Here is a 144,179-nt window from a genome sequence, read left to right on the forward strand (position 1 = left end):
CATGCAACGGGGGCTGGTGGGAGTGGACATCTGCACCCCTCCTCCCCATGGCAGCCACTCCAGCCCCCTCCAGATACCACACAAAGGGCCAGAGGACCCTGCTGAATGGGATCAGCTGTGGTGCCCCCCTCCCCAATCAGGCAGAAGCACCTTCTGTAAGCAGAAACCTTGTGTCAAGGGAAGGCAGACCCTGGATCCGACCCAGCGTGTTTTCACTGCCATGATTTGAGTTCAGGAACATGAGAAATAAGAAAAGGAGAGTGTGCCTCTGAGCCTGTGAAGAGTGGCTTTCCCCTGCCCCCTGACTGCAACCATAACAAGCCGTTCCCCACATCTGGAATTATGAAAGACTTATACACCTTTTGATGTATATGATTTCAGATATGCTTATACAACGTTGGGTCAAGATAATAACACTGAGTTAAACAACCTTGGCTATCTCTCAACGTGTAAACAAGACGTAAAACAAAACTCTCTTTTAAAATTAGTAACATCTGGAGAGCTGCTCCCCCTCCCCCAGGTCCGCTGCCAGTGCTTGGCGTTCATATTCTCTTCCTGTGGGAGGTTTGGGCTTTAAGAGGAAATGGGTTAAAATAAGTAGTTGCTTAACATCATTCACTATTCAGGCTGGTGTCAGAAGGTTGGTTCTCTCCCTTCTCCCAACTCACTCCCCCCCTCCCGCTCCGTGTGTGTGTTATTTTTAGTGGTGCCTTCTGGGTAGCGAAAGGAAGGACAGTGCCCCCCAAATGATGCGTGTGTGTGTCCACAGGTGTGCACGCGCACACACACACCTATCCATTTTAATACCAGGGCTCAATTCAGTAAAGTTGTCATGGAGACAAGGACACCTCTGAGCATGTACAAATTGCTTTGCTCGCATTACAGTTGGCAAGTTACCATCATGAGCCCCTGCATATTAGGCTTAGGAGGAAATCACAAAGTTCCTGGCTTGAGTCCAGCCCTCTCCCTCCCCTGATCCCCTTCCCCTATTTTTAGGATTCATCAGCCAAGGAATTTTGGGGTGATGACGGTATCGGTGAGCAAGCCATTGAGCCCCTGTAATGGCCTGCCAGGCTCACACAGCACTTTCTTGTTTGGGGAACCATATCCCAGTTTGCTGCTTGGATAACAATCTGAGAAACACCTGGGGGTGTTTCCACCAGTGATTTACTCCGAGCTGGCTATGCGTTGAGTTCGTTAGAGATACATGACAGTGTGGCCATCCAGCAACCACCCCGGAACGTATCAGGGAGAAACCGGATTTCCCGAGACTGCTTAAAGTCCGATTCTTTTCCTTAAGTCGGGTTCTCCCTGGTATAGCTGTTGTACGCCCCAAGCCCCGCATTTAGCTCCGGTATGCTAGCCCTGCCTAGGGGCGTGCCCTTCACCATGACCTCAGTCAAGGGGTGTTTCCTCCCATTGTGCTGAATGAGGCTTGCCCTCTGAACGCCCACAGAAATTACAGAGATCCCCCTCAACTGACAGGGCACATTTTAAGCCCAATTCCTTAAGTGCGATTAAGTGAGATCTCGAGGATCCGAATCATTGCCTTACGAAGTTCCTACTTCGCAGCTTCCTTATAGAGATCCTGTGCATTAAAGTGGGGGCTGGTTTCCGTCTCTCTCCCACAACAAACCCATTAGTGTCTCCTCAGAAGGAACACCCGTTGTGGTCACTGAGGTTCTGCAGGTTAAAATGGGATCTGGTTTCCGTCTTTATGATCTCCCCCCCCCCCCGCTGCACTTTCCCAGCACAAGCATGTGTGTGTCTACTCAGAGGTAACTCCCATTGTGCTCAATGAGGCTTGCTCCTGAAATGCAGGTGCATCTGGACTTTCAGGGGAAAGGGGGGGGGAGGGAGGAAGCCTCTCTTATTGGTTGAGCAGCCCCTGCCAGTCAGGTGACGTTCACTCCACCCCCACCAGGAAGTATGTTCTGTGAAGCGATTCTTACCGGTCCGGAGAATCTGCTGGTGGAGCCCTGCTCACAGCAAAGCCAATTTCTTTTTTAAAAAAATCCCATACTCCTCCATTAGCATCTCCTTCCGTTGTCATGGAAACACAGCTCTGGGCTGCTTCCAGATGAAGGGTTGGATCTGGACTCAGCCATACTTCAAGTAGACACATTCAAAAACAATGAGACTTGTGGATCATGACTAACTTAAGTCCCATGGAGTATAATGGGTCTACTCGAAGTATGCCTAAGCCTGGATCCAAACAGAGGACGTATTGTGGAATCACCAGGGCTCATTCACACACATTTTACAGAGGGCTCACATCAACCTTTTGTAACCCTCCTGGGTTGGATCTTCCGCTTGTGGAAGGGGTCTGCTTGTGGAAGGACCCTCTGCCCGATTTTGCGGGATCCCCCCTCCCCCTATACTGCAGCTCACCCAACTCAGCAGGGTCTCCTGATTCTCTGTGTAGCATTCTCTGGAGGCTGCAGGGGCTGCCATGAGAAGGAGGGGCAGGGAAGTCCATGTCCACCAGCACAGTTTATTCAGCGTAAATCTGGATCCAACCGACTTAAGTTTTCCCAGTGCTGCTTCTGCATTTTTTCTTACGAGAGAAAGTCGAGAAATCTGAGAAGGACTGGAATGTAATACAATCTCCACAGGTGTAGATGTCCTTAGTGCTACTCTTTCGACTTTTTTAAGAGGTGTGGTTTTGTTGTGGGCAGTGACTTATTGGGCAGGTGAACTTGTCATAGCTCAGCACACATTCAGCATAACCTTTGAAGAGGGTGCTATTTTTATCATGCTAAAGCACTTTTCTGGAGGGAGGGAGGGAGGGAGGGAGAGATCAAAATAATAATGAAATGCCAGCCACTTAAATGAGTGCTGTACCCCCATAATGCTATGCTAATTATTTTTTTTTAATGTTTAAAACCCTTTCCAGTCACCGCCATTAACCACCTTGCTAAAATAGTGGTGACTGGAAGAGTTTTTAAGAAATCAGAGATATCATCATAGTATTATAGTGGCATAGCACTAGAAACTCTTTCATTTAAGTGGTGTTTTACTATTGTTGTGTGTGTGTGTGTGTGTATTTTTTCACCGAACGACCTGAAATTTTCACGGTATGTAAAACCAACACTTCCTTCTGACAGCTGTAAAATTTCAGAAATATTGGTGAAATGGTTTCTGGTTTTATGGATGTTAGAACAATGCTCCCTCCCCACCCCACCCCCACAGAATTACCATTTTACATTGTAGAATGCTTTTTCTTTTTTTTACTAATAAGCCTTAATGAAGGACACATTATTGTGTATGCTTTAATACACACACACACACACACGAGAGAGAGAGAGAGAGAGAGAGAGAGAGAGAGAGAGAACATTTGGAAAGTGTTTAGTACTACTTAAAAGATCGATTAAAAATAAATAAATAAATGGGTGATAAAAACAACACCCAGTGCAAAAGGTATAACGAATGTGTGCTTAGCTGTGATAGGTTCAGCTGTCCAGAAAGTCACTACCCACATCCAAGCCATGTGCACAGAAGAGTTAACACTAAGGGCACTGGTGTGGCCAGAACATAGTGGGATGAACTCACAGAGAATGCACAATTTCCCCTGAAGTTCCGCTTGTTTTGTGGGCGAGAGTGGAAGAACAATGATTCATGAGCACCAGGAATCATTTGTCTGGAGCACCCCTGCTTTAGTTCAGCCTCTGAAGCTAAGCAGATTTGAACCTGGCCAGCAACTGGATGGGAGACCACCCAGATGCTGGGAGCTCCACGCACATTATGCTCAACACCTTGGAGGAAGAGGAGAAGACAGATGCAACTGATAAAATAATTTTGTGCTATGGCATGAAACTGCAAAGGGGCCAGTCTTGGAAGTGGTTCACATGCCAGTCTTGGGGGATCAAATGATGGTTCATCAGTTAGTGCAAATGTACTTGAGCACATATATATCACTCAATGCAAGCAAAGGGGTCCAGAACATTCTCCCTAAAAGCAAACATCTGTGTCTGACTTGGAACGTCTGGAACAGATGCACGCACATTAGATATGTTTACCTAAATCTGCTCGATTTGTCTATTTTGATTGCAAAGTAAACTTGGAGGGGCTGCAGAATTTAGGGGATTTTTGTTGTTGTTATTGTCAGATTTGTTCAATGACGGGAGAGGAGGGGGTGAGAAATCCTAGACATCTGGAGAGAGCAGCAAATGCAGTCAGGCCAGGCCAGGCCAGGCTGGGACCTGTACAGGCTGAAAATGATATGCCCCTCCCTTCACTGGATTGCTGGAATACATACAAGATGCAATGGGCACAGGTATGCATATTTATTCACATCCGAACAGTACACGGTTACAGTTGTCCACGCAGCTGCTACAAAATCATCTACCACCACACAGGTGCATCCACCGCCACCTCCCCTCCTGCCCGCCCAGCCCCCACTTGAGTCATCCATCCATGCAAACCGAAAAGCGAGGGGAACAGGCCTTTGGACAATCACAGTGAAACCTACGGAACAATCCAGTGCTTCTGTTATAGAAATATTTATTCATGGTAAGAACGTCCTAATAAACTGGCATTTGCATTACAGGCAAACCACGGGACGGATTAAGAACAGTATTAACAAAATAAGAATCCCACTCAAGCCACAATAAACAAAGGAAAAAAATACAAAAGGCAACAAAATCTTTGAAGGTACTAACTTTGGCTAGCTTATTTTTCTCTTTTCAAAGAATTTATTCTTTCTTCCTTTTTATAACTGTGAAGTTCTGAATAAAGTGGGAATATGCCAAAAAAAACATTTATGAGAAGATGTAGCTTGCTTGCTTGCTTTCCTTTTGTTTCTTTTCTTTCTTTCATGCAAATATCTTTTTAAACTAACCTTGGATCCAAGATAGAAGCACACTCTTCTCCATAGGCCATTTTGCAGCAATCTTTTTATCTGAATTCCCCATGCCCCATCTTCTCCTATCTTTCATCTCTCCATAGATGGTTGTTAGCTTAAGAACTCACCATCCTTTGACTTTCTGAGTGGAAAAAGCATTTGGTTTTGTACTCCAAAGGCCCAGTATACACAACCAAGCAATTTCGTTGGTACAGTGTCCGTACGAGTAGTGGGTCTTCCTATTCAAATAGTCAACAACCCCAACGATCAATACTGTACATAGAAACCCAGGCAGAGGATGTCAAATTGATATTGTGCAAAGTCTTTATTATTGGTAAATACTGTTAATTCAATCCTGTACAGCTTCTTTGCTTCTGCCTATATAATATCGTTCAGAACACCCAGGGCAAAATCAGCATTCAAAGAGGCATGGAGCATCTACCTCTTTGCTTGGTCTTCCTCGTATGTGATATGATGTCATCATGCCGCACGTTTCCCTGGACCACACCAGCTAGTGATGTCAGGCAAAAGTGGGGAGCCTCACAGCTTGATTACATCACCATGAGGGATGGTAGCTCAGTGGCAAGTGCACGCTTCACATGAAGAGAGTCTGAGGTTCAGTCCTTGGCATCTCCAGTTAAAAAAAAGAGATCAAGTAGCATGTATTGGTTGGGTGACGCTGGAAGTTGTAGTCCAACACATCTGGAGGGCACCAGATTGGAGGAGGTTGAAGTAGGCAATGCCCAAAATCTGGAGAGCCATTGCCAATGAGAACAGGCAATAGTGGGCTAGGTGGACAAACAATATGACCTGTATTATTATTAGTTGCCCTGTATAAGGCAACTAAGGCATCACTACATGTCACAGTAAATGTTACAAGGAAGACAGAGCAAAGAGCCATGGAGCAATGGCAGCTCTCTGCCACTTACTTATTACTGTCTGGTTTTCCCCTGCGGGACATGTTGACATTGAATGCACAGAGGTGGACTTGGTTTGGTTTTTCTGAACTTTTCAATTACCCATCAGAAAGGATCATGTGATCCTGACTGTGTCAGGGATTCTTTATGGGCAGAAAAAGAACCATGTAAAAGACTGGGTGAACTATATTAATAATAGGCCTGAAGCATGTAAAAGACCGGGTGAACCATATAAGTAATGGGCCTGAAGTATGTAAAAGACTGAATGAACAGTATTAATAATAGGCCTGAAACATATAAAAGACGGGTGAACAGTATTAATAATAGGCCTGAAGCATGTAAAAGACTGGGTGAACAGTATTAATAATAGGCCTGCCGGCTCTGATGGTTATCAGTGACCTCTGGGTTCAGAGGAAACATGCCACTAAGTCTCAGCTGCTGGGGAGCAACAATGAGGGAGAGTTTCTGCCTTCACATCTTGCTTGTGGGCTTCCCATAGGCATCTGGTTGGTCACAGTTGGAAACAACAGGGCCTGAGCAGGGCTCTTCTTATGTTGTATGCTATCCATTTTGGTGCACCACCATAGCTGTTATACTGTAGGTGGCATCTTCATGATCGTATCTTGTATGTAATATAAACAGGGCCAGCCCTACCATTAGGCAGAGTGAGACAATCACCTCAGGCAGCAGATGCTGGGAAGCGGCAGCAAGGTGCTGGAAGACAGAGCTGTGTATGCTACATGGCTTGCCTTGTGCCCCCCAAGTGAACCAGCTGTATGGTGGAAGACGCTGGTCCATCGCAAGTATTGAAGAAAGATTCAACAGCCAGTCAGCTTTTGTACATGGAATGGGAGGGGGCGCCATTTTGTCCTTTGCCGCAGGCAGCAAAATGGCTTGGGCTGGCCTGGAATACAAACCTCTTGGACCACTTCTCTCCTCATTGTTCTACCAGGCAGACTCTGGGAAATGATAAGCTGAATCATAGAAAAGTGGTTCTTAAGTAGCTACTGATTGGTTTCTGCCACTATGTAAATCTATTTCCTTGCTCCACCTTCATTACCCAAACAATGCCTTATGAGGCAACTGAAGACCTTCCAGTGAATGGGCATGTAGATTTTTGCCTTCCTTCCAGACTGTGACCTCCTTCCTGGACATCCTTCCTTGGTCCTTTTGTATCCCCAGAATGGACCCTGATGATGTACAAGTCAAGATATAATGGATTTCCCAACAAGATTTAGAGAACCCAATGATTCTGCCTAGCATTCCTTTTAATACCCATTCAAATGTTCCTGTCCTTGTGTGCATGTAGCCAAAACCATGCCACCCACACACAAGAAGAAAGAAGAGTAACTCAGAAGTTTGCAGGGATATGCAAAGTTTTAAGGGGAAAAATCCGTAGTGAGGGAGGGACCCTGAAAACACAAAATGATAACTCAATGGGATAGAAAGCTGACAGAGAGAGAGAGAGAGAGAGAGAGAGAGAGAGAGACCTTGATATCTAGGGGTGGAAGGGGAATGAAAGAGACTGGCTGTATAGAAAGGAGGGAGGAAGAGACACTCAGAGTTAAAAAAAGAGAAAAAAGTAAGACAGAACCATCTCATTGTCTGAATAGGTCATTAACTGGCTCACATATCTCACAGAGAGATATTTCTCTCATAGAGAAGTAAGAGTTGCCCATAGATATCAAGAGAAAAGATCAACAATATTAATGTAGCTGGGATTGGGCACAAATGGGTCTCTCCCCCCCCCGCCCCGCCCCACCCTTCTTCCAAAATAGAGAAAAACACTGGAGTGGCTGGAACCCTGAACAGAATTCTCTATGCTACAACATTTTGTTGCAGACCACACCTGTCTCCACCTAATATCAAAGAGGTTATACACCCATGCATTGTGTATATATTGTGGTGTTATTCTCCCAGTACCGTTAGTAAGAACAGTGGAAGAGTGATGTAACTCTGGGATATGTTGCCAAGGTAAGAGGATGGTGGAGGTCTTTTAGAGCACTGGAGGTCTTTTAGAGCAAGATGGTCTGAGCGTGAGATCAATGAGTTTCAACAGACTCAGTTCCATGAGATGATTTCTCAAATTCAGTTCCGGTACATGGTGGAAAGTTTTTGTCAACGACAACAACATTGAAATTTTTGTTAGGCATCTTGCTGCTGGCAGGGTAATTAAACTTGAAGACTTTCAGTTGTACAATTCCCTGATCTTCCAGAGGTAGTAAATTGGGAACTGCACCTGTTCCATGGTCATTTATTACTACAGGTATTAGTCAGAGGCACTAGATGTAGCTACGTTTCCTTACAATGGGGGTACTGCCAAATTTTGCTACAAGCAGAGCTTATGCTGGAACATCTGTTCTTCTGGTGAGGGTGGAATGGATCCCAAAATGAAACTATGGCTTACTGGAATCTTTTGGCTAGTCCAGCAGGTTCTTTAAATTCTGGTAAGTCCTCAGGCCGCTCTAGGCCTCTGTGCATATATATTAAAGTCTCTTTCCATTGGTTGGTCAGTGATGTTATTGAGAATGTGGCATGCCAGGGACTCTCCAGATGTGCATTGAGGCCTAATGTGGTTCAGAGACACCCTCTAAGCCCCTGTGCACACCTGCAGAGGTCTCCAGGAGGTCATGCAGTCACTGACAGGGCCAGCCCTACCATTAGGCAGAGTGAGACAGCCACCTCAGGCTGCTGATTTCGGGTGTCAAGATAGGAGAGCAAAATGTTATGTTCTTTAAATGTTTTACTGTTGTGTTTTTATCTCCAGTGAGAGGGACATGTGAGATTTTCTGCCTCAGGTGCCAAAATAAACTTGGTGAGCAGTGGATACTATGCAACTTAACTTGGGGAGAGGTTGCCATTGGATATTCTGCCTTAGGTAGCAAAATGTCTTGGGCTAGCTTTAGTCACTGACTTGATCAAGCACTTGGCATGTAGGAGGGTTTTTGCGCATGCACATTGAGTTCTTGCAGCTGGTCTGGAATTCCATTGTATTCTAGAATGTGACTCAGAAGGTCCCATGGAATCCAGGGGAAAAAAAGTTTCTTCTTAATCTTTTGGGAATGAAAACCAGCCCATCTATACCTCAAAGGGTTTAATATCAATGATGCTATATACCTGCTTGGTTTGAGTTTAAGGTGCTATTCTCTCACTACCGATGGTCAAACACTCTGCAATGTACTGCAGTTAAATTCACTGCTAATAGCTACTACACATTCCCTGGACAGGAGTTACAGTCACCAGTGGAATGCCACCAGTGTTATAACTATGTCAAAATTGGTAATATATATGAGGCCCAAGCAGTTATATATAGAAAATCATCTGCTGACATGGGGGGAATTCTACTCACTATTGTCTGGAATTCCCTCTCCCATCCTGCTGCCCTCCAGTTGTGTTGGACTACAGTTCCCATAATCCCATCATGCTGACCATCTGGGGAATCCTGGAGTGTCAGTTTGGGACCCCAGGCTTAAAGTTATGGACCCCTGGTCTAGATGGACCTATAATCTGAGTCATTATAAGGCATTTTCATGTGTGTGTTTTGTGTGTGTAATGCATTCTAAGCAATTCAGGAGTCTGTTACAGACTTGGTGTCCTCCTCACCTGTTTTTTTTTTTTCTTCCACCTAGTATTTGGGATTCTTGTTATTTTGTGGATGATAACATCCTGCAAATGAAAAAATGGTCCCAGCTGTCTTGCAAAAGATATCACACACACACACAAAACCCGACTCCCTTTTCTTGGGTAGGTTTTGAGCATAACACCAAGGGAGGATCTACATTCTGTCTGCTAGCGCATTGAATTAGGTAGACTTAAAAACGTGATTATTCACACTCACCCTGTTTCCCCATTCCAGTACTTCATCGAATGCGCAAGCATGGTTCCCACTCGAGCGCTGTGCTGTTTTCCTGCTCTTAAAGAAGGCGACTCTCATTGGAGGAGCAGAAACTCTTCCTGTTTCTGCTGATTCCCCACGCACTGTCCCTCTCTTCCTCTATCCCTGTGTGTGTGTAGGGATGGCACAAGCATCCTGTTGGGGCTCGAAGCCCAGTGAGAAGTTGCCACTCCCCCCCCCCAGACACCAGTTCCCTCAGCAAGAGGGGAAGAAGGCAGCGCCTCTTGTCCTCCCCCTGTCATTGCTACAGTGGCAGTGGCGCGGGAGAGGTTGGTCATTTTCCATAAGTTCTCCTGGCCATAGGGGAAATGACCAGCTTGCCCCTTGCCGCTGTCGCAGGTGTGGGTGGAGGGAAGGAGGCACCTATCCTCTTCCCCCCCACACACTTCTGCTGGACGCCAGGGCGAGAGGCTGGGGGGTGTCTCCTGATGCTCTTTTCCCCGCGCCAGCCCTTGACAGCCAGCGTGAGGAAGAGGGGGCAGCGGCACCCAGCGCTTGGGTTGGGGGGGGCTGCTAGCATCTTCGAAGCTTCGAAGATTGCCCTGTTTTTGTCCACCGCTGGAGAAGCTACAATTCTTTGAAGATTTGAAGATAATGCCCTATTTTTTTTTTTTTTTTAAGCCAAAGCAGGGGATAGAAGGAGGTAAAACTTAGTGTCATTTGAAGGGATAGAACAACCCCCTGCTCAGTGCAGGAAGCCTGATTCCCAGGTGGTCTCCCATCCAAGTACTGACCAGGGCTGGCCCTGCTGAGCTTTCAAGATCAGACAAGTGTGCGCACATCCAGCCCTTTGCTTGTTGGTGATGAAACTTTGAGTGCTGAGGAAGCTATGCAATCAGTAGTTGGAAGACCGCATGGGGGTGTTGAGAGCTGTGATTGGACAGGAGGGAAATACAAACACCGTCGCATATGGGCAGGTGTGGGAGGGGACTACAACCTTGATGAACACAGAAGAGCAGAGCACATGAGTGGGAAGTACTGGAATATCAGGGTATTGAAAGTGGTAGCAGGGAAGTGGGAAATTGCGGTTCCAATAAGAAGCGGGGACGGCGTAATGTGAAAGACAGGGGACGAAACCTCATTGGAAGCATAAAAAACCGTAAGTGTAGATCAGACTCTAGAATTGCCACTTAATTTTGCCTAAAGCAATATTTCAAGGCAGATTTGGAAGTTCCTGTACGGGCAAAACATCCAAGCAATTTTGAGGGAAGCAAAACGAGTTTGGATCAGAGTAGCAACATTTCTCAGGGGGCTGCCACAATCTCTAATCACGTGTAACTCATCTTTTTTGGCTGGGGTGGGAAATTAAGACATGCATTCCATCTCAACATTCTTCTGGATCTGTTTCCATCACTTCCTAAAGCCCTTATGTGGGGTAGGGGATCTCTTCTCTGCATAGTTGAAGTTCAGGAGCAGTGAAAAGATCTCCTTTAGTGGACCAAACAGTTGTTTAAAATGCTGCAGACTTCCAAACTTCTTCATCAGACCATTATAAATGTTCAGAGCAAGAGTAAAAAACCAAAAACAGATCTTGTAATATATATCAAGGGGGGAGGGAATGATTCAATTCCAGTTCACTTTTGTTGGCCCAAAGACTTCTGATGGTTCCTCTTAGCTTATAGCGATTCTCCCTGCTTCTTTTATTTTACAGACCCTTCTAATTTTTATGAAAATGGAAATCAATAAAACCTAGAGGTGGTGCATCGATTGTTGCAGGGATAACATCCAACCTATTTCTAGCTCTGAGGATTGCTCTTAAGTCTTAGTGTAGAACCAATAGAACTCCTTTCTCCACCTTATGCCTTAAGGCCACCCAGAGGTTACTTTGCTCTCCTCCTTTTAATGCAACAGAGGTAATGGCTTTAATAACCCACAGTGATTGGTTCACTAGTCTGAGGAAGAATTCTAATGTCTCACCAACACAACATCTGGGATAACATTGGAGCTGGCATCTGGCCTAGTTTATAGCATCACAGTGATTAATAATTCACACCCATTAACAAATGCCATTTGCACTGCTTTGTTTCTTTCTTTGCTTTGGCCAGTTCCACTCTCCAGTATGGCTTATAACCCCTTTAAACTAGTGCTGTTCAGTTTATGACTCTGCTAGCCTTGATCAAACCCAAAGAGAGAGTTACGGAACAAGGCTCAATACTGCTTACTGAAGTACAGGAATGCATCTGAGCAAGAAAAAGAGTGCAGGGACCAGGGGTAGTCTTGATGTCATCACTAGGGCATGGATGGTTTCCCTTTTGTCTCCATCCATAAACTTCAAGGTTTGATCTTCACAGTGTCCGTTTTGACAGCCACAAAACATGTCCTTCACTCCTCCACCCCTGCAACCCAGAGATGCTCCACAAGGCTCTCTCAAAACAAGTCTTCATAATGTCCTCTTAACACCGCACATCCTCTTGCTCTGGACCCCAAAGTCATCCCGTTTTGCTTTCTTCAATTCCATCATCAGCCATGCCTCATGTTCAGCCAGGCCTCCTTTTATTTTTTATTTTTGGCTTAGGGAACACAGCGCCTAAACGGGAAGAGCTGGTGACCGAAGGAGCACAGGTACAAGTGCGGAAAGAGAATTCACATAGATGGGAACGGAGAGGTACATGGGATGGGTGCCGAGTCAGAGGCACCTGAAACAGGGAGGCCAAACTATCGGCATTGACTGGATGTACTTCTTCATGCTTGCATTTCCGCAGAACCAGCAAAATGCTGTCAGTCCAGGAGGTTGTTTTAATAACAAACAAAGCCAAAAATCCACTCCAGTTACCTTCCTCCAGTTCCTTTTAGCATCATACTGTCTGCAACTGGCAGGAGGTATTGGGTGAAAATACTGGGGAGGAAAAAACACACACACACAAGTCAGTGCCTACTAGGATTGTTCCAGTGTCCCCAGAAATGGGGGGGAGGGGAGAGGAACAAGCTCCATTTTTCCTTCACATGTTTGCTCCCAAGAGGCAACAGTGCTGAGGGGGTATCACAGAGGGGCTACCCAGAGCGCCTCCACCCCATCTCTCTGCTTCACACTGGTGAACTGGCAGTGGATTCACTGTAAAGGCTTTCCACAATGTCCCCCCTCTGGATTTTACACAAGGCAGTATAAAGGGCGCCCATGGTGGCACTGTCCTTGCTCGACCAGTCGGAGAGCAGCGCACGGACCGGGTATTCCTGCTGGGTGAAGGAGTCTATGTGGTCTTCCTTGTAGCCCAGTTCTCCAGCCAAATGGCGCCATGTCTCCTCCGTGGAACCATTCAGCAGCTTTTCGACCTCTTCCCGTTTGATGGCTGGCAGACTGGTGTAAAGATTCCCATCTCCTTTAAGGCCTGAATGGGGTGGGGTGTGGGAGTACAAAAGGGTTAAAAAGGGATAAGATCACGTCAGAACCAGGGAATGGCATGGAATCACTGGATGTAGTCCCACCTCAAAAGCTAAGCAGGTCCGGACCTGGCCATAGGGTGAGCACCAGCACCCAGTGTCCTCAGGCAGCTGCCTAGGGCCCACTGCGGCTGATGCCTGGTCTGGAATGAGACCACCCTATCCACCTGCTGCCCCCCCCCCCTCGCTGCTTGGTTTCTCATAGCCGTGGGTGGCTGGGAGCCAATTTAAATGTCCTGCAATGGCCCAGAGGCCTTGCAGGAAATGACAAGCCCTTGTGGACATTTGAAATGGGTGGCTTGCAACTGCCCACTGCTGCCAGTAAGCCACAGACAGGGGGGCACCACTTTGCTGTGGGAGCCCTCAAACCTGAAGCTGGCCCTGCCAGGTCAGGACTAGGGATGGATCAGTCTAATTTCGGTCTGTGTCATGCAGTTATGAATGTGGTCATTCATTAATCTATTCTATCCCAGTTCCACATCAATCTGCACTTAAAGGAAAACATCTGCATGAAAGCTCGTATGGATTTTGTGGTGAAATACTAGGGCTGTGCAGAGACCCCCCGATCTGACTCGGAAGCCGCTTTGCAGCTTCCAAGGCAGGCCCGATCCGGCTCAGGAAGAATCAACTGGAAGAAGACCACTTGCCGCGCGTCCAGACCTCAGGAGGCGGTGGTGCAGGGGCAGAGAGGGCGCCGGTGAAGGTGGTGGTGTGGCGGCAGTGAGGAGAAGGTAGCTCAGGTAAGGACCTGGAGGCGCTGATGGGGGGGCTGGGCCAGGGGCCGAAGTGCACCGAGTGCTTCGGTGAGCCCCTGACCTACGTCATGCCCCTTCTGCTTCGCCTCTGAAGGGGCACAAAGTGGCCCGAAGCAGCCCACTTCGACTTGGGGTTCTGGCCGAAGTGGTGCACAGCTGTATGAAATACCCACGGTATGGTAACGTTTCACTCCTGTTTGTGAAGTACACAAACATGTCCCATTCACAACTCTGAACATGAACATGAGCAGGGATGCAATTCTTGGGAAATTTTCACAATTCCCACACTTGCGTTCCCAAGTGCATACTTGTACATTTGTGCGCTTCCAGAAATGTGCATTTGTGCAAATCCCCCCCCGCACCCACATTTTTATGCTTTAGTGTATGGGGGAGGGATGTGCATTTTCAATAGGGAAAAGAATTCATTAAAAAATAAAATGTGCATTTTTCCTGATTGAAAACACATCTTTCTTCATCGACCCCTTCTTGCCATGTTTGGGAATGCGAATGAGCCAAAATGAACTTCAAGGAAGATTTCAGGGAACGTCGATGAGCAAACATTGCATGTTCGCCCATCCCTGTGCTAGGCTGTCTTCAAAATGGAACCAACAAAAGTTCCAACCTGCCCTTCCCTAATTGCCCCATCTGAAAACTTCCCAAGTTTCAGAAGGCACTCAAAGGGTAGTATCCAATGTTAGTCCTATGTAGAGTAGGCCCATCAAAATGAATAGGACTGAACTTAGTTGTCATTAACTTAAGTCCCATTCATTTGAATGGGTCTACTCTACATAGAACTAACACTGTATACTACCCAAAGTTCTCCGCTCCAGTTCACTACCACTCAGTTGGTGCAAATACATCTATTATTCATGCTAGACAGTGCTGGTTCCAGGTTTTGAGGGCAGGGGGCTTGGCCAAGATGCTCCCAGTATTCCCCTCCCTGAGTGGGCCCACCTCTTCCTCATCTTCACTGTTGCTGCTGCCCATCTTGCTTCTCCCTCTGTGTCCAATTGATACCAACTCCCACAGAGAGAGAGGGGGGGGGATAACATATACAGAGGTTACTCTCCTTTTCGTTGCTTCTTGCCCCTTTCACTGGTTGTTCACTTGGAGAGGGCAGGAAAGGTAGCAATAGCAAGAAGGAGGAGCCACAGGGCCAGGAAGCTCCAGGGATAAACAGTGGGCCCCCTACTGAGGGGTGGGCCTTGTCAGGTGCCTGGCAATGCCAACCCTTGACGCTGGAAAGAGCCTTGAAAAAACCTGAAATGTAGGAGTGTGGAGCCTTGACACTGACTGACTTATAGTTGGCAGGTGGGTGTGTTGCAGTGGCAGCCAACACAGGCTGAATAAAAGTGCCCCAGCCAAAAAAGGAAACAAACGAAGTGTTAAAACAAAGTCTTATAGTATTATTATTATTATTATTATTATTATTATTATTATTATTATTTACAAATGTATTATGTTCACTAAAATCTGTGTGTTTTTTTTTTTAAATGTCAGAATGACTCCTATTTATATGTATAGTTAAAAAGGAAACCATTCTTAAAGGAAAGAATTCTTAAAGGAAACAACTCTTAACACAGATGCCAGAATCAGAGGGTTGGAAGGGGCCTACAAGACCACTGCATCCAACTCCCTGCTCAGTGCAGGAAGCCTGATTCCCAGGCGGTCTCCCATCCAAGTACTAACCAGGGCTGACCCTGCTTAGCTTCTGAGATCAGACGAGATCAGGCGCATCCAGCCCTTTGCTCGAAGTGTTAAAACAAAATCTTAAAGTTTTTTTTTTTTTACAAATGTATTATGTTCACTAAAATCTGTTTTAAAAAATAAAATAAATAAATGTCAGAATGACTCCTATTTATATGCAGGAACTCCTATTTATCTGTATAGTTGATAGCCGCCAAAGGAAGCTACAGCTGAGATGCGTTCAGCACTGTATATGATGTTTTCAAACAATAGTATGAATGTGCATCTTCTATTTCTGCATAAGTGACTATGATGTAATGCATTCAGGAGTAGTTTACTAAAATATAATAAATTTGTAAAAATAATACTGTGTGGTTTTGCCTTAACTCTTTTTTGGCATTTGAATATAAGTCATCGTCTGCCGTCCGCCCCCTGCACCTGCCACCATGCAAAGCACCGTTCTAGCAACAACTTATATTTGCCTAATGGTAGAACCGGCCCTCCTGCCATCTGTGCAGAAATCCATCCATCTGGTGTGAAAGCTGATCTCAATTTCCAGAGGAAGAAGTAAGAGAGAGAAAGCTTTGGTTTGGGGTTTTAGTTTTGCAAATATTTGGATTTATAGGACCTATAATTTCAGCTCCAGAACCCAAACACTTTGGAAGTAAACATCTAACATGAATATTTTGAAACCCTACGGAGCCGAGGCACGTGTGTGGGTGGCTTGCCCTGTGAATATTGTGGTTGCATATTTATGATATATTTTGCTTTCCTGAACTGTATGTTCTGGGTCTGAAACCTGATCTCAAGCCCAGCCCTGTCCTACAATACTTCTCCCAGTTTGGAAGCCAAGATGTAATCCCCCCATGCTTTAGATTGGCTAGGGAGACTGCGGGGAGACAGGAGAGGAGGTTTGGCCTTTTCCCATCATATTTTGCTTGCTTCACTGGCTTTTGTCCTTTGAAGCTACCACTTTACAGGCAACAGCCTGTGCGTACTTGTTCTCTCCCTGGGGCAAACTGCAGGTTGGATTTCATAGGCCATGGGAAGAGGGGAAGGGACAGGTAGGACCTGGTGGCTGGATGGTCCTTGCAGCAGGAGGGGCTGACTAAAAGGCAGAGGCCTTGGCGTCTGCCTGTGCTGTGTTCCTGTCACAAGTGCAGCCCCTGAACCTGGCTCCTCCCCGCTTTGCCTGGCCCCCAATCTGGCTTCAGCACAGCTCATTCCCTTGCCTTGCATTGATGCTGTTTGCGTCTGCGGCTGCTGATCGTGGAGGCTTTGGCTGTCGACCGAGATGCCGCTGTCACTGTGAAGTTTCTCTCCTTCCGGCGAAGGCGTCTGGTTGACAGGGCGGTTGTTGGCACCTTGCTTGTTCTGTTTGCAGCTGTTCCACCTAAAGGTGAAAACATTCAACAGCTGAGGCCAGGATGCCCACCCCGCTCCTTTCCTTCTCAAGGCACATCAAAAAACTTGGCAGCGTCGCCGGTGGTAGATTCCTTCCTCCGGATCACGATGCTCTGGGCGTGGTGAACCTTACCTTCTCAGGCTTTGCCCAAACAGACCTCAGGGCAGGGACTGTTTCGCCAGTCCAGACACGAGGCTGCTTCCCTCGGTGCTGCCTCCACAACTGGAGTTCGTCGGGATCCACAGCAGTTGTGCTGTCCACAGGGCTGGCTCCCTACCCTTATCCAGAAGGGAATGTGTCTGCATCTCTCTAGGAGCCGTAGCTCAGCAGTAGACCACCTGCTTGGCATGCAGAAGGTTCAGTCCCCAGTGTCTCCAGGCAGGGCTGAAAAAACTCCTGCCTGGAATCCTGGAGTCTGCCAGTCAGGGTTGACAATGCTGGCCTACATGGATCAAGGATCTTGCACAGTATATAAGGCAGTTTCCTATAGGGATGTCCACAGCTGGGAAATCTGGCCCTTTTGGGGCTCCCCGGAGTTCCACGGCATGCCAACTTGGCTGGCATTTGGGGGCTGAGACAGTTTTTTTCCTCGAAATCTGGAAACTTTTCATTTTTTTAATTTACGCAAATAGAGATTTTATTTGTTTATTTACAATATTTATATACCATTCCACATCAAAAGATTTTAGAGTGGTGAACAGCCAAGTTAAAAGAATAAAGGCCCGAAGACCCGAACCTCAAGTTGAAGCGGGCTGCTTTGGGCCACTTTGTGCCCCTTCAGAGGTGAAGCGGAGGGGGCACGAAGCGGCCTGGAGTGGGTTGGGGGCTCACCGAAGCACTCGGTGTGCTTCAGCCCCCGGCCCTGCCCCCCCTGGTGCCTCCAGGTCCTTACCTGAGCCACCTTCTCCTTACTACCGCCGCACCACCACCTTCACCGGCACCCCCTCTGCCCCCGCACCGCCTCCTCCTGAGGCCTTCCCTAAGCCCCCTCCCAAATCTGGAGTCAACATTGTTGGGGTACATTTGCATCACATTTCAGATTTGTAGGTAGCCTGGAATGATGTAAACCATTTTGGGATTGAGACAGCCTGCTCAGAGGACCCGTCCGCAGGGGACATCTTGCTCTCCTGGTTCAGCATGAGAGTTCCTAGCAATTAGGGACATAGGAAACTAGGGATGTTGGACAGAGTGGAGCTTTGTTTATTTACAATATTTATATACCACTCCACATCAAAAGATTTCAGAGTGGTGAACAGCCGAGATAAAAGAATAAAACACCATGTTAAAACAATTAAAACATTTTAAAAGAAACAAGTTCGATAAGACTGGATTTAAAAAACTGTGGCTGTTCGCTCAAGAAAGGCTTCTCGAAATAACAGTGTCTTCAGGATATACTGGAAGGAACACAAGGTTGGCGCCTGCCTGACCTCCAAAGGCAGGGAATTGCACAAGAAGGAGGCCACCACACTGAAGGCTCTTTTCCTGATGGACTCATGTGGAACTACCAGGAACATGCCTTCTGATGACTTCAGTGACCGGGCAGGTTGGTAAGGAAGGAGGCGCCGCGCTCTCAGGTAATTTGTGCAAACTGCAGCTGCAACGTGCACAAATCTCTATTTGTGCAAATTTTAAAAAATACAGAAAATCCATTAGCTGGCCCAACTCACTGTGGACCAAGTTGGGCCAGCTAGCAGAAGACAAGTCAAAGTCCAAGGGGCTGAGCGGATGAATGCTCATCGAGCTCCACTTCATCCAACATCCCTAGTTTCCTATGTCCCTAAGAGCTAGGAACTCTCATACTGAACCAGGAGAGCAAGACGTCATCCTGCGGACGAGTCCTCTGAGCAGGCTGCCTCAGTCCCAAAATGATTTACATCATTCCAGGCTACCTACAAATCTGAAATGTGATACAAAAGTACCCCAACAATGTTGACTCCATATTTAGGGGGGGGGGGATCTTAGGGAAGATAACCTCATATGGTCACCCTGCCCTGAGTGGGCCCACCTCCTTGCCACTCTCCCTGGTGCCCATTTGCATGCCCTTCCCTGTGGGCCGAATCTGCACCACTGCCCAGAAGAGGGCACAGCTGCAGCTCCTTCTCGTCACTCCTGTCACTGCTCACACTCTTGGAGAGGGCAGGCGACCAGGCTGCAACAGCAGAGGAGGAGGAGGAGCAGGGCCAGGGGATTCTGGGGGAAAGCAGCGGGGCCCCTGCTGGGGTGAGGGGCCTTAGCAGGGGCCCTGCAATACTGACCCCTGGTGCCTGTGGCCCAAGATACTGACTGCCAGATGACGTCTGAAAATGGGATGTTTTCACATCAAATGACCAAAACTTGGGGCATGAACATTAATTGATAACAGAGGCCAGCATTCTAGCCAAAAACGAGCCAAGCTGGGTTGCTAAGTGGCCACAAGGTGGTGGGACGGGCTCCGCCTGTCCTGCTTTTGTGCCGTTAACAGCAGCCTGAGCTGCAGAAAACAGCAAGTGAAACTTTCTATGGCACGATCATCTGCCAATTCTTGTGGATCTAACCATTTCTGAAGGCACTTTTGCAGTGGCCACTTCAAAGCTGGCGATCGTAGAGTCAAGAAGTGCATGGCAGGGCACGGGGTCCTGTTCCATTGTATCTTCACATGCTTGAATCAGGCTTAGGTTTGGGAGAGGGAGGAGCACTTCCAGTTTGGGTGGCCATGTGTCTTCCTTTGCAGAGGACAGACCTCTTTTTGTCAGGGGACCATCTTCTATTTGAAGGCGTCCTACTTGAAGGGCTATTGAGTCCAGGTCTGGTTTAAAGAGAAAGACTCATCAGAAGGAAAAGCCCAGGGGCCTTGAAGTTGCCCATCAACAGCACCTGGATAACAGATTGGGCAGGCATACAGGGGGTCACCTGGTCAGTGGTCACAGTCTTTCCCGCTACGGTGAAATGTATGGTATTTCTATCTAAATTAGATACAATATACAACACATCTCACCATGGTGTGCCTGTTCAGTCAGCTGTCTAGGGATGTTGGAAAAATTTGAGACAGACTAAAATGAGCTCGAGTTTCTAAGAATCCGACCTGTGGAATCCCCTGTGGAGTCCGTGGACTTCCAGATGATTTTTTTACTTTCCCAAAATTTACGCATATAAATTTGTAGGAAAATACGTAAGTTTCTGCTGAGGAAATGTTGAATGGAATGGGAACAATATGCTAAATATTACGCACTGAGGTAAATTATGCAAATGCTTGCGTAAATACTTACATAAATACTTACGTAATTATTTGTGTATTTTTCCACACAACGAGAAAAAAATATTCGCATCCGTCTGTGGGCGGACAATGGAACAAAAGGCACCTGACAATCCGCGAAACACAGACGGAGCGGATTTTACACAGTCCATACATCCCTAGTGCTAACTGATGATCGGTAACTTCAGGTTCCCTGATCATTCTCCCCTCTTGTAGTTCTTCATCTTTCAACTGGACCTGGACAGGGCAGCCCTTCAAATAGAAGATGATCCTCTGTAAAAGAGGACACAGGTGCTGCCCTAGTCTTGGGGAAGGGAAAGCTGAAAGCTGCAGCAGCAGTGGAAGCAGTTGGCATGGCCGACCCAAGACATTTTGCTGCCGGAGGCGAAGATTGAGATGGTGCTGCCTCCTGCTCCATGTACAAAACTGACCGGCCTTTGAATTTTACTTCAATGCTGGGGATGGGACAGCATTCCCCACAGCACCTGAAGGCGGCTTAGGGAGTGCAGAGCAGGCCGCATAGCACACAGCTCTCTCCTCCAACACCTTGCTGCTGCCTCCCATCATCTGCCGTCTGAGACGACTGCCTCACTCTAACTAATGGTAGGGCAGTTGGCAAGACTGACTAATGGTAGGCCCTGGCAGTTGGCAAGACTGACGTGTCAGCACCGTCAGCCTTTGCGAGCACCCCCGACTACGCTCACGAGTCATGACAACCCTACTGCACATATAGCCCTCTTCTTTCTGAAACTCTGTCGCACGCCATACCTCTTGAACGCAATGTATGCCACCAGCCCCACGATCACAGCTGCCAAAATGGAGCAGTACACGGGGATAAGGTTGTCCGCTGTGCCGCTTCGGACGACAGGCTGGGAGCTGCCCATGACTGTGGTTGCTGTACCAGCCATGGTGCTACCAGAAACATCCATGGCATCTGGATCATTTGTGATAGGAAAGGGGCTTTCGGAACTTCCTGGGGAAAACCCTGCAATGATAAGGAAACAGAACAGCCACTGAGTAACCAATGTGAAACATTGCCCAATCCACCAACAGGCAATACCTTTATTCGCACTGCCCAAATTTGTGCACAAAATTGTGCACAAGCTTTCGGGGTCTCTGGATCTCTCCATCAGGCAAGATGTTACAAAAAGCAAGGCAGGGGTGGGGGCACTGGAAGAGTTGCAGGGGGGAAGGCTGACACTGTTGGCATCATGAAGTCTGCATGATCCAAGCCTTAAGACAGAGTAGAGGAACAGGAGCAGACGTAAATAGATTCAGGGGTTGACAACCTTTTGAGGCCCATAGGTACATCTGGCAATTTGAGGAACTGTCCTGGGCACCATCTCAAAATGGGTGCCATAGGAGGTGTGGCTGGTCACAAAGGACAAGTAACTTGCCCAAAGGACTGAGTACAAGGTAGAGGTGGGGGCTGAGCCCCAACACACTGAGCAGCTTTGAACCCAGGCTTCTGCACCAACAGAGTCAGAAACCTATTTCTCATAAGACAAACTCTTTTCTCCTCTCCCCGCCAGATAACCCATTCCCCTCATCTCCCTTCATCCATGTACACACCCCATCTCAAAAGTCCTTAAAAAAAAGTGGGAGGAGTAGGGTCCCTTGGCAGGTGCCAAGAAAGGTGTCTGGGGTAGAGAGGGTGCGGGCGCCTGATTCAGTCCAGGAATCCAGCAGAACTGCCCCTGCCTGCACCCCCGAGCCCCACTCACCGAGCCCGAGCCCTTGCCCCGTCCGCTCCCTCCCTGCGCTCGGCGATTAGCCTGCACTCACCCCGGCAGCCTCATTAAGCTTCATGGTTGCCATTTTTTGAGAAACAAAATGGTGATCACAAAAATGTGCATCTTTGTGCATGTGCGAAATGTGCTTTTGGCGAATGCGCATAGTCGCATATGCAAAAATGAGCATCTTTGCAAAAAATGCTCATTTCGCACACAAACAAATATGTATGTTTGCTCAATTGGTATGACCCTTTCACAATCAGGTTGTGTTGAGCTGTCGTTTCAGCTTTCTGCACGATGTAGAAGTAGGAGGCGTTGGGATTACACTCCCTTGTTTTGAGGAAGAGATGAACCAATCTTACATTTTCTGATTTTTCTACTAATCCGTGTGTCTTATTCTAAGCATGTACCAAATTTTACTTTTCTACATCACATGGAAGTGATATTTTTATGTAGAAGGAGGAAGAGGAGGGTTGGATCCAGATTTATGCTGGATCAACTGTGCTGATGGAAGTGGACTTCCCTGCCCCCTCCTTCCCACAACAGCCCCTCCTAAAAATGATACGCAGTCAGCCAGGACACCCTGCTGAATGGGGTGAGCTGTGGTGTGTCTGTGGAGAGGGGAATTCCCAAAAATCTAGGCAGAAGGACCTTCCATGAATGGAGACCTTCCTCTTGCAGAAGGCAAATCCTGGATCCAACTCTATTATTTTTATAAACCTCACTATTGTGTTTGAACAAGCCTACATGGACACTTCCACATTAGAGTTACCCAGCGAAGGAGTGCAGAACTTGTAAAGAATTTTAAGTAGCTAAATAAACAAAGTACCAAAGTTATTTGTCTTGCTGGTTGTTAATGATGTCCCTGGCTCTGTTAGTACCTGCAACCACATTCCACTGAATACACATAACGATGAAAACAATCCTATAAGTTTTAGTTATAGTTTAACTTCTGTAGCTTCTCCCCAAAGAACCTTGGGAATTGAAGGGGGAGAAGGTTCCAGGAATTTTGTTTTAGGGCATGATCTTAACTGTTTCACACTTTCCTGCACTGAGCAGGGGGTTGGACTCGATGGTCTTATAGGCCCCTTCCAACCCTACTATTCTATGATTCTATGAAAACCCCAGCAGAGTCCTTGAGTAGGGATGTACAGATGGTCTTTCATCTGTGTTTCGAGGATTGTCAGGCACCTTTCATTCCAAAGTCCGCCCGTCAACAGAATCAGATTTTTTTCAGTTCCTGAATTTGTGCAAATTCTCATGTGTGAAAATGTGCAAATTCCCCCAAAATGTGCACATTCCCCCCAAATGAACAAAATCCCCCCAAATGCACATGTTCACGCTTTAGCCTATGGGGAAATGTGCATTTTTTGACAATGAAATTTGCACAAAATCGGGAAAGTTAGAAAAATGGTCCACAAGTCAGTTCTCTTGGTTCTCATTTGGTTCTGTTGTGGATTTCTCCGACATCCCTATCCTTGAGTGCCAGTTTTGGTAGAAAGGTGGGGTACAGGCCAAATAAAAACATAAATTGTTGGGAGTCATCCTACTTGAGCAAACTAGCAACTGTTGGAGCAGGCTCTGAAAAGAATGCAAAGGTACCTTGTTCAACATCTGTGACTCCATCAGTACCATTGGAATCCATTGGGGCTATGGTTGTCCATCGTGGGTGAACAGCTGCCAAGAAAACAGGGGAGAATTAGGAATGGAGAGTAAGAAATCTTTAAGCAATGAATGCACTGTGGCCAGAATCAAAGGTCCTCATCCCACTAGTTCCCTGTAAGGTGGCCATGTGTCCTCCTTTATGGAGTACAGTCCTCCGTTTGAAGGGCTGTCGTACGTCAGCCCTCTACTTGAAGGCAACCTCTATTTGAAGGGCTGTTTGGTCTAAGTCCTGTTTAAAGACAAAGATCCCTAAGAAGACAGAGCAGCCAGAGGCCTCGAAGTTGTCCATCAACAGAAAGCATTTGGACAGCAGATAGAGCAGACACATAAGTCACCTGGTCACAGTCTTCCTACTATGGTGAGATGTCATGTAGTGCATCTAAATTATCGTCATTATTTCTAAGTGTGCATCTATATATAAAAATTACCATATGCACAATCTATGCCCACTTTCCCCCTCTTTTTTGTTGATGCATTTCTGCTTTGTTGGCAATGACCATCCCAGCTTCCTGTTGATCCCAACAAGAGAAGGAATGTGGGAGAAGCTGTACCATCTTCTCCCACATTGAGATGTCGTACCATCTCAAAGCTGGAGAGTTTAGCTTGGATGGGGGGACCTGAATTCAAATACCTGCTCTGCCACAGAATTTGTTTTCTGTGCAAGTCACTGTCTCAAAGCCAAATCTGTGATTGATCTCCTTGTGTTTCTTTTCTTTTTCTTTTCTTTTTAATGGAAAGGCAGCCATGGGGAACTATCAGTTTAGGACACTTCAAACAAAAGTTTAAATTTGCATTTTGGATGTGAATTCTTATTTATTTACAATTCAAATACTTTAGATTAGTTGGCATCACTGGTTTCCTTAGATTTTTGCAAGTTTGAAGTACAAAATCTCTTCAGCTATCAGTTCTCAAATACTGTTTCAGGATATCTATCAAATGCTGTCAAAGATACTACGTATCATTGCAATCATTGTATGTTATTGATCAAATATTATTGCATGCCAGACTTCAGAGACTGTTGACTATGATAAACCTGTACCTGTCCAATCTGTCTTCTGGGGAACAGTGGATTCTTTGGAAGCTTATCAAATATTACTCAATAGGGAGTCAGTCAGGACTGACCCACGACATTTTGTGGCCTAAGGCAGAGCAGCAAATGTCCACCTCCCAAGCCCCAAGTCACAGTACCCAAGGCAGGATGGCCACTTATGAACTGCCAGAAAAGAGGGCAGAAGAGAACACCAATATGCATAAAAATTGGATGTGCTAATTTAGATGTATAGATGCAATTTTAGGAATAATTATTATAATTTAGCTAGAAATACAGTTAAGGATGTTTTGATTTTGATAAATCCATTCTGTCTGTGTTTCACAGATTTTCAGGTGTCTTTCAATCTGTCATCTGCTCATTGACAGAATCAGATTTTTTTTAAGGGATGTATGAGAAGTTCATTCCACTTAGTGCTAATGCACACCAGCGCAAGAGCGCAGTCGCACTAATGTGCATTAGCATGAATGTGCATTAGTACAAGCGCAAATATGTGCAAATCCCCCCCAGAATTTTTTTTTAAAAAGGGTCCGCAAGTCTGCAGAATCCATATGAGCTCAGAAAAAGCCAGCCTGCTGTGGAATCCACAGGTCAGTTTCTTAGAAATCCAAACTCATTTGAATCTATTGCGGATTTCTCCAACACCCCTAAATGCAGTACATCATAGTGCAGAAGACTGTGACCAGGTGACCTGAGTGCCTGACTGTTCAGTTCAGGTGTGGACTGTGAGTGGGCAACAGTTCATTTTGGTTCTTTATCTTGAAACTTGGATTGGAGAGGACAGCCCTTCAAACAGGGGACACTTTCAAATGGAAGACAGTCCTCTGTAAAAGAGGGCACTTGACCACCCTAAGGCCAGACATGTTATTTAGGCCCCTGAGGAAGAAAATCCAACAAGTACTTTTCCCCTTCCCTGACAGTAAAAATATAATAATAATAATAATAATAATAATAATAATAATAATAATAGCTGCCCTTTCTTGAAACAAAATCAGCTGCCTGTGGCAGCTGCCTTACTTTGTCTAATGGTAGGGCTGGCCCTGGACAAGCTTCCCTGAAAGTCAATTTTTCCACTATTACCAATGGTCCTCTGCAGTAAGCAGCCACAAGAGGATACTGGGTGTGTTCTATGGGCAATCATGAGGGTCAGTAGAAATGAGCAAGTCCCAGCATCCTCTAAACTGTGTCCCAGAATCTCCTGCAACTTTGCAGAATTTCCTTGGCAGGCCAGTCAGTGTAGAAGGTGCTCCTTGAAGGTACAAAGTTTGAAAGCCACTGTGGTATGTACTCTCACGTATCAACTATCAATATTGCCAAATGTGAAATACAAAGCATGTCAACTACCAAATAACGTCTAATATCAAGTGTCAGATATCAAAACACTGACATCCAAAATCATGGTGTGTCAAATAAGGAGATCAAACATTTGAAGAATATTTGGCCAATGTGAAAGCACACAGGGAATATCTGGAGAACATCACAATTGACAATGGAGAATTCGGAACAACAAGAAACAAAATTAGCTTCCGCTATGACTTGCAGTTGCATTTGGTCACATTCATTGCTTGCTAACCCTTGCGTCCTTCTTCCCCTTCCTTTGCTTTCCACATACAGTTTCACAACCTGGTTTGTTTGTTTGTTTGTTTATTAGCTTTATTAGCTGCCCATCTGGCTAGCTACCCAGCCACTCTAGGCAGCATACAATACAAATAACAACACAAAATACAACAAATTTACATCATCAGCTGAACCAAGTAACATTGCTCTAAAAAAGCAACAACAACCCTACCCCATCCCAAATGCCCGCCTGGACAGCCAGGTTTTCAAAGCCCAGCAGAAGCTCATCGAAAAGGGGGAATGGTGGACGTCACTAGGGAGGGAATTCCACAGAGTGGGGGCTACCACAGAAAAGGCCCTCTCCCTAGGCCTCACCAGCCTAGCCGTCCTGGCTGATGGGACAGACAGAAGGCCCTTCCAAGGCCGATCTCATTGAGCAGCGTCTCTGGTGTTGTTGGAGGCACTCCTTAAGATAGACAGGCCAGAACCATATAGGGTTTTAAAGGTCAATGCCAACACCTTGAAATGGTTTAATGTAGATTGTAAGTTGCTTGGGATGGTGACTCGTCTTTTGCTTCTGTTGCCCTGCAAAGCACCATGTACACTGATGGTGCTATATAGAATAGCTATATAAGGTGTAATCCTATGCATGTTTAGACAGAAAAAGGCCTGTAACTCCCAGCATGCCCCAGCCAGCACAGCTGGCTGGGGCATGTTGGGAGTTATAGGCCTTTTTCTGTCTAAACATGCATAGGATTGCGCCCATAGAATAGTGAGAAACGATGCTGGTTGGAGGGCACCAGGTTAGGGGAAAACCATTTTAAATTAACGTTCATTGTGAACTATCTGTTGCAGGTCACAGTTCCACCCCCCACCTCTACCCCCCATCACCACCGTCCTGTACAACCTTTTTAGCAATCTGTTGTTCTTTTGAAGGACATTCTCCAGCAGCTGCTAATATGTGTTTTTTGTTTCAGAAAATGAAAACAATGAATATTCGCTGCAAACCAGGTTCTCCTGGAGTATCACGTGCTAGGCGTCATGGCAAAGGTCTGCATTTGGCACTTTGCATTTGTTTGTTTTTTTCTGTTCAGGAGGACAAGGAAGCCCCACACAGAGCAGGCAGTTCTTCTCCCCACACACCTTCCTTTAGAGTTTCCCATCCAGCTGCTGATCTGACCTCCCAGAGTAGCTTCACAGGATTTGGCATTGCCTAAGGGAACAGCTGTTCTTTCTGCACCGCAGCCTGTGTGATCACAACTTCTTTTCCACCTGGGGCCCGGTTACATCACAGCAATGCTTACTTATCTTCAGGGGATACCATTCACAGATTATATTTACCCTGCCCATCGGCACAAGGGAATTCCAGGGGCTTAGGTGTCTTGGGGTGTTGGCATGTACCTTCCAGCTTCAGCTATTTCCCATGCTCGTTCAAAGGCATGCTGAAAATTCACAGCAATTTGCCAAGCCCTGGTTTGTGTTCTGTTTCCAGGGATTTTAATGCTAAATTTGTTACTAACTTTACTGTGATCTGATGTTTTGCAGTTCCCTCCCATCTTGGCCACTATTCCTAAAGAGAGGCCCTGTTATATGTCCCATCACCCAGAGAAGCAAGGTTGGCAGGTATTTGAGATGGGGCCTTTTCAGTGGCAGCACCCGGATTGTAGAACTCCCTCCCAATGGAGGTGAGGTTGGCTCCTTCTTTGTTCTACTTTAGACAGGCAGTGAAGCCTGTCCTGTTCCATCAGGCTTTCAGTGTTTACGGCTTTGCCACCCTTAAACACCCCTTAACATTAATGCTGCTTGCAAATGTTATTGTATAGTCTTGTTCCTGAATCAGAAACCGATTCCCAGCTTTGTATGGGAGGTCAGTGGGGCTGAGCTGGAGCAATTGTGGCTTGCCTGAGGCCATTCAGGGAGTTTGTTGCAGAGGTGAGATTAGAACCAGCTCATCATAGCTCAGCCTACATCAGTTCTACACAATTTACAGTCCTATGTGATATAGGGCAGCAGATGGGATAAAGTAGATCTCCAGATGTTTTGGACTTCAATTCCTAAAAGCCCCTGCCAGCATGGCCAATGGTCAGGAATGCTGGGAATTTTCTTATTTAGGCAGGGGACTATGATACATTTAAGGTGCAATCTTATGCAAGTTTAGATAGAAAAAGGCCTACAACTCCCAGCATGCCCCAACCAGGAGAGAAGAAACTATGGGCTCTTTCCCAGCAGTTGAGAAGAAGGGGATTGGGAGCAGTTAGGACTAGTATTGCTGACAAGGCCTGGAGCCGGAAGTCAGTATAGTCAGGTACTTGCCAAGGCCCACACCCCAGCAGGGGCCCCACAGATGATCCCTAGAGCCCTCTGGCCCTGCTCCTCCTTGCTATTGCTGCTTATTTACCTGCGCTCTCCAAGCATGGGAGAAGTGACAGGAGCAAGGAGAAGGAGCATCTGCCTCCACTGAGGGCAAGTTGCCCAAAGGTCTCCCCAAATTTGGAGCTGACACTGGTTGCCAACTGGTAGCCCTTCAAGTAGAGGAGTCTCCTCTGTAAAACAGGACATGTGGCCACCCTAGAGCTCGGTCCAAAGCAGGGCATCATGTTTATCTCCATGGAGGGTGGCCATTTACACATTGCCAAAAAAGAGGAAATCTACTTGCATAAATTGTGCATATGCTGATTTATGAGCATAGATGCAGATTTAGAAAGAATGACTATAATTTAAACAGAAATACAATACACGATCTCAACAGAGTGGGGAAGACTGTGACCAGGTAACCACTGCTCCATTTGCTGCTGGTGCGTTACCTGTTGCTAGGCAACTTCATGGCCTCTGCTCTCCCTTTCATAGGCCTCTTCATCATTATACCAGACATGGACTGGATGGCCTTTCAAATAGAGGACTGACTTCTGTCAGCCCTTCAAACAGAGGATTGTCCTCCATAAAGTTGCGCAAATATCCACCCTATCTCCACGCCACAGAAAGTTTCACCTCTGCTAACGTGACTTTGACAGACCAGGCTGATTTTTGCTTGTTTGTTGGCAATCCTAGGAAAAATCAGGACTGGTGTGTGCCAAGCAAAACAAACGTGCCTGAATATTTCTGTAAAAGATGGACATTAGCTTCCCGGTGCCAAGCCAGGCAAAACAATCCTGATACAGTTTCAGGGGAATGGAGGAGGCCGGGGAGGGAGAAGCACAATCGGTGTGGTTCTGTTTTATCATCTCCTGTGGTAAAGGAAGAGGAGTCTACTGGGGCCCTGAATGAGTTGGGCCGTGGTGGGCGAGTAGCCTTGGCTTGGTGAGCACGCTGAAGAATGGGACGTCTGTAATCACAGCCTCCTCCTGCCCACCCGCACTGCCATGGAGCTTGGGCTGGGCATGGCACTGGCCACATGCCTTTGCAGGCAGTCATACGACTTCACCAGTTGCTTCATCCCCTGACTTGTTTATTCATTCACAGCGTGAATCAGAGGGTGAATGTTCATAGTGTCAGCAACCTCTGGCAAGTCCAAAGAAGCTGCCGGCTTGCCTGTTTTTCCTCCAGGGAGACGTCAGGATTGTTATCACTAATGGGGGATGCTCACGGCCCCATGGGGACGTGCAAGGTCTTTTGGGGCTTTCTACTCCACTTGTAGAGTGAATGTGTGGAAGGCGAAGGGGGACACACAGAGGTGAAGGTCTGAAAAGGGGTTCCTACACATCGTATGTGCGTACACTAGGGATGTACGGATTTTGTAACATCCGTTCTGCCTGCGTTTCACAGATTCATAGAATAGTAGGGTTGGAAGGGGCCTATAAGATCGAGTCCAAGAGTGTCAGGTGCCTTTCATTCCATCATCTGCTCATGGGCGGAATTGCACCCCGCCCAATTTCCTGAATTTGCACAAATTTGCACTTGTGAAAATGTGCGAATCCCCCCCAAATGCGTAAATCCTCCGCAAAATGCACAAATCCCCCCAAATGCACATTTTCATGCTTTAGCCCATAGGGGAAATGTGCATTTTGGGTAGTATTTTTTATTTTACATATTTTTCTATGCCTAAATTTGTGTACACTTCCAGAAAGTTAAAAAAAAAAAAAGTCTAGAAGCCCGTGGAATCTGTGCATTTTCGGAAAAGCCTGTCCGCTGCGGAATTTGCAGGCCGGATTCATAGAAATCCCAACTCATTTGATTCCATTGCAGGTTTCTCTGATATCCCTAACATACACCCAGTAAATTTTGAACTTAGAGTGCTCAAAGGGCTGGATGTGCCCAGTCTTGTATGATCTTGGAAGCTAAGCACGGTCAGCTCTGGATGGGAGACTGCCTGGGAATCAGGCTTTCCGCATTGAGAAGGGGGTTGGACTCGATGGTCTTGTAGGCCCCTTCCAACCCTATGATTCTATTAGGGATGTACAAAAGTCACTTACCTTTTCGAAGGGTGACATTCGTGGGGGGGGAGGTGCTCCGTCCCTCCCCCCGAAATTCTGGCTGGGGGGGGAGGTGCTCCATCCCTCCCCCCCCGAATCCTGGCCGGCCGGCTCCGCTCCGCAGGGATTCTGCAGAGCTGCTGGCCGGCTCCACCAGCGGCCGGATATCCGGCCGCTGGCTAGCAGGAATGCAAATGCGCATCCCTGCAGTCAGCCATGATAGGCTACATAAATGTTTACGTAGCCTATCACGGCTGATTTAAAAGGAAAAAAAAATCGCGCGTACGCAAATGCCTTTGTACCATGGCATTGTACCATGGGTTCCGCCATTTGCGTTCCTTATTTTGGCACGTCTAAGTTTACATAAACATTTACGTAGACTAAGACGGCGAAAATAAGGGGAACGCAAATAGCCATGATAGGCTACGTAAATCTTTACATAGCCTATCATGTTTTTTTGTTTTTGTTTTTTTTTAACTGGAAATGGCAGTGGCGGCAGCTGGTCGGAAGACCGGCCGCCGCAGCCGCCAAACTGCCGCTGCCGCCGCCACTGCCAGAGCCGCCGCTGCCAGGAAGATCTGCCCCAGGTAAATCCCATCCCGGGGGGGGGGGCGGGGGGGCAGACTGTTCCACCCCCGATTTCAGGGGGCCCAATGCGCTAGCATTCAGCCTCCCTGAGATCTGTGGCAGAATTCTCTGACATCCCTAGATTCTATGGGGTTGAGCAAAGGGATGGATGCGCCTGATCTCGTTTGATCTCGGAAGCTAAGCAGGGTCAGCCCTGGTTAGCATTTGGATGGGAGACCGCCTGGGAATCAGGCTTCCTGCACTGAGCAGGGGGTTGGCCTCAATGGTCTTGTAGGCCCCTTCCAACCCTATGATTCTATGGGGTCAAGCAAAGGGATGGATGCGCCTGATCTCGTCTGATCTCGGAAGCTAAGCAGGGTCAGCCCTGGTTAGTACTTGGATGGGAGACTGCCTGGGAATCAGGCTTCCTGCACTGAGCAGGGGGTTGGACTCAGTGGTCTTGTAGGCCCCTTCCAACCCTATGATACTACAAGGTCGAGCAAAGGGCTGGATGTGCCCGATCTCCTCTGATCTCGGTAGCTAAGCAGGGTCAGCCCTGGTTAGTACTTGGATGGGAGACCACCTGGGAATCAGGCTTCCTGCAATGAGCAGGGGGTTGGACTTGATGGTCTTGTAGGCCCCTTCCAACCCTATGATTCTAAGTGATTCTAAGTGATCCTGACAGTCTCCATAGCCACAACTCCAAGGAGAACTAAAAAATGCAGGCAGCTGCATTGATCTATATCTGTGTGTGTATTATGTGTACATCTTTGTGTGTGCGTGTGTGACACACTCTCACACACATGCACGCGCACCAAAGAGCAGTTATAGTACATAGCATAATCCCCAGTTCATTAGGATCATCTGACAGCCACAGAAGAGTGAGCTGGCAAAGGGCCGTGTAGTGGTTAGCATGGTGGACTTTGGCTGGAGAGACTTGAGTTTTCATGAGAAAGGGAAAGAGAGGGACAGAACATGTCCCCAAACGGCACAAGACCACCACAGCTCAAGATTTTCCAGGAGGTTCTTTTCCCAGCACCAGGGAAAAAAAGTCAACAAACCAGTTCTAGCAGTTTTCATTGCCATCAGGAGCAGGGCTTTTGTGAAGCTAATGGAACTTAATTGCCCATTTAAAAGCAAGCCGCTCCAAAACAGTTTGCATTACAAAAGCGATAGCTCACCATATACTGTTGCTGGGAAAATCCATCCCAACCCTCAGCAACTGTGAGAACTGCAGCAAATCTCACCATGAACAGGGAAGCCTGACGAGGAGAGCAGGCCATATCAAAATCCCTGCTAATCAAAAAGTCCCGGTGCTTCGGAACTGCAGGCCCTGGATCCACTGCAGCACTGCATACACCTGTAGGCGCTCCACATAACTGGGAAACCTGACCACACCTGTGTCCTGATTGCATAAAGCACTTATGCGTTCACACATGTACACGTTACATCTTTATGTACATAGGCGCATATGTGCCTACATGCAGATCTCTTATGGGCAGAGGGTGCTCTATGCGCACATGTGCTTTATGTGCAGGTGGCAGGGCCAGCAGGGAGTGGCTGTGTTTTGGGGAGTTTACATACAGAGGGCTGCCCTCTCTAAAGTCAGACCCATGGCCGCCCTACGACATGCCATTACATGATACGAGCAAAGGGCTGGATGCGCCTGATCTTGTCTGATCTCGGAAGCTAAGCAGGGTCAGCCCTGGTTAGTACTTGGATGGGAGACCGCCTGGGAATCAGGCTTCCTGCATGGAGCAGCGGTTGGACTCGATGGTCCTGTAGCCCCTTCCCACCCTATGTTTCCATGAGGTCGCGCAAAGGGCTGGATGCGCCCGATCTCGTCTGTTCTAGGGATGTATGAAAGTCACTTACCTTTCGCGGATTATGTTTATGGTGGGGGGGGAGGCGTTCCGTCCCTCCCCCCGGAATCCTCCGCGGCCAGCTGTGCTCCGCGGCAGCTCAGCAGAGCAGCCAGCCAGGCCCAGCCAGGCCAGAGCTGTCCACAGCCGGATTTCCGGCCGCAGAGGGCTCTGGAGGAAAAAACAAAACAAAACCGCGTACGCCAATGGCGGTGGCTACGGCCGCCGCCATTTGCGTTCCTTATTTTGGGCCATCTTAGTCTACGTAAATATTTACATAGACTAAGACAGTGAAAATAAGGGGAATGCAAATAGCGTAGCAGACGCTATTTGCGTTCCCCCTTATTTTCGCCGTCTTAGTCTAAGTAAATATTTGCGTAGACTAAGACGGCCCAAAATAAGGAACGCAAATGGCGGCGGCCGTAGCCGCCGCCATTTGCGTACGCGCGGGTGTTTTTTTTTAAGTCAGACGGGATAAGCTACGTAAAGATTTACGTAGCCTATCACGTCTCCCCCCCCCCCAACACTGGAAATGGCGGTGGCGGCAGCCAGTTGGAAGACCAGCCGCCACAGCCGCCGCCGCTGCCAAACCCGCCGCCACCCGGAAGATCTGCCCCAGGTAAGTCTCATCCCAGGGGGGATCCGTGGGGGGGTGTGGCAGGCCGTTCCGCCATGGAGTTCTGGGGGCCGAATGCACTGGCATTCGGCCTCACCGAGATCCGTGGCGGAATTCTCTGACATCCCTAGGGTCAGCCCTGGTTAGTACTTGGATAGGAGACTGCCTGGGAATCAGGCTTCCTGCACTGAACAGGGGGTTGGACTCGATGGTCTTGTAGGCCCCTTCCAACCCTATGATTCTATGATATTATTGTAGCTCTTCACTTGTGCTATTATCATCACTAGCGTCAGTTGCCCCTTGGAAAATTCGCCCCCCTTTTGTGCATTTGCTTGTTTCGGCCTCCCCCCCCCCCCCGTAAATTGAAAGACATGAAAAGTGAAATGATGTTAAAAGAATGGATTGGCAGGTATCCTTTGGGATTTCCAAAAAGGGCAGTGGTAAGAGGCTGAGGGCAGAGTGGAACAAATGGGAGTTGAACCAAAAGAAACTGGCTGGCTCTTGTTAGTAGGCCTTCTTGCTCGGGTAGGGAATGGGCCATTAAAAAGGTCTGCATTACCACAAGCTGAACATAGCCACCACTGAACTGACACTTGGAAGGTTGCTGTGGTGACCCAACAGGCAGTCCTCTGCTCCTGGCTTGGAGAGGAAAAGGACGGTTCCTCCTCTCTGCTAATAATCATATTATCATGGAGTGGGGGTTCAAGGCTTATCTGTTGTGTGTGGCCCCACTAGGGTAGCCATGCATCCTATTTACTGAGGAGAAGCCTCTAGTTGAAGGGCTGCCTGGTCTATGTCTGATTTAAAGATAAAGAACCCCAAGGAAAGAGAGCAGGGACCTTGAAGGTGCCCATCGACAGTGACTGAGCAGGCGTGCAGGTCACTTTCCCACAATGAGATGTATTGTATTTCTATGTCAGTTATAGACATTATTTCCAAATTGGCATCAATACCAGGATCACCTCCTCCCATATGTGCCTGCCTGGACCCTAAGATCATCTTCAGCGGTCCTTCTCCATGAGCCCCTGCCAAAGGAAGTGAGGCGGGTGGCTACCAGGAAGAGGACCTTTTCTGCTGTGGCACCTGGCTGTGGAATGAGCTCCCTAGAGAGGTTCGCCTGGCACCTACATTATACTCCTTCCGACCCCAGGTGTAGACCTTTTTATTCTTCCAGTATTTTAGCACTTTAGCTTCCTAGCCTTTTAGCTTTGGCGCTTTAAATCTGTATTTTAGATCTCTGCATTGCTGCGAGGTTTTATTCTGGTTGTACTGTTATATAGTGGTTTTAAGCATTCATATTTTATATTGTTTTATGCTGCACTTTGTGGTTTTAATTCTTGCAAACCGCCCAGAGAGCTTCCGCTATGGGGTGGTATAGAAATGAAATAAATAAATATTTATCCATTAACATCGGTATATTGTATGCATATCCATGCCCTCTTTTAGGAACATAGGAAGCTGCCTTATACTAAATCAGACCCTTGGTCCATCTAGCCCAGTATTGTAGACAATGACTGGTGGCAGTTCTCTAGGGTTTCAGTCAGGAATTTTTCCAGCTCTACCTGGAGATGCTGGGGGTCGAACCTGGGATCTCCTGCATTCAAAGCAGGTGCTTTACCACTGATCTATGGCCATCTTTTGTCCTTGTGTGTGTGTGTGTGGGGGGGGAGTTGTCCTGGGTTTCTTCTTTTTGTAAATGTAAGTGGCCAACCTAGCCCCCAACCACCCCTGGCAGGAGGGCAGGATGGCCAGACCACAAGGCCACACCCCTCCAGCTAGAGCCAGGGTGCAAGGGATCAAATGGCCCATGGCACAACTCTGTTGGGCTTTCCTCTGGGACCGCAGGTGCTGGGGGACATGGCTGCTGAGGAACACGAGTGAGAAGATGCTCATGTCCTGCTTGTGGGTTTTCCGTGGGCAGCTGGTTGGCCACTGTGGGGATAGACAAAATGAACCTTTGGTCTTATTATAGAATCATAGAATAGTAGGGTTGGAAGGGGCCCACAAGACCATCGAGTCCAACCCCCTGCCCAATGCAGGAATCCAAGTCAGAGCATCCCCGACAGATGGCTGTCCAGCCTCATCTTGAATGCCTCCAGTGTGGGAGAGCCCGCCACCTCCCTAGGTAATTGGTTCCATGGTCGTATTGCTCTAACAGTCAGGAAGTTTTTCCTGATGTCCAGCTGGAACCTGGCTTCCTGTAACTTGAGCCCATTATTCCGTGTCCTGCATTCTGGGATGATTGAGAAGAGATCCTGGCCTTCCTCTCTGTGACAACCTTTCAAGGACTTGAAGAGCGCTATCCCATCTCCCCTCAGTCTTCTCTTCTCAAGGCTAAACGTGCCCAGTTCTTTCGGTCTCTCTTCATAGGGCTTTGTTTCCAGTCCCCTGATCATCTTTGTTGCCCTCCTCTGAACCCTCTCCAGTTTGTCTGCATCCTTCTTAAAGTGTGGTGCCCAGAACTGGACACAGTACTCCAGATGAGGCCTAACCAGTGCTGAGTAGAGGGGAACTAGTACTTCCCAGCATGGCTCTTCTGATGTTCTTAGGTGCGTGGGGGCAGAGGAGATATGGCTCTGTGACCATGGGGGCAATGCCACATTTCTTCTATGAAAGAGATCCGGATTTGCAACAGGAGGCCACATGGAGCAGGTGTGGCCTGCAAGGAGGAATAGGCTAGAGAGGATCTTTTGAGGCTTGGCTAGCAATTTGGCAGCCAAGCACAAGGAGGGGGAGATGCAGGGTGACACTGTAGCGTGACACCGAACTAGGGATGGGTGAGAAATTCGTTTGGTTTGCAGTTCAGTGAGGACTTACTGATTTTGTACTCCCCAAATCAGGAACTCCGTTAGACGCCAAAACCCATACTTCCCCAAAGTTTGCAATGCAGCTTGCAAATGCAAAAAATTGTCATGTTTGAAGAATGGCTTGCAAAAAGTCGTATATTTGAAGCAGTGCATACAAAAAACCTATATATTTGGGGAAAGGCACACAAAAATGGCTTTATTCAATGGAAAAATTGCTTGCCAAAGTGCAAAGGTTTGAAAGTGTACCAAGGTGCATGTATCTTGGAAACTGTGCATGAAAATACAGGTGAATTTTTGTACAGAGAAAAAAAATAGCAGAGATGGGACAAAATTAACTTCGCAGTGGAAGAAAAATGAGAGTGTGAGTGAAATGGAGCTTGACAGATTAATTCATCCCTACACCGAAGCCTCCTTCCCTCTACATTAGACACCTCCCGCAAAGGAGTGGGAGTGGAATCGCTGCCCCTCCCCTGGTTCTTCACGGCTTCACAAAGCTCCCCCCTTACGCATCATCTTAAAAAATTATTTATGTAAACTGTTTTAATAGGTGCTGGATGAATAATGCCCTCTCACTTCTGCAGCCCAATCCACAGGCCGGAAAAGTGAGAGGGCATTTTCAGTGATATTCTCAGAGGGGCTGATGTGCACATTTTCAGAGGAAAGTGGGGAGGGCGGGGGCGGGAGGGCTTATCAGAAAAAGCAGAGGTGGTGACTTCTTTCTTTAAGCCTTATCTTTTTTTACAGAACATCTCCCAGCCAAATCAAATCTACGGCCAGCCAGGTGGCCTTGTTTTCCCAAAATGTGTTTTCCCAAAATGCTGCATTGAGAACAATGCTGTGTCGTGATGTAGTACCATCCCAGATGCATTCTGCGGGGGTGAAGATCGTGGTCTTCTCAGGCCTGTAGTGGCTGCCATCTCCCCCTCCACAACCACACAATGTACTCTGGAATAACACTGTGTCATGATGGAGCATCGTTTTCCACATGGCATTGTGGGAAAACATGGTGGCCTAGCTGGCCAGGACATTGTAAACAACACAAAAAGGAACGCTGCTGCCCCCACCTTTCTTGTAAAGCCCCCTTCCTCAAAAATCTTAACTCTCTTGTCAGCCCTCCTGAAGAAAAATTAGACTGGTACATTTATAATGTGGGCCTCTCTCCCCACTGATGGTTATGAGCCACAGGTAGGGGTGTCCAATGCTGTGAAATCCAGCCCTTTGGGGGCTTGACGGACTCCTGCTAAGCTCCTGACTCAGCTCTCATTTGTGGGCTGAGCCATGCGGCTTTTCCCCAAATCCAAGAACTTTCCCATTTTTTAATCTGTGTAAAAAGAAATTTGCGCAAATTGCAGCCAAAATTTGCATAATTTACACAAATTATAGCTGGAATGTTTGTAAATTATGCAAATGGCAGCTGGGTGCCTCTTTCTGGGGACGTGAGGTGGGCTGCCTGTTTGGAGCATGCATGCGGCTTGTCCCCCCTGCTATGCTCCACCTGTATATTTGCGAAGAAACTGCCCATTTTGTCTGTCCTCCAAAAGGAAGCCAAACCCTGGGAATTCTCCACCGCTTGGCAGAGCAGGGAGTGGGTCACAGTACTGCATGATGGACCCTTTCCACTTAGCAGGTAGAATTCACAGGTGCTGGACAACGGTTAGCCCGCAAGACAGTTACCTCTGCATCTAGCATCCGATGTGGTGGTGCACTCCCTGACTGTCATCTCATCCTCCTCGCACACGGTGCAAGGGAAACAGGGGTCCACGTGGTTGGCGTCGTCTGAGTAAGTCCCAGCAGGGCATTTCTCACACCAGGTGTTCTGATTGTCCCCGCAGGGATACACAAGGCCGTAGCCCACTTTGCAAATTCGGCACTCTCGGCATGCGTTGCTGGCCTGGTCGCGGTAGTAGCCGTAGGTACATTTGCAGACGGTGTTGTCCGACTCCACGCAGGGCGCCTGCATGCTCTCCAGACCCACGCACTCCTTGCAGGGTTTGCAGGGCTCGGTGGCACTCACTGTGTCCGAATAGCTGATGCCTGCAATGTGCCAGAAGGAAAGAACAGAAGTGAGAGACAGTCATAAGAACATACGAAGAGCCATGCTTGATCAGGTCCATCTAGTCCAGCATTCTGTTCACACAGTGGCCAACCAGCTGTTGACCAGGAACCCACAAGCAGGGCAGGAGTGCAACAGCACCCTCCCACCCATGTTCCCCAGCGACTGGTGTACATAGGCTCACTGCCTCTGGTACTGGAGGTAGCACATAGCCATCAAGACTAGTAGCCACTGATAGCCTTTTCCTCCAGGAATTTGTCCACCCCTCTTTCAAAGCCATCCAAATTGGTGGCCATCACTACATCCTGTGGTAGCGAGTTCCATAGTTTTAATATGTGCTGTGTGAAGAAGTCCTTCCTTTTCTCTGTCCTGAATCTCCCACCTGTCCTGAATCAGCTTGATTGGATTGGTGGCTGTCCCTCAAAGAACAGGCAGTCCCAGTGGAGGCTGGTGGTTCCAATGTCAGTGGGGTGGTGAATCTGCTCCAGGGTTCAGTCAGAACCAGTCAGAACTCTCAAGGAGCTATTGGGTAACTCCTTTATTTAGAGTTCTGACTGAAAGCCAGAGCAGATTCGCACCCCACTGAGAAAGTCCACCAACCCCTGTGTGTGTGTGGCAATTGGTTGATTTCTTTAGCAGGTGGTTGAGACAGGGAAAGGGCTTCAGCAGAGCTACTGGCCCCAAGGCAAAACCAGCGTAGGCCCCCTGAGTCTAATAAACATCTCCGCACACTAAGTTTGGATCAGTGCTACAGACGGATTAGAATACCTTCTGGCTTTGACCTTTTCACATGGGGAGGGAGTGAATGCTTCTTTGTCCCGGTGTAAGGGCCGGCCACATGTCCTATTTTACAGAGGATGACCCACTACTTCAAGGCATCCTTTACTTCAGGGGTGGGAAACCTGGACCTTCTAGATGTTCTTTGGCTCCAGTCCCCATCAGGACCATCCAGTCTGGCCAGTGGTCAGGAACGACGGGCGTTGTAGTCCAACAACATCTGGAGGACCACAGGTTCCCTACCCCTGATTTATTTGCTGCCCAAGGCTGGATGCTGTTCAGGAACCCTAAGAAGGGAGAGCAAGGGTCTTGACGTTGCCCATCCATTGTTAGCAACTGGATTGCAGCAGACTGAGCAAGGCACAGAGTTCACCTGGTCACAGTCTTTCCTCTCTATGGTGAGATGTATTGTATTAATGTTCAAAGCCCTAAACAGCTTGGGGCCAGGTTATCTGAAGGATTGTCTCCTCCCATATGTACCCGCCCTAAGATCATCATCAAGGGTCCTTCTCCAGAAGCCCCTGCCAAAGGACCTGAGGTGGGTGGCTACCAGGAAGAGGGCCTTTTCTGCTGTGGCACCCCAGCCATGAAATGAGCTCCCTAGTTTTACTCCTTCCAGCGCCAGGTGAGGACCTTTTTATTTTCCCAGCATTTTAGCATTTTAGAATTCTAGTCTTTTAGCTCTGCTGTTTTAAATCTGTATTTTAAATCCTTGCATTGCTGCTAGGTTTTATTCTGGTTGCACTTTTGTATTGTAATTTTAAGCCTGTATATTTTATATTGTTTTACACTGTACCTTGAGGTTTTAATTTTTTGAACCACCCAGAGAGCTTCGGCTATGGGGCAGTATAGAAATGTAGCCATTGGGTTCAGACCTAGTCATACTTGGAACACAACCATTAAAACCAATAGGACATTTGTTGTGATAACTTAAATCCCACTGCTTTTGATGGGTCTACTCTAAGTATGATTTAGCATGGCCCCACCTCATTATTTCTAAATTTGCATCCATACATATGAATTAGCATATGCAAATTGTATGCAAATCTGTGCCCTCTTTTTGGGTGATACATTTCCTCTTTTTTTGGCAATGTGTAAGTGGCCATCTTACCTAGCATTTTTTGGTACAAGATCTTTAACAAAGTGCACAAACTAACCTAGTCTATGCAGAGCTTCCTGAATCCCCATCATAAGACTGAAGCAACATACCACAGAGATGGGGGCATCTGTCCTGCCCTGTCCAGCCAACATCTGTTTCTTTTTCTTTTTACATCAGGACTGGTGGAGGGTTTGGTGAAACATGAACGCTGGCTCATTAATTTTTGGTTTTTTAGTCAGCCCAAATAAAGTTAGTGTGACACTGTTCCCTTCTTGATTGTTTCCTAATACACCCAGAGAGCTGCCTGCATCTGGAGGGTGGGGGTGTCTTCAAACCTCATCATCCGGCATTTTGGGGGGTTCTAATTTTTTTAAATGTTCATTATCTATTCAGGGAATTTAAATCCTTAAGAAATGATGCCAGAGTAGTTTACAATACCCCCCCCCCATAAAATACAATAATAAAAAAGTAATAGTGAATTCACAAAATAACTAAAACAACAGACTAAGGGTGCAATCGTATGGCCCCTGGGGGGGGGCTGTCCCAGGAGCTGTCGGATACTGTGGAGTTCCCTTTCCACGGGTGCAGAGGCAGCTCCAGGGGCAGAGGAGGAGGTCCTGCTTTTGGAAGCCCCATCATTTGGGCGGCAGAAAACTCTGCTGACGTTGCTCCTTGCTGTCACAACTTAAACAGCAGTAGGGGCTGAAAGGGGGCGTGCTGGGGAGGGTGGTGGGGGCGGTTGGGGGAGGCCTTGGATCCTGCAGATCCAGAATCCTCCTATTCCCACAATACGTCCTTGACAAGTGTGTGTGTGTGGGGGGGGGGGGGGCTACATCAGACCTGGAGCCGGCATAGCTATTTTCCCTCTTATTGAGAGGGGAAATGAAAAAGGATGAGTGTGGCTGACAAAAACTTTTAAAAGGGGTGTGTGTGTATGAATCCTCCCTCCCATCTTCCGCCTTTATCAGGGCAAGCCAGTAGCTGGATTTGGCAGTTCTTCTGCCATGGATTCCACCTCCCCTGCTCCCTAGGATTGCTCTGGCCGGTTGCACTCATAGACCTACTTTCCAAGGACTAAGCCCAACTGCACTCAGTGGCACTTGCTTCTGAGCAGACATGCATAGGATTACACTACATAATTTCTAGAAGAATGAATGGTTGTTGCCAAAAGGAAAGCTGCCTAAAGGACTGGTTGTTGCCTAAAGGAAAGTTGCCTAATGGAATGGTTGCTGCCTCCCTTACCAACCTGCCTGGTCACTGAGGTCATCAGAAGGCATGTTCCTGGTCTGTCCACATGGAACTGTGGCCCGATTGGAGTCTACCAGGAAAAGAGCCTTCAGTGTGATGGCCCCCTTCCTGTCGAACTTCCTGCCTTTGGAGGTCAGGCAGGCGCCAATGTTCATTGTGTTGCTTTCTGTGCCTCCTGAAAACACTGCTATTTCAGGAAGACTTCCTCAAGTGACCACCGGTGGTTTATTAAACATGGTTTTATAAGAACTCTGTTTCTTGTAACAACAACAACAATAATTTAACATGGTGTTTTTACTCTTTATCCTGTTTGCTGTTCACCGCTCCAATGTCTTTGGATGTGGAACGGTATACAAATACTGAAAATAAATGCATTAATAAAATAAAATAAATGGCTGTTGCCTAAAGCTTGCTAAAGGAAGGTTGCCTAAAGGAATGGTTGTTGCCTAAAGGTTGCTAAAGGAAGGCTGCTTAAAGGAAGTTTGCCTACAGGAAAGGTTGTTGCCTAAATGGTTTTTACCTAAATGATAGTAGATTAGGTGCCAGGGGACTTCCACAGGTGGGCACCATGGCCAAAAGTGCCATTTCCTACATGCACACAAATGCACACAATTGCACTTGAGAAAAGCACGGAGCGAACTTCGCCTTGATAAAATGAAAACACGTCTAACAGTTATCATACAAGCAGAACATGAAAGAATGAGAATCGAGCTGAACCAAAATAAAATGGTATCAATTTTTTGTAACGCATCTGGACTTATTTAAATCAAGTTTGTACCGCTGTTTACAAAAGAGTAACCAAAGGGCAACCAACCTAATTTTGCCTTTCCTTCCTTCCTTTCCAGAATTAAAAAAATTCAGCACATTCATTTTTCCACACTGGATGCATCCAACAGAAGTAACTGCAAGCACCCAGCCTTTTAATGCTGCCAGAACACAGCAGATTCCCTACCCATAGCTCTCAGCTGCCATCAGGGCTGGCGTCAAGTGTAGGCATGGTCGGGCACCTGCCAAGGGCCCACACCCCAGCAGGGGCCACTGACAGAAGCCCGCTGGAGTTGCTGCTCCTCCTCACCATTGAAAGCTGCTTGTTCACCTCCCTCCTGCTCTGGCCCAGACAAGGGTGGTGGTGAGAAGGAGGAGTGGGAGTCGCCCCTGCCCGTATGCTCCCCGGCTCTCTGCCTGTCAGGCAAGCAAGTGGTGGCCATGATGAGAAAGAGCGTGAGAAGCAAGAGCAGCTGGTGACAATGGTGGTGAAAGGGGGGAGGGTGCATTGAGGGGGTCTTGCCTCAAAAACCCTGGCTGCTATCCTGGGACTGACTTTGAATGAACCTCAGTTACAGCCACCAGGAAGTACGGGTGTGTGAGAAATTCACTGGGTTCGCATTTTAACCCATCTCTGACAAAGAGTCTTGTGGCACCCTAAAGACAAACAAATTTAGGGCGCAATCCTATGCTGGCTGGGGAACCACAAAGGGGGGCATTCAGGATCGAGACCACAGCATCAGGTGGGGGAGGGAACGGAACCTTTTGCCCCCACTGTAGTCCTGATCCAGACTCCACTTCTATTTAAGAAACAAACAAGCCAAACACTCAATTGCTAATTACATGCTATGAAATAGAACAAAACATAAGAATGTAAGAAGAGCTATTGCGAAACAATTGGGAGCCAGAAATCCATGCTGATCTACTCTAAATCACCCTGACATCCACTAGTAGATCCAGAGCTACCTTCTGTCCGCCTCTGGCCTAATTCCAATGATGGATTCAAACTAACCTGGCTGTGGGGCCTTTCCATAAGCAAGAACAGCCAGTGGAGGCTGGTGGTTCTGATGTCAGTGGGGCAGCAAATCTGTTCCGGGTTTCAGTCAGAACCAGACAGAACTCTGAAGGAGCTATCTAAGGTGCTTCTGCATCAGAGTGGATATGCCCGATCTTGCCTGATCTCGGAAGCTAAGCAGGGTCAGCCCTGGTTAGTACTTGGATGGGAGACCGCCTGGGAATCAGGCTTCCTGCATTGAGCAGGGGGTTGGACTCAGTGGTCTTGTAGGCCCCTTCCCACCCTATGATTCTACGAGGTTGAGCAAAGGGCTGGATGCGCCCGACCTTGCCTGATCTCGGAAGCTAAGCAGGGTCAGCCCTATACTTGGATGGGAGACTGCCAGGGTATCAGGCTTCCTGCACTGAGCAGGGGGTTGGACTCGATGGTCTTGTAGGTCCCTTCCCACCCTATGATTCTACGAGGTTGAGCAAAGGGCTGGATGCGCCCGACCTCATCTGATCTCGGAAGCTAAGCAGGGTCAGCCCTATACTTGGATGGGAGACCGCCTGGGAATCAGGCTTCCTGCACTGAGCAGCGGGTTGGACTCGATGATCTTGTAGGCCCCTTCCCACCCTATGATTCTGACTGGTTCTGACTGAAAGCCGGCGCAGATTCACTGCCCCACTGACATCGGAGCCACCAGCCTCCACAGAGTAGAGCAATACACCGTCTCTCTGTCCTAATTACGGCTCTTGCCCCCCCTGCCCAATCCTCATTTCCTCCCCAAATGAAGCAATGCCGTTGTGTCTCCTAAAAGGTGGGGGAGGCCTGTTTAGAGTTTGCATAACAGTGCCTGAAGGCAACGTTCGCTCGCTCTTCATTGCTGTGTAGTTATAATCTGCTCGTAACAATCAAATTGACCTGACTCCTTCACAGAGATCTCATAGGATGAATCACACACCAGTGAATATTACAAAGTGCATTGCAATGCCTAAAGAGGCCATATATTATGATTTAATGGGGAGTTAACCCAGCGGAAGGAGCTAGGCCTGCAAGCTGACTTCAGGTTAAAATAGTTTATTTCGATTTAGCTTTGGCTCCAGTGAGCCTGTCGGTGTAGAAATAGAGGGCGCAGAAAATCTCCCGTTTCACATCTGCCAGGAGGGAGGGAGGGGGGGGTTGTGAAAGCTTCAGTGGCTGGGTGATGATGGGGGCCTGTACCTTTCAGAGTGGCAAAGACGAAAAGGGAGAATGCTCCTGGGGGATGCATTTCCCACCACAAACCTGCAGTAACAGGAAAAAGCCAAAACGGGCAGAATTCTACCTTCTATGCATTAAAGGGCTGGGTCACTCATAGAGATATGAAGACCTTGGTGGAAAAAAATGGAAAAACTGGGGAAAACATTAAAAACACCCAATTTTTCTCCTTGAAGGTCCTGGTAAAAAATGGGGGAAATATATCCCCCCCACACACACACACACAGGCACACCACTTTTTCTGGGGTTTTTTCCACATCCCCCCATTTTTTCTTGGGCCTTCACATCTCTAATCCCACACTACTTGGGAATGTGGGAGCAGCTTCTGAGCCGAGCTCATACAGGGGTGCCGTTGGTGTGAATTAGTGGTAACTGTGCTTTTTTGTGTATGTGCTGATGCCATTGTGGCAAGTAAGGCAGCTGCAGATATACCCTCAGGGGAGGGATCGCGGGACCACATCTCTGCAGCACATCACCTGCTTTGCATATCGAAGGTCCCAGGTTCAATCCCCGGCATCTCCAGTTCAAAGGATCTGGAACCAGGAGATAGGAAAGAGCTGTTGTCAATCAGAGTAGCCAATATTGGAAGAGCTGCTGTCAATCAGAGTAGCCAATATTGGGCTACATGGACAATTTAATTTGGCATAAGGCATTGTCCTATGTACATTGTCCACAGTAAGACATCAGTTGATTTATTTACACAGCTTGGCCCAGTCAGTGGAGGCCTGACACACCCCTGAGGTGATATTCTGTTTGTTTGTTTAAAACATTTCTATCCTGCCTTTCCTCCAAACACCCTCAGGTGGCTCACAGGAAAGATACAACCATAAATGCACAATTCAAAACATACCTTACAATAATTCCAACACGCTAAAAGAGCAGCTTGCAAGAACAACACACAGCAGCAATCAAAATCACTCAAAAACCCAGGGACAGTTCAAATCAATTCCATAAAACAGCAACTTACAGCCCTAAAAAGAACATCTTTGACGGACACACGAAAGGCCATTAGAGATGAGGTGAGATGGGCTCCCCTCAGAAGGGAGTTCCAGTAGGGGCTGCTTTGTGTATTATTTACCAACTGTGAAAGGATTTATGATCTACATTAGATGGACATGACTGGGGTCGGGGCGAGAAGTAGGCCGAAGCCTGTGAGAGAAATCTGACAAATAACAGAATAGCTGGCAGAAGGAACTGAAGAAAGCCCTTTCCCTATATCTTGAATAGCAGTCTGACATGGAGAAGTGAATCATATGAAACTTTTGCATTAAACTTAGGGCGGCCACTTACGTATTGCCCCAAAGGAGGAAAAACAGCACCCAAAAAGAGGATGAAAAAGGACAAGGATTGACAAGAAGTTTGCACATGCTAATGTATATGCACAGATGGAAATTTAGAAATAACGACTATAATTTAAACAGAAATACCATACATCTCCCCGACACGGGGAAGAATGTGACCAGGTGACCTGTGTGTCTCCTCCCCAGGTGCTTACTGTGGATCGGCAACTTCAGTGCTCTCCCTCCTTACAGTTTTTGATCTTTAAACTGGACTTGGACTGGACAGGCCTTCAAACAGAAGACACCTTCAAACAGAGGACTGTCCTTTCAATTAGAGGAAACCTTCAAATAGAGGACTGTCCTCTGTAAAGCAGCTGCAGCATTGTGCTCATGAAGCCCCTGAGCACTCACACTATCCTCACCCCCTCCTGCCCTCAGCAAAATCTACAAGTTTTTTGTTAGTACATACGCAAGAACATATAAGAAGAGTCCTGCTGGATCAGACCAAAGGGCCATCGAATCTGACATCTTCTTCAAAGCAGAACATATGGCCACCCTCATGCACAGCTGCCATTTGCACAACAGGCCTAAGTCTTTAATACTCCAATCCTATACCAATGGGGAGTAGGCCCCATTGAACTTAATGGGACCCACCTCTGGATAGATATCGATAGGATTGCACTGTAAATTGACCTAGAAGGCAAGGCAGCCACAACTCCTTCTTCCAGTTCCCTTTCCAGTTCTGTCATTTGCCCCCTTCCTCACCTGCTGCTGCCCAGGTACATTGCCCGCACGGCAGGTGATGGATGGAGGCTGACGATAGGACCTGGGGTAGGAACGGACAGCCCTGCTTCAATGGGAGAGTTAACATCTAAGTCCAACGACCAAGCTGCAAGGTGGTAGCAACTCTCTTGTCATGTCAGGAAATGCTCTCTCCATCTGGAGCCCCCTTGAGGATAGGCATGGAGGAATTTCGCCTCCCCACATTCATAACGTTGAATGTGTTTTTTTCAGGGCTCTAAAGGTGCATTCTCATGGCTGGTTACCCGTTAGTGGAGACTTCCCCATCCTGGTGTCCTTTAGATGTGTCGACCGCAACTCCCATCATCCCCAGCAGTTGACGCATCTAAAGGACACCAGGATGGGGGAAGGTTGGTTTTTAGTGCATTTAAACCATTGTAAGTCCCATATTGTGCAGTGTAATCAAGAAAGTGAGCACCTCCCTTCATAAGGAATTGCTTTTGACATGGGATGGATTTCAACCAACAATATAAAGCAGGGGTGGAGCACCCGTGGCCCTCCAGTGGTTGTTGGACTACAAATCCTATCCTCCCTAATCACTGGCCATGCTAGCTGTGTCTGATGGGAGTCAGAGTCCACAGGTTCCCCACGCCTGATCTGAACAGAGCCAGGATCCATCATAAGAGCCTGACCTGGTAACACTCATCCTCTGACCTCAACGTTGAGGGACATGTAGGGGCGTATGAAAAAATTGTTTCAGTTCGTTTTGGATCAAGATTTACCCAGTCACACCTTTGGGACTGAATATGTACTCAGACACAATCTGTGGTCAAAGTCCATACATTTCCGGGCTTGCAGTGTGATTCGCATCCCCCAAACACTGCATTTGACAGCATGTGTACATTTGAAAAATGCACATGAAAAAATGCGTACTTTTGAAAAATGTGCACAAATACGCTTCAATCAATGGGAAAAGAATTAGTACATTTCAAAATGATGCATACATTTGGAAAAATATGCACAAAAATACACATAGATTTTCAGGCAAAAAGAAAAAAAAACAAAGCTTGCAATGTGATACGGACTCAAGTCGGAATGAGGTTCAAGATGCAATTCGGAGAACTACGACAACCTCGAGTTTTGCTGATTCGCACATCCCTAGCTACATGCAAGCAAAGCAAAGCAAAGCAAAGCAAAGCAAAGCAAAGCAAAGCAAGGGTCTCTCAGATCAGTTCTCTCATTTGAAGCACATGATTGCTGCCATCTTCGTGCTGATGTGCATGTATAATCTCCATTTCACACTCTGCGTTGTTTAGGGTGGCCACTTACGCATTGCCCCAAAAGAGAACAAAGGAGGATATCAATTTGCGTAACATTTGCATATGCAAAGTTATATGTATAGGTGCAAATCAGAAATAATAGCTCATTATTGAAATAGAAGTACAAGGCATCTCACCCGAATGAGAAAGGCTAACCAGGTAACCAGTGTGCTTGCAGTCTGCTGTCTAGGTGCTAAGAGTTGATGGGCAACTTAAAAGCCCCTGGCTGCCCTCGCTGCTTAAGGCTCTTGATCTTTCAGCCAGAATTGGACAGGATAGCCCATCAAACAGAAGGCACTGATAAATAGAGATGGTCCTCTGGCAGCCCTCCAAACTGAGTAATGTCCTCTGTAAAAGAGGACACATGGCCACCTAGCATTATTGTGACTCTAAAATTCTTCTGAAGGTTCTGACTGCATCATACTTTATCAGCGAATTTGAAGATCTCTCCTTTCTATTGGTACATTTTCAAGTGGAGGAGTTCATCGTGATGGCCCCCAAGGAGAATCCATAGCCAGAAAGCCAACCCCCCGCCCCCAAGACAGATATACCCTGCTTTTCTATTAATTGTATTTGAAGGAGCTAACACTCTGGTTGAGAACTCCATCATAAAGCGCAGATGTGCAAAACAAACAAACCACTCATAAAATCTCACAATTAGGTTTTACAGGCATGACCGCAATCCTATGCGTAGTTACTTGGGAGTAAGCTCCGTTAAACTCAGTGATGCTTATTTTTGACTGCATAGGTTCAACTCGTTAAAAAAAAAAAAAGTATTGCTTTGATCTAGTAGCACAGCTCTTGCAAAGTTATTTCATGTATTTCACTTTTCAGTTAGGTTGCTGAGGAAGGAATAATTATTCCACAACAAAACCAAACGATATTCGGTTGGATCCAGATTTACACTGGATCAACTGTGCTGGCAGAAGTGGGCTTTCCTGCCCCCTCCTTCCCACAGAAGCCAGCCACCTGAAAATGCTACACAGAGATTTAGGAGACCATGCTGGATGGGAGGAGTTTTTATTTTATTTATTTATTTATTTATTACATTTCTATACCGCCCCATAGCCAAAGCTCTCTGGGCAGTTTACAAATATTAAAAACATTAAAAATACAGTATACGGAGATTAAAAGCCATTAAAAGTTTTTTTTTATTAAAAAACACAAGAACAGACAATATACACAAGAGAACATATCTAAAACAACTTCAAACAAGCAATCTCAAGCAAACAACCATAACCACAAGACAATCCAGGATCGATTAAAACTTATCCTATGCTGCCAAATGCTGAGGAGAGAAATGCCTTAACCTGGCCTGAAAAGATAACAATGTTGGCAGTTGGCACCAAGCGAGTTGTGGTGTGTGTGTGGGGGGGGATCCCCCAAAGTTGGGTGAGGGACCTTCCTCTCATGGATCCTTGATCCAACTCCTTGTATGTAGTAGATAACAGATGGGCTGCATCTCACAAGGGCAGGGGGAAAATGGGTTGAGTCCAGATTTAGGTGCATGTAACTAGAACGGTAGATATGGACTTCCCTGCCTCTTTCTCCCCACAGCAGCCCCTCCGCTGTGGGGAGAAATGCTACACAGAGAGTTGGGGAACACCATTGAATGGGGTGGTCTGTGGTGTGAGAGCAAGGGGGGTTCCTGAAATCAGGCAGAGGCACCCTTTGTGAAGGCAGGTGCCGGAAGGCAGATCCTGGATCCAACCTACTGAGTTGGGCAGATGCGTGGTAGACCTGATGAAAAGGGCGTTAAACTAAATCCTTTATCCTGGGGATGGAGACAAAAGCCCTAAAGCAAAGACATCGGTGAGCACTAAAGTTAGGGATGTGGGTGTTACAGGAGAAATTGAGGGAGTTGTGGGTGAAGTGTACTAAGAGAAGGACACACAGGTGACGTGCAACCAACAAGAAAAATAACCCTTTATTAAATAAGGCTTATTGAGAGCAGACCATGCAGCATACCGGAGCAGGCAATGCTGAACAGAAACTGAAAGAGCAGTGCCTGAAAGCTTATTCAGACACTTCCTGGTAAGGCAAGTCAGGAGGGCCAATACACTACAGCAAGGTGCCTAGCAAACCCCACAATTAAGTAGCAGGGGAGTAACTGGATCATAATATCCAAGGCTTTCAGTGGGGATACTCTAGTGTGAAGAATATGGGAAATAAACAAGATGAGCTTGAACTCCTAGTCCAGGAAAGTAAAGAAAGTGTGATAGGCATAACTGACTTGGTGGGATGACTCCCATGATTGGAATGTAATAAATGAAGGCTATAACTTGTTCAAAAAGAAGAGATGCACCAGAAAGACAGCAAGCTTGGTAGCCCTCTGGAGAGCGTCTGGGAAAAAGGAAACGAAAGAAAGAAAGACAGACAGACAGACATTGTGGTTGGAGTCTACTACACGCAGACTGCCAGACTGAGGGGAGGATGTGAAGGATGCTTTCCTGAAACAAATTACAGATGTTTCAAGGAAACAAAAATGAGTAGTAATGGGGGACTTCAACTATCCTAATACCTGTTGGGAGGCAAACCACCAAAAGGGCTTTTTCAGGTATGTTCAAATCAAGAGGAAAGAAACAGTAAGCCTGCTGCTCAGTAAGGGTAGTGAAATGTTATCAGGCAACAAAGGGAAAGTGGAACTGCTTAGTGATGTACAAACCCCCCACTTTCCGCTCGGGAGGGGGGTTCGTAGAGGGGCCATCCATGCCTCTCAGGGAATCCTCCGGAGCTTCCTCTGCATTCAGGGCAGTTCACGGAGCAGCTCTCTGTCTCCCTATACAAGGCAATATGCTAATGGCAGCTGCCATTAGCCTATCTCTGGGAAAAATACAGACACAAAGGCGTATTGGACACCAATTCCCGCCATAAAGCCCTGACTTTGACCTAATTGCAGCCATTTATGGCTGTATTTAGGTCAAAATCAGTGCTTTACAGCCGCAAGTGGCATACAATACACCATTTGCGTCTGTATTTTTCTCAGCGATAGATAGGCTAATGGCAGCTGCCGTTAGTGTATCGCCTTGTATAGGGAGACAGAGAGCCGCTCCGCACGAAATCCTCCACAGTTGGAGGTAAGTGGTGCTGTTCCGCCATGGAATCCGGAGGTCGGATTCTCTGGAATCTGGCCTCATTTAAGTTTGCAGCGGAATTCTCTGCTATCCTTAGAACTGCTCGACTCCTACTTTGCTTCCGTCTTCTCCCAAAGGCTACAGGGAAGAGGGCTTTTCCAGTGGCGGCACCCCAGCCGCAGAACGCCCTCCCCAAAGACAGAAATGCTACCACTTAGGTTTAAGCCATTTTTACTCTCTGCAATTTGTGTTTTTTTAATGCAGCATTTATACTTCCATTGTTGTTTTGATTGATGATGAATTTTACATTGTTTTTATTTCTTGTCATGAGCCACCCTAAGAACTTTGCAAGCAAGCAAGCAAGCAAGCAAGCTAATGAATAAATAAAGGTTGATTTGGCAGCCATACATAGTTGTCACCTTTTTTCACTGGGTGGGGGGAGAACAGGAGTGGGGAGCCATATTTGATCAAGCACTCGACTGCATCTGTTTTCCGTCCATTAGCTATGGGAAAGGATTAGGATTACGGTGTCCAATACAAACATTTGACGATGGTGCCAAAATTGCTGACTTTCCACTGACCCTACTCTTCATTCCTGCTTCTTTGGTTTCAGCTGCACTCCGTTGGGAATCACATCCTGTACGTAAATCGATCTTTCTCTGCCCTGTCCCACATCCCGAACTTCCTTGCCCACTTTTCTCCTCAGGAACCCCCGCTTGCCATTATTTCCCCAAAGTCGGAAATGATTTCCTAAAGAAGGAGGGCTTCTTTCAAAGTGTTGCATGAACACCCTCACTGGCTAGCTAAGAAAACTGACCATTCAAGTCACCCTGCAGGAACATTTGTCTGTAAGGTACGTCATTAGGATGACTGTGAATGGAGGAGACCAGCCACTGCCAGAACTCTGAAGATAGGGAGGGCAAAATGGGGGCATTCCAGGGGCAGATCCTATTTCCCCAACGCACCCCCAAAATAGGGTGGGGAAGAACTATGCCAGCCCTGGAGCTGAGGAAGTTTATTTCCCTCTCATTGTCTGCTATGGGAGGATTTAAAAAGGGGGGGGGGCTCCTTCACATAGAGCTTTTATCCTGTGACTGAGATTGTTCCTTCATGGAAGTTTGTGGGCTCTTTACATGATGCCGTGATCATTCAAGGTGTCTCCTGCACTAAATGCACTTTGTTCCATTTTTAAATAGATTGCAGGTCATGAGCTATCAAATTACCCGGTTGTGTTCCGCTTGAGTTCCCTCTGTGAAAAGAGGGAAAGCAGCAAGAAGAGGAGTGGGAACCATGAAAGACAATGGAAGACTCCGCTACAGGGAGAAGGAGGGGGAAAGGGAGGGGAAAGGAAGCGGGTGAAAGAGGGAGTCGTTGTGATCCTGCATTTAAAATGGAAGCAGAAAGCCCCATTTTAAATGCAGGATTTTAAGCCTGTGTAAAGATGCCCATGGTCATAAATGGCCAAGAGAGAGAGAGAAGGGAAGGAAGGAAGGAAGGAAGGAAGGAAGGAAGGAAGGAAGGAAAGAAAAATAAATGCCACCCTCTCCAACATGATCCTGGCAGGGGTCATCAATGGGCGATTCTGCTGCCACAGTTTCTCCCTGCCTGGATCAAATAGGAGTGCTCTGTTAGAGCTGGATCCAGGCTGAGTCATACATAGAGTAGAGTCACTGAAAACAATGGGACTTAGGTTAGTCATAACTAACTTAGGGTGCAAACCTGTGCATGTTTAGACAGAAAAAAGCCAGCGTGGTGTAGTGGCGAGAACGTTGGACTGAGAACCGGGAAATCCAGGTTCTAGTCCCCACTCGGCCATGGAAGCTCACTGGGTGACTTTGGGCCAGTCAAAGACTCTCAGCCCAACCCACCTCACAGGGTTGTTGTTGTGAGGATAAAATGGAGATGAGGAGGATAATGTAAGCCATCTTGGGTTCCCTGCAAGAGGGGAAAAGGTGGGATATAAATGCAATAAATAAATAAGTAAGTAAGTAAGTAAGTCTCACAATTCCCAGCATACCCCAGCTAGCATGGCTGGAGGGGGATGTTGGGAGTTGTGGGACTTTTTTCTGGTGCATAGGATTGTGCCCCTAGAGTTCTAATGATTTCAATGGGCCTGCTCTAAGCATGACTAACTCTGGATTTCACCCATGGGCTCCAGTGCTGGAGAAAAACTGCACATTGGGGTGGGTGGGGAAAAGGGAGCTGCCTAAAAAGGAAGTTTTTCAAAAATCAGCAGTTGGTGGAATGGGAAGGATAGTCTTGGTCATCTTCAACACTTTTAAGCAGACAGGCACTTCTACCCTTGGGCATGGATGAATGGCACAAATTCATTGAAGAAAGACTTATCAAACGCTATTAGCCATAGTAGCAAGATGGAACCTCCATCTTCAGAGACAGTATACCACTGAACAGTAGTTGTTGCAGGGTGGGAGGGGGAGAAACAGCAGAGGAAGGCCGTTACCTTCATGCTTTTCTTATGAGCTTCTCAGAAACATCCGTCTGGCCACTGGGGGCAACAGGCTGTTGGACTAGATGGCCCTTCGGTTTGATCCAGCACGGCTCTTCTTATATGCTCTTGTTGTTGTTGTTGTTCAGTCATGTCTGACTCTTCATGACCCCATGGACCATAGCACGCCAGGCCTTCCTGTCCTGCGCTCTCTCCCGGAGCGTGCTCAAGTCCATATTCATTGCATCAGTGATGCTATCTAGCCATACTAACAAAAAAACTTGCAGACTTTGCTGAGGGCAGGAGGGGGCGAGGAGAGTGTGAGTGCTCAGGGGCTTCATGAGCACAATGCTACAGCTGCTTTACAGGGGACAGTCCTCTATTTGAAGGTTTCCTCTAACTGAAAGGACAGCCCTCTATTTGAAGGTGTCTTCTATTTGAAGGGCTGTTAAGTCCAAGTCTAATTTAAAGTCAAAGAACCATAAGGAGGGAGTGCAGGGGCCTTGATGCTGCCTGTCAACAACAGTTTGTTTATGTATGTATGTATGTATGTATGTATGTATTTTGTGGCATTTATATACTGCTGAATATAATAAAATCTCCCAGCGGTTCACACTATTAACACCTGCACAGCAGACTGAGGAGGCACACAGGTCTCCTGGTCACATACTTCCCTGCTATGGTGAGACATCTTGTATTTCTATTTCAGCGATAGTCATTATTGCTAAATTTGCCTCTATACATATGTAGTGGCACATGCAAAGTGTATGCAAAGCAGTGTCCTTTTTTTTTTTTTTTTTTAAGTGGCCACCCACCCTGCCAGGTGAGCAATCACAGTCCACACATAGGGGTAGCAAAAGCCATTGATGCGCTAGCTGGGAGGAGAACTACATTTCTCCAGGGGCAAAATGTCCCCGTTGGAAAATGTTCCCCTCCCCACTCCCTCCAGAAGTGTTACCTAGAGGAAAGACACCTGAATCTCTGACACAACAAATCCCCCCCCCCCCGGCCACCACCCCTGCATTTACTGTGTGCACACACATAAACACAACTCTGGAGAAGGCCCTCAGAGGCCTTAATTGTCACCTGGCAAACACCAGTGGCAAATAAATATGGGATGTTTGAATCCTAGTTCAAAATCCCCTAGTTTCCAGGCTTTTCCCCATCTTCATTCGTTACCCTTTTTTTTTTCTGTCAGGTGAGGGCTTGAGCAGTGAAGGCTGGTGGCTCTGATGTCACTGGGGCGGTGAATCCGCTCCGGGTTTCCATCAGAACCATGGACAGCTGGTTCTGATGGAAACCCGGAGCGGATTCACTTTCCCACTGACATTGGAGCCACCAGCCTTCACGGGCCTTGAGCCCCTTCTTCTTGGGGTGCTAGAAATATCAACTCTAATCCACCATTGATTTCCTCCTCCTTGCTTTCATGGCAGACCAGCTCTACCCCCACCCCTCTCCCGCCCAGTGTGCCGTATTAATCTTTAATTAGCTGTGTGATCTCTGGAGGACATTCTTGGGAAATAGCCATTTTCCTTCTGAATGGCAGGATACAAGAAGTCACTCTTCAGATTGAATGCCTCCATCAAAACATGCCGCGCTCTCATTTAAACTTGCCCTTTGCTGTCACTCTCAATGAGACCCTGGCCTTTGTCACAGCCCTCTCCAGCAACTCCCCCACACGGTCCCCCTTGTAACTCCAGGTAAAGAAGCAACAAGCCTAAATTGCGGGAAGAAAAGTTAAGCTTAAATCGGAGGAGGAATTTCTGAAACGTTACGAGACTCTGGGACAGCAACGAATGCTATGGATGTCTTCGGTGCTCTTGGGGAAGGGCTGCAGTTCAATGACAGAGCACATGTTTTGCGGGCAGAAAGTCCTGGGTTCCGTTCCTGCTCCCCCCACATAAAAGAATCCATCAGGGCTTGCCCCGTCATTAGGCAGAGTGAGGCGGCTGCCTCAGGAAGCTGATTCTAGGTTTCAAAAATGGGCAGAGTACAAAAATGGGTATATTGCAGAAAGTTGCGGGCACAACACGTATGCCAGGGAAAATTGTGTGCAAAAACAAATGCGAATTTTCGTGTGTGTGTGTGTGTGTGTGTGTGTGTGTTTACTTGCGGAATGTGGAAATCAGATGGTATAGACTTTATGTCTGAATACATGTGAAAGTGACATAGGGTGGCCACTTATGAATTGCCAGAAAAGGAGAGTAAAAGAGAATGCATATTTGTACATGTTTCGCGTAAGCTAATTTATATGCGTAGGTGAAGATTTAGAAAGAATTACTGTATAATTTAAATAGAAATACAGCTTGTCTCACCATGGTGTGCCTGTTCAGCCAAGTGTTTACATTCTAACTAGGGATGTGTTTTGCAGATTGTCAGGCGCTTTTCGTTCCACCATCCACCCATCACCGGAATTGGATTTTTTTAATTTCTGAATTTGCATAAATGCAAATCCCCCCCATGCACATTTTTAGGCTTTAGCCTATGGGAGAAATGCACATTTTTGGCCAGGTTTTTTATTTTGCGCATTTTTTGACAATGAAATTTGTGCAAATTTGGGAAAGTTAGAAAACTGGCCTGCAAGTTTGTGGACTCTGCCCGACAGGGGGAAAACCAGTCTGCTGTAGAATCCACAGGTTGAATTCATGAAAATCCAAAGTCATTTGGTTCTGTTGCAGATTTCTCCGACATCCGTGGTGCCAACTGATGGTGGGTCACTTCAGGGCCCCTGTTCACTCTCATTTTTTATAGTTTTTTTTAATATTTCAGCCAGACTTGGACAGGGCAACCCTTCAAACAGAGGACTGTAAAAGAGGACATGTGGCCACTCTAATGTCAGGGTGGAAACTGAGCCCAGAGAGCCCCAGAGCAGTTCTGATTCTGAGGAGGAACAGCAATCCGTGGGAGAGGAGACAGCTCATCCTTCAGAGGCTCAGCACCTGGCAGAGATTTCTCCTGCCAGCATTCCTAAGATAGATAGTGACCCTGGCAGTGAGGGAGTGCAGGAGGGGGGCTTCTTAGATGCTCGACGCAGACGCAAAGAGCGACGAGTGATGGAGGGCGCTGAAAGGAGGCGTAGTGCCTGTTTGGCACGCAAGCAACAGCCACCTCCTATGGACCGAAGGGAAAGAGGGAGGATCTCTCCCTAGCCCATAAATTCTGGGTCTTCAAGTGACTCCCTTTCAAACGGGGATCAACTGCTTGCCTGAAGCTTAAGCCACGCTCCTGCCCCTTGCTCTAGCCGCTGGTGATTAGCATCTGAGAGTCATTAAGCTGTAATGGGATTAAAGCTTTGAAAAGAATTCCCTTTAGTCTGTGTCTTGAGTTGGCTATAGGAATCTACTGCGGGAGGCCGCCAAGGCATTCCTGACATCTGAACTGACATGGACTGGATATAGACTGATTTGTCCATCCCTACACCGAGGATAAACTGCCCTGGAAGCACGTTGGAGGACAACTACGTGTTGGAGTGGTCGTCCAGAGCATCTGGAGGGCACCAGGTGGGGGACGCTGCCTTCTGTGTTGTGACTTGCTCCTTTCAGGGCCTCTTGATTTTGTCCAGGGCAGGCCTGGCATCGTCACGCAGCATCTTTAGTGCTGGGACCCTGGCAGTGCCTACCAAAGACACCTGTTCTGGGCCTGCCCTGTGTGTGGCTTACTAATGCTCACGTATGTTAGCTTAGGCCTCTTCCAGCAGGAATGCTGAGATGGCATCTATGATTAATTGCTCTGGTGATTTATCAGATGGTTTATTGCATGCATGTTCAGAGGGGTAAATCCTGTGTGTGTGTGTGGGAGGGGGGGTTGTATGTGAATGTGCTGTCACCACCATCTCAGCAAACACCCAAGGTTACACAAGCAGAGATCAGGCCTCCTGCATCCAAACCAAATATTTATTTTACTTTGTATTCATCATCTGCAGGATCTGCCCTTTCCTCTGCATACCCCTTGCTTTACAAATCTTTGACATGCTTTGATCACCTCAGCCACTGTCATCTGCTCTTTGCTGACCTTCCCTCCTGCTGTATCTCAAAGTGATGCTGTTAAACACATCTCTCTCTCTCTCTCTCTTTCTGCCAGCTGTCATTTACCTTTCTCTTTTAAGGCCTAATGCCGACAACTACCTGTCACGTGCCACAGAACACCTGCAGAGAAAGAGCTTGTTTTGTCACAGAGCATCTACAGCCAACACTGAAGAAGACCAGCCAGCCAGTCAGCCATGCCCTCTTCTAGAATATTCCATTCTATTCCATTCCTGCTCCCTGGTTTTCAGTTCTTCCCACCCCAACACTTCATCGGCAGTCCATACACACTGAGCACGCTCAGTCCTTGCTGTGCTGTTTTGGGGTCCCTTGCCTTATGGTAGTTTTCTAAAGTGATGGGGGGGTTGTACTTCTGCAAACTGTGGGGTTCCCCGAGCCTACTGGTACTTCCCTCTTGTGCGTGGATGGTGCTGTTTTGGCAACATAAGCAGCGGCACTCAGAGAACTGAGTTCGCTATAAGTGTACACCAGCCTTCCTCAACCTGGTGCCCTCCAAGTGTTTGGATTACAACTCCCAGGTTTCCCAGCCATTGGCCATGCTGTCTGGGGCTGATGGGAGTTGAAGTTCAGTACATCTTGAGGGCACCAGGTTGGGGGAGGTATACATGATCCTCCAGAGCAGGGACCGTCACCTGGCTCTGGAACATTTTTAGTGCTACACACATAAACTGCCACTAGTGTTTATCTGCCTGCCTGCGACACTTCACTAACTTGGCCTTAGGGATGGGCACATTCAGACTTCAAAAAACTCTGGTTTTTTTCTTTTCCGAATATGAAGAACTCTACAAATTTTGATAAATTCTTATCAAAAATGAACTCAAAACTAAATTCTCAGCCATCTGCACCAGCCAATTTCAATAGCTTCAGCAATGTCCAGCATGTTGGGCCTAGGGATGTGCGAACTCACCCCCATCTGGGTTCTCTGGGTACCAGCCCCTGCCCCCACTTGCTGGTCCCCAGACCATGCTTGAGCCCCTCCCGTGCTTGGTGAGCAGCCCACACTCACCACAGTGGCCTCATCAAACAATTTGGGGGGGGGGGAAATCACAAAAATGCGCATTTTCGTGCATTTGCAAATATGCGAATCTTTGCGATCAACATTTTGTTTTTCAAAAAATGGCGACCACGGAGCTCAATGAGGCCGCCGGGGTGAGTGTGCACTGCTCACCAAGTGAGGGCAGGAGGCAAGCGGGGGCAGTGGCTCAGCAAGTGGGGCTCACGGGTGCGGGCAGGGCGGGTTCCGCTGGATTCCCAGATGGAATCGGGTGCCCGTGCCATCCCTAGTTGGACCCCATGTTGTACCTGCCTGCCATGTGGCTGTTAAAGTTGAGGAGCCTGTCAGAAAAAAGAGGTGGGAACCCTAATTCAGAACTAACACAGGGATCCAGCCCCTGACTTTAAAGAGCAAACACTCCAATCCTTGGGCCTGGATGGAGGAATCCGTTCATTTTGGATTCTCCCACATTCATTTTTTAAAAAACTTCAAGGAGTTGGATCCAGGATCTGCCTTCCACCCAATTTGGGGGGATCTCCCCACACACACCACAGCTCAGCCCATCCAACAGGGTCCCCTGACTCTCTGTGTAGGGGAGGGGCTGCCATGAAGAGGCATGGGTGAGCGAGTCCACTTCTGACAGTTGATCCAGAGCAAACAGGGGAGGCTGGTGGCGCGAATTTCGGTGGGGTGGAGATTCCGTTCTGGGTTTACTTACAATCAGCCAGACATCTAAAGGAGCTATCCAAGGGCATGGACCCATTTTGGGGCTCGGGCACAGCAGCTTGGATAGCTCCTTTAGAGTTCTGGCTGCTTGTTAACTCAAACCCCGATTGGAATCTCCAGCCCACTGAAACTGGAGCCACCAGCCTGTCCTGAGCATAAATCTGGATCCAACCTACGTTCTTTTTGTTCTGAAAATGGAGAATATGGTGAATTTCGGTAAATTCTTATACAGAACAGAACAGAAATTCTCACCCATCCCGACTTGTCATGAGAAGTTCCAGCATCTGCCCAGCCTGCTGAGACCCTCCCTCTTCACGTCTCTCCAAGAACCATGGTTTTACATCCACCTTTGGCTCAGTCGCCAGAGCAAACAGCTGCCATTAACCTGGGAAAATCCTTCCCATCACACACAGTGAATTATTGATGGTGGCCATTAGGCTGGTACCGGGGGGGGGGGAAGGGGGAGGCAGAACGCTCGGGGAAGGGAAATGGATGGGCCACTTGGGCGCGTTGGAGGGGCAGCCTGCAGGAAGAGACGAGTGAGGCAGACGGCAGGTCAAGCCAGACTCTGCATGATGATGGTGGATGTCGAGGGGAGAAGGATAAAAAACAGCTCCTTTCACTGCCATCAGTGGAGCGTTGCCAAGGATCGGGCAGACCATCAGGGTGGGGCCCAAAGTGGTAGCAGACTGCAGCACACACAGACTCCTGGATTCCACCGCCCAGTACCTTAATTTCTAAAATGCACAGCAATGGTAGGGTGGCCACTTACGATAGATGGAAAAAGAGGACAAGATAGGATTGCCATTTGCATAAAATCTGCATATGCTCATTTATACATAGTATATGCTAATGTGAAGGTGAAAATGTAGAAATAATTATTATAATTTCAACAGAAATGCGGTATGTCTCACCATAGCGTGGAAGACTGTGACCAGGTGACCTGTGTGCCCTGCCTGTTCTGGCGTCAACGGGCAACTTTAAACTGGAATTGGACAGACCTTCAAACAGAGGGTGCCTTCAAAAAGAGGTTTGCCCTCTGTAAAAGAGGACACATGGTCACCCTAGGTGGTTGTGGAGCTCACTCAGAGCAGCTCTCTCTGACAGGGGAAGCTCGGCCCTAAATCCCAGAGGTGTGTGGGCCCTTAATGCACTCTACCTATGCTCAGAGACATGTTCTTTCTTACTCCAAGCACTTCAGAGTCAAGTACTGGCATTCAAAATGGGGTTTGTCACTGGGCTCTGGTTCAGTGTAAGCCCTGGCCCTTCTCTTAAGGGCACAGCTATGCTGCCACACCCTGGGGGACTGTCCATATGACCTCAAACACAATACTTTTCAGTGGTGTCAGTTCTTCTCACACAGTTAGCTGTGGGCCCTCAGTGAGTGATGTCCATCAAGGGTAGGCAGACCTCAGGCTTGCAGGATCAACTGTGTTTTTATCCTAGAACCCCCAGATCCACCAGCTGGAGCCTGGTGCAAAAGACATACACTTAGGCGCGGAAAGAATTATGAACCCGGGAATTTGTTTTGAGCAAGAGGAGCTCGCATTCCTTCCACACAATTTAAAACAAACCCTCCTGGTTAGCCCAAGCGTTCTTTGTTTCAGCAGCACAATTGAGGGCACAGGGGAGGGGTGTGTGTGTCATTCTGTTGTTGCTATTGTTAGACAGCTGGGGGTCAGAAATCCTTGCTGATCTACTGCAAATCACCTAGAGATCTACCAGTAGATTCTGATCCGCCTTCTGTCGTCGTCGTCGTTGTTAAGGCGAAAGATGGACATATATGCATATAAGCCAATGTAATGTATATTTTTTGGAAGACAGTAAGCCTGCCCAAAGTGCAAGGAGAGGAGACAGCAAGAAACAGCGGCGCACACATACACGCGCATGTACGTCAGGCAAGTTGCGAAAGCTGGCAAAGGGCCTGCTGTGGCCACACTTGAGAATCCCACAACTGCTGTTTGAGGATTTGCTCGCCCACTTGGAATAGAAGGCAAGTGAAAGGTTTTAGGTCCAAAGTTCGGTTCTGTTCTGTTTGCTGGAAATCTCTATGCACCAGGTTTCAGGTTAGGCTTCAGCTCTTTTTTTCTTTTTAACCCCTGGAAACATCTAAGCAACGAGCAATTTGAGCAAAAATGTAACACTTGAAACAGCGGCCGATGACTCTGTGCTGTTATTGTACAAGGACTTTCCTCCTCTCACAAGGATTCACTGATGCCCCTGCTGGCTGGGGATGATGGGAGTTGTATAGTCTAACACATTGGAGAGCACTGGGTGGGGAAGGCTGCTACATGACCTTACCTGGGCTCGCCTCTGAGCAGTCACATATAAGACTGACCAGCACGTGTGTATCAGTAACAGAATAGGCTCCTCTGAAATCCAGCTAGCATCTTGATCATTGCCCCTCAGGACAAGCTGTTTACAAACTGTTCTTTCTCTCCTCCCTTCCTGCCCTGACCACTTTGGTTAATATTTAGCCTGATGAAGAGTTCTGGAGAACTCGAAAGCTTGCACATTATTTCTTGATGTTTGGGTTAGTCCTAATACAGCTATTGCCTGAAGTTTTGGAAGTTTTCTTATTTATTGATTTACTTACTTACTTACTTACTTACTTAGTCATTTATTTATTACATTTATATCCCACCTTTTTCCTCCTTAAGGAACACAAGACAATGTACATAATCCTCCTCCTCCGCTGCCATTTTATCCTCACAGCAACAACCCTGTGAGGTGGGTTGGGTTGAGAGTTTGTGACTGGCCCAAAGTCACCCAGTGAGCTTCCACAGCTGAGTGGGGACTAGAACCCCTATCTCCCAGCGCCCAGTCCAACACTCTAGCCTTCCACCACACTGGCTCTTATGGATAAACATAGGTTCCTTTTGCTTTCTGTGTTCTTTCTAAATTCCTCTTTCTCATTTTAACCTCATGCAGGGGAAATCCTCCGAACCATTCCTTCCACTCATGTGTCCTTTTTGTTTTCTTTCTTTCTTTTCTTTTAAGATGACATTCTCTCTTCGGCGACAGAACCCAAGCCAAAGACTCCAATTTTGCAAGGCAGCACAGGGAGCAGCACAGATGCACAAGGATGTCGTAGAAACATAGAATAGTAGGGTTGGAAGGGGCCTACAAGGCCATCAAGTCCAACTCTCTGCTCAACGCAGGAATCTAAGTCAGAGCATCCCTGACACATGGCTGTCCAGCCTCGTCTTGAATGCCTCCAGCATGGGAGAGCCCACCACCTCCCTAGGTAACTGGTTCCATTGTCGTATTGCTCTAACAGTCAGGAAGTTTTCCCTGATGTTCAGCCGGAATCTGGCTTCCTGTCACTTGAGCCCATTATTCCGTGTCCTGCACTCTGGGATGATCGAGAAGAGATCCTGGCCTTCCTCTCTGTGACAACCTTTCAAGGACAAACAGCACTATCATGTCTCCCCTCAGTCTTCTCTTCTCAAGGCTAAACATGCCCAGTTCTTTCAGTCTCTCCTCATAGGGCTTTGTTTCCAGTCCCCTGATCATCTTGGTTGCCCTCCTCTGAACCCTCTCCAGCTTGTCTGCATCCTTCTTAAAGTGTGGTGCCCAGAACTGGACACAGTACTCCAGATGAGGCCTAACCACTGCTGAGTAGAGGGGAACTAGTACTTCCCGGGACTTGGAAGCTATGCTTCTATTAATGCAGCCCAAAAGAGCATTTGCCTTTTTTGCAGCCACATCACATTGTTGGCTCATAGTCAGCTTGAGAACTACAACAATTCCAAGATCCTTCTCGCTTGTAGTGTTGCTGAGCCACATATCCCCCATCTTGTCACCAACGTCAGATTTGTGCATGGTGTAAAACAGGAGCCCATGTGTTTATGCCCACAACCACCACAGGCAGCTTAGCAGCGTTAAGACACACATCCACGGTGTGGTTGTTCCAATGTGGCAGACAAATCATAAATCTGCGAATAGTCTTCCTCCCGCCCATCTTCCCAAATAGATATCCCAGATGAGACAGGCAATGTCTCCCTCTAGGAATGACCTGGAATGTGAGATTGGGGTGGGTAGGAGGGAATGTGTTCCCCAGAACGCGAGCCAGGTGTGCATGGCAGGGCCAGTGTTAATGGTTGGCATGGTTGGGCACTGGCCAAGGCCCACATTACAGCAGGGGCCCGCTGACAAGAGCCTCCTGGAGCTGCTTCTCCTCCTCACCATGGCAACCTGCTTGTTCACCTGCCTCTTGCTCTGGCCCAGGCAACAGTGGTGGTGGTGGTGAGAAGCAGCAGATGCCACCGCCTGCTGGCGCCCTGGCTCTCTGCCTGTCAAGCAAGCAAGCAAGTGGTAGCAAAGGGGGGGGGCAGGAGGAGCAATAGCAGCTGGTCACAATGGTGGTGACAAGCTAGACACAGTGATGGACAGGGCCCACTGACGATGACCTGGCCAAGGGCCCTAAAACCTGGAGCTGGCACTGGTACACAGCACTCCCCAGCAAGTGAAACAAAGGGTTAGGCATGTGTGACTCTGCACGTGTGTGTGGCAGGGCGGGGCGACCCAACCAACTCCTATAAGGATGGGGTAAAACAAGGGTGCACAACCTTTTTGACTCTTGAGGGCTGCATGCGATGTTGGGGGGTGGATCAGGGGCCACACATGTATATGCCTATTAGGGATTGCTCCAGGTTAGGGATTGCCAAAGCCCAGACTGAATCAGATTCCCCCGATGTAGCAAGCTTCCCTCCAAGATGACCAGTACTGAAGTTGGACCCTGCAGAAGGTTTTGTTCACGATTCGGCTTTGGAAAGGCAGACAGCATGTCTTGAAAAATAGTGGCTTTTATTTCATTTATCTCAATGTTGATGGGGGGTGGGGTGGGGAGTGAAGTTGAATGACTGACAGGTCCACCTTCTAATCCTAGAGCCTGCTTTACCAGGCACTCTCTGTTCACTGTGCTTTAGGGAAAGGCAAGGATGGGACTGTGAGATGGATAATCTTCCAGTACCACCAGGTTTCACTGCAAAAAAGCTTTAAACTGGTTTTCAGTCTTCATAACTCCGTAGCCCCTGCACCCATCATTCTGAAACTTTGCCGGTTTCTTGCCTGGAGGAAACTCTATGATGTGTGCCATTTTCATATAAATTGTAAAAAAAAAAAACACAGGGAGGGGATGGGAAGCAAATCACTAACCCCTCATCCAAATTTGAGGACTCCCCTTCCACATAAACTGCTGCACCTATCCTTCTGAAACTTTGACGTTTCCTTTCTTAGGGCAACCTCTATGATGACTGTCATTTTCAGAACAGTGGCCCACAAGGAACACGGGGGATAAGCCAGTTCTGCCAATAAATTTAAAAAGTTATCGGCAGTACCCTTTTTATAAAGGTGCATAGCACCAAAACCACCGCATCTATTTTTCTGACCTTTGGCAGGCATAATCCCCTCCTAAGGGGCTATTATTTTTGTATATTTCACTCATGTCCCATGTCCCAAGCCATGGTCTGAAGGCACATGAGACAGTCACCTTGCTGAAGCTAAGCAGGTCTGAGAGGGGAGACCACCTGGGAACCACATGTAGACACCTTGAGTTCCATGATGGAAGAAAGGTGGGATATAAATGTAATAATAAATGAATAAATTCATGTCTGACAAATAGAAAAAAAGTTTTTTTCCCGTGACAATCACTGGGAGGCAGGAGACCTTGGATTCCCTAATCTTGACTCAGGTTCGGTACACCAAAGTTTACCTTGCTGGTGCTTGTAAACAGATGGGAGATAGTAAGAATGGGATCTGTGAACAGAATGTTCCCAGGTCAAACCTCACCTGAGCCAAGAACTCACTACCTAGTCTTCAGCGAACCACTCTTCTTTTGGCCCCACCCATCTCCAATATTTTTGCCCTACCTCCCAGGGTTGCATGTAATAATGTATGTCAGCCTTACCCAACCTAGTGCCCGCTGGAGGTTTGGAACTACAAGTCCCATCATCCATGACCCCAGGGCTGGCAAGTGTTACCACACAAAACATCTGGAGGGCACCAAACTAGGGAAGGCTGATATCTGGGATGTGCTCAAATTGGCTGTATCGATGCTGCGTATTACTGATGGACATGTGCACAATGTGATCTTTTAATAAAGAGAGAGATATAATGCCTGGATCGCAGAAAGGAGTGGCTTGGATTTGCGCCATTGCAGGACACTTGTGGTTTCCTGGCTTTTGAGTGTTCTTCTATCCCCATTCTAAAAGGTTGAAATGCCTCTCCTAAGGCTTAGTTACTGGCAGGAATAGCTTTAACCTAAAATATGCTGGTGTGTTGGCCCCTCCCCCTTTTGCCTTTGGCCACACCCACTAGTGGAATGCAGCCCCCCAGAGCTTCCGCGAAATTGACTTCGGTCTGAAGGATGAAAGAGGTCCTGCATTCCTCCTTTTGGCAGTCCTGGTTACGTTTCAGATGCAACCAAGGGCCCGATTTGATGATTTGGGAACTAACTCATCTGGAAGTTGTTTTTGCCTCTCACGCCTCTGCTTATTTCTCTTTATTGATCTCCCCACCCCCACCCCAGAGTCAGCTTTCAGCTGAAATCCCCCGGCGTCTGCTGCCCACGTCTCTTGCATGTATTTCTGCTGGCAGCATGCCTGTGCGTATGAGAAATCATGCTTTAAAAACGGATTGCTGAGTACGTTGCATGCCAGATGCAGGTGAATCACTCAGCCCCGAGCAAGATTGACAAAGTCCGGAGCCTGGGACACAGGGAAAGTTTGCAGAATTTCTTCAAAGGGGGAAAATAGCAGCACAGTAGCTTCTCCCTTTTTTCCTGCCCTGCCAAATGCCAATACAGCAACTCTTCCAAGGTCAGATGATCAACCTGGTATCTGATACCCAGCATCTCTGCTGCCATTCTCTGCTGAGGTTAAGTAGCAGCCATTGATTTTGCATGAGAAGGTTATTTTTAACCAGTGCTGTGCAGAGCAGAACAGACCTGAGGTCTCCCCTGCCTGATCCTCTCATTGTCAGGGCACTTCATGCTTTTGAGCAGGATTGGGGAACCTGAGGCCCTTCAGATGTTGTTGGAGTGCAACTCCCATCAGCCCTTGCCAGCAGAGCCAATGGTGAGTAGGGACATCACGAAATCTGTTTGGGCAGTGGAATTGAGCCAGTTTCTGGATTTTCTGGGGATTTTGCGCATTTTTCATAGGTTCTGCAATTTGCACAAATTTCTGAGCAATTCGCTCAAATTACGGCTGAATTTGCACAAATTCCTCAGAAATTTTTGCAAATCGTGGAACCTGCAGAAACAACATGTGCAAAAAAAGTTCCCAGAGTTTGGGGAAAACCCCACAGCTCAGCTCGCGAACACAAATCAAGCCGTACACACCACGGAACTTTGCCAAGCCAATAAAGAACCGGATTTCCCAGCGACAGACATTCCTAATAGTGAGCGATAATGGGATTTGCAGTCGAACAGCATCAGGAGGGGTACAGGTTCTCCAAGCCTACTTTTGCAGCTTCGGGATCCACTGTCCGTCTTCTCCAGGCCACCCCAGTGTTGTCGCAGTGTGAGCTCAGCCACAGCCTCGACGCATCACAAGGTTCAGATTCAGTATCAAGAAAATGCTAGTCTGGTGCTTCAAATGCACAAAGCAGCTCAAACATGACCAGTCGCTCCATTTGCGCCCTTGGCCACGGGCCTCTGGTCTGCCAATTCGGAGGCTGGAAATACCATTTCCATTTGGCCAACAAACGGGATGCGTTTGAAGGAGGAGAGGCAGCTACCAGCAAATGAGGAGGGACACACAGCCACCTTGGAGCGGGAGCTGTGCTTTCCCCAGGGTGGCTGCTTTTCTTTGCTTACCATAGCGAAAAGAGGAAATGCATCACCAGGAGGAAGGATAAAACAGACACCGTTTTGTATAAAATGTGCACCGGCTGATTTATGGGCGTAGATGCAAATTTGGAAATAATGGCTATAATTTACATAGGAAGTACAAGACATCTCCCCATAGTGGGGAAGGCTGAACAGGTGAGCTGTGTGCCTGTTCAGTCTGCTGTCCAGGTGCTCACTGTTGATGGGCAACTTCAAGGCCCCTGTTCACTTTCCCTTCTGATGGTTCTGTATCTTTAAAGCGAACATGGACAAGACAGCCCTTCAAATAGGAGATGCCTTCAAACAGAGGCCTATCCTCTGCCAGCCCTTCAAACATTGCAGCCCTTCAAACATAAGACTGTCCTCTGTAAAGTAGGACACATGGACATCCTATTTACCTGGGACAGGTACCAGAAAGGAGAGACTGTTCATGGTAAATTGGGGCTATTGGTTCATGAGGGTCCATCTCTCCATCTTTGCCTTGTTTGGCTAATACTCAGCAACAATTGGGACAAAATGTTACAGTGTCGAGTGCTCCTGTTCAGTGTCCCAGCCAGCCAGTCAGCCATGCCCTCTTCCAGAACATTCCATTCCATTCCCTCTCCTCCCTGGTTTTCTGTTCTTCCCGCCCCAACACTCCATCGGCATTCCGTGCATCTCCCCATAGAGGACCAGGTGACCTGTGCGCCTGCTCAGTCTGCTGTCCAAGTCCTGACTGTGGATGGGCAACTTCAAGGCCCCTTCCACTCCCTCTTCAGGCACAGCAGTCCTAATCGCCGCCTTGGAAAGCTCGTGCGGTCAGAGCCTGCAACATATCTAAAGCCTTGCCAGTGGGGCAGAACTGAGGGCCATGAGATTTCTGCTTCCCCTTCCAGGACTCCAACTCCCATAATCCTTGAAGATTGGCCATGCTGTCTGGGGCTGATGGAAGTTGAAGTCCAAAACATCTGGAAGACATCAGGTTGGCTCCCTCTGAAGCAAAGCTCGGTAAACCACAAAGCCTGTAATTCTGGGAACTGTCATCTGAGCTATTAATTTTTCTAAAAAAAGAAATTAAGGAGCCTCTCCCCCTCCTGCTCCACTTAAAAAGACTCTGAAAAATAGACTCACGTCAGGGTTCTAATCAGAGATACCATTCTGTCCTGAGGACGAAGGAGCGGTTCTTATCAGAGCCCTGATCTAGAACCTGCAATGCCTCTTGGATCACCTTTGGCAGTGTGATATCAAATAATGATGTTCTCCGAATGTGCCAGGGTGGGACGAGGATGGTGCTTAGATATTACTTACTGTCCAGGCATGGCTCGCAGACGGTTTGGTTTATCCCACAAGGCTGGGACACTCCTTCCCCAAGGTTACAGGCTTTGCAGCACTCTCCGCTGGCAGTGAACCTCTCAGTGGGGCAATTCTCCTGGGCCCATGTTGAACCCTGCGGAAGGAGGGAAGCAGAACTTAGGGGGCCACCCATGTAACAGCAGATGCATGAACACATAGACACAATTGTTGCTAGGGATGGAGGAAGTTGTCAACCTCCATTTCTCTCGGGTTCTCCTTTTTCCAGTCTTATATTCAGTTCATCCTGAATATTGAGATTTTTTAAAAAAAGTTATTCATGAAAATGCATACACATTTTTGCGTGCATTTGCCCTAATTCATGCATTTTTGTGTGCAATCTTGCCCCATGTGCCCGTTTTTGGCAAGCAGTTTTCCTAATAGATGCATTTTGAACATTATTTTCATGAATATATGCATTGTTGAATGCAATTCCCCCTAATATATGCACTTTCGTATGCACGTTTTGATGGGAGAACATCGCAAACTTTGAGAAAGTGCGGATTCTGGATAACCGGATTTCAGTCTGCATATTGGTTTGCAAGTGCAAAATTAGGTATGTTTGCATTAAAATGCGAATTGAATTAATCCCCCCCCAGAGACTATAGACCTGAAAAAAGATACGGCCGTCCAGATGTTGCTGGACTACAAGTTCCATCATCCCTGACCATTGGCCATACTGGGAGCTGGAGACTAAAATATCTCGTGGGCCACAGGTTCCCTACCCCTCCAGTCGACAGGCAACGGAAGAGGGCGGTTTTAGTTCCCTTGCTGAGCTATGCCAATCGACAGGCCCCAATCATGCTTGGCCAGGTGAGATTGTGATTTCAAGCCTCTTTTGGTTGCACATCACCTTGAGCATTCCTAACAGAATGTTTTAAAATGAATCAGTAAAATATTGTGTAGCCATGATCTCATTTGTGTTTGCACTGTCCCCATTTTACAGACGCAGACTCGAGTCTGCAAGAGAATCATTCACCATGACTCTACCCAGAGAAGACCTGGCAGAGTAGCAGTGTAAACTTGTGTTTAGCTAATGTAACATCCTTTCTGCTACATCAGGCCGACCTTCCCGTCTCTTCCCCCTCCAATAGGTGCACAGGGAACGTAGCAAGTCATCACTGACAGGGTTAGGACACAGCTGCAGCCCTGATGATAGACTCAGCTTTTGAGGACATTTGGTTTAAAAAACAACCACCTCCATTGGAATTTCATGGGGTCAGAGATGAACTCACCTACTAAATATTGCTGACATCCATGCTTCTGAGTAGCAGAAGAAACTCTACTTTTAATAAAACTCTCACGCCCCTTCCAACGCATTACAAATATAAAATCTGATCAGCCAACTTAGCCACCAGCTGGTTTGATGTTGTGGCTAGGGATGTGCAAACTCACCCCTGTCCAGGTTCTCCAGATGCCTGCCCAGCCCCTGCCCGTGCTCGTGGGTCTCCAGACCACACTCGAGCTCCTCCCATGCTCGGTGAGCAGCCCGTACTCACTCCAATGGCCTCATCAAGCTCCACGGTCACCATTTAAAAAAAAAAGGCGATCGCAAAAATGCTCATGTCTTTATATGCCTGAAAATGTGCATTTTGCGAATGCTCATATTCTCATGTGTGAATTGAGCATTTTTTGAAGGTGCAAAAATGTGTATTTGATGGAAAATGCGCATTTCACACATATGTGAATATGTGCATTTCCACATACATGAATATCCACATTCACAAAATGTGCATTTTTGCATGTGCACAAATATGCACATTTTTGCAATTGCCATTTTACTTCTCAAAAAAAGGCGACCGTGAAGCTCGACGAGGGCACCAGGGTGAGTGCAGGCCATTCACAGAGCATGGGCAAGGGGCGACAGGGGCAGGGACTCAGCGAGCAGGGCTCAGGGGTGCAGGCAGGGGTGGTTCCACCCGATTCCCGGACTGAATTGGGCACCCATGCCATCCCTAGTTCTGGCCAACTATAAAATGGAATGCATTTCTGGAGGTTCTCATTTGAGGGTAGGTGTATGAGAAATTCATTTCAATTAGGTTTTGATCAGGATTTACCCAGTTTGCACCTTCTGGACTGAACATGGACTCTAATGCAATCTGTATTCGAAGTCCATACATTTCTGAGTTTGCACGGACCAAAAAATATGTGTCTGACAGCATGCGTACATTTGAAAAATGTGCATGAAAAAATGCGCACTTTTGAAAAATGCCACAAATATCCTTTAATCGATGGGGGAAGAATGTGTACATTTCAAAGATGGGCACAACTGATGCGTATATATGGAAAAATATGCATGAAAATACACGTGGATTTTCATGCAAAAAGAAAAGAACAAAGCTTGGAATCTGATACAGATTTGAGTCAGAACGAGCTTCAAGATGGAATTCAGAGAACGTCAACAAGCTCGGGTTTGACTGAGTCGCACATCCCTATTTGAGGCTAGCTATACTTTAGGGATGTGCATATTACAGCCCCTGCTTTTTAAAAGAAAAGCAGTTTCTGGGGGCAGGTGGATATGGGGTAGAGAAGCATGGGAGCCTTTAACTACTTAAGGGCGTAATCCTATGCATGTTTAGATAGGAAAAAGTTGTACACCTCCCAGCATCCCCCAGCCAGCATTGGGGGGGGGGGGTAGGACTTTTTCCTATCTAACCATGCATAGAATTGCACCCTAAGAAATTTATTTCTTGCAGCACACTTAAAGTTAACTCATGACACATCATTCTGTCCCTGCACACAGTTTGAGGAATTACTGTAATAATTCCTGGATCCAGGTACAGCAGGGAACACATGGATCTGGTGTGAATTTCACATGGGCGGAATTAGCTAGCTCTTCGCCAAGTGTTTGGAACTGACAGTCAATGGACTTCTCAAGCTGCAATACTTTTCTGCTTGAAACCTTATCTTTTAAGATGAATGTTTGAATCCTGCTGGAAAAAACTAGTGCAAGAAGGGTTTCAAAGAATTCCTCTTATTCTGGATTTGCTTAGATCTGAAATTATATTCTTCTTGTGTGTTTTCCCAAAGCACTGAATTTCATCAGGCTTTCACAACCTTAACATTTGTCAATGAGACCTACAATTTAGGCGGATTTGTTAGCAATTTTTCAAAAAACTGACATTTTTACTTTTTCAAAATGTAAAAACATGATCCCTGAAATGTTGTTGAATTTTGTCAACAAACGAACATTGTTTTAGCTCTATTTTCAAGGTCTGAGCTGCTTGCTCAAACAAGATTAAAAGTGGACAGGCCAAGATATACTTTGCAAGAAGATAACCACAAGTCTACAAAAATAATGATTTATGTGCCATCCGCAAAGCAATGTGCCCAGCCATAAAACCGGACTATGCTACTAATACTTTTACAGCATGCAGGAAAACTGTCTTCCCACAATTTATTCTGGAGCAGTGCATAACATGAGAAGAGATATACATTTATCTTCCCGGGAATCCAGAGCCCCAATAATTGAAAATATATACTTTAAAGTGCTTTATAATCTGGGGCTGGGAGGACTGAGATGCATTTTCTGTCTCTTGGGAGCAGCACTTAGCTTACACATAAACATTATCGTTTTCTAGTAAGGCAGCATTATGTTCAAGAAGTTGTGTGGTTAGGCTGCAACCTCTAGGGTGGAGTAGAGGTAAATTCAGCAGAGAAGCAAAGTTAATCCTCCTGGGGGTAGCAGGTGCCTTGAAGCTTAGTTATGCACTGGCTTCTTGACTATTTCAGAGTAATGTTGCTTGCTTTCTTAATTAGCAAAAAGGGTTGGCTACCCTAGAACATGCAAGTGCCACTGGTACATCAGCACTGCAGAAAATAATGTTTGGAAACTTTAAGTAGGCAGAAAGAAAAGCAAGGAGGTTCTACTAGAGATCTCAGAGAAATCTGCAATGGATTCAAACGAGTTCAGATTTCTATGAATCTGAGCTGTGGATTCCGCAGCGGCGGACCAGCTTTTTCCAAGTTGCACAGATTCTGGGAATCGTTTTATTTTACTTTTGCAGGGATTTGTGCAATTTCGTTTGTTGGCAAATGGGCATTAGCGCTAATGCGCACTTGTGCTAATGCACAGTTGCACAAGTGCGCATTTGCACTAATGTGCATCTGCAAACAGACAAAACTCTCATACAAAAAATCTGATTTTGTCAATGAGTGACGATGGAACAAAAGATGACTGACAGTCCACGAAACACAGACAGAAAGGATTTAACAAAATCTGTACATCCCTAAGTGTAGAACCTCAAGCCTGGGGGCCAAATCCACCTTTCTTCAATTTCCAGGATAAGCATGCCCAGTGGTGTAGGGATAAACTTTGAAGTGCAGGCGCTCATCATGACAGTCCATCTAGCCACACCCCCAAGGAAAGCCCACACGTGCAGGCAGCTGTGTTGACCCATATCAACACAGGCGTTGTAGCAGTTTTTGTCTTCACCAAGAGCAGGTCTTTTGTAAAGCTCATGCATCTCAATTGCCCATTCAAGACCAAGCCACCACAAAATACTTTTGCATTACAAGAGGGAGCAATATATAGCTGTTGGGAAAATTCATCCCCCCCCCCCAGCTACTGTGAGGACTGCAGCTAAGCTCAGAGGGAAGCCTAAGGTGGGGGTGGCTGGTGACGGCAGCATCCCTGCTAATCAAAAAGTGCCGGCACTGCATCCCTGTGACCATGGGCTCCATTACACCACTGGCTCCACCCCTTTTCTCCTGACCCCTGATCATTTGGCAGCTTCCCAACTTTTGTGCAGTCCCCCGCCCCCCGCATTCGAAATGGTTGACATCGCTTTCCTGCGGCTCAGTTACTGGGCAGTAAGAGCTTTAAGCTAAAATAGGCTGGTTTTGGGGGGGCCGCCTCTTTTGCCTTCAGACATGCCCACCACTGGAATACGCCCCCAAAGAGCTTCTCTGAAAGGGAATTTGTCCTTCAGGCTGAAAAAGCGTCAAGCCTCCTGTTCTAGGCAACAAGAAGAAGAAGATAAGAAGATCCCTGCCAGATCAGACCCAAGAGGGCATCTAGTCCAGCATCTTGTTTGTAACAGCGGCCAGCCAGATGTCCATGAGAAGCCCACCGGCAGGGCAAGAACAGCCCTTCCACGTTATTTGTCCCCCAGTTTGTCACAGGCTGGCTACCTCTGAACACAGACGCTCCACTGAGCTCTCATAATTAATAACAAGAACCACTGATAAGCCTCTGTGAATTTGTCTAATCCACTTTGAAAGCCATTTAAGCCAGTGAGCTCCCTAAGTAAATTATATGCGGTGTGAAATGATGATAGCCGCCCCTGTGTGAAGAAGTAATCAGAGTGAGATAGGAAATAGCTGTTTCAAGGGGCATTTCTACACTGGCTCCCAATCCATAGGCAATGGTTTACACTGGTGTCAGCAGCTGGCACACTGGGGCCAAGGCCAGTGACCAAGAGGGCCCACCAGGGTTGATGCTGTCATCCCTTTTCGTATTTTTGTAAAAAGCTGTTCCATCGATTGCCCGATCACTGACAGAATCAGATGTCCACTATTTCCCGAATTTCCCAAACTCCCATTTGCACAAATTTGCACTTGCGAAGATGTGCAAATCCCCAAATGCACAAATCCCCCCCCAAATGCACAAATCCCCTAAAATGTGCATTTTCATGCTTTAGCCTATGGGGGAAATGTGCATTTTTGGCTGGCAGTGTTTTTTTTGTTATGTATTTTTCTACAATTAAATTTGCATAAAATTCTGGAAAGTATAAAAAATGCACACGACTTGGGAAACGCCGGTGTGCTGCAGGTCAGATTCACAGAAATCCAAACTCATCTGATTCCATTGCGGATTTCTCCGACGTCCCTAAACATAGTACTGGGGTCTACAGTCAAACTGGGGTAGTGAATACGGTGGCTGCTGCAGCTACTTCTCTTCTCTGTGCTGGACTGACTAGGGTGACCAGGTGTCCTACTTTACAGAGAACAGTCCTCTAATTTGGAGACCTGGCAGAGAGCAGCCCTCTGTCTGAAGGTGTCCTTGGTTTGAAAAGGTGTCCTGTCTAAGTCTGGTTTAAAGATAAAGAACCACAAGAAGATGGGGAGAGGCAGGGGCCTGGAAGTTGCCCATCAACACTTAAGACCTGGCTGGATGGCAGACTGAGCAGCTACACAGGTCATCTGGTCAGTCTTCTCGACTATGGGGAGACGCACTGTATTTCTACTTAAATTACAGTTATTATTTCTAAATTTGCACACATACATTTGCACATGCAAATGTTATACAAACTGGTGTCCTCTTTTTTTGCACATGCAATTCCACTTTTGGGGTAAGGCATAAGCGGCCACCCTAAGGCTGAGCAGCACTGCCCATCCCGACTGCTGCCCTCAGCTGCCTGGCTTGGTAAGCATACCAGGGAGAGGGGGGGGATTGGTGGCAGCGCTGAGCCAGCCAGAAGAGGAGAGACGTGTTGGGCAAAGCGGCTACATCAGCTGCCTCCATCTTTATTTCCAGGGGGGCACAGAGGAGGCACTCAGGGCATGCAGTTATTTATTTATTTCTTACATCTCTATACCGTCCAATAGCTGAAGCTCTCTGGGCGGTCCACAAGAATTAAAACCACAAAATACAGCATCAGATACAATATAAACTTGAAAAACTTAAAACTACACTATAGAAGTAAAACCAAAATAAAACTTAGCAGCCATGCAGAGACATAAAAATAGTAACAGATTTAAAACTACAGAACTAAAAGACTAAAATGCCTGGGAAAATAAGAAGGCCTTCACCTGATGCCAGAAAGAGCACAATGTAGGTGCCAGGCGAACCTCTCTGGGAAGCTCCTTCCATAACCAGGGTGCCACAGCAGAAAAGGCCCTCTTCTTGGTAGCCACTTTGCCCAGGGTCTCCTCCAACATGGCACCAACGTTGACTTAGGGTGCAATCCTATGCATGTTTAGTGGCATGCTGGGAGTTGTAGGGCTTTTTTCTGTCTAAACATGCATAGGATTATGCCGTTAGTTGCTGAAAAGTGTGTCTGGGGGAGGGGGGAATCACTTGCTCTGCTATGACTTTTATTGCATGCTTCTTGTTCTTTATGGTGGCCGGGAAGGCTAAAGTGTTAACCCATGATTTGGGGGGGGGGGGGTTGCATTCCTGTTCCTTTTGTCAGATTTGTGCCCATTTTAGGGATGGCAGAGAATTCCGCCATGGATTCCAGTGAGGCCGGATTCTGTAGAATTCAGCCCCCCGGAATCTGTGGCTGAACAGCCTCCTGCCCCCCCGCCCTCCCCCGGGACGGCACTTGCCTGGGGCGGATGCGGTGGATTCTGCGGTGGCAGCTCCAGCTGGTCTCCTGGCCGGCCGCAGCCGGGCTGCTGCGGCCGCCATTGCCGTCCTTCAAGCTGTGATAGTCTCACGTAGCCTATCACGGCTAACTCCCCCCCAAAAAAACCCAGCATACGCAAATGGCGGCGGCTACGGCGGCCACCATTTGCGTTCTCTATTTTCCGCCGTTCTAGCCTATGTAAATATTGACGTAGGCTTTTACGGAGAAAAAAAATGCAAATAGCACCCACTACACTATTTGCGGTTCCCTTTTTTTCGCCGTAATTGCCTACGTAAATATTTACGTAGGCTAGAACAGCGAAAAATAGAGAATGCAAATGGCGGCTGCTGTAGCCACCGCCATTTGCGTACGCCGTTTTTGGGGGGGGAGGCATGCTGTGATAGGCTACATAAATTCTTACGTAGCCTATCATGGCAGCGTGGAAGGACGCAAATGGCAGCCGCTACAGCGGCCGCCATTTGCGTCCACAGCAGCCCGTTTGCGGCCGGAAGTCCGGCTGAGGACGGCCCTGGCCGGCTGCTTTGCGGAGCCACTGCAGAGCAGAGCCAGCCAGGCAGGATTCCGGGGGGGGGGAGGACCGGATCGCCTCCCCCCCCCCAGCGGATGCCCCGACCAGGTCCGTCTAATCAAAGCTATGGTTTTCCCAGTAGTAATGTATGGCTGTGAGAGCTGGACTATAAGGAAGGCTGAGCGCCGAAGAATTGATGCTTTCGAACTGTGGTGCTGGAGAAGATTCTTATGAGTTCCCTGGACTGCAAGGAGGTCAAATCAGTCCATCCTCAAGGAAATCAACCCTGAGTGCTCATTGGAAGGACAGATACTGAAGCTGAAGCTGAAATATTTTGGCCACCTAATGCGAAGAGAAAACTCTCTGGAAAAGACCCTGATGCTGGGAAAGACTGAAGGCAAAAGGAGAAGGGGACGGCAGAGGATGAGATGGCTAGATGGTATCACCGATGCAATGAATATGAACTTGAGCACGCTCCGGGAGAGAGCGCAGGACAGGGAGGCCTGGCGTGCTATGGTCCATGGGGTCACGAAGAGTCGGACACGACTGAACGAGTGAACAACAACAACAAGCCCATTTGTCCTCTTTCTTAAACAGCATTTGCTCTGGCCCATAGAGACTGCTGCTGGACCCTATTCTCATATATCTAATGTACCCCTACCTCCATTTCAGCACTTGATGAACTGTTGTCTGCAAAAGCTCATGCTCTTAAAACAAAACAAATTAGTCTGCAAGGGGTTACTTTTCTTTTTTAAAAAATAAACATTGATAGGCCAATGCAGTTCTCTGTTGGAAAGTTCTGAGCTGATCTCTCTGCAAACAACTGAGCGTCACACCAAGGCCTGCAAGAGATGCCACTTTATGAGCTGCCTCGTGATTGGAAGGGACAGTCTAGGGCCGACAATTCGGGTTTCTAGCATCTTCTCCAGCACTGTGGTGCTCTGTGGGAACCTGGCATACTCAGAGCAGGGAACCATGCCAGAGATGCAATGGGCAACCTTGCCTTCTGTGAAATGGGTGTGTTGGGCTCCTGGGAGCCTTTAATTACTCACGTAAAACGCTTTCTGGCAGCATAACTACACCTGCCTCATGACACACCAATGTGCCCCTGCATGCACACAGTTTGGGGAATGACTGCGATAAATCCTGGATCCAGCCACAGCTGGAACACATGAATCTGGCAAGAATTTCAGATCAGGAGGAACTAGCTAGCTCTTTACCATGTGTTGAAACTGACAGTCAATTGATTTCTCAAATGGCAATCTATCTTTTTCTGTCATCTGTGTCATCATTACTCATTTCTTCGGCAAAACCTGCAAGTCTTCTCGGAACAGTGCTTCTGGGGGGAGATGCAGAAAGCGATTGCCTCCTTACCTTTTGTAATGCCCCCCTTGGGGGTGCCATGACTGGACTAAAATTGGGGGGAGCCAGCAACTGGGGCTTACCGTTTTCATTAAACCCCCTCCAACTCCGCTCCATAATTTGAGCACTGCTTCAATCATACAATCATAGAATTTTAGAGTGGGAAGGGGCCTTAGAGATCATTTACTCCAACCCCCTGCTCACTGCAGGATCTACAATGCAGAATGCAACTACCTATCTCTGACAGACAGTCATCCGGTCTTTGCTTAAATACCTCTAGGGCATGAGGGCCCGCCACCTCCTGAAGCTGTCTGTCTCGCTGTCAAACAGCTCTTACCATTAGGAACTTCCTCTTAATGTTTAGCTGAAATCTGCTTCCTTTCCATTTTCACCCATTAGTTCTAGTCCTAAAACAACAGAGAATAAGTCTTCTCCGTCTTCTCCATGACAGTCCTCCATATAGCTGGAGTCAGCTATCATGTCCCTATTGTGGTGTGTGTGACAGGGGTAGAGGTGAGGTGGGGTTGTATTTTCCCAACATTCAAGCTGCAATATTTTGTTACTGGTGAAATGAAACTCTACCCCACAGCTACCAGCCCATCTATCACTCTTTTAACTGGCATCTGGACTATGGATGCCCAAGGATCGCAGACACCTATTGGATAGTGCCTGTGACATCCCAGCCTATGCCCATGACATATTGTTGACTTCTCATCTTTTAATTTGTTTTTCTTTCTTTAAAAATGTGCTTGATGTCTGTCTGTTCCTACAGCATGTTAATCAAGGGGGGGTACTAATTAAGGGGATCTACTAATCAAGTGGGGTGGGGAGTTCCAAAAGCAGCCTAGCTAGCTAACCACTTCTCTCCGATGTCAGGAGCCTTTACTTGAATTTAGAAGAAATTTCCTTGTTTGCTGTGTGCTCCCATATTCACACTGTTCATGCTGAGTGAGCAGATCAGCCTTCCCCAACCTGGTGCCCTGCAGATGTGTTAGACTACAACTCCCACAATCCCCAGCTAGCAGGGCCAATGGGCCTGCTGGTTGGGGATAATGGGTTTTTAGCCATGAGTTTTAGCCAGGTTAGGGAAGCCTAAAGTAGAAAGTGGTGAACTCCTGAAAACCAACACCTACTATACTGCTGGGGTTAGATAAACATGGCATATCGGTAATAGCAGCAAAGTCTTGTCTTCAGCCGATAAAAACATGGGCATCAGGCTGCAGTCCCTGTCCATCCCTCAGTTCCTCTGCTGAAGCTCTCCAGAGCTTAATTTCTAAAATGGGAGTTACTGGAGCTAAGAGCTTCCTGGAAGTTATGTCTTCTGCCGTTGGAATACTGCTCCTAATCCCAGGTGTGTCAATATATATAGAAAGGTGTCTTTTCCTTACTCGGGCTGATTTTCCATCTAGCCCAGTACAGCCTGTTCCAACCTTCCTCAACCAGGTGCCCACCAGATGTGTTGGACTCCATCATCCCATTGGCCATGCTGTCTGGGAATGATGGGAGTTGTAGGCCAACACATCTGGAGGGCGCCAGGTTGGGGAAGGCTGATCTATTCTGATGGGCAACAGCTGTCCTAGTTATCAAGCCAAGGTTTCTCCCAGCACTGTTACTTAAGAAAGACCCTTTTAATGTGCACCGCTTAGGGATTTATTTATTTATTTGTTTGTTTGTTTGTATGTATGTATGTATGCATTATTGAAGTATTATAAATTTTTAAAAAAAATTAACTGAAGGTACCTAGGGATAGGGGAGAAATTCGTTTGGTCCACATTTGATATGGACCAACCTAATTTGCACTTCCTGAACTAATACGCAAATTGGAACACAATTCTCTTTCTTTGCAATGCAATTCTCCGATCAAAAACTGTATACAAAAATGTGCAGATCACAAGAAGTGGCAGACAAAAATGTGTGCATTAGGGAACATTTGCATTCTACATGGCATATATTCGGTGAAAGTGCTTGCAAAAAATGCATATATTGGGGAAAATTGCACTTTTTTTAAAGCACACAGAAGCACATAGGAGTTTTTAGAAATTGCAAACTGTTGCAGAAACAGGATGGAATGAACTTGCGCTTAAAAAAATGCAAACACTATTGAAAGCAAACAGATTAGACCATCCCTAGATGTACCAGGGATTAAGCTTGGGATCTTCTGCATGCAACTCACGTGCTCTACCACTGAGCCATGACATCTCCTTGAGACAGACAGCCTGCAACAAACACAGATGGCACGGCCACCCTAACTTTGGCTGATCACTTGAAGACCAGGCATGTAAGGGGTCACATCAAGTCCACAGCAGTCCCTTGAACCAGGGGTGCCAGGCAAAGCCTCAGCTTGTGCATCTCCACTAAGGTGTGTGGGGGACAAACTGTTGTTACGCAGTGATGAGGGTAGGCACGCTCTGCATATGCTCAGAAGCAACTCTGGGTTGGATCCAGACTGAAATCCTATGCACACTTACCTGGGAGGAAGCTCCACTGAACACAGCGGAATTTATTTCTGAGTAAACATCCATAGGATTGTACTGTTTGTCATACTTAGAGCAGACACACTGAAATCAATGGGACTTAAGTTGTCATGAATAACTTAAGTCCTATTTATTTTAATGGGTTTGCTTTAAGTCTGGATCCAACCCTCTGTTCTTCGTTATTGATGTATTTTGATATGCCCACCCCACCGCACACCCCACCGCACACCCCACATACACACACACACACCTCAGTGCAATTGTGCATTGATTTTTAAAATTTGATGCCATTACCCGCCTTGGATCTCTTTATGAGAAAAAGGTGGAATGTATCGATCATGGAATCAATCAATCAATCAAATAACTATTTCACATTTCCCAGGGCTGATCTCTAACGGAGTGCACCCCGCTGGCTGAAATTAAGCCCTAAAAGTATAACCGGCTGTGTAAACTAGAAAGCCGTCCTGAGCGGGGAATGTACGACATGAGAGAGCATTGCTGCCTCGCTTACTCACACACACGCCATCTGCATTTTCAACGGTGTGGAAAATGTCACTTCCACTCCATGTCCCGCTTTTAAAATCAGGCTTGCATCCTACCTGCAATTCAGCTCTGAGGTTTTCCTGAGTGTCTGGTCCCTCCCCACCCCCAGCCCGGATTAGCACTCTCGGGGTCGGGCACATGTTCTGCATTAGGCCCATCCAAATGTGCTTGCTATTAACACGACTCCTGTTGACAAAGCTGCAGGTATTAACCCCATAAAGCATTCTGACAAGTGGAACAAAATGGAGAGACAGAGGGGGAGAGGGAGCGACACCTCTGCTGAGCCTTTAACTGCTTTTTAAGTCGAGCTCATGTTGGGGTTGTTCTTTTTCTTTTCCTTTCTTCAAAGATATTCAATGAGCTCAGAAGAGAGAAAAAAATGGAGAGACAGAGAAAAAATGGAGAGACAGAGAGGGAGAGGGAGTGACACCTCTGGTAAGCTTTTAATTGCTTTTTAAGTCGGGCTCATGTTGGGGTTGTTCTTTTTCTTTTCCTTTCTTCAAAGATATTCAATGAGCTCAGAAGAGGAAAAAATGGAGGGACAGAGAAAAAATGGAGAGACAGAGAAAAAATGGAGAGACAGAGGGGGAGAGGGAGTGACACCTCTGCTGAGCCTTTAACTGCCTTTTAAGTCAGGTTCATGTTGGGGTTGTTCTTTTTCTTTTCCTTTCTTCAAAGATATTCAATGAGCTCAGAAGAGAGGAAAAAATGGAGAGACAGAGAGGGAGAGGGAGTGACACCTCTGGTAAGCTTTTAATTGCTTTTTAAGTCGGGCTCATGTTGGGGTTGTTCTTTTCCTTTCTTCAAGGATACAGTATTCAATGAGCTTAGAAGAGAAACTTTGAATTCCACATGCTGGAATGGTTTTAGGTAGGCCTTTTGACAGTTGCCTCAACAACGCTGCTTTGGGAGGTTTCTTGTTTTTTAGAGGGAGAAAAGGGATAATGTGGCGGAGGAAACAGAGAGATGTGTCAGACCTAGGGTGGTCATGTGTCCTACTTTAGAAAGGACAGTCCTCTATTTTAAAGGCTGTTAGAGGACAGCCCTCTAGAGGTCTGACAGAAGTCTACAAAATTATGCATGGTGTGGAGAATGTGGATAGGGAGACATTTTTTCTCCCTCTCTCAAAATACTAGAACCCAATGGGGTCAGCCCATGAAGCTGCTTGGTGGGAGATTCAGGACAGATAAAAGGAAGGACTTTTTCACACAGTGCATAATTAAGCTATGGGATTCGCTACCACAGGATGTAGTGATGACCACCAATTTGGATGGCTTTCAAAGGGGGTTGGACAAATTCCTGGAGGAAAAGGCTATCAGTGGCTACTAGAGTTGATGGCAATGTGCTCCCTCCAGTACCAGAGGCAGTGAGTCTATGTACACCAGTTGCTGGGGAACATGGGTGGAGGGTGCTGTTGCTCTCATATACTGCTTGTGGGTTCCTGGTCGACAGCTGGTTGGCCCCTGTGTGAACAGAATGCTGGACCAGATGGACCCCTGGTCTGATCCAGCAGGGCTCTTCTGATGTTCTCTATTTGAAGGTGTCCTCTGTTTGAAGGGCTGCCCAGTCCCAGTCCAGTTTAAGGATAAAGAACCATAAGAACAGAGAGCCCTGAAGGGCTTTGATGTTGCCCATCAACAATGAGCAACTGGGGAGCAGACTGAGTATGCACACAATTCACCTAATCACAGTCTTCCCACTTCCCAGGGGTGCAGAACCTCAGGCTCGGGGGCCAAATGTGGTCCTCTGGAGTTCCCCAGATACCCACATCCCATTTCTCAGGCCACATCCCCTTTTTCCTGACCACAAATGGCTTGATGGTTTTTGCACACGTTTTCTCCATTCCAAAAAAGTTGAAACGCTTCTCCTAAGGCTTAGTGACAGGCAGTAAAAGCTTCCGGCTAAAACATGCTGTCATTTCAGTGCCCCCCCCTTTACCTTTCTTCCCACTCACCACTGGAATGCAGCCCCCATGAGCTTCTCCAAAATGAACCTCTTTCCACCCAAGAGGTTCCAACACCCCTGCTTGAGAGTACTTCACAGACCTTACCTTACGTGACGTGCTTCCAAGATTCAAAAGTGTATATATCAATGCTTATGGTTGTTACAACATTCCTGCAACGTAGGCCAAGATTATTACTCCCCCTGATGCAGGTGGGGAGCTGAGGCTGAGAGGGAATGGCTTGATGAAGGGTGGCTTCACAGCAAGCAAATAAACCCTGCTGAAGCCGATGTGGTTTGCTGAGGATTGCACTGCCAGTCTCCTGACCATCGCAGTGCACCAGCTTTCCTTTCCCAGGCTCCAAGCACTTAAAAGTAGTTTGACAAACAATAAAATAGGTCACGAAACAATTTAGGCATGGGACCAGTGGAGGCTGGTGGCTCCAATGTCAGTGGGGTGGTGCATCCGCTCCAGGCTTCAGTCAGAACCCTAAAGGAGCTCTCCAAGGTGCAAGGTGCTTTGCAGGGGCCAATTATCATATTTATGGCACACAGCAATTGTAATGCCAATGGAAATGCTATTTTGGAAGAAGAAAGGCATTCTCCCATATGAGCCCGCCTGATTTTAAGATGCTGAGGGGAGGCCTTGCTCTCTGTTCTGCTACCAATGGAGGCATATTTCATGGGAACATGAGAGACAGGGAAGCCCCCAAATGAGCAGAAACGCTTGTTTCGGGAAGGAAGCAGGTCAGCGGAGCTCCCTTATGTGAGCTCTGCCAGCCTGCCTCCTTCCAGAGACAAGTGTTTCCACTCGTTTCGGGTTACTCCAGAAGGACTTGTGCAATGCAACCAGCCAGGCAGAAGAGAATTAGCTGGGGCAGAAGCGCCCCATTGGATTCTCCCCAATGTGTTTTGGACTGATTTGTTTTTATGTTTCACTTATCATTTTGTATTTTATTATTGCTAGCTGCCTTGAGCACTATTTTCAGTGGAAAGATGGGACGTACGTTTCATAAACAAATAAATCTTTAGAAGTGCACAAAATATGGCACCCCAAATGCTGGGAAAATGTGATATCCCTGCAACCTTGAGAGAAGATGTGTGGATTGCAAGGCACAAATAAGAAACAGCCAGCGAACTTTGACGGCTCTTTTATATTTGTCGGTGGGACCATGCAGGGCTTTTGGCAGATGCAAATCCAAGCCAGTCTCACAGGGAGGTGCATGTCAGCCACTACAATTTCCTTGGTTTTAATTATGCTTTTTGGAGAGCCACCGTGAAGATAGGGCCCTATGGAGTTGGCTGTTTCCAAGCCACACATATTTTCTTGTGGTTCTATTCGTTTGGAATAAACTTCAGCATAGCATTTGTGTTTCCCCTTCCCCTGTCGTTCTGCACCTTGCACGTCCAATCCTACCTCTGCCGTTGACTCATCGTGGGGACACGCTGCACTCTCTCACCCTCAGTTCTCCCATCTGTAAAATGGGCAGAACCGAGTGGCCTGCCTCACTGCGCTGGGCCGAGAGTGAATATGGATTGTAAAACATGTTTCAATCGCAAATTATTATCTGTGTTCTATGAACAAGAGCCTGTGTGGTGTAGTGGCTAGAGTGTTGGACTAGGAGTCAGGAGACCCGGGTTCTAGTCTCCACTCGGCCATGGAAGCTCACTGGGTGACTTTGGGCCAGTCACAGACTCTCAGCCCAACCCACCTCACAGGGTTGTTGTTGTGAGGATAAAATGGAGAGGAGGAGGAATATGTACATTGCCTTGGGTTCCTTAAGGAGGAAAAAAGGAGGAATATAAATGTAATAAATAAATAAATAAACAATGAGTACCAGTGACAGTTTCTCTTTGGGTTGATGTGTGGATGGGGGACTTTAATCTTATCTCCCTGTCTGTAAGGCGGAGGGGGTTCACAAGGCGGTAACTAACCATGTAGATTGATGCATCTATTTAGGGCACAATCCTATGCATGTTTAGACAGAAAAAAGGCCTACAATTCCCAGCATTCCCCAGCCAGCATGGGAGTTATACGACCTTTGTCTGTTTAAACATGCGTAAGATTGCACTCTTATTTCCTTCCCTTCCCACTTCAGCCCGAAATACGTTGAAGTGCTATTCTAGGTGATAACCTACTGTGATTTCCTACCCCCTTCAAAATCTTTAAATGCAAGCAAGGAGGGACAGATTCATAACTTTTTCTTCCTCTCTTGAATGTGCTGTTTCTGACCTTAGGGTCGTTCTACTTGAACAACAAAAATTCACAAGGACAGTTGGAGCGAGCGCCTGCAGGGTTGCAATACATTCCCCAATTTGACGGCATTTCTTAGGACTAGGATAAGGAGTCCAGAGGTTTCCCTATTTGGTTCTGCCGTGACAATGTCGTGTTTGCTTTTTTATTTTTATTTTTTTTGCCCTGGGGAACATTTTAAGCTACGCCTCTGTGGTGTTTAGCACTCTAGCTAATGAGGCACACTTCTGAATTCCTTTTATCTTCGGTTCTCATCCCGTTAATCTAGTTTCATCCTCCATTGTACCATGAGCCCTGTGAGTGATACATCCAGCACCTTGTCAGGTCACGAAGTAAGCTGTTGCCTTTGGCAGCTCTGGCCGCAATAAATCAATTAGCCTCAAAGGTGCCATAAATTAATCCAGGGTCTCAGAGGCTGCCAGCAGCAGTTTCCACTGGGGGAAGGGTGCAGCACTGTATTATCAAATAAAGCTGGTACTTATGAGGTGCAGAAATGGGGGAAGGTGAGCATGGTGTAGGAAGGGAGCAAGTGGATTCAGCTACTCTGAAGATAGGGTGGCCATTTAGGCATCGCCAAAAAAGAAGGCAAAAGTGGGTGCCCATCTGCAAAATATTTGCATATGCAAATGCATGTACATAGGTGCAAATTGGGGGGGGGGAAATAACTATAACTTCAATAGAAATACGAGATATCTCACCATAGTGGAGGGACGGCCAGGGTGATAGGGATGTTGAAGGAATCTGTAGTGGGGTGGTGAAGCTCATAGGGCTGTCATGAGCTTGGCCCATAAGCCTTCAGTCACTTTCCTGTAAGCTGGCTTGACCCGATCTGCATCAAATCTGGCCAGTTTGTGGATTTGGGTTTCTTAAAAAAACTTTGCAAAAAAGGAATTTACATGAATTACAGCTACAAATTGTGCAAATTACAGTCGCAATCTGCATGATTTGAGCAAACTGCAGCCACAATTTGCATGATTTGCGCAAACTACAGCCGCAATTTGCATGATTTGCGCAAACTACAGCCGCAATTTGCGCAAATTGGTTTTACGCATTTTTTTTAACCAAAATTCCCAGATTTTGGGAAGAAACATATGGCTTGGCTTGCAAATGCAAGCCAAGTCAGGGGCACTGGAAATGGACATGCCTGCTCCCGTGTGCCTGCTCAATCTGCTGTCCAGCTGCTTAAGTGTGGATGGGCAGCTTCAAGGCCTCCTTATGGTCCTTTGACTTTAAACCAGAGTTGGACTGGACAGCCCATCAAATGGAGGACACCTTCAAACGGAGGACTTCCTCTGCCAGAAATCCAAACTAGAGGACTGTCCTCTCTTGCCTAGGACACCTGGCCGCCCTAAGTGCCAGTGTGATGCAGTGCTTATAATGTCAGTTTAGGACTGGGTATACTTGGGTTCAGTTCCCTATCCAGCCATGTAGCTTACTGGATGACTTTCTCAGCCTAACCTACCTCATAGGGCTGTTATGAAAATAAAATCAGGGAAAGGCCATTGTACAGTGGTTACTTGCATGCTTTGCATGCAAATGGTCCCACGTTTGATCTCCCACTACCTCCAATTGAAATGAATTATACTTACTGCAAACCTTGAAGACTGGGGAATCGCTGACAATACTGGGCCAGATAGATCAGTAGTCCTGGCTTGTTACATAGCAGCTTATATTCTAGGACTAGGCTACGCCTTCCTACTTCAGGACTGCCAATGGCTACTAGTCATGACAGCTTTATATTACCTCCAGCTTTACCAGTTACTTCCAGTACTACCAGTTGATGGGGAACATGAGCAGGAGGGTGATGTCACGCTCATGTCCTGCTTGTGAACTTCCCATTGGGGCATCTGGTTGGCCATTGTGGGACCAGAACACTGGACGAGAAAGGGCTTTGGTCTGATCTAGCATAGCTCCTCTTACGTTCTTATGTCCCTCCTCCCCAATTCCATGAAGCTTTTGTTTTTGTTTTCCCTTTTGGTGTATGTACGTTTCTTTTATCTTGTTCTAATCATCCTTATTCAGAATTATGTCTCCTTGATTTCAGTAAAATTTACTTCCAAGTAAATAGGATTAGGGGTGTTGAACCTCTTTCAGCCTGAGAGCTGTATTTCATTTTGGAGAAGCCCTGGTTCAGTGGTTGAGTGTTGAGCCGTGGTTGTTGTTGAACTGTGGGTTGTTTCTTGAACTGTGGGTTAACGTGTTGTCTGAACCCAGGACATGGCTTGTTAACAGGGTGGCTTGTTAACCACGCTTAACAATCCAACAACAAGCCATGGGTTCTGAAGGTGGCTTGTTCAAGAAAAATAAGCCACCCTGCAGAAAATGTCCTGGGTCCAGACAACATGCTAACCCACGGTTTAACAAACCATGCACACTCAACCACTGAGTGCTAGTTAGTGTGTTGTGTGAACCCAGTCGATGTCTCTAAGCACACACACACACAAACTACGCCCTGCAGAGCAAGCCCTTGCCCAATGGGAAACCTGTGATCCCTGCTTACACATACACACATACAGTATGTGCGGGTGGGATATTGCACCACAGATGCTAGATTGTGCCACATTAGCACCAAAAAACAGTAGCTGTGCTCTTTGAGTTTGGGGCTTGAAATGGCCATTCAGCTCTGCTCCATGGGGAATGATGACACTAGGAAAGTACATCCTCTAATCCTGGTTCCATGCTTAGAAAGATAAGCAAGCTGGAGGTGTCTTACCATTCATTTGGCAGGCACTGCAAACAGAACCACAGGCTGTAAATGACTGGCATAGGAAGCTGCCTTGTGTACCGGATCAGGCTGTTTCTCCATCTAGTCCAGTACAGTCTGTTCTGATGGGCAGTTGCTCTCCAGGGTCTCATCTTTTCACTCCCCTGGTACTGAATCCTTGTAACTGGGCATGTCAGGGATTGAAGTGCCAACCTTCGGCATAGAAAGCATGTGCTCTGCCACCCAGCTATGGCCCTTCCCATAGATTCAGCGATATCCCTGGCTATCAAATTCGTGCGGGAGCCACTGGGGTGCAGTTTGTTTCTCTTTCCCCCTCCTCCCCCATTTCTGCTAGGTTCTAGTAACCCTCAGTCAGAAACCTAAGCATGCCACTTCTTTTCCTCTTTTCATTTTCCGCTCATGGAACAGCAGTACTCTGAAGAAATGTCCCGTGTAGCCTAAAAGCTTCCTCGCTGCTTTGAAAAGCCAGATGGCCCAGGAACAGCCGCCCTTTCATTTTGGCTCTGTGTTCCCCCCCCCCACCGACGTGTATTCTCCCGAGACCCCTCTGGCACAAGGGCGTTTTCCGGAAACTCTGCATGTTCGACTTTCTATTCCCCCCCACTGCCACGCCTCCTCCTCATTTCAGCAAGCTTGGGAATAAACACGTTGCGGAACATTTTAATGGTATATATTTATCTCTATTCTTGAGGCTTAGAGATGTTTGGAGTCCTAGAATATTTCTCTTTTGCATGTTCCAGCCTTTTCTTTTTAGAATGAAAAAGAAAGGGTTGGCCCAAGACGTTTTGCTGCCTGAGGTGAAGGACAAAATGGTCCGTCTGTCCCCCCCCCCCCCGCCCCTCATTCTATGAACAAAGCCAGCTGGCTTGGCCACTTATTTATTTATCACATTTCTATACCATCCAACCAGTAGATTCCATCAGGGCGCTTTATGCTCATTTAAAGAACAAAACATCAATGCAACAACAAACAAACCAATAAATAAAAATATAAAATATTTTAAAAATATGCACTTTTTAAATTATATCCCTGTGATGTGGGGGTAACAGATGTACATGAAAAGTGGGCTCTGATAGCCCTAACAGGTGCAAAGAGACTTATACTCCAACCATGGCAGGATGAAACCTACCGTCTGTCTTTCAATGGACTGAAGTTCTTACTGCTCTTGCTACATTTGACTATGTATCTTACTGTCATCAGTTTCATCTGGATATTTATTTAGATATATGGCCTGTTTATATTAATGTATATATTCAAAGCAGAAGTGTCAAATCTTTTTTTTTTTAAGCAATGGTGCAGTGAACAGTTACCAAGAACGGATATTACGATTACTTGGGGCAGGGGGGAGGGTGTTCCTGCTAGTGCTGTTGTTTGCAGGTCCCACACAAACCTTTTTTGTTGTTGTTATAATCGCAAATACAATTTTAAAAATGTATTTAAAAATAGATAAAAATATAAAAAAAAATTAAAACACTGAAGAGCCAGCAGGAAAGGTAATGATCAGAGCAACAGATGAGGGATGAAATGCCTGATGGAAGAGGCAGGTCTTAACCTATCATCTAAAAGTATACACTGGAATCTTGGTTCAACACCGGTGATGGGACAGTGTCCTCCCCTGCATCCGAAGATAGCAGGCTAGCTTAGAGGGGGTGGGGCTGGCCCCCGTGGCACCTATGGCCCTGAGGTGGCTGCCCCCTTCTGCCTAATGGTAAGGACAGCTCTGATGTTACAGGAGGTTCCCCCCCCTTTCCCCTCCCCACCCCCACTCATAGCAGGCAGGATGGCACCTCGAACCTCTCAACTCGGTACTGAAAGGAGTGGATTGTACTCAGCTGCCCACAGCCAGAGGCTGCCTGGGGAGACAGGCAGAGGAGACGCAGACAAGTCACTTAAAAGAAAACCTAGAGATGCCCGGGTCTGAGCAGGCTGGGAAACCACACCCTCTGCCTTCCTGGCCTCTTCTGCTCAAGAATCCCTCCCGGATCATCGACATAGTGCAATTTCTCTCCAGCAGTGCAGTTAGATCATGGGAGACTCATCCTAATGGTCTCACGCCCCCCCTTGACCAGTGGAGGCTGGTGGCTGCGATGTCAGTGAGGCGGTACATCTGATCCGGGTCTCGGTCAGAACCAGTCAGAACTCTAAAGGAGCTATGGAATGTCCTTTAGAGTTCTGACTGGTTCTGACCGAAACCCAGAGCAGATTCACCGCCCCACTGACATCGCAGCCACCAGCCTCCACTACTACATAGGGCCATTTCTCACCAAAAGTGCAGTTAGGTCGTTTGAGACTCTCATCTTAATAGACTCACATCCACTTAAAGACTTACTTTAAAAAGTGGCAAGTCAGCCCTGCTACGTTCGGCGGGCCTCCTGCTTATTCTGCTGAGTGGGACCTGTGACGTCTGCCCCCACATCCTACCCTCATCGCACCAGCTCCTCTCTCTGTGCCTTCAATTCCTTCATTAAACCCACCCCCCATACACACACAGCCCTTTCCCATAAAGTCCTTATAACTAAGTCTCAGAGTCCTGCTTCTCCCATTCACCTACCCAGCCCCAAATGCCCATCACCCCCACAACTCAGGGGGCCAGCCCTTACATTGTTAGACCCTCACTGCACCATTCATCCACTGCTCCCTTTCCCACCAAGGGTGACCCACGGGGTAATCGGCACCAGGACTGACCTGCAGAAATTATTTCCAACATTATTTCCAGAAACAGGTGAGGCAATAACAAAGGAAAGATCGCCTCTGATCATATGTAGAATTCCTTCTCCACCAGATCACCAGATCTGTGGCACAGATTTGGGATCATTTGCTCCAACTTCTCTTATTCTCTCTTGCAAATTAACCACCAACCCCAGTCAGAACAAGAACAGATGCCTCTGCCCCTCTGCCTGCCTGCTCATCCCAGATCTGCCCCCAACTCAGCTTTTTCCCCGGTCTCCCCCTCCCTGCTGTGCCCTTTCTTCCTCCCCTCTCATGCCCACACTCTGTAAGTGGCGGCAGGTGGCTGCATTTTGGGGACATCCAAGTCCAAGCAAACGGAGCAGCCATAGCAGAACTGACCAAGCTAAGCTTAAAGCAGAGGCATTTTCTATTGGATGTATTTTGGATTTGGGGAGAACTTTCACTCCCTGACAAAGGTCTAAGGAGATGGATAAACGGGGTGTCTCACAGTTTTGTTTTGTTTTTTAAAAAGTGGTAATAGCAGCCATGGGGCGGGGTGGGGTCTTGGATCGGTGCCGTGGCATTGGGGGAGACTGTTTGCTGTTTCCCCAGAATTGTCTTCACAATTAAAATCATCTCCCCCCCCCCCACACGTCTAACCTGCTATTTGCCCTGCAGGGTAAAACATGCAGGTATCAGGTTGTATCCAATGTTAGTTTAACTTATGTCCCATCCATTTCAATGGGTCTGCTCTAAGTAGGGTTAACATTGGATACAACCCATCATACATGTACCTGCATGTTTTGCCCTACGGGGCAAATAGCAGCGGGGAGTCAGATTTTAATCAGGAAAACGGCACAAGGATTAACCTCCCCTCCAAACTGCAGTTCTAATTTAAAACCCCGCCCCCCACAGCTGTTGTTAACACTTTTAAAAAGTGGGTGTCCTTGAGCGAGTCTTTACGTCTCAGCCTAACCTACATCACAGGGTCGTTGTAAAGCTAAAGTGCTGCTCACAGTTCCTCGAAGGAAAGGTGGACAGGAATTTGGTATCCTCTTACACTTTGGGCACTGTCTGCACCCCTTTCCGCTTCTTCTCGCTGGATGCCCCGTTCACCCACTCTAATCCCAGACCTGATCATCCTCATGCTCATTATCTACGGCAGCAGCGATAACCAAGTTCCGAAGCAATTTTCAGCAGACAAAATTCTTCCTCCTTTATCATCACGATCCTAAAACCTACTCACAGATTATTAGAGATTTTTAATAAAAGAGTGAAACTCTTGCCCCAATACATTCTTGAATCCATTCTTCCTTCTCTACCGCACGGAACAATGCCAAATGTTCCTGACATTAACACAGAAGATTAATATAATATAATACAATCCATACGAGCCGCAGACACATTCTTTTTGGAACTAGAAACAAGGACCTTTCCCACATCCCCTCCCCCCCCCCCCCCGGAATCATCTTCTCCGCTGGGCTGTGGAAGAGGCAGACAGATCTTCTGCTGTAGGGGATTCCGAGAGGCAGATGGGAGGTGTGGTTGGTTGGGTGGGACCAAGGCGTGTGATACCCCCTTTGGATCCCGGATTCCCATCCAGTTTCTCCCCTCATCCGCTATTTGCATCATCATCATCATCAAATAATAATAATAATATAAAAAACCGGTTCGGGGTGCTCAAACGGTTCATTTTTTCAACCCCTCTCTCCTTTCCACTCGCCAGGGGGCTGACTGATTGATCCGTGCCTTTGCTCCTTGGTCTCCCCGAGGTCCACACGAACAGGCGCGCACCCCAAACCGCAACTCCCCAGTGGCAGGGAGCGCATCTGCGAGCATCCAGCCGCCAGGGCGCGTCCCATCCCGGGGTACTCTCCCGCGTGAGTCCCACACAGCGGAGACCCACCGAAATGAATGGGACTTTGGTTAGTCATGCCTAACTTAAGTCCCAGCCATTTCGGTGGGTCTGCTCTATGTGGGACTAACGTTGGATCCTACCCTCTGCACCCCAGCAAGCAACCCCAGACACTCCCTCGCAAGGAGGACCTTCCCCAGAGGAAGGGCTGGCTGCTGCCAACACGACGCGGCCACCTTCCTCTCGCCCCCCACCTACTGCTGCCCTCTATCTCCTCTTCTCCCGCCCCACGCGCCCCGTCGATCGCCCCCCCCCCCCGCCGCGCCCCCGGCCGAACCATCCCACTCACCCCGGCGAGCAGGAGCAAGCCCAGCAGCAGCGCCCGCCGGCCCGCCTTCGTCTCCATGATCGTCAGCGCCGGAGAGCGGCACAGGCGAGGAAGGCACCGGCCGCGGGGGTGGGCGCGGCGGGAGGCCTCCCGAACATCCCCCCCAGCAGCCCTCCTCCGGGATGCGCGTCTCGCGGCGGAGCGGGGCCGCGGCGCTGGGCGGACTGAGCGCGCCCGGCGGGACAGCACCTGCTTTCTGGGCTGGCAAGCTCGGCCCCCTTTTTTTGTACCGGGGGAACGCGATCGATGCTCTCCTCCCACTGGCTGGGTGGCTGGAAACGCGCGCGGCGGAGGCGCGGCGGCACCTCCCTCTCCCGTGGCCCCGCGAGGGCTCAGCCAACACGCGCAGGAAGCCACGTGGCTGCTACTTCGCATGAGTATTACTACGACGACGACCATCATCACCATCCTCATCCAAAGCTGCCTCTGAAAGACAATCCTTCCAAAAGGTGGAGAAAGATTCAGGTTGGGCACACCCAGATGATCAGGTCTGGGATTAGGGTGGGTGAACGGGGCATCCAGCGAGAAGAAGCGGAAAGGGGCGCGGTATCCAAAGTGTAAGAGGACACCAAATTCCTGTCCACCTTTCCTTCGAGGAACTGTGAGCAGCACTTTAGCTTCACAACGACCCTGTGATGTAGGTTAGGCTGAGACGTAAAGACTCGCTCAAGGACACCCACTTTTTAAAAGTGTTAACAACAGCTGTGGGGGGGGGGATTTTAAATTAGTTTTTCAAAGGCACTTTGAAAATCCCTCTTGTTCCTCCCTCCTCCTCCTTCATCAGAGCCCATTGACATCTATTTGAGGGGAAATGCGGGGGGGCGGACAGGCCTGGATGGTGGTGTCCTGGTGATGGGAAACTGGCCAGGGAGGAGATGAGTGCTAGCCCAGGGGGCAATCACATGCGGCTTTGGGAGCGGGTCAGAGGCCATTCGGGCTGCTCATTTGCCACAACACAGGGATAGGCCACTTCAATGCCCATCAGCCCCAGCCACCATGGCCAATGGCCTTGGGTGATGGGAGGTGTGATCTGAGACACGAACTACCCGGAGACATTGTTTTGTATAGCATGCTCTAAGTCGGGGAACGTGTCGTAAGGTAACAAGCCCGAGATGAAGTAACTGATTAAGGGCAACAGCATGGAAGCCAGCCGAAAGGAAGGCAGACAGATCTGACTCATAGGGCACGATTTATCAGGACGTTCCCCTGCACAAGCTCCGTACAGCTCCCATTCATTTCAATGGCATTTGCACTTCATGGGATGGATTGTGCCCCCAGGTCAATTTGTGGATGGGAAATGGCATTTGGATTTCCCACCTTGAACACCACCATTTTCTCATCCCTGCCCTGTAAGGAAGATATTATAATGGCTAAGAAACATGCTGGAAAACATAGCTCTGCTTACATGTTGTAGATGCTTTTGCATCTCGGTGAGAGCGGGGGAAAGCTAAAATTACAACCCTAGCCAGCTCTGAAGTGGAGCTCATTCATATGAATGATGCACACTGAGAATGAAAGCAAGAAAAGGGGTCTCTTCCTGAAATCTGTTGCCTGAAGCAACTGCTTCATGTCGCTTCTTGGCAAGTCTGGCCCTATTTTTAATCCTCTTCATTTTGCTCCCAACATCTCAGAAGATGTTTTCACTTCCCCGATCTCAGACAACTCCTTTCTGAGTCCTCTGCAAGATCAATAATAACAGAAACAAGGATCTAATTGTCTGACTCAACAAAATTATCCCTCTTGTATACGCAGACTCTGAGTTAACTGGATCTTGTCTGTCCTGCCTTGTTTCTTTCGTTCATGAGAGACACTGCTGCCTCCTCAGTTCTGATCCCTTGGCTTCAAATGGCTAAATCGCCTACTTGTTTAAGGACAGACATTTCAGAACGATACAACTTCACTGTTGCAACAAAGCATTTCTGGAGCAGAGCGGAGAGATCCTGGGGGTAGCGCAACAGCACATTGGAGCATGACTCGGCTTGAACAGGCTCTCTGGTTGCTCATCAGACATTTTATGGCTTTAATTGTGGCTTTAATAATGAATGCCAGTTTGGAAATTTACCCAGGGAGCTCTCAGTTTCCTTGGTAAATGCTCCTGAAACCTGGGGCAAAGGATGGAGGAAATGAGCGATCACTTTTTAAAAAATGGAGATGTGCTCCAGAACGTCTCCTGTGTCCCGAATGGGTTCCTTGCTCAGGGGTGTGCGCCTGTAACTTTTTGAGGAATATGAAAATGTGGAGATGGGTTACAGGCTGAACTGCATCTTCTGGTATTTTGAGGGTGAACTATGGGGGGGGATTAGAGGAGGGACTATGCATTCAGATGGCTCTAATTTGAGCGCTGGATGTGGTTGTTTCAGAACTTCCAAGCATCCCAGTTTAGAATTGTGGAGTGTTTCAATACATGCCAACCCCTACTGAGCTGCACAGTAGACAGGGACTAGTGTGGGTTGAACAACCCACACATCTGGCTCCTTGTGCTAAGCACAAGGATATCCTTTCTGCAGGATGCTCTGGAAACTCAACGCTCCTTTGCTTGCAAACTGTTTGAAGAGTAACGCTAGGACTGATGCACACGTTATTACCTTTTTGTTCTACCCTTCCTTCAAGGAAGGCAGGGCAGCACGCAGGGTCTCCCCCTCCCCCATGTTATCCTCACAATAACCCTGGAGTGTGGATTAGGTCGAGAGATATGGACGGGCCCAAGGTTGCCCAGTGAGCCTCATAAATATGTGAAGACCAGTGAAGGCTGGTGACTCTGAATTCGGTGGGGCTCTGTATCCATTCTGGGTTTCAGTCAGAATCAGTCAGAATTCTAAAAGAGCTATCTGAGGTGCTGAACCCATTTTGAGGACAGGGTTCAGCACTTTGGACAGTTCCTTTAGGGTTCTGGCTGGTTCTGACTGAAGCCCAGAATGGATTTACAGCCCCACCAAAATCAGAGCCATCACTGGTGGGGACTACAACTTGGGACTTCCCAGCTGTAGTCCAATAATCACCAGCACACCACAATGACCATCTGCTTGGGCATCTGGTGACCATTGGAACTCTAGTTGTGCACATTGGCAAGAACCCAAAGAAGCACTCTAGATTTGACCACCAGACGATTTTTATTTTTTATTTATTTTGCTTTAAACACCAGACACCCCCCCGCCACCCCATGTCATATCACATTGTTTATTTAGTTTTCACTGTTTCATTTTTTCTCCACCTTTTTCCAAGGAACTCAACGTGGTGTATATCGTTCCCCCACTCATTGTATCTTCAGAACAACCCAGTGAGGGCCAGCTAAGCCAGGAATCCTGGCTTATTAAACCATAATGTCAATCAGAGTGTGCTCATGCACACATCCTGTTTGCTCCTCCCTTCGTGCAAGTGGGTAAGCCAGGCAGAGATAACTTAGCATGACATTCAACCCGGGGATTATGGTTTATTGTGCCCAAACAAGCCAGGATCATAAGCCAGCTTTAAACCAGGATTTGTGGTTGGCTTACAAATCCTGATTCTTTGGATGCAATAAATACGATCCCAGCCTCGAACTTCATATGAAGCTGCCCCAGCCTGGTTTGCTTGCCTCCTTATGCAAAGGGAAAAGTGAATAGGCTATGTGCACCAGCATATAGCTTATTCACATTTTAGTTTATGAAGCCAGGATTCCTGGCTTATTGTTGTAACTGCCAGTAACTATAACTGCCAGTAACCAAGCATTAGGACAGGCATGTCAACCTTTTAGAACGAATCATAGAATCATAGAATAGTAGGGTTGGAAGAGGCCTACAAGACCATCGAGTCCAATCCCCTGCTCAATGCAGGAATCCAAGTCAGAGCATCCCTGACAGATGGCTGTCCAGCCTCACCTTGAATGCCTCCAGTGTGGGAGAGCTCACCACCTCCCTGGGTCATTGGTTCCATTGTCATATTGCTCTAACAGTCAGGAAGCTTTTCCTGTTGTTCAGCCGGAATCTGGCTTCCTGTAACTTGAGCCCATTATTCCGTGTCCTGCACTCTGGGATGATCGAGAAGAGATCCTGGCCTTCCTCTCTGGGACAACCTTTCAAGGACTTGAAGAGCACTATCATATCTCCACTCAGTCTTCTCTTCTCAAGGCTAAACATGCCCAGTTCTTTCAGTCTGTCTTCATAGGGCTTTGTTTCCAGTCCCCTGATCATCTTTGTTGCCCTCCTCTGAACCCGCTCCAGTTTGTCTGCATCCTTCATAAAATGTGGTGCCAGAACTGGCCACAGTACTCCACATGAGGCCTAACCAGTGCTGAGTAGAGGGGAACTGGTACTTCCCGGGATTTGGAAGCTATGCTTCTATTAATGCAGCCCAAAGTAGTATTTGCCTTTTGTGCAGCCAAACCTGCCCCCCCAACAGGCCCAGCAATGACAGCAGCCAATTCTATTGGTCCTAGATTAGAAGAAAGTTTTCCTAATATAGGACCTGGTGTTGGAATAGGGAGATCTATTTTATTTTTGCAGAGGTCTGCAAAAAACAACAACTTGGAAATGATATGTGGTCGGGGGGGGAGAGGGGGTGAGGGGAAGGGGCGTGACCGTCTGGGCAACCCTAGATGGCCAAATTAGAACCACAGGTAGGTCAGATGTGGGACTGAACTTCTGTACCCCTGATGAAAAGCACAGTATGTGCGGCATTTCGGAATGGCTGCCACAATTTTCAGATCCAGACTTGGAAGTGATAGAACCCCAGTGTTTCACCCAAATTCTATGTCCATCAAATTTCAGCAGCAGGGAATCTGGCCTCTGAACGACCAACACTATCTGCCCATCTTGACCAGACCTTTGTAGCTGCTGCAAAGCTTGCCTTCCACTCAAGAACTGTGCTTGGAGCTGTACAGATCGAGGAAGAGACACGGGGGCTGTGAAACAGGGAAAACAGCTGGTAAGGGGGGGCTGGGATAAAGGAAGGGGCCTACATTTAATACTAGGGATTGGTTAGTGGAGAGTCAGGTGGAAACATCAGGGCAGAGGGTTGGCTCAGAAACCAGACAATGATGTAAAAAAGTAAATCCCAAATCCCCGTTTGAGTATTTCACAAGATGTGGTCGAGCTGTCCTTCCCCTTCCTAGAACCTCTGTTCTTTTTCCTTTTTACCCCGCCCCCCGCCCAACCTCACAAAGTTGGTTCCTCCTCCCTGTACCCTCCTCAACCTTTCTTTGATTATCTTTCATCTCAACTCTCTCCAGCCCGCCAATACCTTCTCAGTAATGAGGTGGGCCCAAACCCAGCGCAGTAGCATGAAAGGTGGGTGTGTGTTTTTTCAGATGCTGACCATAAAATCACGTTTTATAGCCCTCATTACTGCCTGGGCCTTGCTGCTAGCAAAGCAGGGTAGTCTTTCAGCCTTGGCTCCGAGAAAGAAGGAAGAAAAGAGACGGCTCGGGGAAGCAAATCTGCAGGCCAACCATCCATGTGTAATGTAGCTCTTATTGTTATTGATGCAGTTGTGAAGTGACGGGACAGTGCTGCGGGCGGCTTTGGGCTGCCTTCTTGCCTGAGTTAACCATTTTCTGTGGAGTAAGGACTTGGTCATATTGATTGCTTCAGACCGGGTTTTCCTCTCCAAAATGAGAATGATCGACCCACCAAGGGCCACGCTTTCACCGGCTTGGCTGGGCTGTTGCTCCAGTGATGATGATGATGATTTTATAGATCTGTCTTCTCTGTTTAGCAACTACAAAAAGGACCATAATGGTCGTGGCAGATAAAGAGCAGAGGCACAAGCACACCCTTCACCAGAACTGTGCTGTATTTCGTCATTTCCCCCACATAATATTAGGGCAGCTTCCAGTTAGGGCTACAACTCTGAGCCAGTTAATCAGTTAGAATGATTAATTACTTTTTAAACAGCAACAACAACAACTGTTAATTGACTAAAAAGGTGCCTCCAATGATTCAGGCAGCAGATATTTTAAAATATTAATTATGAAGGGATCAGACTAGGCCAGAGATGAATACAGGAGCCCCCAAACCTGTTTTCAGTGTCAGGACTCCGCTTTGGAACATGAGAAGAATGTGCGTATTGCAGGGAGAGATTCTTCTGTAATAGCTGCTCCTGACAAATAAACAAATGAACTGTGAAACATGGGGGATCTGTAAATGTATTTATTTATTTACCACATTTATATACCGCTCCAGATTTCAACAAATTCCAGAGTAGTGAACAATAAAAGATAAGAAGATAAAAGAATAAAATGCTGTATGTATTTATTTTTATTTAGTTTAAAAATTCTTGACCGCCTTTCAGGGCAGAAGCCCTCCCAAGGCAGCCCACAGCAATAAAAAATATTAAAAATCGTTATTTTAAAAAACAGAATTCCAGTAAAAACTGTGGCTGGTCAATCAAGGAAGGCTTCCTGAAATAAAGATGTTTTCAGGAGGCGCCAAAAACAACACAAAGTTGGCACCTGCCTGACCTCCAGGGGCAGGGAGTTCCAAAGAAAGGGGGCCATCACAATGAAGGCTCTTCTCTAGGTGGACTCCAGTCGGGCCATAGGTCCATGTGGAACCACCATGATGCTCCTGCCTATCCCCTGGAAAACAAAATGACTCTGATCATGTGCAAAGTACCTTTTCTTTACCACATAGGGAATAATCACAGCTGGCTCCCACACATCTGGAATCAAGAGGCAGAACGTCCAGGTCAGAGAACATGGCATCCAGCAAGCTGAGTCCCTGCTGCTTTCTCTTTTCTCTTTCTTTTTTCTTCCTTCCTTCCTTTCTTTTACAAATTCAGCCCACCTTCATTACATGAAAGAGTCTCTTTTAATAAGGGACAGGGATGGAGTAGATGACATCTGGGTATCTTCTAGCCCTATGATTTCTGAAATCATAGTCCCTCCTTCCTGCACCATCAGTGCCATGATGCTAGCAACAGAACGAAACCTCACCTAAAAAGCTTTAACAGGCAGCTCTTGGGGCTTCTCCTAAGCCACACAGACATGTGCGTCCCACATGGTTGTGCCTCCTTGGAAACTACTTGGAGGTTGCTGGCTTAGATCAAGTGCCTCTGTAGGTGTGAAGGAGGTGGGAAAGAGCTGGGCAAAGGGAGCTCAGGAATTGACTTCTGGTTTGCAAAGAGATGCTTTAGAATGTGGGATCCCTTCTTTAGCCACCTGAGCTGTGATGCCCAGGCAGAAGGGAAGGAGACCCAGTGGGGCCAAGGAAGTGCCTGGACTAGGGACCGAGCAGAATGTACAGAGTTAAACTGATCTCACCCTCTCCTGCTCTCTTTTCCTGAAGTGTCTATATTTCCTGGAATGTGCTGCAGATCTCTGGGGATGTCTATTTTGAAAATCAGGAGGGATTTAGGGACTAGTAGCTACACATTATGCACAAAAGCACACAATAGAGTCCCAGTGCTGTTTTTCTTTTTTATGTCACAATCCTATGCATGTTTAGACAGAGAAAAGTCCTACATCTCTCAGCATTCCCCAGCCTGCACGGCTGGGAGCTGTAGGACCTTTTTTCTGTCTAAGCATGCGTAGGATTGCACCCTTAGAAAAACAGCTGGCGGGGGGAGAATTGAGAGCAGGAGAACAGCAGTGGGAGGCTTAACCCTTTCCCCAAATGCCATTCCGCTGCTACACACACAGACACACACACACTGAAGCTTTTCCCACCGCCCTGCCACAGGGTTTCAATTCCATGCTGGTGGATAATGTAGGTCCTGAGCCCCCTTAGGGTTCAAGAACTCAAAACCATTCCCACATTGTTTGTCTCTGGAGGCAAGGAATGAGTCCTGGCTTAATAAGGTCTATCACTGCCACTAAAGTGCTTCATCTGTAGAAACAGCAGCGGCAGTAACAGCGGTGCAGGCTGCTGCCAGACAGTGTGGTGTAATGGTTAAAGTGTTGGGCTTAGAGAGGGAAGACCTGAGTTCGAATTAGGAACAAAGCTTCCTGGCCCACCAAGTCACACTCTCAGCCAAACTAACATCTGAGGACTGTTGTGAGGATAAAAAGTCGGGGGACCATGCTCACTCCCTGAGCTTCTTGGAGGAAGGGTGCAATAATAAATGTAATAAAATGAAATGTGACTTTTACCAGGGATTGCCCCCTGGGTAGCATTCAATCTTTGAAAAATGATTTTGGCGATTGTTTGAGAACCTGACATTTCTGAGCCACAGTTCTGGGCAGAAACATGTTGTCAGCTACATACTGAGGAAGTCTTCTTCTTCTGTGAGAACAGCAGCAACCCCTTCTTGCAGAGCCACAGTGGTGTAGTGGTAAACTTGGAAGTGCAGGAACTCATCATGACAGTCCCATAGCCACACCCCCATTAACAATCCATAGCCACACCTCTAGGAGATGATGATAGATAGATAGATAGATAGATAGATAGATAGATAGATAGATAGATAGATAGATAGATACTGCTTTCCTGTTATGTATAGGGATGTCAGAGGAATCCACAACAGAATCAAATGAGTTCAGATTTCTATGTATCAGCCCCATGGATTCCTCAGCAGACCAGCTTTTCCCAAGTCACACAGATTCCGCAGACTTGTGGACTGTTCTTTTACTTTCCAGAATATTACACAAATTTGGTTGTAGAAAAATACATAACATAAAAAAACTGGCCAGAAATACTCATTTCCCCCATAGGGTAAAGCATGAAATGCACGGGGGGGGGGGGATTTTGCATATTTTCACAAGTGCAAATTTGTGCAAATGTGAAATTGCGCAAATTTGGGGAACTGGAAAAAAAATTGATTCTGCCAATGAGCAGATGACGGAACGAAAGGCACCTGACAATCCGCAAAATGCAGATGGGACAGATTTCACAATATCCATATATCCCTAATTATGTATACTCAAAGGTGTTACCATTCTGGTTAAAAACGCTACCCTGGCTGCAATCCTATGCATAATTACCTGGGAGTAAGCTCCTTTGACCACAGTGCTCCTTACTTCTGACTCCATCGGTTCGACTTGTAAAGCACATTTGTGCTTTACAATGAGTGCTTTACAGGGATGGTGCGACACCCATCTGTGTGCAGCCTCTGGTTTGGCCCACAGTTATCCGCACGACGCTTCAGGCATCAGTAGGAGACACAGTTGTTCCCCCAGGCTTTCCACTCCTGTTAGCTGCTTAGGAGTCTTCGATGGTTTCGAACAGCTAGCCTGCCCGTAGAAATAGTGTAGTTTCTCGGTATATTGTTTTGGTTTGTAAAATGGGGAATGATGTTGTCTTTTGATTGCTTAAATACTTCCGCAGCGCTGTAAACCAGCTGGGCTGGTCTCAGAGCAGAAGAACAAACAAGGCAAACGTTAGAAGAAATAACTCCACCAAATAAGACGACCTTGTTGTCGTGCACACAAAGTCGGCCTGGATTAGGCTCAGTCCATTCCCATGTCATCCTGAGCCCCCAGGATTGTGTGAATCCTCCCATATGTATTGGGGGAGGGGGGTTCAGTAGCACTGAGTTAGTTAAAAACCTTCAGCCTTGCACTATGATCCCCCACCGCTTTCGGAATGCTGTGATTGATTCCCGCTTTGCGATGAAATGCCTCTTTTGGACTCAATCAAAAGCAGGAACCCCTTTTGAGCTTGGCTGGTGAGGCTCTCCTCTTTACCTTTCTTCTCCGTGGAGCGGTACGTCATCCCCAGCTTTCATAGCTGCCGATGTTCCTGCTTTCTTGCCCCCAGTGGTACAGCAGCTTTTGGCCAATGGCATCACATGACAACTTGCCCCAGGAGTGCGTGGCTTTTGCATGCACGCAACTACTGACAACATGAAGGACAAACGTGGAAAAAGGAAAGGCAAGACACCTTTCAGATGGGCTGCGTTGGAAAGGCAGCTTGATAGCCAGCCAAGATAAGTGAAAACTGCTGCTCCCTGTAGTAACTTTACACAGCCCCTTTTGATCAGTGTGTTAGTTCTTGGTATCATGACAACTCCCAACAAGGTTTTTCTCTGTCTCGTGAGTTCACTTGACGACAAAATAAAAAACCCACTCCTGAGATTAAAGATTGCATTTCTCTCTACTTTAATAAACGGGCAAAGGGCTCTGCACATTTCCCTGTGCACATTAAAAGATAGAAACAAACCATCAATGCCATGTTCAGATAACTTTAAGTTAAAGTTGGTAAACATTTCTCCCATTGGCAAAGACAGGCCAAGTCAGATGTAAAAACAGAAAGTAGGCTCACTGACGTTTCCGTTCTCTTTGTAATGTCCATGTTTTTGTGGAATAGAAACCAAATTGAATGCTGGTGGATTTCTTGATTTATTACATTTCTATTCCACCTTTCCTCCATGAAGCTCAAGATGTCATACATGATTTCACCCACCCACCCAATTTTATCCTCACAACAAATCAACAAGCCTGTGAGGTATGTTAGGCTGAGGGAGAGTGACTGGCCCAAGTTTACCCCATCAGTTTCACAGCTGAAGGGAGATTAGAACCCAAGTCTCCTAGTCTCCTAGCCTGACTATGTGTAGGGAGGGTGAGACACTTGTTGAGTTTGGCCGAATTTGCACATCCCGCACCTGCACACGAAATGGAATGCGGTTATGCGGCGATATTCACGCTTGTCAGAATTTTGCGATGCCATTTACAAATCATAAAACATGCACAAAAATTATGCATATAATAGGGGAAAGTGCGCACAGAATACATATATGAGGGGAAAGGGCACACAAAAATGCATTATATTGGGTGAAACTGCTTGGGGAAAAATGTGTCTCTTTGGAAAAGCGCATACAAAAATGCATACATTTTGAGAAATGCATACAGATATCTACAAATTTCCCTGCTGATGTGTTGGTGGGGGAGGGGAAACACAAACTGATGCACTCAGCATCAACAGGAGAAGGAGGAGGACAAGCATACTGTAGGAATACACATAGCGCAGAAACTTTGCAGAAGGCAAACCAGTCCAGGTATGGCTGGGCCTGGATAGGACTAGGAGACTGTTCTGCCTAGAGCCCACAGTACGCCGCCTTGAGTCCCATCGTGGAAGAAAGAGGGATATAAACAGCACCAGCAGCAGCAGATGTGGGCATGTGCAGAGTACATTTCCCTTCATTGCCTAGTGACCACAACTGTCTTTCACATATATCGGTAATTCTGCAGCGGAAGGGTTTCTGACACAGATGTGATTTGCAGCAGCCTTCATCCTGGCGTCGTTCTTTTAATACATATATGTGGATTTAAGTCCTTCATGCTGTGTGAACATCTGACATCTTATTTCTAGCTGGCAGACTCTGCTAACATGGGCAGCTCAGAGACGCACTAGAATAGCCAGAGGGGCTGTCTGAACCTCCCAGGCTCTTACTGTGGCAGAAGCACCCTTCACCTCGAATAAGCCATTTCGTGTCATCTTTGCATGAGCTGAGGAAAAGGCGCACTTTTCTGGGAGTGGGGGAATCAGTGCGCCCTGTTTGGGGCTTGGCCCTGACCGCTGAACTGGAGAGCATCACAGTGCTCAAGCACGCAGGCCGGCGCATGGGGTGAGATATTCCAAGAGGGACAGTACATGAATCAGCGTCTCACCTGTTGGGAGCAGAGGAGGGATGGAAAGGAAGGGAAGAGCCAGGTGGGGAGAGGAAACAAAACGTCAAGCATAGCAGCTTATTCTCTCACAAACATCGTTTCATTAGGATTAGGGGAAACCAGAGTTTTGTTTGAGACACAGCTAGGGATGTTGGAGAAATCAACAGCAGATTCAAATGAGTTCAGGTTTCTCTGAACCTGACCTGTGGATTCCACAATGGACCGTCTTTTTCCCAGTCACGCGGATTCTGCTGACTTGTGGGCTATTTTTTAACTTTGGGGAAGCATTTGCGCCAATGTGCACGTGCGCTGATGCACATTTGCGCAGATGCACACTTGAACAAATGGAACAAAATTCTCGTACATCCCTTTAAAGACTCTGATTCCGTCAATGAGCGGACAGTGGAAACAAAGATGCCCGACAATCCGCAAAACACAGATGGAAAGGATTTAACAAAATCCGTACATCCCAAGCCACAGCTCACCAAAGCTGAGCCCCAGAACCTGTTTCCAATGCCATAAGGGGGAGGCACAGCACCTCTTTTGCATGCCGAAATCTCAGGCACCTCCCGTGAAAAGGATCAGGTAGCTAGTGATGGAAAAGACCTTCTTCTGCCTGAGCACTACTGCCAGTCAGAGTCAACAATAGCGGTAAAAAGCAGCTTCCAATGTTTATTAGCAGGGCTGTGCACCGCTATGACCCAAGGCCCGAACCCGGAGTCGAAGCGGGCCACTTCGGGCCGCTTTTGTGCCCTTTCTGAGGTGAAGGGGGCAGAAGCAGCCCAGAGTGGGTCGGGGGCTCTCCGAAGCACTCGGTGCACTTTGGAGCTTCGGCCCCTGGCCCAGTCCCCCCCCCCCGGCGCCTCCAGGTACTTACCTGAGCCAACTTCCCCGCTGCCACCTCCTCACCACCGCCGTGCCGCCATGTTGTTTCCCTTCTCCACTGCCGTACCACTGCCTTCTTTCCTTTCTCTGCTGTCACGCCGCCGCCATGCCGTCTTCGCTGTCTTCACCGTCATTGTTATCGCTGCAGCCTGCCATCGCTGCCATCTCCTGAGGCCTGGATGCGCAGTGACTCGTCTTCTTCCTTCTCCCCGCAAAAAGAGTCGCCACGTGTCCAGGCCTCAGGAGATGGCGGCGACGACAGCAGGTGGTGACGGGTGGAGGCGAAGAAGAAGGCAGTGGCACGGCGCAATGGAGAAGGTGGCGGCGGCGGCAGAGGAGGAGGCGGCCTAGGTAAGGAGCTATGGGGGCATGGGGGGGACCTGAAGCGGGGTTCGCCATCTGAACCCCGCTTCGGGTTTGGGGCCAAGGCAGGTTGGGGGGGCGAATCTGCCCGAGCTGGATTGGGCCCACCTCAGAAGCCGCAAAGCAGCTTCCAAATTGGATCAGGGGGTCCCTGCACAGCCCTATTTATTAGGGATGTCACAAGCACCTGACAGTGGAGTGGAGTCCAATGGACTCCCCCCGACTCGGCCCCCCTGATGTTGCTCACCAAGCCGTGGGACACCTGAGGGTGTGCTTGCTGAGCATTGCGTGGTCCAGGAGCACCCCGCAGCTGCCTGCTCCTTGCTGCAAGCTGCCATTTGTTACAGAAGATCGGGGCTCTGTAATTTCCGTATATTCAATGTTGTGTAAAATAGCAGCTGTACAGGGTCATCTCTGCAACATTAGAGGTGTAAAAGACTCCTTTAAGCCTCTAATGTTGTGGAGATGCCCTGTTTGGCCGCCATTTTGCGCAACATTGAATATACAGAAATTACAGATCCCCGATCTTCCGTAACAATGGTGGCTTGTAGCGTGGAGCGGGCGACTATGGGGCGCTCCTGGGCCACTTGCCGAGCCCTCCAGGGCTCGCGCAGCCCAGCAAGTGAGGGCGGGCCACAGTGACAACTCAGCAAACGCCTTCTCAGGCACGGGCAAGTCCGTCCGTCCCTAATGTTCATAAAAGAAGTGAAGTAATCACAAAGGACAGAGTGCTTCTGAGCATCCACAGTCAGCCCTTTTGTCACTATTATTAACCACAGCAGGCTCCTGAACATCAGGGATTAGGAGGGGTGCAGCTTCCGTGAAGTCTTGAGCCCCATTTTAGAAAGTAAGATTTGAGCCTCATTTTGTTTCATAGTTCACCCTACCAGGTAACACCAAATGTATATAGGATTTGGGGGGACTGAGACCCCTTCGATCAGCAGTCTTCACCCTTGTCAGCCTTGAAACTCTCCCTTAGCCCCAGTCTCCAGCTTGGGATTGACCGATGATCTGCTGGTTTTTGTTACATGGCTTCTGTTCTTCATTTCGTTTCAGGAGGTGCTTGCAGGTCCACCTTCCCCAATACCGACCATCCTGGGATTTAAGATCAGCTGGGAAGGCTTTGCTTGTGGTGCCCTTGAAGAATATGGCCCGTGAGGCTGTTACACATGGCCGGCTATGGAACTCTCTTCCAGTAGAGATTTGGCTGTTGCCTGTGCGGTTGCCATTTAGGCAACAGTTAAAGGCCTATTTATTTGTGCAGGCTTTGGGGGTATTGGCAAGTACTCTGTTTTGATTGATTAATTGATTGATTATGTTGATGGTTTCATTGTATTTTATTATATATTTGTGATGTTAGAGCCATGATTTTAATGCTGTCTATGCAGCCTATTACGTTTTATATACTTTGCATTGAGCAGGGGGTTGGACTCAATGGCCTTGTAGGCCCCTTCCAACCCTACTATTCTATGATTCTATTCGATGATATAAGTTGTTAGCTGCCCTGGGCTCTTTGTGAGGAAGGGTACTATATAAATCAAATAAATACATTTGTTGATGATTTATTTTGCTGTCATGTTTTCATTTCATTTCATTTCTATACCACCCAATAGCCGAAGCTCTCTAGGCGGTTCACAAAAATTAACTAGTCTGCCCTTCACTTTCTGTACCTGCAACTCATCGTTAGGGGGGCTGGGACTGGCTTTCGGGCTGCACTGGCCCCAGGGAAACCACACATGATTTGGGGCTGAGGCCGCTCAAAGTCATGTTACAATGCAAAGCAGCAGTCCAGCCCTGTGGTAGCAGGGATTCAAAATGGATGGGTTGTGATTTGGGTTGTGCGTGTGCTTTCAAATGTTTCGTACACTGCCGTGAAATTTATATGAATGGTGGTATATAACTTTTAAACAGTGGAGGCTGGTGGCTCTGATTTCCATGGGGTGTGAATGCATTGTGGGTTTCAGTCAGAACTAGCCAGATTTCTACGGGAGCTATCCAAGGTGCTGAATCCTGCCCCCAAAATAAGTTCAGCAACTTGGATAGCTCTTTCAGAGTTCTGGCTGGTTCTAACTGAAACCCAGAATGGAATTGCAGTCCCATCAAAATCAGAGCCACCACCCTCCACTGTTTTTAAAGCTAAATAAGTAAAAGGGACCCACATTTTTGTTGCATGTAGCCATCTTTCTCAGCTCCTTGTCCCACCACCCCAAACTTCCTTCCTTCCTTCCTTCCTTCCTTCCTTCCTTCCTTCCTTCCTTCCTCTCTGTCTACAGCCCATTTTTATGCATCAATATCTTTATCTTAAAAGAAACCTAAACAGTAACAACAAACACCCACACACAGGTGAGAAAGAGATAGTGTTGAACCCACATTAGCTTGGGCTGCAGCCCAGTATCGGTTCCAACCCACCAACTGAAGATCAGCGTCTTAGATAATATATATAAGCAATACACACACGCCCAGACGTTTGCCCTAGTATGCAGCTGTGAGACTCACCCGTTTCTGAAATGAGTTCGCTCACTTTGCTCTCTCGCGCGCACATCCCTGCCTCAGGCATTCTTTGGAATTGTGCCGTCCATTCATCCCAAGGCATGGCACTGTGAAAGAGTAGCACGCCTCGCCCTGCAGCGGTAGATCAAGTTAAATACTCTTGCGCTGATTTGCACCCTGCTAAACTTCCCATTGATTTTACTAAAAAGCAAGAGGTAATTACTTTCCTGACAAAAATGGCTGCCCATTAGTGGAAAGTTATAAATAACAACGCATAAATAAGGCTGTGACAGAAGAGGAGAATATTCAGAAGTCTGTGCAGCCGAGAACATAAATACGGGATATGAAAGACTGGAAAGAGGGAAGAACACAAGGCAAGATAGTCAGTTCTTGGTTGGGATATAAAAGAGATAGGGTAGTACCCAAGGTTAATCCCACATAGAGCAGACCCATTGAAATGAATGAGATTGAAGTTAATTATGACTAGCATGAGTCCCATTCATTTCAGTAGGTCTACTCTACATAGGACTCACATTGGACACTACCCATAGATATCTAATTGTGAAATTAAAGGCAGATTTCACAATTCATTTTTTAACATCTGGAAAGTGGCATGGAAATCGCAAGTCTCAGCTGCAGGAACATCTGTGTGTTGCAGAATATTCTGGGATGCATTCAAGACCACTCTCGTGGAATGCTTAAAGGACACAGCAGTCAGTAAACTACACAAGTTTAGACACTCCTCAGCCACCTCATAAGTAGAGTAAGCACAAGAACCCCAAACCCAACCCATGAGAATTTCTCTGAAATTTTTCCTCCTTTGAATTACTTTTCGAAAGTAATTTCTTTTCTATCATATTGAATGAGAATGGTCGGAAAAAACGGAGATATTTTTGGCACAGAACTAGTAAGAAGAGCCGTGCTGGATCCTATCCAAGGCCCATCTCATCCAGCGTTCTGTTCACAGAATGGTCAACCGGCTGCCTGTGGGAAACCCCCAAGTAGGACATGAGTGCAATAGCTCCCTCCCGCTCACATCTGGCAGGGGCTTTTATGCTCCCTACCACCCATCACCACCACCACCCCTGCCAGTATCCCACCCCTTGATAAGGGGAGATTTATCTTGGTTTTCCTCACCATTATTCCCATTTTACAGAGGAGGAGTCAAGGCTGAAAGATATGGACTTGCTTGCCCAAACTAACGCAAAGGATGCCCTGGAGAATGGCAGAGCCAGCGTAAGGCTGCACTCACTTCATCAAACATATGGATTGTGTTCACTGGTTCAGGGCAAGAGAGTTCACAGCAAAGGTGGAGCATCGATCCAGGACTCATAGAATCATAGAATAGTAGGGTTGGAAGGGGCCTACAAGGCCATCGAGTCCAACCCCCTGCTCAATGCAGGAATCCAAGTCAGAGCATCCCCGACAGATGACTGTCCAGCTTCGTCTTGAAGGCCTCCAGTGTGGGAGAGCCCGCCACCTCCCTGGGTCATTGGTTCCATTGTCATATTGCTCTAACAGTCAGTAAGCTTTTCCTGATGTTCAGCCAGAATCTGGCTTCCTGTCACTTGAGCCCATTATTCTATGTCCTGCACTCTGGGATGACTGAGAAGAGATCTTGGCCTTCCTCTCTGTGACAACCTTTCAAGGACTTGAAGAGCACTATCATATCTCCCCTCAGTCTTCTCTTTTCAAGTCTAAACATGCCCAGTTCTTTCAGTCTCTCCTCAATCCTCATAGGGCTTTGTTTCCAGTCCCCTGATCATCTTTGTTGCCCTCCTCTGGACTCTCTCCAGTTTGTCTGCATCTTTCTTAAAGTGTGGACACAGAACTGGCCACAGTACCAGTGGTGAGTAGAGGGGAACTAGTATTTCCTGGGATTTGGAAGCTATGCTTCTATTAATACAGCCCAAAATAGCATTGGCCTTTTTTGCAGCCACATCATATTGTTGGCTCATATTCAGCTTGTGATCGACAACAATTCCAAGATCCTTCTTGCTTGTAGTGTTGTTGAGCCACGTATTCCCCATCTTTTAAATGTGTATTTGGTTTTTTTTCCCTAGGTGCAGAACTTGGCATTTATCTATATTAAATGTCATTCTGTTGTTTTCTGCCCAGTGCTCCAATCTATCAAGATCACTTTGAATTTTGTTTCTGTCTTCCAAAGTATTAGCTATCCCACCCAATTGTGTGTCATCTGCAAATTTGATCAGCATTCCCTGCACCTCCTCCTCCTCCAAGTCATTCATAAAAATGTTGAAGAGCACTGGGCCCAGGACTGAGCCCTGTGGTACCCTGCTCGTTACCTCTCCCCAGTTTGAGAAGATCCCATTGATAAGCACTCTTTGAATCCGATTCTATAGCCAACTGTGGATCCACTGGGTCGTTGTTCCATCTAGCCCATTTTGAGCTAGTTTGCTCATCAGGATATCATGGGGCATTTTGTCGAAAGCTTTGCTGAAGTCGAGGTATATTATGTCTACAGCATTCCCATGGTCTCCAAGGGAGGTTACTTGATCAAAAAATGAGATCAGAGTCGTCTGGCAGGATTTGTTCTTGACAAATCCATGTTGGCTTTGAGTAATCACTGCATTGTTTTCAAGGTGCTTACAGATGGATTGCTTTATCATCTGCTCCAGAATTTTCCCAGGGATTGATGTCAGACTGACTGGTCTGTAGTTCCCAGGTTCCTCCTTTTTACCCTTTTTGAAGATAGGGACAACATTAGCCCTCCTCCAGTCATCTGGCACTTCACCCGTCCTCCATGATTTCTCAAAGGGAATAGACAGCGGTTCTGAGAGTTCTTCTGCCAGTTCCTTTATTACTCTAGGATGCAGTTTATCTGGCCCTGGAGATTTGAACTCATTCCAAGTAATTCGGTGTTCCTTGACCATATGCCTATTAATCTCAAGCTGCAATCCTGCCCCTTCAGCCTGTACTTCGCCTTTGCCAGGGTGCTCATAGACCCTCTTTTTGGGAGAAGACTGAGCCAAAGTAGGAATTGAGCACCTCTGCCTTTTCTTTATCATCTGTTATCATTTTGCCATCCTTATTTAACAGCTGAACCACCCTTTCTGTCCTCTGTCTTTTACTATGCACGTAGCTGAAGAAAGCCTTTTTGTTGCTTTTAGCATCCCTCGCTAACCTCAGCTCGTTCTCAGCTTTAGCCTTCCTGACACCATCCCTGCAATTCTGTGCTACCTGCCTGTACTCTTCCTTTGTTACTTGGCCTTCTTTCCACTTCCTATATGTGTCCTTTTTTGTTTTCAGGTCATCCCTAAGCTTTTTGTGAAGCCACATTGGCTTCTTCTGTTGTCTTCCACCTTTTCTTCTTGTTGGAATTATTTGTAATTGTGCCTTGAGGATTTCCTTTTTTAAAAGCTCCCACCCATCTTGGACTCCTTTTCTCGTTAGCATCACTTGCCATGGTACCTTACTGATCATTGTTCTGAGTTTATTAAAATCAGCTTTCCTAAAATCCAGGGTACCCGTTTGACTACACTCGGCTTTTGCTTCCCTTAGAACCAAGAACTCACTTTCTGAGTTGGTCACTTTCCCCCAGAGTTCCTGTAACTGCTACTTTATCCACTAAGTCATCTCTGTTGGTTAGGATCAAGTCAAGGATAGCCGATCCTCTAGTTCCTTCCTCTACTTTCTTTCTGTAGGAGGAAGTTATTTGACACACAAGTCAGGAATTTCCTGGAGGGGCCATGTTTTGCAGAATTTGTCTCCCAACAAATATCAGGGAAATTGAAGTCTCCCACATCATTCTAACACACTAGCTGTCAGATTCATCTGGCTCCACAGGGATATGAAAGAGGAAATGAGGGCGGCTCAGTGAAGAAGGAAACAGGTCGATACCTGTGAATTATGTTGCTGTCATTCCAATTTTATCTGTGGTGTAGTGGAGTGGGTACATGGGGGAGAGCAGCTCTGGGACCTTTTTTCAGAGCAGGAGGGATGACATCATCTGCCTGAGCACCAGAACAATTGATGGCCCTCCTTGCTCTAGCAAATGAATGAGGGGATAACGAGGCTTTCAAGTTGTACTACCGTTTGTGTCAGATTAGCATGGAGGAAGTCAGAGAATAAAGCAAGTAAATAAGCAAAGGCTGAATACTTCTTTCCTTTTCTTTGATGGGGTTCCTATTTCACTCTAGAGGTTTAAATGATAAGACTCCTTTGCAAGATTGTTTGCATTTTTAATTCAAAGCTAAAGATTGCAGTTCAGGTAGCTAAAGATCTTTTGCTCGAGATCAGTGTGTTTACAGTTGAGCCTTTGCAGTCAGAAGAAAACACCACTGAGTGGAGCTTCCATGCATGTAATTATGCATAGGATTGCAGTCATCCCCAGAACTGCAGTCATGCCTTGTAATCTTAATTGTGAGATATTATTAGAAGTTTGTTTGTTTGTTTGTTTGTTTTGGAGAAAGAGTTAAGCCCAGACATCCAAAACAAACTACTAATCAAATCTCACAATTGTTTACAGGTAGGGATGTACAGATTTTGTAAAATCCGTTCCATCTGCGTCTCACGGATTTTCATTCTGTTGTCTGCTCAATGACAGAATCAGATTATTTTCCAATTTCCAGAATCTGCACAAATTTGCATTTGTGCAAATTCACAATTGCGAAAATGTACAAATCCCCCCCCTCCCATGTGTATTTCCCTGTTTTAGACTATGGGGGAAATGTGCATTTTTGGCCAGTGTTTTTTTTTTTATGTATTTTTCTACAACTAAATTTACATTAAATTCTTGAAAGTAAAGAAGAAAAACAATCTGCAAGTCCATGGAATCCATGCAACTTGGGAAAAGCTGGTCCGATGTGGAATCTGTGGTTTGGATTCATAGACATGTAAACTCATTTGATTCCATTGCGGATTTCTCCGACATCCCTATTTACAGAGCATGGCTGCAACCTATGCGTAATTACCTGTGTGTAAGCTCCGCTCCGGGAATCTATACTTTATTGGGGGCATGGCTATAGATTCTCCTTTGGGGTGTGGCTATGGAGGTGTCATGATGAGCCCCTGCACTTCAAATTTACTGTTGTGCTATTACATTTTGCAGCTGAGGTATGATGATAATAGAGGAAATGATTTCATCAAGACCACACAATTAATCTAAGTCAAAGATAGCACTTCAGGTCTCCCAGGTACAAACCCATGGCAGTGGGGTGGGGAGAAGAATAGATGTTTTAGGTGAAACCAATTCAATCTGAAAACAGAAATGCACAAATCTGTTGTCAACAGTCACGAGCAAGAAACAGAGAAGCTGACTGCGCGCACAAATTTTTGTGGACATCTACCCCATCGGCAGCCTTACTAACAATCTGGAACTGCTTCCCAGCCCACTGAGCTTTTGGAACCCACTCATTTGTTTCCAGCTGATGCCATGACAATCCTGAACAGAAGAGTCGGTTGGCTGGGCTTTGAAGCACCATACCATTTTGTGATGGTTTGCCAACCAAATCCTTTTTAAGATGCACAGAAGAAACACACTCCTGTAATGGGAATGCACTGAAGCATTGTAGAGATTAGGATAAGATTAAAATAATATCCCCTGTTGTATAAAAGACACAATACCAATAATCCGAAACAGCAGTGTCAGGTTAGTAAGAGCGAGTTTTCCACAAACTGATCAACTTTCTGACAACATGCAAGCAATCAATGATGGAATTTCTCTTGATAATCACTTAAAGGCCTTCCCAAATGATTTTTTAAAACTGATGTTGGCCCAGCCCTAGTCATCTATAGCAGAAACTGGCCCTGGGTTGATGAGCACTCCAGCAGTAGTCAATAAACAGAAGGCAGCCTGTGGCCAGAAGTGTTTGCAGGGCTGGCTCCAGGTTTGAAGGTGCCTTTGGCAAAATGCACTTTGGTGGGCCCCCTTCTACCTTGATGGGGTTTGACAGTGCTGAGTGGCTGGGAGCCATTTTAATTTCCCACAATGCCCCTGACATAGCATCACTCCAGAGCATTGTGGGAAATTAAAATGGTGTCTCCTGGCTGCCTAGTGCTTTTTTAAAAGGGGGCATAGGGTAGGTGCCAGTCATGAGCTCTGCTGGGTTGCTGGGGCCCTGGCAGCCGAAAGATGCCCTGCACTGATGCCAGGCCTGGTGTGTTTTGACCATTTTGAGTGCAGCCGATCAGCTGGACTGAACGGACAAGCTGATTTTCTTTTAAAATTGGCTTACCTGTCCCACTGGATGATTGATTACAGCAGCCTTCCCCAACCTGGTGTCCTCCAAATGTCTTGGACTACAACTCCCATTGTTCCCCTCTGGCATGTCCATGTTGGCTGGGGAGGATGGGAGTTGTAGCCCAAGACATCTGGTAGGTACCAGGTTGGGGAAAGCTAAACTGCAGTAAAAACAGTCCAAAATATCCCCAGCTAACACAGGAGCTTCTCACCTGCCCTTGCTATGGCTTTTTTGGATTGTGTCCATTAAACAAATGGTGCTGGGGTAATCCTGCTACATGAGAGAAAGGCTCACTAGTGTTCCTAACCTTCTTGGGAGGAAGGGGAAGCAGGGCTGAATGAATGTATATTATTCCATTGTTTGAATGACATCTGATTTAAATCATGATGTTTATTTTTAATAATTGGCTTTATTTGTATCGTTTACTGGTTTGCATTTATTCACAAAGCGTACATTTGTTTTGCTGTAAGCCAAACCTGATGCCCTCCAGATGCTCTGGACTACAGCTCCCATAATCCCTGATCCTTGGTCATGCTGGCTGGGGCTGATGGGAGTTGCGGTTCAAAACACCAACTTGCCTACCCCTAAGTACATATCTGCAAAGGTCTGAGTCTCCAGTAAAAACTACAACAATAAAAACAAGTTACTATTACATATTTCATGCTAAAAGTGCATGGAGTAGTAGGGCAGTGAGGAAAAAGGATAGCAATGGAGGAATCAATTAGCCCTGGCAGGACAATCACTCCAGCGCTGCAGCAGATGTGTGCTCCAGCTATTCCTATTGACCAGGGTCATTCCCTACCAGCTGGCCCCTATCCCCAGTGAAGCCCCACCCTTATTTTCCTGTTTTTGCCTTTGGGGGATGGATGCCTGTTGGTTGTGTGACTTTCTAGCACAACTCTTCAGAGTTCAGCTCCCTTCCCACTCTAGAGCAGGAGTGAGAAAAAGGGTGGCTACCTAGGCAGCAAAAGAGGACAACCATTTGGTGGGATGTTGGGGGTATGTGTGTGGGAGGGAATTGCATGGGCTAATTTATATGTATAGATGCTTTAGAAACAATGATTATAACTTAAATAGAAACGCACATATGCAATACATTCACCATAGCAGGAAAGACTGTGGCCAGGCGTCCTGTGTAGGCCGGCTGGCCTGCTCACTCTGCCACGCCAGCGCTCACTGTCGATGGGCAACTTTAAGGTCATCTCGGTGCTCTCCCTCCTTATGGTTCTTGTTCTTAACCAGACTTGGACTGGCCAGCCTTTCAAATAGAGGACACCTTCAGAGAGAGGACTGTCCTCTGCCAGCTCTCCAAAATAGGGGACTATCCTCCGTAAAGCAGGACACCTGACCACCTATGTGAAAGACAAGATGGCTCCTCCTCCCCATTCCATGTACAAAAGCCAACTGGTCTTGGACTTGGATCTTACTCCAGCACCGGTGACACAACAGTGCCCTCCACTGCACCCAGCACACCAGGCTAGTTTAGGGGGCCCAGGACAGGTTGTATGGCATACACAACTCTGTCCTCCGAAGCAGGGGAAAGGCCAGTGGCTCAGTAGGAACAGCTGGGGGGAGCTGCTGCCACTGCCCCCACATCTGCAGTCAGAGACAGTTGTTTCATTCTGTCTAATGGTAGGGCCGGCCCCGCCTACCAAAGAAGTGGGCAGTTGTTTACCTGAGGGTATAAATACAAATGACGAGACCTGGCACTGGTGTGCAGACTGAACAGAGGGGTGTCCTCCGACAGGCCTTCAAATAGAGCAGGCAGGGGTGTGCAACTGGAGGGCCACGTGAGGTGGAGGGTGGGTGGATGGCAGAGGCTGCACACACACACACACACACACACACAAACACACACAGACTGGTGAAATCCCCACCCTGCCCCACTGATCTTACTCATCCGCAGAGATCTTGCACATCCAGGAACAGGAGCAACAGCAGTAACAGGCAGCTCTGCTTAAAGGTGTCCTCTGCTTGTCCAGTCCAAGTCTGGCTTAATGGTAAAGAACTGTAAGAACGGAGAGCAACCGGGGGGGGGGGGGAGTTGCCCATCCACAGTTAGCACCTGGATGGCAGGCACAGAGGTGCACAGGTCGCCCAGCCGGTCTCTTCACTGTGGTGAGATGTCTTGTATTTCCAGTTAAGTTATCATCATCATTTGTGCCTCTATACATATAAATTAGTATGTGCTGTTTTTATGCATTTCTGTTTCCTCTTTTGTCTTCTTTGGGGAGGGGGGGAGGACATATAAGAGGCCAGCCTATACCACACACAACGGCTCAGCACAACAGCTCTTGTACTGGCTTACATCATATTAAAAGCCATGAAAACGGTTTAAGCAATTTAAAGGATAAAATCAATTTAAACAAGAAACAACCAGCAATCAAGAGCAGCCAGTCCGTGAAACCTTTTAAGGAATGCAGATGACCTAACATCGCCGGGGCACACCAAAGGGCTTGGCTGACATTCTAAGGCTTGCCAAGGAGTGGGCCAGCTGTACCTCCTTGGGGAGGAAGTTTTAGAACTTGCAAAAGCAAACTGTAGTAAAGGGTTGTGACTCTTACCCTGTGCTAGGGAGGGGAAATACATGCCCGGGTACTGTCCCACGCTGAGAGGCCCGACAGAGCTCCTGATTTTTCAGGAAACAGACAGGCTTACAAGCAGCCCCTGGTCAAAAGCATTTGCCCATATCTATACTAAATGATATTTAGCATTTGCCTGGATTTTTATTAAAGGAGAAAACATCAATCTATTATTTCAGCCTATGATTACTCAGTGAAGGTTGCAATCCTAAGCGCACTTTCTGAAGAGCAAACTCAGTGGGACTTACTTCCTAATAATCATACACAAGTTAGTGCTTTAATCATATCATCCTATGGATGTTTACTTGGAAGTAAGGCCCACTGAGTTCAGATGAACTTACTCCTTTGTAAGCATGTGCAAGATTGGCACCTTAGGCATCGCTGGATGTTAAAATGGAGTTAAAATATAAAAAAATGAAATAAAGCACTGGATGGGGCTGGAGGTTAGCCATGAGCAGGAAAGGAAGTATGGTCCAGAGAAAGAGAGAGAGGGAGATGTATTGACCATCTGCAGCAATTTAGTACTTGGTTGATTAATTTGCTGGTTAATGAGTTAAAAGCAGGACACTCAATCTGCTACAAATGTAATTGTTCAGCAGTCCCAATTTAAATATGATTTACACCCTTTGCGATACATTTGAACTTCAGTGCATTTAGATAAAGTTCTTGTTCATTTCCGGAAAGCCACATTAAATTATTTTTATGCTCACTACTCCTGCTGTGTGTGTTAATACTCAGAGCCCCCCACCCTCACCCCCAAGTTTGATGGCACTTAACTCTCAAATAAATGACTCATTCTCCAATGCCTTTCCACAGGGATTGTGAAGAAGAACTTCCCAATGGATTGCTCAGATCAGCTTTTTTTTTTTTGCTGCTCCCCCCACCCCACCCAGTTAATATGGAGCAGAATCTCCAGTGGAGGCTGGTGGCTTCCATGTCAGTGGGGGGATGAATCTGATCCAGGTTTCAATCAGAACCAGGCAGAACTCTAAAGGAGGTATCCAAGGTGTGAATGCAGGCTCCTAATGAAGAAGAGGAGTGGGTTGGAATGAGAGACCCAAGAGGGAGACATCAGTTACAGAGCAAGGAGCAACGTAGGATCATGAGCCATTCCAAGAGGCTTGCAGCCAGGCAACCGCATGGAAAGGCCCACCTTGAGGGCAGGACTTGGTAGCCCCACCCTTCACCCAGGTTGGGAAGGGGAGCCCATAGTAGTCAGTGGCAATTTCCTAGCAACTCTGTTTCATGGTGCTTCAACACAGGTGACTACCTGAAGTCTCCGTGATCCTGTATGATGCAAGGTATCTTTGGGAAGCCAGTCTCTAATGGATGTATGCTGATACTCGGCAGCCTGAGGCAATGCCTGCATCCTTGTAGTTTGCATAATAAAAGTTATTGGACAGCTTGACTGCAAAGGAAGCCAGGGGCCAGGTGTCTGGCCCTCCCTCCCTTGCCTTACCTGACAGCTGTCCATTTCTCCAAGTGCTTTTATCCCTGCTCAGCTCCAGTTCTGGAAGTGAGCTGGACTAGGAAGAATCATAGAATAGTAAGGTTGGAAGGGGCCTACAAGGCCATCAAGGCCAACCCCCTGCTCAATGCAGGAATCCAAGTCAGAGCATCCCTGACAGGTGGCTGTCCAGCCTCATCTTGAATGCCTCCAGTGTGGGAAAGTTGCTTGAAGCAATTGAGAGCCATAAGGTAAGGTGAAGGAGGAGGGGGGGGGGCTTTAGTTCTCCTCACCCATGCACTTTTCCATGTAAAAATAATTGCAGAGGAACATATGAACCAAGTCGGTTCACTCATTCATCTAGCCTGGTATTGTCTACTTGGACTCACAGCAGCTCTCCAGAACTCTTTCACATCACTTCCTACCTGGATTTTTAAACTGGAGATGTCAGGAATTGAAACTGGGACTAGTTTGCCCTGAAGGGGGTCAAGCTTTTTCCTCTTTATGGCAAGGGGTGATTCCGTCTTGCCTAAAAGAGGTCATGGAAAGCCCTCTGTTTTGTTTTGTTTTTTTAAAAAAACCACCTTCCTTGAACCCCACTGTATTGGGTGCCATTTTTATTCTGTAATTTTTGGGTTGTGTTTATGTCTTTTCAATGTATTTCTTTATTCGTTTTTAGCTACAATTTCTTTTCTTTTTTTAATGTTTTTATGATTGTCAGCCACCTTGAGAGCCATTTTCTTGGTGGAAAGGCAGGGTATAAATAAATAAATAAATAAATAAGCATACAGGTTGAGTTTTCAAGTACACCATTTAAATGCACAGAAAAGGCTCAAAACTGCCCACCCCTCCTTTCGCCTGTCCCAAAGCCTAAGAGTTTACCTTCAGTACCAGACAAGGGAAGCTGGTGGTAGTGTACAAGGCAGTGGGCACTCCCAGGGCTCCAGTAGAGCATTTTTCCTTGCCAAGGATGAGCTCAGGACTACCAGTCCCAGAATCCCTGGTGAATGGAGATAAGAGCTTTTCCCTACAGGGTATAGGGAGCAGGGCCTAGTGTGAAAGATGCTGAGCAATTCAGTCATGCTTACTTCTGAGGCTTGTCCTACTTACTAATGAGTAGACATACAGAGTCTTGCCCGGCTTACTTGTGAGTACACATGCTGTTCAATGCTTACTTCTGAGTAGACGTGGCTTGGTATTTGGGATTGGGGTGTACGAAACCCCGCTTACCTGGCTCTGCCAGGTTCCGCAGGTGGGGGAGACTATCCGTTCCTCCCCCCGGAATCCTCAACGGGGGGAGGCGATCCGTTCCTCCCCCCTGGAATCCTGCCTGGCAGGTTCCGCTCTGAGGCCAGGCCGCGGAGCCACTAGCCGGCCAACCCACAGCGGGACCTCCAGCTGCCACGGGGCTGGTGCGAATGCAAATGGTGTACTGAGTAGGGGACACCATTTGCATCCCTATGGTAGCCCGTGATAGGCTACGTAAATATTTACGTAGCCTATCATGGGGCCGGCGTAGGGATACAAATGGTGGCCGCTACGATGGCCGCCATTTGTGGCCGCAGCAGCCCGGCAGCAGCCAGAGTGGCCGCCAGAGCCGGAGCCGGAGCCAGGTAGGCTCCATTTCGCAGGGCTTTCACGGGGTGGAGGGGCAGGGGGCTCCATTCTGCCATGGATTTCAGGGGGCCGAATGCGCTGGCATTCGGCCTCACTGAGATCCGTGGCGGAATTCTCCGCCATGCCTATTTGGGATGCTATTTGGGAGTGCTGCTGAGCTTCATGGCCGAGTGGGGACTAGAACCCGGGTCTCCCGACCCCTAGTCCAACTCTCTATCCACTACACCATCACTTTTTTGGCCCTACCCACTCTGCAGTTGGCCAGGAATGCAGCCCCAGAGACCTTTCCCAGATTTAAATTGGGCCCTAACCCTGCAGTAAAGTGTTCCCTGCTCCTGTGGTAAGCGGCGTAACTGCAGCCTCTCAGTAAAGCATCAGAAACTGCTGACCAGTGTCCCACGTGCTGAGCTGCATAACTGCGCCCTCCCAGTGCAGAACCTTCCGGCTCCTGCTTGACTCCACCCACTCAAGCTGGCCATTGGCTCCTCCTGGTCAGAAGGGCGTATGTGGTCTTCCTGACTCAGTGATACTTCGCTTGAGCGATAAAGTCTACCTAAGCTCTGGTGTATCTTGTGTTCCTTGCTCTTTGGTCCTGCTTCCGGACTTGTTCTCCAGTCCTACCTCCTGGTGTGTTGCCAGATCCTGATTGCTCCTTCATCCTTCCTCTTGACTTGTTCTCTGGTCTTTCCTCTTGGTTTGCCCTCGGACCCCAATTGCTCTTCAGTGCTGACTCTCGGGTCCTGGCTCCTTGCTCAGTCCTGACTGCTGATCACGGTCCAGCCCTGACACCAGCATCCCCACGTCAAATGCTCATGACATCCCTACCTGGAGCCTTCTGCATGCAGAATAGGCACTCTCCCTACATCTCCTCACATAAACAACAGATGTGTTTTATATGTGAACAGGTCGGATCCAAGAACATGTGGCTGCCCCATCAGATCTGGTTTGGCCCTAAAATTCTCCTTCGTGGATCTACCCTGGAAACATTACAAAGATCCCAACCCAGCATGGTTTCTATGTATATCAGCTCTTGTGATCAGTTCACAAACTGATACCCTGGGAGAGAGGTTTTTAAACTTCATTAAGGGTTGATGCCAAAGTACTACAAGGAAAGGAGTATGGCCCCATCACAACAGCCGACACACATGTTTAAGAAGGAATTTACAGATCTGCTAGAGCACGTCAAAAGCTGGTTTGAGGGTCAAAGCAGGGTAGCGGGTGACACACTGTGATTAACCTTTTAAGTTATTCCTCTTCACAACTTAACACCATCCGCACTGGACGACTTTTAAAACAAGAACTTTTTGTTTTCAATGCAATAGTTTGGTGAGTGAGTGATGCTATCTTGCACCCATGTTTAGAAGTGCCACAGTCTTTGACTTTGATATGGATCACAATTTTTTTTTAAGTGCCAGCTGTTGGCATCCTGATCCCTTTAATTTTGTATGAAGTAAATGGGGCAGAACATTTTTCCACCCCCCCCAAACCCTACACAACGTCTGATTTCTATTAATGTCAAAGAATCCCGCTCTGGTTTCCATTACAGCCCTTGATTCGCAACCCTATAATTTCTCCTAATGCCCCGCTCACTCCCACCCCACCCCACCTCCCATTTCACTTGTTAATCCTTTTTGGTTAAAGGTTTCCTATCTCCTTTTCTTTTCATACAAAGTGTCCTTTCAACGGGATGTCTCGGTCTGAAGAATGACAGGCCAAGGGGGCAGCCAACATAATACAGCTTTGATTTCTTACAAGGAGCCGGCACATCCGAATGGAACAACGTCCACGAAACGTGATCTGTTAAAAGGGGTAGGAGGACAGCAAACGTACTGAATTAGAGAAAGATGTACAAAATGGATGTGTTTGTGTGTGATGGGGGGTTGTCTAAAGAAATTCAGATTACACAATGATGGATAAACACTTTAAGTTCGGGGGGGTCAGGAAAAGATCAAGCTCCTCGTGGCAAATATAATAAGGCACATAAATATGTCTGCAACTGCTTGTGGATTGCATTATCAATATTTTTCTGCTTAAAGTATTGATTAATTCCACATGCAAAGGGCCCAGCAGGCTTTCTTCTCACCGGCCAGTGGTTTTAGGAGCGGATTGATCCGCTTATGTTGTTGATAGAACAGGATTTCTGTTGTTCAAAGGAAATGAACTTCAAACACTGGGTTGCTGTGGATATTGGGGAAACAAAAGAGAAAAAGAGAGGTGCATGCAAGCAGGAACAGAGAGGGGGAGTGGCAGAGAAGGGGAAAGCCTTGCTTTCAGTCCTGAATTTCTAAAAAGAAGAAGACGAAGAAGACAAAGAAGAAGCAGCAGCAGCAGCCACCAAAACCAGTGCTAGGGATAGTTTGTTCCTCATTTGGCTGTATTCTGCGGAAGAACAAAAAGACACAACGGAGTTCATCATGAGGAGCTTTTATCCTGCTATTGAGATGGCTCTCTGTCTGAAGTTTGCAGGCTCTTTACATGACACCATTACTGTCCAAGGTGCCTCCCGCAATTTCCCCCAGCCTGTCTCGTGTTTTCCCCAAATGCAAAGAATGTGGTATTTTTTCCAGCCCACAGAACAGGAGCGCCATGACCTCCCTGTGAAATTCTCCAATAGCGGAAGAAACTGCTCTGTTTGCCTGCTGTGGGCGTTTGTTTTCAGTTGTTGGGGGTGCAGTCAGGATGAGATTTAACAGGTGCGAGGGCAAGAATCGCCTGCCAATTGTGTCTCCTGCCTCTGCATTTCTCAGTTGGAGGGAGGAGAGGGTAAAATGCCTCCCTGCAATGAAGGGAGATACATCTGATCCCCCACCCCACCAAGCTCAGAAGCAACGTCCTCTGTAGTTTCAGAGCACGCTATTAAGTTCAGTGGGGCTTACTCCCAAGTAAGTGTGCCAAGGTTGCAGACTTATGGCACAATCTTACATTTTATGTCTACTCAGAAGTAAGTCAGAGGTTTCCTGGGGGCTGCAAGAAAAGGGTACAGCAGAAGTTAAGCTATGAAAACAAGGCTCCCCTCTCCCTTTACACACATGCCAAGGAGAGAGGAAGGCGCTCCCTCAGTTCAAGCCATGGAAAGAAGCTCTTCCTAATCCCATAAAGAAACGGGATTTTTGTGGGAGTTTTGCTTAATGCAGAAACACCCAACATCAACCATCATGATTAGGGAGAGAAATGTAACGTTCTACTTCAGTATAGGGTGACCACTTATGCCTTGCCAAAAGAGAGGAAATGTATCACCCAAAAAGAGGACAAAATAAGATATAGATGTACATAACATTTATATATGCTAATTTATATGTATAGATGTCAGTTTAGAAATGATGGCTGTAATTTAAATAGAAATACAATACTGCTTACCACAGTAGAGAAGACTGTGGCCAGGTGAGCTGTGTACCTGCTGTCCAGGTGCCAACAGCTCATGGGCAACTTCGAGGCTCCTGTGCTCCTTTCTTATGGTTCTTTAGCTTTTAAACAGACTTGGACAGGACAGCCCTTCAAATAAAGGACACTGTCAAATAGAGGATGGTCTTCTAGCAGTCCTTCTGGGCATTTGTAAAAAACAACAACCCTGGTCTGCCCAGACTTTTTCATCATCCCCATGTGGCAGATGGGACATCTGTGCAAGCAGATTGGTTTCTTGCAACACCCCTATGTGGAAGTGTGGATAGGACTGTCGCTTTAAGGTGCTGGTTATTACCAGTGAAGCTACAAAGAGCCTTGATTTAAAGGTGCCAAAGGACACTTTGTTATTTTTGACACCTCGGGGTGTGTGTGTGTGTGTGTGTGTGTGTGTCATATCTCCCTTATCCACATGTCCCTTCAGTGAGTCCAGCTATCCCTTAAGATTAGGCAGGTTCTTGCTAAGAATCTCTCTTTTTTTCCAGGAACTGAAGTTGATTGGGACTTCAAACAGGGCCTTCTCTGTGCTGGCCCTGGTCTCATGGAATTAGACATCTCTTGAGAGCTGGTTTAGCTCATCTTCAGGGCTGGCTCAAGACAATTTGCTGCCTGATGCAGAGAGGCAAATCCCCACCGCCACCCAACATGTAAAGCTTCATAATACCTAATGCTAGTCAAGTTATTTTGGCACCTGAACCAGAAAATCCTATGAGTGCCTCTTCTCCTGTTGTTGTTGTTGTTGTTGTTGTTCAGTCGTTAAGTCGTGTCCGACTCTTCGAGACCCCATGGACCATAGCACGCCAGGCCTTCCTGTCCTCCGCTCTCTCCCGGAGTGTTCATATTCATATAAGCTCAAGTTCATATTCATTGCATCGGTGATGCTATCTAGCCATCTCATCTTCTGCCGTCCCCTTCTCCTTTTGCCTTCAATCTTTCCCAGCATCAGGGTCTTTTCCAGGGACTTTTCTCTTCGCATTAGGTGGCCAAAATATCTGAGTTTCAGCTTCAGTATCTGTCCTTCCAATGAGCACTCAGGGTTGATTTCCTTTAGGATGGACTGATTTGACCTCCTTGCAGTCCAGGAGACTCGTAAGAGTCTTCTCCAGCACCACAGTTCGAAAGCATCAGTTCTTCAGTGCTCAGCCTTCCTTATAGTCCAGCTCTCACAGTCATACGTTGCTACTGGGAAAACCATAGCTTTGATTAGACGGACCTTTGTCGGCAAGGTGATGTCTCTGCTTCTCACTATGCTGTCTAGGTTTGCCATAGCTTTCCTCCCAAGGAGCAAGCGTCTTTTAATGTCATGGCTACAGTCACCGTCTGCGGTGATCTTGGAGCCCAAGAAAATAAAATCTGTCACTGCTTCCATTTCTTCCCCTTCTATATGCCAGGAAGTGATGGGGCCAGATGCCATGATCTTCGTTTTTGTAATGTTGAGTTCCAAACCAGCTTTTGCACTCTCCACTTTCACCCTCAACAAGAGGCTCTTTAGAATAGATCCTCTTTGCTTTCTGCCATTAGGGTGGTATCGTCTGCATATCTCAGGTTGTTGATAATTCTCCCGGCAATCTTAATTCCGACCTGTGATTCATCCAACCCGGCGTTTCTCATGATGTACTCTGCATATAAGTTAAACAAGCAGGGCGACAATATGCAGCCTTGTTGTACTCCTTTCCCAATATTGAACCAATTGGTTGTTCCATGTCTGGTTCTTACTGTTGCTTCTTGGCCCTCATACAGGTTTCTCAGGAGACAGGTAAGGTGGTCTGGTACCCCCATCTCTTTCAGAATTTGCCAGTTTGTTGTGATCCATACAATCAAAGGCTTTAGCGTAGTCAATGAAGCAGAAATAGACGTTTTTCTGGAATTCTCTTGCCTTCTCCATGATCCAGCGAATGTTGGCGATTTGATCTCTAGTTCCTCTGCCTCTTCGAAACCCAGCTTGTACTTCCGGTAGTTCTCAGTTCACATGCTGCTGAAGCCTAGCTTGTATGATTTCGAACATAACCTTGCTGGCATGTGAAATGAATGCAATTGTATGGTAGTTTGAACACGCTTTGGCGTTGCCCTTCTTTGGAATTGGAATGTAAACTGACCTTTTCCAGTCTTGTGGCCACTGTTGAGTGTTCCAAATTTGATAGAATATTGAGTGCAGCACTTTAACAGCATCATCTTTTAGGATTTTAAATAGCTCAGCTGGAAGACTGTCATCTCTGCTAGCTTTGTTGTTAGTAATGCTTCCTAAGGCCCACTTGACCACCTTACCTAACTTCACTCTCTAGGATGTCCGGCTCAAGTAAATCTACAATATTAATTAATTAATTAACTTAATAATTGCTGCCCTTTCATCACACTCAAAATTGGTTGCCTGAAGTGACTGCTTCACTCTACCTGCCGGGTCATCTCTACAAATTTACTCTGGCCCTATTTACACTGCATTTATGTTAGTTTTATTCTAGTTTGACTGTCATGGCTTCCTCTGAAAAATCTTGGGAATTATAGTTTTGGGGTGCTGGAAATTCTCTATTTGAGATCCCTATGCTGCTTCATAGAACTACAGTTCCCAGGGTTCTCTGGGGCGAAGAAATGGCTGTTGAACTCATTAAGATCTACGATATAGATACGTCCTCTGCAGAATGCGTGAAGACATTCTAGTTCAGGTTAGGTGGGTATTTGATTAAGATGGCCACTTACACATAGCCAAAACAGAGACATCATCAAAAAAGAGGACACCGAGCTGCATAAAATGTGCATGTGCTAATGTATAGGTATAGATGCAAAATTAGAATTACTATAATTTAAATAGAAATACAGTATATCTCGCTATAGTGGGGAAGACTGTGACCAGGTGATCTGTGTCATTTTTGTGGAGCCGGGGCACACAGGGATGTTGGGGGTGGCGCAGACCACTCCCCCTCATTGAATACAATTTCATCATAGCCTTATGTGTATAGGCTTTATTTAATAAAGGGCTTATGTGCATCTATCTATACACACACAGAGAGAGGTACAGACACAGACAGAAGAATGGTGAGATGGGGAAATATTATAACAAAAATAAGGTCCAGCAATGCAAGAAATAGTTGTTTCACATTATAGAATCATAGAATAGTAGGGTTGGAAGGGGCCTACAAGACCATCGAGTCCAACCCCCTGCTCAATGCAGGAATCCAAGTTAGAGCATCCCCGACAGATGGCTGTCCAGCCTCGTCTTGAATGCCTCCAGTGTGGGAGAGCCCACCCATTACTACACAGTACAAATGAAAAGAGGACCCAAATGGACATGAGCAAGCTGCTGAGTTGGAATTCATTTCCAGATTTGGCATTATCAGACTTGGGCTCAATAGAGATTAGGAGACACTAGCTCATTACAGAAAACACTTGACCCTCATCTTCAGATATTCCCCCACTATTCATCTAGCTTTGCCAATTCGTTTTCATTTGGGGGATGGCTCACACTCCCGCTGATGGCACCTTTCAGTCTTTTGACTGAACCTGGTTTCCATTTGTTCTCTGCATAGTCATAATGAAACACACTTATCTCTTGTATTACTGGGCCTTCTGCCCCCCCCCCCTTTTGTAATAACATCCCACCCCACCCCAAACTTTTCTGTCTGTCTCTACCTATGTATGCATGTATCAGCCAAGTGAAGATAACACTTCACGTATCCGAGGAAGCAGGGCTCTGGCCCTCTAAGGCTGCAGTCCTACAATTACTTGGGAATAAGTCTCATTGAACTCAATGATACTTACTTTTGAGTAGACCTCTTTGTTGTTGTTGTTGTTGTCGTTCAGTCGTTCAGTCGTGTCCGTCTCTTCGTGCATCCTGTGGTGTTGTTTTTGCTCCGGCAGACTAATATGGCTGCCACTCTGGAATTTGTCACAATATTTATCTATTGATTTATTTGGAATATTCAGATACCGTTTTTCAAGAAAAAGTGGTAAAACAGGACAACAATTAAAATGTTTTATAGCATCTTAACTCTGAAGTTTCCACTTAGGTTTCATGGGCAGTCTTTCTTGAATCTTGTAGGCCTCATTGGACAGAAGGTATCAGCAGCCCCTTGCTCTTGGAGCACTTGAGGAAGGGGGCTGTAAGAGGTAAGGTGGCCACATGCCCTACTTCATAAAGGACACTCCTCTATCTGAAGGGCTGTCAGAGTAGTCCTCTATTTAAAGGTGTTTACTTGAAGGGCGATCCACTCCAATTCTTGTTTAAAGATAAAGAACCATAAGAAGGGAGAGCAGAGGCCTTGAAGTTGCCCATCAATAGTTAATACCAGGACAGCAGACTGAACAGGCACACAGGTCACCAGGACAGCCTTCCCCAATATGGTGAGGTGTACTATATTTCTACGTCAATTATATTCATTATTTCTACATTTATTTCTATGCATATACATTAGCATATGCTATTTTTATGCAGACTCTTTTGTCCTGCTTTTTGGTGATACGCTTGCTCTTTTTTAGCAACGTATGAGCAGCTTCCCTAGCGGCTGCGTAAAAATGATGTCAACGGTCCTTTCTCCCAGCCCTCTTCTGACTGTTGTTGCCTCCCCAGGCCAACAGAAATCAAAGGCATGAAAAGTACGTAGATGCCACCCAGTCCAACCGCCCCACCAAAGCACAGGACTACCAATCTGCCCATTGAGGTCTGGTTTGTACCACAAGCAGAGAGCCAAGGGCACCACTGGAGATGTCTTCAGAGAAAATTGGACTAAATCTTGTCAGGCAGGAGCCAAGAATAGAGGAGAGGAGGAGGAGGAGAGGAGGTGATGAAGGAGGAGAGGAGGAGGAAGAGGAGGAGGAGGAGGAGAGTGAGGAATCAGAAGAAGACCCAGCAGGGTTACTGGCTAAACAGTCCTGCTTGGGAAAATTCCTTCCTGAACCCCGCACCCCTGTGTGGAGATCAACCCAAGCCTGAATAGGAGCCAAATGCACCCACAAACATATTCGAAAGCCATTGTATTGAGTCCAACTCCACCCCTTTTACTTTTCCAATTATTAGGCCAAGATTTTTCTGGGCTCTGAACTGATTTCCCATCTGTTACAGAAAGGGTGTTGCAAAATAGCTAGGATCAGACTGGGAGCCCTGCTCTGAGTTCTCTTTGGGCTGCCAGGAAATGGCTCAGATTCCTGTTTGCGAATGGGAATCCCATCGCTGGAATCGTTAACTCCAAGCATCGTTAAATCACAGGCCACTGTCCCTTCTTTGGACAGCTGTGTCGATTGGCTCGCTCACCTCCTGCTGCTGGGGCACCTCCAAAAACTGCTGGCGTCTGGACAGTAAGATTAATAGACATAGTCATGACAACACTCGTTCCATCATCCTGCATTTGGGGTCAACGGCCTTCATCCTTAAATCAGGTTTATTTCCCTTTTCCCGGGCCCTCTCCTAAATACTTAAAATGGCCTTTCTGACATGGGAGGGGAAATGCAGAAATCTGGAGGAAGAGAGGAGAGACCGTAGATGTGAGCAGGTCAGGGTAACATCTGTGTGGCACAACCTTATGGTGTTAAGGGACCATCCAGATCCCAGGTGCACCCTAGGCCTGAAGTTCAGCAATGACTGTTTAGGTCCATCTCATAAAGCAGCTACTTCCTTCACTTCTGACAAGAGAGCGTGCTTTGGTAGGCACCAAAGGAGATCTGTGGGGCCAACACAGCTGCCTCTTTCATCCTGTTGCATCCTCTTCTTTTTAAATATGGTCACCCTTGAAATCCCGCTAAATTCCTTCATACCTTATCGCAGGGCTGGCCCTCTAGTTGTCCTTGGACTTCAACTCCCATCAGCCTGACCCAGCATGGGGTGATGGGGACTGTAATCCAATAACATCAGGAGGGCCACAGGTTCCCCATGCCTGGCTTAGAGACAGGACTTCAATTGAGTTTCTAATGGCTTTCGCTTACCCTTGGAACAGTAGGATATTTCTTTTGGATGGAGGGGTTGATATTTTTTCTTATCTGTTTTGTATAGAAATATACTTCAAACATTATAAAATATACAATATTTTAATAAAAGCATTCAAAAACAAAACACACTTCCCATTAAATCCAAAATGCGTATAGAAATGAAATGTCTTAACACAGCCTTCCCGAACCCAAGCTTTTGGTGACTCGTCCCCCCAGACTCCGTCTTGCTTGTCCGTGAGATGACCCAAGTCAACTTCTACAAGTCAGGCCAGCTCGTGAACTTCTGCTGCCGTCATGCACAAACCCCTCGCACTCTCCTTGCCAGTGTCGGCATCAGCAAGGAGTGCGCAAGGGGTTTGCCCACGATGGCAAGTGGCAGTTGTTTCCTCCCCACTGCTCCCACCCGCTGCCCGCCATCACCATGCACAAATTCCTCATGCTCTCCTTGCCAATGCCAACACCAGCAAGGAGGGGGTAAGGGATGTGCACATGGTGGCGGTGAGGGGAACTTTCCCCCTTTTGCAGAAGTGCATTTTGCACAAATTATGGATGTAATTCGTGCAAATTACATCCAGAATTTGTGCAAAATAGGTGAATTACAGCTGTAATTTGCATAACTTGCACCAATTGCAGACATAATTTGTGCAAATTAGGTGAATTACAGCTGTAATTTGCCTAAATTGCACCAATTTCAGCCAGAATTTGTGCAAATCGTAGCCATAATTTGTGGGAAAGAGCACTCCCACAAAAGGGGGAAAATTCCTGGGTTTCAGGAACAAGTCCCCAGCTCGACTCGCACAATGTCAAGCTGAGCCAGGGATGCCATGGGAGTCCATTGGGCCCTAAAAGGCCTGGATTTAGCCATGACGAACATCCCTACTCCAGATGTGTTGGAGTACAACACTCACCAACCCCGGGGATTATGGAAACTGTTGTCCAACACATCTGGAGGGAACCAGGTTGGTGAAGGCTGCTTTAACATCCCCAAAACTACGCCAAAGAAGAACACAGATAAGTGGGCCTGTCAAGGGAGAGAACTCCACAGCTCCTAGCTACAAGCGAAAAGACTTTTCTCCATGTGGATGTTGACCTCAGCTCCTAGAAAGACAGGGCTTCAAGCACAGCCTTGTTGATGGATCTTAAAGCTTGCAGGCTGTATGTGTGTGGGAGGGATCATATAGGAGAAGGCATTTCCTGGGATAGTCAGATACTGTTAAGTAGTAATTTCTATCCACCCCACATTCTACCCACCGCCACTTCTCCTGGAACCAGCACAAGAGAAAACACAGATTTTATTGTGGACCTTCAAGGATATTGCTGCTGAAATTCAAAGCTGTCACTGCTCAGATAGACTGCTTCTGTTTGGAAGCTGCTATGCAAAAACAACCAACCAAAAAACCCACCTGCTGGCTGCTGCTGGCTCACGTTACCTATCTCTGATTTTTCTCAGGAACAGGGCCAGTAAAGAGTAGCAGCAAGGGATGGAAGAATTAGTAGTCTAATTCCAGTCTGTGTCAGTTTTGCACGTATTCAGCCACAAATCTATTCCACCCAATTTCCACATCAGACTGTGATTTTTAAAAAAATGCACAACAGTCACGTTTATTTTCGAACGCAACTTTCCCTAATATACACATTTTTCTACACGACTTCTGAGCCAAGAGCATCCATGTATTAGGCTGGGAAGTGTGCATGAGGTCTGTTTCCTCAAACGTGTGGGCCAGACTAAATTCTTCCCCCCTTCGTCACAGCAACAGCGCCACTCTGGATGCCCCCATTAAATGTCTGAGCAAGCTGATCTCTGTCTTTCTGTCGACCGTCTTAAAATCACCCTTACCTTTTTCACACTGAAAAGAAAGCGTCACGTGACATGAGGTTATTTTATTACCTGCCAATGTTTCATATGATCACTGATGTCAGTTTTGCAACCCTATCCTGCATCAACTGCAGCACAGGTAACCTTCTATGCCCACCTCAGTTGCACTAATACTGAGGACATGTGCTTTTGAGTGTGTGCAGAATGCCTTCCTCACCACAAAATGGCCTCCATCGGACCTCTCACATCTGGGATCAGAGGGAAGAATGTTCAAGGCAGTGGGTCCATAACTGTGAGGCAGGCTTATCTACCCCAGCACAGCTGTCATGGGCAGGTCTGGGGCCAGCGCATGGCGCTCTTGAGGAGCTGTCAGAGCCCAGCACCACAGCAGGGCCCGCCGCTAACTACTGCTCTGTTTTGGGCACCTGGAAGCCAACATTTTAATTTCCTGCAGTGCCCTAGAGCAGGACTGCACAGTCTTTTTGGCCCCAAGGGCCGCACAGGGGATCTGCTGGGGTAGCAAGGGCCGCACACGTGCACACTCACACACACACCACTCACACACACACCACTCAACACACAACTTGCTCATGCTGTCACACACACCACTCACAATATGCTCATGCTCACACATTCATTCACATGCACACGCGCGCGCACACACAACTCACAACACTCACATTCATGCACAACATGCTCATGCTCACGCTCTCACATTCATTCACACACACACCACTCACACACACATTCACTCACAACATGCTCACGCTCACACATTCATTCACACACACACACAACTCACAACACTCACATTCATTCACACATGCACCACTCACACACACACATTCACTCACAACATGCTCACGCTCACACATTCATTCACACACACACCACTCACACACACATTCACTCACAACATGCTCACGCTCTCACATTCACTCACTCACACATCACTGACAACATGTTCACACTCACACATTCACTCACAACACACACATTTACTCACAACATTCACTCACAACTCACACGCATTCTCAAACCACTCACATGCACACTACTCACACTCACCTCAGAAGCAACACATCTTGGTCTTGCAGCAACAGTATCCTTTCCATGTCACAGCATCAAGGGGGTGAAGTCCCCTCCCCAGCCACCCAAAACCCCCTCCCCCCAAAAGGAAAACAGTGCTCTAGGAACAGGTTCTCTGGCTGCTACCATAGAAGCCTCATTGTGTGAGTGTCCTAGGAAACTGGGAGGAACCTTCAAGCACTACTTCCTAGGACATTCTAGGAACAAGGCTTCTACGGCAGGAAACACTGAGCCTGTAACTAGAGCCATTCCCCCCCCCCGCTTCTTTCAGCAGAGGCAGATGTTGGGGGTGTGGGGCCCACCAGTCAAGGATTGGGGGGGCCACCTATGGCCCATGAGCTGCACATTTTTTCACTGCCTTGTTGTGGTGAAGGGGCTTGCGTAACTCAGTGAAGCCATAAGCTATGCCATGCAGGGCCACCCAAGACGGACAGGTCATGGTGGAGAGTTCTGACAAAATGTGGTCCACTGTAGGGATGGACGAAAGTCCCTTACCTGTTCTCGAAGCTTGCTTCATGGTGGGGGGGGAGGTGCTTCGGTTCTCCCCCCGAAGTTCAGGCGAGGGGGGGGAGGCGCCCCGCCTCGCCCAGCCAAAATTCAGGCCGGGGGGTGGCACCCCATCCCTCGCCGGCGAAATTCAGGCCGGGTAGAAGCACCCCGTCTACCCGGCCATGAAAAAAAAAGTAAAACACACACACACCCGTGATAGGCTACGTAACGATTTACGTAGCCTATCACGGCTAGATTTCCAAAGTCAGCCGTGATAGGCTATGTAAATCGTCACGTAGCCTATTACGGGTGACTTTGGAGAAAAAAAAAAGCGCGTACGCAAATGGCGGCTCCCATGGGGACCGCCATTTACGTTCCTTATTTTGACACGTCTAGTCTATGTAAAGATTTACGTAGACTACGGTGAAAATAAGGGCAACGCAAATGGCGTTCCCTTATTTTCGCCATAGTCTACGTAAATCTTTACGTAGACTAGACGTGCCAAAATAAGGAACGCAAATGGCGGCGCCCATGGGCCGCCGCCATTTGCGTACGCGCTTTTTTTTTTTCAAAGTCACCCATGATAGGCTACGTGACGATTTACGTAGCCTATCACGGCTGACTTTGGAAATCTAGCCGTGATAGGCTACGTAAATTGTTACGTAGCCTATCACGGGGGTGTGTTGTTTTTTTTACTTTACTTTTTTTTTTTTGCAGTGGCGGCGGCGGCAGCCGGTCAGCAGACCGGCCGCCGCCCCGCCCCCGCCGAAACGCCGCCGAAACGCCGCCGGCACCCGCCGCCGAGAGAGACATTCAGCCATGGTAAGTCCCATCCCGGGGGGGGGGGCTGGCGGAGAATTTCCCCACCAATTTCGGGGGGCCGAATGCGTTGGCACTCGGCCCCCCGAATTTTCGGGGAGAAATTCTCAGCCATCCCTAGGACTCCACTGGAGAAGGAAATGGCAACCCACTCCAGTATTCTTGCCCAGAAAACCCCATGGAACGTATCACAAGGCTAAAAGATATGACGCTGGAAGATGAGCCCCTCAGGTCGGAAGGTGTCCAGCACACTCCGGGAGAGAGTGGAGGACAGGAAAGCCTGGCGTGCTATGGTCCATGGGGTCACGAAGAGTCAGACACGACTTAAATGACTGAACAACAACAACCTAGAGTGATGCCATATCAGGGGCGCTGTGGGAAATTAAAATGGTTCTCAGCCACCCGGCATTCATTTAAAGTACTGCCATTGCCTGCCGCTTGGGCCCACTGAGGTCGGAGGGGCCCCACCCAAGGCACTTTGCTGAGGGCCCGCTCAAACCCAGAGCCAGTCCTGCTCTTTGGGAATGAAGCACTGTTGGAGAGCGCATTGTGCCCCATCCTGGTCTCCGCATCATGTGCTCCCACGACGAGAAATGAGCTGCTCGCTGTCCTGCCCCAGTTCCCTCCTCTGGGGGGCCTTCAAAGGCAATCCCTGAAAAGCACTTTACACAAGTCAAACCTGGGAGTTTCAAAGGTGTGAATGATTATTGCCAGGCCCAACTTGGTAGGAAAGTCATTTCAGGGCTGATGCATCAAGACATGAATTCCTGGCTATTAAAAGGAGCACACCAGTTGGTTTGTATTTTCTCCTTTCCCCCTTCTGAGCCTTGCATCAGGAGCTTTGGAAAACATCCTCTGTCGTAGCATAAGAGCCCCCGCAATTTTCTCCCAAGCAATCAAGTGTTTGTAATAAAGTTGATCATATTACATCCTTATTGCAATCCTATGACATTTCTGATGATAGAACAGAGGGCCTTAATATCCCTCCACTGATGGCTGAGTGCTTTTCCAGCCACTTTCAAATTAACTCAAACTCTAAATATTTAATTATCTTGCTGACTTCCAACCCACCAACCAACCCACCAACCAAAAAACAAAACAAAAGAGCAACCTCAACTGAAATAGGTACCATTGAGTTTTCAGACATAACTTCCGGCCCTGTGAGACAACTTGTCTGTTGACAATAGAGGGTGGCCACTCACATGTGGCCAAAAAGAGAAAATATATCCACAAAAACGAGGAAAAAAGAGGACACAGGTTTGCACATGCTAATATAAATGTATAGATGCCAATTTAGAAATAAATACTATAATTTAAATAGAAATACAATACACATCTCACCCAAGTGGAGAGGACTGCAACCAGCTGGCCTGTGTGCCTGTTCAGTCTCTTCCCCAGGTGCTCACTGTGGATGGGCAACTTCAAGGCCCCTGCCACCTTCTCTCCCTTCTCATGGTTCTTTATCTTTAAACCAGAGTTGGATCGGACAGCCTTTCAAACCGTGGATGCCTTCAGACAGAAGTTGGTCCTCTGTAAAGTAGGTTACAGGGCCACCCTCCTTTTAGCAAAAGTAGGCCACCCTTCCTTCCGATCAGTTTTGCTGATGGATCAGAACCTTTCTTCTCCCATTGCTTGGTCCTTTGAACCTCGGGCTGGGTCATGGGCCCAGCTAATGGTGTTGTACCACAGACCTGCAGGTCTTGCTTTGCTGTGTCTTCAACTGAAAACCGTTCATTTCTCTGACCCAGCAGTGCAACTGGGAATCTTAGGGTGGCCGCTTACGCATTGTCAAAAAAGAGGAATTGCATCCCCCCCACACCCCCAAAGACACCAATTTGCATAACGTTTACATATGCAAATTTATATGTATGGGTGCCAATTGAGAAATAGTAACTCTAACTGAAACAGAAACACAAGACATCTCACCATAGCAGAGAGACTGGCCAGGTGACCTGTGTGTCTTGCTCTTCTGTACAGGAGCTAAGTGTAGATGGGCGACTTCAAGGCCTCTCCGTGTTCTCCCTCCTTATGGTTCTTTCTCTTTAAAGCAGACTTGGACTGGACAGCCCTTCAAACAGAGAACACCTTCAAATAGAAGACTGTCCTCGGCCAGCTCTCCAAAACAGAGGGCTGTCCTCTGTAAAGTAGGACACCTGGCCACCCTAATGGATCTTGGGGCCAAAGCCCAGAGCCCTGCAACCGAGCCTCTCCCCCCGCCTACCACCACCACCACCTATGTGACCACGCAGAGAGCTGCAGAGTGTGACCGGGCCTCAGGGCCAGTGTTGCAACCTGTGCCCCCAGCTGGTTCCCCGAGGGCCAATGTTGACTCCAAAATCCAGAGAGTGCAGAGGCTTGGTCCGCAAAGGCATCCCCACGCCCTCACACCACACAGGGCATGTGCAACGTGACCCTACCTAACGTTGCTTGGAACTAATTCCCGCTGCATTCAATGGGGAACCTCCCAGAGTATCATATTCCAAAGGAGGCAGAAAGCGCCTCATCAAGGGAAGCACCCAGAAAACTTGCCAGTATGATGTGGGCAGCACAGACATTCCCGGTGCCTTTGACACAGTTCCCTTCCTTCTGGGCCACACCTTCACCCTCCACCAGTTTGGAAGTCATCCCCCCTCCCCGTCACCCATCCCTCTTTTGTTGAGAGCAACACTTTATTTTATTTATTTTATTTATTAAATGTATTAATCGCCCATCTGGCTGGTCACCCAGCTACTCTGGGCGATGTACAACAATGAAAACAGTTCAGAACAATAAAATTCAACATTAAAAACATCACATTTCTAAAATTACCCAAACGCCTGCCTGAACAACCACGTTTTTAATGCGTGGCGGAAGCTCATTAAAGAGGGGGCTCTTTACAAGGGTACAAGGGGTAATTTGTTTGTTTGTTTTATATCCCGCCCTTTTTCCTCCTTAAGGAACCCAAGGCGGCATACATAATCCTCCTCCTCCTTCTCTTCCTCCTCTATTTTATCCTCACAGCAACAACCCTGTGAGGTAGGTTGAGCTGAGGGTCTGTGACTGGCCCAAGGTTACCCAGTTGGCTTCCATGGCCGAGTGGGGACTAGAACCCCGATCTCCCGACTCCCAGTCCAACACTCTCGCCACTACACCACACTGGCTCACACTAGACCCTGCTTCCCCTGTACAGTCCACCACTTCCCAGGTCACAGCCCCATTACGGTTCCCTCCTTTGCTCCAGTCACCCAGTTTTGCACAGTCTTGGATACAAATGGAGGCTTGCTCCCCACCATGCCTTAGCTTTCTTTCCAGCCATTTAAGGTCACCCACCTGCTCTCGGCAGCCATTTTCTGGCAAACAGGGGCTCTCTTGTATAATACCCCAGTTCCCACATGGTGGGTCACTCCTTGAGCCTGTTCCCTGTCCTTGCACTATTACACACCGCTGAAGACACGATACGCTACTTGCATTTACTGTGTCCTAGTTTCCCCCTCCCTGCCCTCTGAAGCAGGGCATGTTAGCAAACACTGGTGGTGGTTTGCCGGCTGGAACTACCAGCTTCTGCCCTTTGTGGGGAGAATCAAGGGGAAGGAGGGCGCACCCCCCCCTTCTGGTAGCTGTTAAGAGGTGGCAGTGAACCGGCCCCATGGGAGCGCACAGTTGCTGGCTGGTTAGCAGCCTCTGGGATGGGTGGGGGCGTGGGGCTTGTTGATGTCAGCAGGAGCAGCTAGCCCATCAGCAATAACATCCTGCCTCCAAATGTAAGCATAGTTTGGGAAGGGCCAGCTTTACCTCCCCCCCACACGCCCCGGCCCCGCCAATTGCCTTGCAGCAGCAGCAAACAATTCCCGCCAGAGAACCACCTCCCTGGCTGCTCCCCTTAGCAAACACTGCTGAACCTCACAAGGGATCTGGTTGTCCTTCTTACAGAAAAGCTGCAACTCCCAACTGTATTCAGCAACTGTGGGTAGGCAGTTCTAGAGGAGGGTGGGAGACTTTATTTGTTTATTTATTTATGACATTTATATCCCAAGGTGGCGCACATAATCCTCCTCCTCCTCTCCATTTTAGCCTCACAACAACAACCCCGTGAGGTGGGTTGGGCTGAGAGTCTGTGACTGGCCCAAAGTCACCCCGTGAGCTTCCATGGCCGAGTGGAGACTAGAACTCGGATCTCCCGGCTCCCAGTCCAACACTCTCGCCATTACACTGCACTGGAAAAAAATGTGCATATTCCCATGCTTGAACACACACACCCCGCACCCCAAATTCTCCATACAAGGCAAACGTGATTTGCCAGGGCCAGGGACCAGAAAATATGAACTGTCCCCCAATATATAACTAAAGGCCCTTGGAGCCCTCGCCTTGTGGGTGACTCAGCTGAGCTTTTACAGGCTGAGCAGCATCTCCTTGTACAATTCTGTAATTTAATCCAAACCCTGTCTGTGGCTTCTCAGCCATCTCTCCTACCTATTGCTGAAGACTCCAGAGCCCTGCAGACTTCAGCTGGGAACACAAAACTACAGATATTCTTTCACAGAAAACAATTACAGTGCTTTTACCCAGGGACTATCTTTGTTGTCTTCCCCTTATCAGTGGCTGATGGGTGCCATCTTTTATTTTGCCTTCAGGTGTTCTCTCTGCTTCCAAGTCATAATGTCCAGTCCACCATGAACAAGCTGGACATTTTCAGTTATTTCACCAATTGTTTCATGCAGGGAGGGTCAACTTCAGTAAGCAGAAATCTGAAGAAAGATTTTGGATTTTTGAAAAATAGGAGGCACGGTATGTGGAGACTCCCAGCTTCCATGAGGACATGGCTGGCCTGGGGCACTCCAAAGTACATCTGCCACTAGGGAAGGATGAGAATTTCAGTTGGTTTGATTTTTTATAAGACCTTACCAAAATTCTCCCATTTTTCCATAAGCAGTACAAAAAGACCTTGACTTTTTGTAACAAATTTAACAAATTCAAATGTCAAAAAACAACAAATTCAACAAATTTAACAAATTCAAATGTCAAAAAACAAATTCAACAAATTTGAATTAAATTCAAATTTAATTCAAATTTAACAAATTCAAATGTCAAAAAAAAGCAAAACTGATAGATTCATCCATCCAGTCAGACTGCTTTAAGCACTTTGCTCTTAAGTCTGGGTTTGAGTCCATGTGAATTCAACCATGTTTGCGACACTGAATTGGGGCTGCCACGTCTTTTCCATGGGTATTTCTACATTAAGCAAACCCCCTGCAAAAACCCACATCCTTTCCAGAGCTTCCTGCTTTCGGTTTCTTTGCAGGGTTAGGAAGGGCTTCTTTACATGGCAGCCATGTGGTTTGAACTGAGGGAGTGTCTTCCTCCCTCCCCAGCATATGTGCAAAGGAGGAGGGGGGAGACTTGTTTTCATAGCTCAGTTTCTGTTGTACTGTTTTCTTGCAGCCCTCAGGAAACCTCTGACTTACTTCTGAGTAGAGATAATTCCACTGTATAAGTCTGCAATCCTGGGCACATTTACTTGGGATTAAGCCCTATTGAACTTAATAGGGTGCACTGAAACAACAGAGGACGTTGCTTCTGAGCTTGGTGGGGTGGGGGATCAGATGTGTCTCCCTCCCTTCATTGCAGGAGAAGAGGCTCTTCTCCCTCCAATTGAGAAATGCAGAGGCAGGAGACACAATTGGCGGGCGATTCTTGCCCTCGCACCTGTCAAATCTACTTGGGTCTCCTCCCCTGCAACCCCGCACCCATCCTCAATGTCTTTGTCATCCTGACCGTGCCCCCAGCAACGGAAAACAAACTCCCACAGCAGACAGACAGAGCAGTTTCTTCTGCTATGGGAGAATTTCACGTGGAGGTCATGGCGCTCCTGTTCCATGGACTGGGAAAAATACTACATTTTTGTGTGGTTGGGAAAAACACAGGATAGGCTGGGGAAAATGGCAGGAGACACCCTGGAGGGTAATAGTGTCATCTAAAGAGCCCGCAAACGTCCGTGACAGAGCCATCTCAACAGCAGGATAAAAGCTCCGTGTGATGAACCCCCATGGCAAGCTCCTGTTATATGGCAGGCAGGTACAACATGGTCCTTTCCATGCTGGGAATAGCTGTACAGATGGAACTGGGCCAGTCCAGATGGGTGAGAATTTCATTTGGTTCGTTTTTGGTAACGACTTACCAGAATTCTCAAATTTCTTCATAAACGGGACAGGAATAACTTGGGATTTAAAAAGATGGAATGTGAGAGAACACGAACATGACAGATGCATCCTTCCCTGTTTGCCACCATCTCTCAATCCACTCTAACTGCTGAGAGAGAGCAAGTCCCATTCAATTTTCATCCTGGGAAGAGGCAAGTACCAGCTGAGTCCCCAGTCACCACTGAACAAGTCCAATCTGTTCTCTCCTTACTTACCATAGGTCAAAGTGTGTAGCATAAAAGTGTGGTCTGGAACACAAGGAAAAGATCCCTGAATTGTCAAAAGCAGAGGTGGGCTAAAGGTCTATTAGGATCTACCAATAGATCCTCTAGGAGCACATCTTTGACCCTTGGCATGCCCAACAGAGAGAGAGAGAAAGAGAGAGAGAGATGGGCTATTGACACCTTTCAACAGTCCATGAAAGTGATAGTAAGAGGTGAGAACTGGGAGAGATTTCCAACCTACTCCTGGTAGACAGAACCATGGGTAGGGGGCTCTAATCTGTGTGCATAGAGGATGCTTGAAATGTGATAGGTACGTTGTTATGTAATGAAACAGCTATCCCATTGTGCCAGGTACACTGGAAATTTAAAGAGGCAGACATTTTATTCTCTGAGCTTTGTCAACATGGAACTCCCAAGGGTTTTTTTGTTCCCAAGGGTATGTCTGGGAGGATGTTACTTGTAAGTGGGATCGCATCAACATTTGCATTGATTCCCTGAATATATCTTAAAACGGAGGGTAAATCCCTCGCTCAAAAAACCCCCCAAATGGTCAAAACAGACCGTCCAAAGAAAAGAAAGGTGATTATTATGAATAATAATGATGCACCATTTGGAAGATTTTTCTTCTCTCTCTCCCTGCCCCCCCCATCACTCCCTCCATCGTATTCTGAAGAAATTACCTTGCAACTGAATTGTCTCCCTGCAAAACGGAATTGATTTTATTTTGTGCACGCCAGATACTGTTGCCCTTTTCACGGGAATTTGATGATTTGTAACCCAAGCCCCCTCTTCCTTTTCCTCCATCAGACAATGCTCTCCTTGCCCCTTTCTTCATGTCCATCTGTCCGGGCCCATTTCCCATCCTCTTCTTCACGCTTTCCCCTTCATCAGCTTGGCAGCACTAAAGCTCTAATCAATATAATAGATTGATTCCCCCATTGGAACACGGATGCCCCAGAGCAAAACACCTTCTCCTTTCCCATCAGCCCTGGCCCTGGCCTTTGAACGAGTGCTCTCTCTCGCTCTCTTGCTCTCTCACTCACTGAGACGCTGCATGTGGCAGATTCGGTTACAAGAGCCCCCAGGCCATGTTTCTTGGCACCGAGGAAGAATTTGTTCGCCTAAAGATACCAAGGAGGAAAAATGAAAAAGGAAATGGAGCAAGACAGCAAAACAGTTCAAGCTGCCGCTCAGAAATATTGTCCCCATGGCAAATTCCACCCCCACCATTCAGTCTCAGTCGCATCCTTTCTCTCCCCACCCCGCCATCTTCTCTGACTGTGCATCCTCTCCACTGTGACAGGCTGGGTCTTGATTCCCAGCACTCTCAGACCGAAGGAGTAGAACTCTCTCATGGGATGAGTTTCTCCAAGAACTGTTGAGTGCAATGGGGAGTGTGACAAACGGGTAGCTTTGTGCTTCAAATGTCCAACCAGAGCATAGACAGTAGATGCAGACCAGAAAGAATGGATAAGAAAGGGTGGCCATGTATCCTAGTTTACAGAGGACAGTCCTCAGTTTGAAGGCATCACCAATTAAAATTGGGAAACCACCAAACGATCAGCAGTCAAGGGGATGGGACCAGGAGAAGGGACATGACCCTCTGTGGAAAAGACAGACAGCCAGATTGGGCCCCCAGGTGAACTGGATGTGCCCATGGGCCTGAGGTTCAACACCCCTGCTTTATATGATGTCCAGTCTCTGAAGGTTTGAGGCCTACAGAGGCATAGGGGGAAAAGGTCAGGCTTAGAGGCCTTTGTTTTTTTGTTGGGAGGGGCTATCCCTGATTTCATTTCCCCAGTTCTGGGGAAATGATTCATTTCCCCAGTCAAGTTTCATTTCTTCAGGTTTGACACATTACTTTTGGTTTTGAGGGAGGAAGGTATAAAAGGGAGAGGAAGAGCCAGTAAGAGCATTGTCGGGGAGACCACAGCCTGAAGGAGCAGGAAGAAATCACCTGGAGAAGTCTAAGTACGGCTCAAGTAAAGGAACTTACATTTTTGCAATTTTTATTTTCTCTTAATGCCTTTTGTATCACTCAGCTCTATTGTGCAAATAGCTTTAGTTGTGATTTGCTCACTTTAATTTACCAGTGAATTCATGTGGTTAAACCCTGTGTCTACAGTGTCAATCGCCCCATGTCTACAGCCTAAACCCCATGTTATTGGAAATAGAAGGGAAAAGAAGAAAGGTGGGATTCTTAAGGAGGCAAGAGATCCTTAAGGAGTTGCTCAGATGGTCCAGGTCATAAGGGGAACCCTGACACCCCTTTTAAAGCCATCCCAGTTGTGGTAGCGAATTCCAAGTTTTTCTATGTGAGGCTGTTAATCGCTGTATCTGCTTTCGGTTTTGTTGAAGAACTGAGCTCTACACAAAGAACTTTCCCTTTCCTGCTACATAACCTCTAGGTGGAGCTGTGCTATAGAAGAATAGTATGAAAACACAAGTAGTTCTTTCGCTTTCAAAAATAATACCCCATTTTCCCCATGTGCAGCCTAAACCCCGTGTTATTGGGAAGGGGGAGGTAAAAGAAGGAAGGTGGGGCTCTTAAGGAGGCAAGAGATCATTTAGGAGTTGCTCAGGGGATCCAGCTCATAAGGGGAACCCTGGCACTGTCCAAGTCCAGTGTAAAGATAAAGAACCATAAGAGAGAGCAGGAGCCTTGAACTTGAAGTTGCCGATCAACACTTAGCACCTGGACAGCAGAACGAGCAGACACACAGGTCTCACCTGGTGACAGTCTTTCTTACTATGGCGATATGTATTGTATTTCTATTTAAGTTATAGTAATTACTTCTACACTTGCATCTATACGTACACATACATAATTATGCATTGTATGCCCATCTGTGTCCGCTTTTGTCTTCTTTTGCATTATCTCTTTTTGGCAGTGTGTAAGTGGCCACCCTAAAGAGAGATGTGCTGGATCAGACCAAGGGTCCATCTTGTGTCTAGACTCAGTATCCTGTTTCCAACAGTGGACAGCCTGATGCTTGGAAGGCTACAAGCAGGGCATGTAGGTAAGAGCCCGCTCCCATGGTTTATTTCAAGAGGCAGCTAAGCAGGTAGAACAGAACGGGTAGTCACAGATGAATTGCCACTGAACATGGAGGTTTGACCTAGCTCTCCTGCTTCACTGGAGGTGCTAAGGAAGGAGAAACAAAGGAAAAAGCCTAGTGCAACAAAGTCTGTTTTAGTCCCTGATGCCACGTTGTCTCCAAGATTTGCTGTCTGTAGCCAAGTGACTTATTCATCAATTCCCCACGACCTGCTCATATGTGTTGAGTCATATCAACACATACTGTATGCTCATATGTGTTGGGAAGGGCACTTTTCAATCATTTCAGTTGTACTGACCCATAATCCAATGAATCTACAGTTGCCTTCTCTCTCTGTCCACTGGGATGTACTCCTATGTGCCATAGATCTTTTCAAAAATCAGATCCAGAGAACCGAATGAAACACAGAGAAGAAAATGCAGATGTGTATTTGTGTAGCATGTTAAGAGCTGTCTTTTCTCTTAAGAAAAGCACATCACTAACAGCAGAAAGTGAAGCCAAAGAGCCATTAAAAATTGCTCTCCTCCCACCCTTTACATGCGTGCCTGAGCTTGTTTTCAGTGATTACTCCACATTTGTTTTGCCGCTTGGTTTACACCCCTACTGGGTTATTAATGGAGAACATTAGTCTTCACTCTGCTGAGGTTCTGGGAAGAAGAGCACTCCTGTCCCTTGCTCATTGGAGAAGATTAATGGAGGGCATTATTCTCATACTGTTTGGTGAATATAACTGAACGTTGGCTGAATGTTGGCCCTCCAGAGGAAGAGAAGCCAGAGGTCAACTTTTCCCCAAGAATAAACTAGAAGGTATGTTGTTAAGCCTGACCACATACACTTTAAGCCAGTCTTCCTCAACTGGGAGCCCTCTAGCCTGGTAGATGGCTGTGGATGATGGGAGTTTTAGTACAACACATCGGGAGGGTGCCAAGTTGGCGAAGACCTGTCTTAAAGTGTACGCAGTCAGGCTTGACAACATGCCTTCTAGTTCACTCTTGGTGAAAACATTGGACTCTGGCTTCTCTTCTCTCCTCTCCCATAGGAGACCAAATATTATGTGGTGGTGGAGTCTTGGTTGATGAACTAAGAGCTTGTCCAGATGGGAGCAGTTTCCCCTACCACTGTAATGCTAAACTGGAAATGGGAAAGACATACCAGCTAGCGGACGGGACAGGAGGAACTGCACTGATCTTTCTAAATCCCCATCTGCACAGAAGCAGTGCACAGATCTCATGCATCTTTGGGGTGTCATCAATTAGAAATGCTTGTGTATTTTGGTTTCTTAGAATTCTGCTGACCTGATCCATACCTAATGTTCAGATCAGAACTTAGTTATCTGCTGGCCTTTGCACTTCCCAAATGTTCTGATGCAGGTCTTGGCTCAAAAAAATCACATCAAAATGCATTTTAAATTGCGTCCTTTGAGAGAAAATATATTAAAAATACGATTTCAGTGTGAATTTTGGGGCAGCTTCCATTCTTTTCTTCTTTTTACATGCAGATTAATGCAGGAATGGAATGGAATGGAAGTCTTGAGAATAAGTGTGAAAGTGACCAGAAAGAACATTGATTCACCTGAGCCTAGCATCAAGTGCACTGAATGGTTACACCTGTTAAAAACGCCTGGGAGTTGCCCCAGGTATTCTAGGAGCCTTCAATCAATCTATGCAGTAGAAGCCTGAGCATGTTGACTCACAAGT

The 144,179-nt window shown here is 47.2% G+C and overlaps 1 protein-coding gene across 1 annotated transcript; it reads right to left on the reverse strand.

The window, feature by feature from the left end:
• Positions 1-10,279: 10,279 nt before the first annotated feature.
• Positions 10,280-92,646, reverse strand: NGFR (nerve growth factor receptor). The gene is made up of 7 exons (XM_084808269.1): positions 92,352-92,646; positions 68,316-68,454; positions 38,050-38,409; positions 23,447-23,521; positions 20,880-21,096; positions 16,707-16,867; positions 10,280-12,981 (listed from the first exon to the last, which is right to left on the reverse strand). Exons 1-7 carry the CDS (start codon positions 92,406-92,408, stop codon positions 12,680-12,682), a joined length of 1,311 nt encoding a protein of 436 aa, XP_084664395.1. The 5' UTR covers positions 92,409-92,646; the 3' UTR covers positions 10,280-12,679.
• Between the last annotated feature and the right edge of the window lie 51,533 nt (positions 92,647-144,179).

This window comes from Heloderma suspectum, chromosome 6, assembly GCF_057233095.1.
Source record: "Heloderma suspectum isolate Gila_16-S chromosome 6, 16-S_ref, whole genome shotgun sequence".
Taxonomy (NCBI): domain Eukaryota; kingdom Metazoa; phylum Chordata; class Lepidosauria; order Squamata; family Helodermatidae; genus Heloderma; species Heloderma suspectum.

Coding starts and splice junctions, on each gene's coding strand:
- NGFR (XM_084808269.1), bottom strand. CDS start 92,408: ATGGAGACGAAGGCGGGCCGGCGGGCGCTGCTGCTGGGCTTGCTCCTG. Junction 21,097..23,446: donor AGTCACAGATGTTGAACAAG/GTACCTTTGCAT, acceptor TTATCATTGCAG/GGTTTTCCCCAGGAAGTTCC. Junction 12,982..16,706: donor GCAAACAGCATCAATGCAAG/GCAAGGGAATGA, acceptor CACCCCATTCAG/GCCTTAAAGGAGATGGGAAT.